The sequence below is a fragment of the Pseudochaenichthys georgianus genome, chromosome 16 (assembly GCF_902827115.2).
Source record: "Pseudochaenichthys georgianus chromosome 16, fPseGeo1.2, whole genome shotgun sequence".
Lineage (NCBI taxonomy): Eukaryota > Metazoa > Chordata > Actinopteri > Perciformes > Channichthyidae > Pseudochaenichthys > Pseudochaenichthys georgianus.
The window spans coordinates 47894818-48017973 of NC_047518.2; the positions used below are offsets into that span (position 1 = coordinate 47894818).

The 123156-nt window shown below is 42.4% G+C and overlaps 3 protein-coding genes across 3 annotated transcripts; all 3 read right to left on the minus strand.

The window, feature by feature from the left end:
* Positions 1–58347: 58347 nt before the first annotated feature.
* On the minus strand, positions 58348–97149 carry LOC117460754 (gastrula zinc finger protein XlCGF57.1-like). The gene is made up of 3 exons (XM_071206107.1): positions 97062–97149; positions 96192–96350; positions 58348–59879 (listed from the first exon to the last, which is right to left on the minus strand). Exons 1-3 carry the CDS (start codon positions 97147–97149, stop codon positions 58534–58536), a joined length of 1593 nt encoding a protein of 530 aa, XP_071062208.1. The 3' UTR covers positions 58348–58533.
* Positions 87802–89408, minus strand: LOC117461019 (gastrula zinc finger protein XlCGF57.1-like). Its single transcript, XM_034102698.2, has one exon. The coding sequence runs from the start codon at positions 89171–89173 to the stop codon at positions 87989–87991; it is 1185 nt and encodes a 394-aa protein (XP_033958589.2). The 5' UTR covers positions 89174–89408; the 3' UTR covers positions 87802–87988.
* Positions 97150–110109: 12960 nt separating the features above from the next.
* LOC117460755 (gastrula zinc finger protein XlCGF57.1-like) lies at positions 110110–112571 on the minus strand (the record flags this gene model as incomplete). Its single annotated transcript, XM_071206030.1, has 1 exon — positions 110110–112571. A coding segment is annotated over one exon (1452 nt), but the record flags the coding sequence as incomplete, so codon positions are not given.
* Between the last annotated feature and the right edge of the window lie 10585 nt (positions 112572–123156).

Here is a 123156-nt window from a genome sequence, read left to right on the forward strand (position 1 = left end):
AGGTTCAGAGGCAAATTTTGCAAATATGGCAGTAGCCATCGATCATCTTAAGATAAGATAAGATATACTTTATTGATCCCAAGTTGGGAAATGTTTTTGTTACAGCAGCATTTACTACTTTGTTCTACTCCACTACAATTCAGAGGTTAACCTGGTATTTTTACTCTACTACATTTATTTTTGTTACTTTGCAGATTCTGATTAATGATGTGAAATATAAACAACCCTTAAATCAGACTTTAGTTACACCTGAGTAAAATTCAGCCTTATCAGTTTGTCTGTTTTGCACATCCTCCTGTTAATATCTTTGGACGTCCTGCACTAAATTGTTTTATTGTAGAGATCACTACAGTATCTTCTTGATATTTTCCATTCTATATTTCTATCATTGACCCCTATTTTGTATGTAGGCTACTCTTAATATTTAAATGTTTTCATCAAATATAACTTATTCTACAACTAAATTCAATAACGTGCTTTAACCACTAGGAGGTGCGGTTTAGACCAGTGGTCTAGTTAATACAACATAATAATATCGTACATAATATGACTATAAACTTTATTGGGAAATTAAAACAGAACGTTAAAGGAAAATACAGTTTCAGTCTCTCGATGTGAAGCTTATGCATTGTACCATGAACTTGTATAGACCTGTAACAGTCAACTGCATGAGGAGTTGGAAAGGTAGTTCAGAAATCAGTAATATCTTTAAAAACTACAAAAAAGTCCCTTTATATCAGCTGTGCACCTTTATGGTGTAAACACAGACTATCTACTAATTGGATCAAATATAAAAGTCAGCCGAATTAGTGTTGATACTGCAAGGAGACGTATTGTGTGAAAAGAAATGGAAGATGTTGTTTAATTGTTGATATATGTATGGTCCACATCACATATTCAGTTTTGGCGGCATCTCTTCCAGTTTGTCAAAAGGTCTTCTGATCAGGGCTCTATAAATACATATCTACGGCAGATATGTAATATGTAATGCAGCCGAACCGTGTATTGCAATGCCGTTATGTGATGACCTTCAAAGAGAAAAGCAAGAGCACTCGGAATAAAGTTTTATTATTATTTTTTGAATGTTTTCCGATTTCATATCACATAAACACCATATCCCGACGTGCATTGCGGCGTGATTTTAGCCTATCAAAACCTCTGAAAACAGAAAGGTGTCTCTCAGAATCGAAAGAGAAAAACCTATGGGAAAAACACAAAAGCATTGAACAGAATTTAAACCAATTAATGTCGTATAATTAACTAGGATAAACTGATGTTTTTTAGTGGATGTGTACTGCAGATATCACTGTTAAATCATTTGATCATTGGTTTTATTATGAAAACGGCCAGACCGGAAATACTGTTTTCAACCCGTAACTTTACATGGAAGCTTGCCGCATATACACGTTGTCCTGACGAAACCTCAAATCATCTTCGTAATATCTATCAAACTATAGATCCTACATATCGACTGGACGTGGATTCTAAAAGTACAATATATACTTCTCGCTAGAAATCTAATCATAAAGCGTTTTAATGGCCAAACTATCCTACAATTTAGGATTTTACAGAGAGGGTTATTTGTGAATAAACAACCCTCTGTAACGTTTGCATTGAACGGGAGCACTCGAGGCCGACAATTTTAAAACGTAATTATAGGTCGTATTAAGCGCTTGAACAAACGACATATTTGGTCGTAATAAGGTTCTTAAACAATCGACCCATTTGGTCGTATGAGTTGGAGGACTTGTTGGAAAAACAACATATATGTCCAAGAAATATTTTGAAAATATGTAAAAACAAAAACGACAAAAAAACACGTTTGGTTCCTTGATCAAATATTTCCTCAACAGAATCATAAAGCTGGACTGAGTTTGATTAAGGGGAGGTTATTGTTTAACTTAAGTAAATAAGTTCTAAACTAAGTTTCTCTATAACAGGGGTGGGGAACCTTTTTCCTCTCAAGGGCCATTTAAAAAATGTCAACATCCTCCGAGGGCCGTACAAATTATTGACCTCTGCTTAAAAAAACTAAAATCACAGCCCATTTATTTCTTCTTTCTTTCATGCTGTGCAAAGAAAAAGCAACCTCTTAATCCAGATATCTTACCATGACTCACGTATGCATGCAAGTGCACGGTTGTGGTGTGACCACCCAAACAGAAATATATGGACACAAGATGTGTGCAAATGTATTTAGTTTCCTGTCCATGTGGACATGATTTAAGTGGGGGGGGGGGGGCCTAACCTCCTCCCGGGAAGATTTTTTTTTTTAAATGTTGAAGTTAAAGCATCAATCTGGTGCACTTTGAGAGCAACATTAAGAGATCTATGGAAACATCTCTCAACACCCAGATGAAACAGAACTGTAAGCAGATTTACTTTTTCTTTATGGATATTTTACAAATCACTCCCCTTTCAAACTGTATTCTTGTTTATTAATAACAACTTTGTTTTACTGTCATATAGTATTTTATACCTGTTTACTTTATTCTCTTATTTTTGTATAACTATAATGATCATATAAAGATGTGCCTTTACCTCACTGGTTGTAGAAAAAGCTTCTTATATTCGTTAGCATAGCTAGCTAACCAGATGCTAATAACAACAAAGGTATTGACTGTATGATCAGTATGACAGATCGCCACTGGGCTTTTAACTAAAAACACAGCCACGGAAAAACTGCGGCATGTGTACGGCTCCTTATCTGAAGTGCCGAGCCACGTTCTGGTGCTCTCCGTCAGCGCTAAACCCCTGTCAGACGAGACGTATACCACGTGATGACACGTTAGGCTTGTGTTGTGTTCATGGACCCTGACCCTGGCCAGGAAAAACAGGCACTCGCTTGTTTATTTATTTTTGCGGTCTAGATTTCTTTTCTTTTTTGCGTGTGTTTATAAATTACCTCGAGGGCCGTACCAAATTGTCTCGCGGGCCGTATACGGCCCGGGGGCCGGAGGTTCCCCACCCCTGCTCTATAACATGTGATGACTATGATCTGAAAATATCTAAAAGGGAAATGTGTCTCGTAAGCAAAGCAATCAGTGTTGGGTCCCTTTAACCAATAGTATAGTACCAACAGTGAATCACATTGTGTATTCATACAAGTAAGTAATGACGTAGTGTGGGTCCAACAATAATCACTTGCACTTTCATTATGTTGCTACATTCCCACAGGTATGTTGATGTGTTTGTGGAGCTTAAACAGCTTTTCATTGGTTCATAAAGGTCTCAGAGCTGTAGTTGGAAGAGCAGATCTCCTGACAGCTGACAGATGAATACAGATGAAGAAGCCAGGATATTACTGCAGGCAGGAACTTGTTTCTGTACAACAAATCAGATGTAGATCTACAATCACTGAAGTGTCCTCTGTTGTCTCTGTAGCATGGAGTCCCGCTGCCGATTATGACCGAGAAATGATATCATGAAAGTTACGGTGCTTATTAAGCTTTTTAAAACGTATGTGGTAAGTTGCAAAAGTGTTTTGTTCTGAACGTTCATCAGTATTATAATCAAAAAGAGAAATATGAACGTTAGCTTTTACTGAAATGATCAAATAAAGTCAACATTTCACAGTATTTACTGAGCTGTGTGGGGTTTGTTCAACATCGGCCCCTCTGTTGTTTCCCCGACTCAGACTGCAAGGAATCTGGGTGTTATCCTAGATAACAACCTGTCGTTTACTGCAAACATCGCTGCTACAACCCGCTGCTGCAGATACACGCTTTTCAACATCAGGAAGATACGCCCACAGCTGACCCAGAAATCGACGCAGGTTCTGGTCCAGGCTCTCGTCACCTCACGCCTAGACTACTGCAACTCCCTCCTGGCTGGTCTACCTGCATGTGCCATCCGACCTCTGCAGCTCATCCAGAATGCAGCGGCTCGTCTGGTCTTCAACCTTCCAAAATTTTCCCACACCACGCCGCTCCTCCGCTCCCTCCACTGGCTTCCGGTAACTGCTAGAATCCACTTCAAGACACTGGTACTTGCGTACCATGCTGCGAATGGATCTGGCCCTTCCTACATCCAGGACATGGTTAAACCGTACACCCCAGCACGTGCACTACGCTCTGCATCAACCAAACGACTCGCTGCACCCTCGCTGCGAGGGGGACCCAAGTTCCCATCAGCAAAAACACGTGGGTTTGCTATCCTGGCTCCAAAATGGTGGAATGAGCTCCCCATTGAAATCAGGACCGCAGAAAGCTTACACACCTTCCGGCGCAGACTGAAAATTCATCTCTTTCGACTCCACTTCGAGCGATAGAATGACTAACAAATAACTGCTAACAGAGCACTTATATACTAATAAAGGACTGGCTTATCTATAGCCAGTTGAGCAGCACTTGAAACGATTGGCTCTTTGAAACCTGATGTTCTTATATGATTCTGTTTTCCTCAAGGTTGTGTCTTCCTGGTCGAATGTACTTATTGTAAGTCGCTTTGGATAAAAGCGTCAGCTAAATGCAATGTAATGTAATGTAATGTTTGAATGGTGATATACACAGTGATAGATGTTAAGGACTTACTTTTATAATAAATACATTTGTATTGATTTTAAGATATTTTCATCAATCATATGTATTGGGATCATTTGTATTAATGTGGACCGGAGGGAGAGGGTGACGAGCAGAAGTTTCACTTTCCTTTTTTATTTAAATTCCAACTTTGGTCATGAAGAATATGTTTCTCTGTTGTCCACGTTCATAAAGCAAAGCAGCAGCATCAGAGCACGGAGCAGAGTCTCTAGATGAGTTCACAGTAGTCCCTGATTCTTATTGAACATCCATGTTGTAGTCCGCTGTATAGAAAAATGTAGTTTCCATGGTTTCCCAACAGCAGTAGACGCACATTCAGGACGTCCGCTGGCGCATCATAAACACGTCAGATAGTGAAAGTGCAGTCGATTCTCTAAAGTACCGCAGTCTCTTCTCCTAAGTCCTTTTGAATTCTCCTATCCACTATCTATTAACCCTGTGACCTTTCACTCAGAGGTCAAGGAATAGACGATAGGGTTAGAATTTAGGAGCTGATTTTTGGATTATCCGACTGCAACCCTGGACTTTGTTTGTTTGGCTTCTCTACGTACTAAACAGTATGTACAATATATGAAAACGTCAAACATCCTATACCCTTTTACTTCGGGAGATAAGAACCAATCTTGTTTTTAAGGCAGTGCTGACAGCTCAGAGAATTAAACATAGAAAGTATTCTGTCTTCGCCTAAAGGACTTTTCCTTTCTTCCCTGGAGGCACAGAGGCATGAGTTTGCATGAATATTAACTGACTAATATATTTCTAATGCTTTTAATCTAATCATCGTTTAGATATTTTTCTCCATACTCTTACTTTGTCAGATCTCCTAAGTTTTTTAAACCTGTTTTTCCTATTATAGAATCTACTCAGAACTGCTCTTAAGAAGATTGAACCATCTCGCACAGCTAGAGCGTTAAGATTGTGGAATGTTTTAGTGTGCGCGTGTAACCGAGTTATAAGGGGTGGTGTAACATCCTGGTTAAATTGGAGAATTACGCCATCTGGTGTTACAAACGCGTGCCTGCATTACTGTAGCTTTGTTACCGCAATGGATTGTGGGAGATTCTCATACCGCGTGAGGATCTTTGAGAGCAAGGTGCTATTGTATTATGTCGGTGGACAAAATGTATGTTATTATTTTATTAGGACAATAACGTTCTGTTGTGTTTGTTTAGTTTAATGTTAGTCGTTTAATGCTCACAGCAACATGTTTTTGTGTGATTGGCTATTTGTGTTATATGATTTATTAATGTGATCATAAATAGCTAATTTGAGCTAATAGGCTAACGTGAGCGTGGTGCTATCTCTCCAACAGAACGCAGCTCACGAGTCCATTTTATGTTTTCCATTGAAATGCAGGTATGTGAGTTTTGTACACCAGTTTGTTTATGTTTAATGTTTCACATTGTTTATACTACCACTATACGATCATTGTTGTGTTGGTGATTATTGGACACTTCTTTTGAGATTTTGACACCGCTTGAGGATCTGTTGAGAAACGCAGCTCACGTGTCCATTGTATATGTCCATTGAAATTCAGGTATGGAAATAAACTGAAGTAATCACCAGCTCTGAGTGGTGTGTTGCCGAGGGGACACTACACCGGGGTTACACGCGCGTACAAAGTGCGCCCAGCCAATTTGTTTCTATGTGTCTGCCAGCACAAGAAAGGCTCTTGAGGCCTAGGACCCGGTTCTAGCCAATTTGCTGCCCTAGGCGAGATTTGTCTATTTTTTGAGACAAATTGAAAAGTGTAAAAGATGTGACGATAGAAAAGAAAACTAAACAGATATTACTCTCCTCCTCACATTAATGCATACAACTTACAAAATATCATATTTCAACGTGTAGATGTAAAACGATCCCGATATTAATCCATAAACTCCTGCAGTAGATTTACAGACAGCTGTAGCTCTGCAGGAGGAGACCCGCTCAAACTGACGTCGAAGTTTCAATTGTGAACGACAGGCGCGGACAGTTCTCATTGGCAGGTTTCTTCAATTACATTTATATTAACCAATCAGGAGTGTTGTGGACTCATTCCAAACATGCCTGACTTTTCTGCCGTATTATGGCTGAATTATATTTCAAGTGCCGTAGCTCTGGCTGTCGGCCTGAATCTGAAAACAATACATTATACTGTAAAACTAAGGTTTATTATTGTAAATTGACCAATGGAAAAAAAAAACACAGCAACATAACACATACATAAAACAAGGATAACTGTGACATATTGTCGAGTAAATAACAGTGTGTGTTTTAAAGAGCACCTTGCAGGTTTTTTTTTTCTTACAATTAAAAAAGTGAATGTAGGATTTGATATGTTTTACGAGACATAAGGGCAGGAATTCAGAGGGAAAGGAGCAATTTTGAGCTCTTAAAAACGGCTTTTTTTTAAGGTCATATGTCAAACGCGTCATATTACATCACAAAGGGTAAACATCTCCGCTCTCTGACCGCGGGTATAGTTAGTAGTTGCGTTGAGTTGAGTGGTTGTGTTTTAGTGAGCTGGTATTTTTTGGTAGTTTTACATTGTATTTGTATTTATTGTATTGTAGTTTATCATGAAACCGTATTACATCTCTCTCTCCCCCTTCCCTGCCCTCTCCCCCCCTCGTCCCCGCTCTCTCTCTCCCCTCCGGTACAGCACCGTAACGTAGTGTGGATTTGCATTAGGTAACGCGAGATACGACTGATACTTGCACATTAGTTTCTGTTATGGATCAGTATCAACAGTCCTGCCAGTAACGTTACTATATTATCAATGTTACTTTTGTTATAGCCTAATATATGATAGCTAACTTCACAATGTTGTGATGTGACGTTAGCTAACATTCTGTAGCTAATGCCGGTCACTCACCAAGATAGCTGCCCAGTTCTCCACTGGTTCTCCTCACACCAAAGCTCAATTTCTCTCCGATGGCCGTTATTTCTTCTAATCCTTGGCTGCTCCTGGTCTCTTGGACGCCTAGCAGGCTCATAATTATAAGGTTATGGTCCGTCATATGCATTCGAATATTCATGTTCAACTTCTTCTGTGTCTTCTGTGTCGAAACTAGCATTCGGATCCATGTTTATTAATACGTTACACCGGCCGCTCTCCCCCTTGTTTACCCTTTGTTACGTCACACGCGGGAGGTCACGTGCCGAGGCTTTTTTATGCGGAAGTGAACATTTCTTACAAAAACGACGCCAGATGTCACTGTAGTGTATATTTCTGTATATTTTTTTGAAAATATAGTGTATTCATCATTTTCCTACACATTTATTCACAGGTGTCTTAAACCTGGAAGCTGCTCTTTAAACCTTGGTCCTCCCTGCAGAGATTTCTCCACTTTCTATGATTTTATTTTTTTAATGATATTGTCAACTGTAGATGTTTACAATATAATAAATTAGGAATTTAATGAAAATATATTTATTTACTTTTGTTTCAACATTGGATATTTTGTGTTTGTGGTGGATTCAATCGAATATTGAGAACATTATTTATGTAAAATTTTTTACTTACATTTTACGTTTTTTTATTTGCCGCTTTTTTTACAGTTTTATGTTTACCTTAAAATTACCCATATATATCTTATTGTCTTCTATTAGCCCTAGCCTTTTATATTACGAGTTACATATTTAATTACAGATAATACTTTTTATTTTACGTACATCTGCAAGTATTTTCTGAAAGTGCAAAAATACTGTAAATATTATATAGTAAATTTACTGTAAAAAAAATGAAATAAATGTAATTTGTTGTTATCGTCAAAATACTTAAAATAATGTGTTGGGTTGTTAATTCATAGTTAATATCTGTCATTTTACAGGATTTTGCAAGTTATTTAAAAAAATATGATAATTACTATAAAAATGTACAGTTATTTCCTGTAAAATTACAATCTTTTTTTACAGTGCAGTGTATTAATACGTGATCACTACAAGGGTATGGAAATATGGCAGACAAGGTGGGAGAAAGACCAGAAAGGGAGGAGATACCACAAGTTACAAAAATCAGTCATAATAAAGGAGGAGATCACCATCACGAGACTCAGACTGGATCATACAGGATTAAACGGCTTAATGTTTTTAATGGGAAAATGCAAAGTTGAAGAATGCAGGGGGTGTGGAGTGAAAGAAAATGTGAAACACATCATATTACACTGTAACATCTACAAAACAGAGAGGGAACAACTAAGAGACAGGGTCAGAGAGGCAGGAAGGGAGTGGAGCCTGATGGGGACACTGGGAACAGAAGGTGAGGGGGTAAGAGCTACCAGGAAGGGAGTTGAGCCTGATGGAGGCACTGGGAACAGAAGGTGAGGGGGTAAGAGCTACCAGGAAGGGAGAGGAGCCTGATGGAGACACTGGGAACAGAAGGTGAGGGGGTAAGAGAGGCAGGAAGGGAGTGGAGCCTGATGGAGACACTGGGAACAGAAGGTGAGGGGGTAAGAGAGGCAGGAAGGGAGTGGAGCCTGATGGGACACTGGGAACAGAAGGTGAGGGGTAAGAGCTACCAGGAAGGGAGTGGAGCTGATGGGACACTGGGAACAGAGGTGAGGGGGTAAGGGAGGCAGGAAGGGAGTGGAGCCTGATGGGGACACTGGGAACAGAAGGTGAGGGGGTAAGAGAGGCAGGAAGGGAGTGGAGCCTGATGGGGACACTGGGAACAGAAGGTGAGGGGTAAGAGCTACCAGGAAGGGAGTGGAGCCTGATGGGGACACTGGGAACAGACGGTGAGGGGGTAAGAGAGACAGGAAGGGAGTGGAGCCTGATGGGGACACTGGGAACAGAAGGTGAGGGGGTAAGAGAGACAGGAAGGGAGTGGAGCCCGATGGGGACACTGGGAACAGAAGGTGAGGGGTAAGAGCTACCAGGAAGGGAGTGGAGCCCGATGGGGACACTGGGAACAGACGGTGAGGGGGTAAGAGAGACAGGAAGGGAGTGGAGCCTGATGGGGACACTGGGAACAGAAGGTGAGGGGGTAAGAGAGACAGGAAGGCCATTCTTAAGTATTTGAGTGGAACAAGATTGATTGGAAGAATGTAAAACAACGTAAACAACACAATGGTATAATTCCACAAGTGGTGATAGGATGATATGGTGATACACACTATTGTACAGTAGGTGGCGGTATTCACCTTAAAGCTGTTTGCAATCCGCCAAAAAACCGAGAGAAAAAGAAAAAGAAGAAGAAGAAGAAGAAGAAGAAGAAGAAGAAGAACCTGGATCCACGTGGCGTCTCGTCGCTACGGTTCTCTCTCTGTGTTCCTGAGAAAGTGTGTGTGAGCTCCAGCTCTACTGATCCATCGTCTGTGTGTCTGGATAAACCTCCGAATGGACTGTGTGCTCTTTCTTCTGGAGCGTTTACCTCGGACTACAGGAGCTAGCTTAGCATGCTAGCTGGAAACACGTTAGCAACACTAGTCAGATTGAGAGTTTGACGGAGAGAGAAACGGTGTGTTTAACGTAGTCTGCAGGAAAAGGTGATCTAGGAAACATGAGTAAAGTCCAAATGCTGCTGTCGTTGAAGAAGCAGCGACTCACTGCTGCTAATGAAGAGATATTTGCTCTGTTTGAACAAACAATAGCAGAGCTCGAGGAGGAGCTGTCTCTTTCCAAAGAGGAGAACAAGAGACTCCAGAAACTACTGGACGCTGTTTTACAGCCTCAGCTTCGGATCCACAGAGCAGGTCTGTTCCCTTTACCCTTAATTAACACTTTACACTCTTCGGTAGCACTTTATTATCACATTAATAACACTTTAGACCCTTTATCAGCACTTGCTGCAGGTAGTAGATACTGAAGTAAAAGTACAAACACCACACTGTGAAAATACTCCATTACAAGTTAAATGAATGAATGAACACGTTATTACAGACTCAGGGTCCAGATAAAAGACTAGGCATTATATATAATAAATTACATACACAGCATAAACATAATTCATAGTTTAAGAATAATTTAAATTAGTGTCCTACAAAGAGACAACTATACCGGCTGCGATTGGTAGCGTGTAGCACTAAACCGTATGTTCGATAAGGCCAAGAGGATTTCATTATAAGAGTCATTAAGCCGGCAAATACATTTATACATGAGATTTCTTAAAACAGCTTGTAGAGTATTGACTCCTGCAGCCACAAACATTTCACTTGCACTAGACCATCGAGGTGTCTTCAGCAATATTGTCATGGCATCATTATAAGCTACTTGAAGTTTCCGTAAACTTGCTTTTCTGTAGTTTGAACACAGATGTATAGAGCGGTGTGCAATATGCTCTGAACAGAGACATCTTCACTCCATCTGTACATGCACTAAATGTACGCAGGAGAATGTTTGCTTGTGCATACATCATGCGGCATTGCCTATAAATATCTTCATCATCTATCATTTGTTCTGTAATAAAGTGTCCACGATATTTTAACTTATTACAGATGCTAAGATTAACCTCTTAAGCCCCAAGCCTGTTTTTCAGTTTTCAGGCAAGGCAAATGCCTTCCCAGATGGAAAAAAGTAGAAAACATTACATTCAGTTATAACTGCCAAAACAAACATTATTTACACTATTATGGCCCCTGTTAAAAATGTTTGTAATGTTAACTACTGTAAATTGGTCGAACGAATGCCTCCTCATCCGGAAGCTGACCGAGCAGACCCGAGCAGCAGTCGAGAGGAGCCGAGCGCATCCGCGAAGCACACGTCAGAGTTCCCGTTAGCCGGCAAATCTAAATATCTTCGGTCAAAATAATTTCCCTTTAGAGCAATACCGCTTCAGTTGCGCCACTTATGTGACAGACAAGAAGAGTATGTGACAGACAAGAATAGTCAACTCTAATGTCTAACACTTAAAGAGCCTGTGACAGCATCCCAACAACTGTTGTGCAATGAAATATTGGGCTACTAGTAATCTCGAACCGTCAGTTTAAAAAAGAAGGTGCGATAGCGTTCCGTTAAATATCAATAATTTCGAACATCGCGGGAAATTCCTTCGACTCATTTTGAAGTTTTGGGGGAAGCCGAAAGTGACGTCAATGCGGGAACGCTTCGAGAGCCAAACGGGGACAAAGTGTGTTGTCATGCGTAGAAATGGTGAATTACTGAGATTAGGCACGTTAATAACGTTTTAATGAAGTTGACTACAGTATATTCATATTTGTCAGTGCTTTCATGTCAATTCGGCGACATAAATATAAATGATCATGGTGAAGATGATGATTACATTAGGATTAAAAATCGGGAGTGAGAGCTGCTGAATTTCCTCCCGTCAGATGTGATATAAAAACAAATCGAATATTTTTGTGGTTGTAAACTCAAGTGGATGAAACTACATTTCTTAGTGCTTTCATGTCAATTCGGCGAACATATGATACATTAAATGATCGTTTGTTTGAGCCGGTCTGCATTTCCTGATGAGAAAAGAAACCGATGCTTTTTGTAGTTGTAGTACACCAACAACATGGATTAAACGTGTGGTGTTTCTACCACAATGTTGGGGAAATTAATGGATAAAATGCACGGATTATTATTATTATTCCCACTCCGATCGGGACACTAGGTCCACCGTTTCCCCGCAGCGAGGCTCCCCCCGTTGACAGTTTACGTGGGCTGGGTGCAGTGGCGGACTGGCCATCGGGACGAATCCCGATGGGCCGGTACCGAAGTGGGCCGGTCGGATAAGTAACTAGCACATCCCCCATAGGCGGCGCGTGAGGCTCAGGTTTGAGAAGGCTAAATAACTTCTTTTACCTGACGCTGCCCGCCTCCGGCGTCTATAGAAAATAGATCAACTCAGTGTGCGGATTTTAAATCTCTCAAGTCATATTACAGGATAAAGGAAATACAGTTTAAACTGCCGTATGCAGAGAAGACGCCGACGTGTCGCACTTATCATTCATATTACATCATCAATCAGATCATCGATCATATAATATCATAATATATCATATATTTCCTTATGAGTCAGCTTCTCCAGCCTCATCTGGCCGTGCAACACTCACAGTGTCACAGACTGTATGCAGAAGTATTATTTAACACATTATGTTGACGAAACACTCGAGACAAATGTAATTAAAGTCAGATCCACTCGTGTCTTAGACGTGAACGCGCTCTCAGCTGGAGAGAGAAACCCTGGCTTGATTTACCGAGTTGATAACCAGCGTCGTAGGACCGCTTAGCGAGATCTCGTTTGTTAGTTTGTTGTTGTTAGTTTGTTACTCAAACATATCCAGGGTCTGTTGAACTGGCTTCGTAGTACAGGGCACAGGTGGCTAGCAGCGCTAATGTCAAAGACACAGACATTATACATTATATTTGTATTTTACCAGGATGCAGTGACACAAATATTTACATATTTACATTTACTATCTAGAGCACCCGCCGCCCCTGACATCCCCCACTCCCCCCGTTGACAATTTACTAGCGGTACCGAAGTGGGCCGGTCGAGAGTCCCGGGATGATTTGTAGTCCCATTCCACTACTGGCTACATGACCATATGATCGCCCATATTGACGCACCTCATTCCTAAACTTCTAACAGATACAACATAAACCGATCCTTCAGCCTCATATGAGCTCTCAGACACGTTCAACATTAACCTGTCATCGCTGTCTGAGCTTGCTGCTGTGTGCGTCGTCGTGCGTTTACATCTGACTGTATATATATAAAGGTTTACATGCAGATGCTGGGATCCTGGACGGTGCAGCTGGAGCGCTGTGCCCGCAATGACGTCACCCATCATTTGGCGGGACTTGAAGAATCCGCGAGAAGATCCAGAAAATTGTCAACATTGAAGGGCAGATTAATGGTTATCAAAGTACAAATATCCAAAATCAGTTCAGTAACGGTTTTCAAGGGGACAATATGTACTCAAATTGATGGGTTTGGATGATGGGGGAAAACCGTGTCACAGGCTCTTTAATGTGGAGAAAGAGATGTCCTGTATGGGTTGATTGTGCGTTGATCTGTTGGTAATGCCTCGGGGTTCCGGTGGCATGTAAACAAATGCATAATGCTGCGCTATACTTTGTGGCCTCATCCAGTTGCATAGCGATACTTATTGTGTAGTTGTCTTTTAATAAGCAGGTAGTCCTATCATTAGCTAGAACTAGCTGGATCTGATCGATATGGACATAAACGCGAGTGAAGTCTAATATGACGGGAGAGAGAGATCAGCTGCTGCTGACGAGTCGAGACTCGACACGCAGCTCTGCATAACCACATGCCGCGGTGAGCGGAACAAAACACACACTTCAGGTTAGAATATCACACGTAGCTATTTTAATTACCTCTCAAACTACCTAAACGAGTTATAGATATGTTTAGTTTTACTGTCGGGTCACTCATTACTGGATCCGCGAGCTGCATGATACTGGCATAATAGATTGCCCGATCGGGCAACCAGCAGGTGAGGCTTCATTGCCCGAGCTAAATACTAGATGGCCCCGGGCCATCGGGCAGTCCTTAATGTCGAGCCCAATCCAGTGAGCCAGGGAGTTGGTTATTTTCTCAGACGTGGACTTACTTATCCTGGCCCTGAAACCAGTCATCTGGTTGAGTGTGGGTTGGGTCAGGGTGTGGTTCCTTGCACTCGGAGTCGGGTCCACGCATCCACGCTAGCTGCTACATGCTTTGCATTTAGGTGATACTTTAGGCTTGATGTGCTGCGGTGATATCCAATTTATTTTTTGCATAATTTGCACACAACCGTGCTCTTGTCGACGCATCCATCCGTCCGTTTTTTAAAACAAAATGTCCCATCCACGGGGCCAACCAAAGCGGTCTCATCAGCTTGTTCGTTCATGTTTGACTATTAATCACCGTGGTTTGTTGTTTGAAGTCCCATGCTGAAATCATGAACGTTAGTTGGTGCTCCAGTATAATCGGTACGCCTGAAACTCATCCAGTGAGAAACGTTCCGCTGTGCAAAAATAAGTGCGATTAAAATGCGTTAATTTGTTTAACGCGTTAATTTTTGTGTAATTAATTAATCTTAATTAACGCGTTAAAGTCCCGGCCCTAATTATTAGACACATGTACTTTATTATAATAATTAAAATGTATTACGGAAGAGCAAACCTACCAAAGTAAATATATTTATAAAAATACATACATTGAATAATATGCCATTTAATGTACTGATTTAAATATGACCCATGCATGTGGGCACTAGTTGGTTAAATGTGACACTTGATACTTTAATTTTAATGTGCTTCTTTATTCACCTTTTCTTTTTAAATGTGTAAAAGCAAATACAAACAAATACTTTGGATTAATTCAAATTGCGGGAGAATAATTCATATAGAAATCAATGAATAAATATCAGGGATGCTCCTATCTATCGGCCACCGATCGATATCGGCCGATACTCACTCTCTACCGATCGATCGGGCGCTCTAAAAATGCTGATCGCGAGAGCCGATCGCATGACGTAAAATATATGACACTTTTCTCTGTGCGCGGCAAAACAAGCTCACCAAAATGGCTTCACCAGTCCGGCAGTATTTTAAAGGCCCTGACACACCAGGCCGAAATTGGCCGTTTTCGTTACTCGGACGACGAAGCGTGCCCTGTCGCCCAAACACAATTTGGTGTGTCCCGCACCGTTGGCCGTGACACGCCTTATTTGGCCTTTCATGGCCGACGCACGGCTGATTCATGTTGAATCGGCCGTGTGTCGACCACAGGCAGTCGGACAAAGAAATCACTCTGATTGGCTGTTCAGCTAGCAAATCAGTGCATGAGAAGCGAAACAGTTGCTTGAGAATGTCTTCCACAAGTAACACTCCAATGGCTGATAGCTACAGTACCGCACGAAACATGTTTTCGATTGGACGAGAGTGAAAATGGAAGGCACACGCTATTTGTTGTTTGTTTATATCACGTAGTTTGTTCTTCTTCTCTGTCTTCCGGTTGTTGCCTCTTTTGAATGACGAATACACACTACCACTGCCTGCTGGTAAGGAGAGTTATTTCCACTCACGCATGCTCAGTTCGTAAGTGCTCGGCTGAAGTCTTTGCGGTGTGTTCCAGTGCGACACATGGCCAAGACGCAGGAGAACACGGCGACGCAACAGTCGGCGTCAGCGAGTTCTCTGGTGGCTGCTTGGTGTGTCAGGGCCTTAAGCCCCTGTCACACTGTCCCGAAGTTGACACCCGATGGATACACGAATATGGAATTGTGAATTTCGCACGAAGATGGCCCCGAACCACACACGAAGGCAACATTTACATTACATTTAAGACATACAACTGCAAAGAAAGTCACAAAAACAATTATTTTACAGTACTATGATACTGTACTGATATTTTCAGACTCTGTTCTTTACTTTCTCCGTCTTTATATGTAGAAGATATTACGTTTTCTCCGTCATGTTGTTGTTTCCATAACAACAACAACTTCCTGTCAACTCGCCTTCAAAAGAATATATTGTATCCTTTTCAGTTTCACAGAACACAAATTGGGTTATTTACATAATATTTTTACATGATTTTGTTGTGCAATAAAACAACCAGATGGACACACGATAAAGGAAATGTTCAAATTCGGCTCTGATCGTAGCAACATCGGGCCATTCGTGAGGGCATCTTAAGCCATCGTATGATCGCCGGTGGAGTTTCTCAGGCTCCGGCAGCAACTTCGTGAGTGGTGGCAAAATCTTTGGCATGCCAAAAAATAGCCGAAGGACCTTGCGAAGGTTCATTTTCGTGTTGAATTTGTTTGTCAATTTTGCCCTTCGTAAGGCCATCGTTAGGGTGCCATCGGGCATTAGCCCCGATCAGAGTGAGGGCGAATGCACTGATAACACGAAGATGACACGACTTGACAAGATGCCCTCACGAGTGCCTTACGAAGTTGCCGCTCACGAAGTTGCTGCCGGAGCCTGAGAAACTCCACCGGCGGTCATACGATGGTTTAAGATGCCCTCACGAATGGCCCAATGTTGCTACGATCACAGCCGAATTTGAACATTTCCTTTATCTAGTGTCCATCGGGTGTCAATTTTGGGACAGTGTGACAGGGGCTTTAAGGTGTCCGAAAAGGACAATAAAAGAGCGGTATGCAACTTGTGTGAAGCAGAAATCCTGCAGCTCCACCCGCTGTGACGGACCGGTGAGCGGAGCGAAACACTCACTAAGAGTTATACCTAACACACTTAGCTATTTGATCTACCTCTGGAACAAGCTAAATCAGTTATAAATGTGTTTATTCTTCACTGTCGGGTAACTCATTACTGGATCAGTGAGCTGCATGATATACTGACAGGCTGTCAGGAGAGAGGGAGGAAAAGAGAGCGCTTCCGCTCATTTCTCTCGTGTTCTTATCCACAGTTAATGTAAGCTTGAATAATGTACTTCATTTGAATGTAATAATTATGTTGGTTGTTTGTGGAATCTCCAGTGAATGAGACCCATTAACTGAGTTTTAAACATCACTTTAAATGGAAGATCCCCATAGGCCCCGCCCACTCGATCGGATCGGCGATCGGTATCGGCCGATGCTGATTCCGGCGATTGGCGATCGGCCCCAAAATTGGTGATCAGGGCATCCCTAATAAATATGTTCAATAATCAATTAAATCTAATAGGGGAACAAGTACAAAGGTCATTAAGTAATTAAAACATTAATATAAATTAATGTAAAATCTCATCAATCAATTATTGCCAACATTTATTTATAATATATTCTGTATATATTAGGGGTGTAACGGTATCCGTATTCGTCCCGTACCATCACGGTCGGACGTCACGGTTCGGCACATGCAGTCACACGGCGAATACGCCTTTTTTTTACGAGTGGGAAAAAAGTAATTCAGGGCAGTATCCACTACACTATATATAATCCGGGGGCGGTATTGCGCCTAAAAGCTGTTTGCCAGCTGCCCTTAAACAACAAATGAAGAACAAGAAGAAACACAACAACAAAACGAACAAAATACAAGAAGAAGAAAAGTTAGTATGGCGATTTCAGATAACACACAGGAGCTAGAACCCACCTGCTTCTTTTTTAAATCAGCTGTGTGGGAACATTTCGGGTTCCCTGTGGACTACAATAACGATGAGGTGTGCGAGTGGTGGATCGGACGAGGACGGTGTGTCGGCGTTGTTCTACAGCGGTGCGGTATGCTAATGGTAACACACGCCAAACATGCTAAATCATATCAGAAGGCATCACCCAGATTTTCCAATCACCGGAGCCCGGCAAAAGACAACAGCTGTTCAACAGCTGATCCCCGCTGTTTTTAAGAAGCCAATAGACATGAGAGCCGAGAGACCAAAAATATATAACGGAAGCTTTTGGCATATGTTTTTCAACGACTTTGCACTCTTGAAACACTTTCTTATTATTTATGATGTAATATTTTCAAGACATCCTTTTTAGTTTTACAGCTTGATGAAACCTTTTTGTTTGACATCAGCCATTATAGATAATATGGCCATCTGAGTGTACTGTGTATGGTTTGTTTTTAACTGTTTAATACAGTTAATTATTCAAAATGTCAGAGTTCTTTATTTTTAAACTGAAACTTGCACTACTGTTCAAACATAAATAACAAGAAACCTGGAATTATGCATTTGGGACTTTCTTTTGCTTTTTTGTTGTTGTACCGAACCGCACCGAACCGTGACCTCCAAACCGAGGTACAAACCGAACCGTGACTTCTGTGAACCGTTACACCCCGAGTATATACACAACCTTCTGGATCCGCACCAGTCTGGTTTCAAGGCAGGTCACTCCACAGAAACTGCTCTCATTGCTGTCACTGAGGAACTGCACACTGCTAAAGCAGCCTCCCTCTCCTCTGTCCTCATCCTGTTGGACCTGTCTGCTGCATTCGACACGGTGAATCATCAGATCCTCCTTCGCACTCTCCAAGAACTTGGAGTTTCAGGCTCTGCACTTTCCCTCCTCACCTCATACCTCAAAGACCGCACCTACAGGGTTACTTGGAGAGGGTCTGAGTCCGACCCTTGTCAATTAACTACAGGGGTCCCTCAGGGCTCTGTTCTTGGTCCTCTCCTCTTCTCCCTGTACACAAACTCGCTCGGATCTGTCATTAGCCCACATGGTTTTTCATACCACTGCTACGCTGACGACACCCAATTAATTCTGTCCTTTCCCCGCTCAGAGACCCAGATCGTCGCACGCATCTCTGCTTGTTTAGCTGACATCTCTCAGTGGATGTCCGCTCATCATCTCAAGCTCAACCTTGACAAAACTGAAGTGCTTTTCCTTCCGGGAAAAGATTGTCCCTCTCTTGACCTAACTATCAACATCGGCCCCTCTGTTGTTTCCCCGACTCAGACTGCAAGGAATCTGGGTGTTATCCTAGATAACAACCTGTCGTTTACTGCAAACATCGCTGCTACAACCCGCTGCTGCAGATACACGCTTTTCAACATCAGGAAGATACGCCCACAGCTGACCCAGAGATCGACGCAGGTTCTGGTCCAGGCTCTCGTCACCTCACGCCTAGACTACTGCAACTCCCTCCTGGCTGGTCTACCTGCATGTGCCATCCGACCTCTGCAGCTCATCCAGAATGCAGCGGCTCGTCTGGTCTTCAACCTTCCAAAATTTTACCACACCACGCCGCTCCTCCGCTCCCTCCACTGGCTTCCGGTAACTGCTAGAATCCACTTCAAGACACTGGTACTTGCGTACCATGCTGCGAATGGATCTGGCCCTTCCTACATCCAGGACATGGTTAAACCGTACACCCCAGCACGTGCACTACGCTCTGCATCAACCAAACGACTCGCTGCACCCTCGCTGCGAGGGGGACCCAAGTTCCCATCAGCAAAAACACGTGGGTTTGCTATCCTGGCTCCAAAATGGTGGAATGAGCTCCCCATTGAAATCAGGACCGCAGAAAGCTTACACACCTTCCGGCGCAGACTTAAAACTCATCTCTTTCGACTCCACTGCGAGCGATAGAATGACTAACAAAGAACTGCTAACAGAGCACTTATATACTAATAAAGGACTGGCTTATCTATAGCCAGTTGAGCAGCACTTGAAACGATTGGCTCTTTGAAACCTGATGTTCTTATATGATTCTGTTTTCCTCAAGGTTGTGTCTTCCTGGTCGAATGTACTTATTGTAAGTCGCTTTGGATAAAAGCGTCAGCTAAATGCAATGTAATGTAATGTAATGTATATATATATACCAGGGCAGTTGTGTGGATAGAGCGCTCCTCTGTTTTCATTTAAAACAGCTCCTTATATCCGTTAGCGCAGCTAGCTAGCACCAGGTGCTAACAACAACAACAACAATGCAAGTAAGGTCTCGCTCGGGCCACACACACACACACACACACACACACACCCTCCCGGTCCTCCCAACAGCCAGTCGGGGCCTGCCGGTGAGCGTGGACCTGTAGTCTGCCACAAGCGGGCGGCAGGAGCGGGGCTGTCAGCATCAGCTTGTAGATGGTATTTTAAACTCGATGCGCTCTGAAACTACGGGGCGGCCGAGGAAAAAAGATACACATGCGTTAAAATAATTAGTGGCGTTAATTTTTTTTGCGTTAACTTGACAGCCCTAATATATATATATATATAGATACAGAATATATATATTTTGAGAGAGATATACACTAGTATTAGACGCAGTCAAAAGTTTTGACACATCTTCACTTTCAAAGTTTTTTATTTATTTAAATTGGTTCTACTTTCTAGATTTATACTGAAGACATCAAAACTATAAAAGAACACATTAAAGGTGGGGTAGGTGATTTTGGAGAAACCAGCTCGAGTGTGCTAGAATTTGAAAATACACAACCGGAAAAATCGGCCACTTCCTTACAGAGCCCCTCCTCCAACACACACGAACGCACACATGACCAATGAGGGCACGAGATAAGTTTTTGCACAGATGGAAGGCTGACAGGCAGGTAGGCCATCCGGTTACTTTAGCCGGGCCGGCTAAAATGATTGGTCATGCTTTTTACAGTACTACGGCTTCAACAGATGACATGTTTTTATGGATTTTTTGTCAAGGCACTTAAGATATTCATTGCTATCGGGATGTTAAGAGCATTCCATGGAATATAACAAAAAGTGTATCTCGAGCCGGTTTATCAAACTTACCTACCCCACCTTTAACTGGAATTCTCTAGTTAACAAAAATGTGTTAACACATCCAGAATATGATTTATATTTTGCTGGCTACTGCAGAATGCTGCGGTAGCCATGCTGGTTAAGGGTGCCTTGAATTCTCAATCAATCAATCAATCAATGTTTATTTATATAGCCCAATATCACAAATGTTACATTTGTCTCAGTGGACACAGTTTGTATAGAATATCAATATGACAATACGACACCCTCTGTCCTTAGACCCTCACATCGTACAAGGAAGACTTCCAGAGAAATGCCCACAGTTTAAAGGGAAAAATGGGAGAAACCTCAGGGAGAGCAACAGAGGAGAGATCCGTCTCCCAGGACGGACAGACGTGCAATAGATGCCATGTGTAAATTGAAAAGATATTACATTTGCAACATAGGTAGTCCAAATGTTTGGAATGCATGTGTGTATAATAGGAAGATGAATCCACGAGGATATCCATCCAGGACTTATGATCCAGGACCACAGCAATAGGCACAGCCACGACTCAAGATCCAGGACACAGGACAGCAGCAACAGGATCATCCATGACTCCGGATCCCAGCGTATATAGACACCAAAAAGAGAGACATTTGGGGAAGCTGGGTTAATCGGAACATGAGAGTACACAGGTACAGACAGAGAAAAGGAAGAAGTAAGATGTCCCCCGACAAACTAAGCCTATATCAGCAAAACTAGGGGCTGAATCAAATCAGCCCTAACTATAAGCTTTATCAAAAAGCAAGGTCTTAAGCGCACTCTTAAAAACGGATAGGTTGTCTGCCGCCCGAACACAAACTGGAAGCTGATTCCACAAATGTGGAGCTTGATAAGAAAAGGCTCTGGCTCCCATTGTACTTTTAGAGACTCTAGGAACAACCAACAACCCTGCATTCTTGGAACGCAATGCCCTAGTAGGACAGTAGGGTATAATGAGTTATTTAAGGTAAGATGGCGCCTGCCCATTAAGGGCTTTGTAGGCGAGCATTTCAAATGATATCCTGTGTTCTATAGGGAGCCTGTGTAAGGCAGCCAGAACAGGAGTAATGTGGTCCCTTTTCCTAACTCTGGTTAGTACACGAGCTGCAGCATTTTGAATCAGCTGAAGCCACTTGACTGACTTCTTGGTACACCCTGATAATAAGGAGTTACAATAATCCAGCCTTGAAGTAACAAATGTATGTACTAGTTTCTCTGCATCATTTTGAGGCAAGATATGCCTGATTTTTGCAATGTTAGGTAGATGGAAGTTGTTACGTAGATGGAAGTAGGCGGTCCTTGAAATTGATTTTATGTGGGCGTTAAAGGATAAATCCTAATCAAATATAACACCAAGATTCCTTACAGTCTCACTGGAGGCCAAATTAATGCCATCCATAGTTAGTATATCTTTAGATAATTTGTTTCGTAGATTCTTCGGGCCAAGTACAATAACTTCAGTTTTGGTCGTGCATGTTTAACATCAAAACGTTTAAGGTCATCCACGTTTTTAAGTCCTTAAGGCAGTCTTGAATTGTATTTAGATGATTAATTTCATCAGGCTTGATTGATAAATATAGTTGAGTATCATCCGCATAACAATGAAAGTTTACAGAATGATTCCTTATAATATTGCCTAACGGAAGCATATATAATGTGAACAAAATAGGTCCGGGCACTGAGCCCTGTGGCACTCCATGGCTAACTTTGGTTTGCGTGGAAGATTCATCGCTGACACGTACAAACTGAGAGCGTTCAGATAGATAGGACCTAAACCAGCCTAAAGCAGTTCTCTGTATGCCAACTAAGTGCTCTAGTCTTAGCAATAGGATATCATGGTCGATAGTATCAAATGCAGCACTGAGATCGAGCAAGACAAGAATAGAGACCAGTCCCTTGTCTGCGGCTATTAGAATGTAATTTGTGACTTTAACCAGAGCTGTCTCTGTGCTATGATGTGTTCTAAAGCGAGACTGAAAGTCTTCAAATAAATCATTGTTTTTTAAGTAATCACACAACTGTTTTGCGACTGCTTTCTCAATAATATTTGAGAGGAACGGAATATTAGAAATAGGTCTATAGTTGGCTAAAACCTCTGGATCGAGGTAGTGCTTTTTAAGAAGCGGTTTTATCACTGCTACTTTGAATGATTGTGGAACATAGCCTGATAATAAAGACATATTCATAATATTTAATAAAGAAGTGCTAATTAATGGAAAAACTTCCTTCAACAGCTTAGTTGGAATCGGGTCTAAGATACACGTTCATGGTTTAGAAGAGAGAATCATTGCATTTAATTGTTCAAGGTTTATGGCTGAAAAACATTCTAGTTTACTATCTAGTGTAAGATTGGCTGCAAAGTTTTCCAGGTCGGATGCGTAAGACTAAAAACTAGACTTTCAAAGGAGGTATAATTTAATTTTGGTTTGGTATTGATAAGTAAACTTGAGTCAAAGATTGCTGCAACTCCACCTCCTCGGCCCGTGTCATATTCTTCATGTCTCAACCAAGTTTCAGTGAGACAGCATATATCAATATTATAATCTGATATTAAATCATTTACTAATATTGCTTTAGATGCTAGAGATCTTATGTTTAAGAGTCCACATTTAGTCTTCCTGTTTTGTTGCACTGTAGTAGTTGTTACATTTGCTTTTATTAGGTTATTATGTACCCAATATGAATTCTAAATACATATAAATAAATCACCAGTAAGCCCCCCCCCCCATCTCACCTCATATGCTTCACAGTGGGAACCACTCATGCAGAAACCATCCGCTCACCTTCTCTGCGTCTCACAAAGACACGGAGGATGGAACCAAAAATCTCTCATTTGGACCCATCAGGCCAAAGTACAGATGTCCACTGTCTAATGTACAATCCTTGTGTTTCTTGGCCCAAACAATTCTCTTCTTCTTGTTGTTCATCCTCAGTAATGGATCTTTGCAGCAATTGGACGTTGAAGGCCTGATTCAAGCAGTCTCCTCTGTACAGTGGATGTTGAGATTGTCTGCCACTTGAGCTCTGTGATCATTTATGTGGGCTCTAATTTGAGGTGCTTTAATTTGTGGTTTCTGAGGCTGGTAACGGCCCGTCCACACAGCGACGTGCGTTGAAGCTTCCAACGCTTCTGCCCATTCACTTTGAATGGGGTGACGTCACTTTTAGCCGAACTGCATCGTGGGAAGCGACGCGCAGCGTTGCTGGCGTGGCTCGCTGCAAAAGTTGAGCAATGTTCAACTTTTGACGCCTCGGCAGAAGCGTCAGCCAATCGAATCATATGCCAGTACAACCTCTAGCCAATCAAACCACTGCTTGTGTGTCAGGGGCGCGAGATTCATGTGATTGGTTGTTGGTCGAGTTTCAGACACGCCCGCCGGCAAGCGTCAACGCACGCCGCTGTGTGGACGGGCCGTAACTCTGATGTGTTTATCCTCTGAGCAGAGGTAACTCCTGCTCTTCCTTTCCCGGGGGGTCCTCATGAGAGCCAGTCTCATCATAGCGTTCCATAGTTTTTGCGACTGCACTTGAGGATACATTCAAAGTTCTTGACATATTTATATACAGTCTCTATGGTCATTACCCTCTCTCGTCTGGACGGTAAGAAAGGAGCCCTCAACCAGTGCAGCAGCAGCTGACTATTGCTATCTGTAAACTATGATGCTGAAACATAATTTCAGCCAATCAGCGTCGTCAAATCTGATGATCACCGGGCGCCAATGTCAGCGCCCGGTCCAGTCTGTGAGTAGTTTGGACACTAGTGACTCGTATCCGGTGGGGTGACGCAGTACGGCAGTAGTTGATGAGGATGGCTTCATGTGCAGGTGGAGTCCCCGCCCAATTCCGTTCAAGAGCTAATCTCTAATCCTTTCGAAAGGAGAAGTTTGGGAGATAAACTGTTGCTTAAAGACCTTGGACCAGACCAACCCGATTTTTATATATCGTAGCAAGCTCGTGAAAAAGACAAAACGTATCAACAAGGCTTCTCACGTAGCTGGTACACCAGAAAGGCATGGCTAGCTGGATGCAAACAGGTAAATGCTGTCTTGTTTCCTATGCTTGCTGCCGGGGACAGATACGATCTGTTCAGAAACTAGACAAAAGTTAAACAAGTACAAACCACAGACTGTCTGTGTCATGGAGAATACATTCGCTGGTTTATTTATGTCTGTATAGGCTGTTGTTGTGAGTGTGGACGGTCGGAGCATATACTGCGTTAGCTTAGCCAAGCTCCATTTAGAAAACACGCATTTTAAAAGGGTTTTCCGCCTGCTGTCTGTCTGCAGACTTGTCAAAGCGTTAATTCATGGTTTTTACTAACCAGTATCAGTATATTGTTAATTCGGCATAATTTTGAAACGTGTATTACAATAAAATCACGGTAAAATATGTTCATCTGGTTGTAGTTGTAGTCCCCTTGCCAGCGATTCTCTCTCTAGTTTAGCATACTCAGCCCGAGTCAGCCTGGTTGTTCTTGGCCCTAGAACCACGATTTTATGGGGCCAGAAAAACTGTGAATTAGAACCCGCTAGCCGGTACTAGGCCAAGTGGAAACGCAACCAAAACCGGGCCCCGCACGGCTCGGCACGCTTAAAGCGCGCTCCGCGCTGTACTGGAAACGCGCCATTACATCACCAGAAGTCCTAATTTAAGGGGTCATTTCTCCCAAAACAAAATGTTTTCCACCAGCCGCCACTGCATGTTTGTATAATTGAGTTAACTCGGTGTGTTGCTGCTAGCATACATAACACCTGACGTGGAAACGTTACTCGTGGATGGGGCTACAGAGCTACTAGAAAGACAGTCGAACCCGGTGCATTCCTCCGTCTGAATGTGGTGCACTTTTGCTAAATGTTTAGACAAATTGCTCGTGTTACCGCCCTGACATGCTAAACTCTTATTGCACTTTTGATAACGAGCATTGTCCACCTCAAGACGGGTAAAGTGTATCCACACCTCGGAGCGCGTTGTCTCCGCCATCTCCACAGTGTGTTGCTGCATGTAGCAGCTGCGTGTGTGTAAACTGTCCCGCCCCCTCGCACACAGACCGGGGAGAGAGATCTCGTCTGATCGAAAATACATCATAGACGCATTTGTTTGTCCTTTTGCATATTAGAAACGAGTTGGCGACACTAAGACTGCGATGTAATGTTTTTGTAGCAATAATACATGACATATATTTTTTAAATGTCTCCAGTACCGATAAAAAGACAAATAACGTTGGAGCTTAACGGCGCGTAAACACACGTGATGACGTCACCAACGAATCGACGACTGAATTAGTTGGCAACTAATTTGGTAACCGATTTTAATTGATTAAGTCGATTAGTTGTTGCACCCCTAGGGACGACCTCATTAAGCTGACTGAGAGAAGCCAAGAGTGAGCAAAGCTGTCATCAAGGCAAAAGGGGTTACTTTGAAGAATCTAAAATTAAAATCATATTCTTGATTTTTTTAAAACACTTTTTCGTCAACTAGATAATTCCATATGTGTTCTTTCATAGTTGTGATGTCTTCAGTGTTAATCTACATAGTAGAAACAAATTAAAATAAACAAAAAACATTGAAAGAGAAGGCGTCCAAACTTTTGACTGGTACTGTATATAAAAAACACACATATTTGAACATTTAGCAGGTTCCCTCATCTATAATCATGTATACAAGCGCAACTTTGAACATGTACAGCAGTAAAATGCAACATACAAAATAATCAAGAAACAACATAAATTAAACACTGACGGGGAACATTTTACTGCACCATCATTACTGTTACATGAGAAGGTGCCGTCAAATGTTCTGTTAATACTTGCATACTTTTAATTAAATAAGGTTTGAATGCAGGATTTTAATTTGTTTTAAATGTTAACAGTTTGTTCTGACTGTGTGTTTCCTGTTTTCTGCAGACGTCCAGCAGCTGGTGGTGGTTAAAGAAGAGCTTCTCCCTGACCAGCAGGAGTGGAGCACCAGTCTGGCCCAGGAGGACCCAGAGCCCCCCCCACACATTAAGCAGGAACAGGAGAGAGAGCAGCTTCAGGAGCTGGAGGAGGCTGATATCACCAAGTCCAATTTCACTCCTGTCCCTGTGAAGAGTGAAGATGATGAAGAGAAACCTCAGTCCTCTCAGCCTCATCAAAGACAAACTGAACACATGGAAACAGAAGCTGATGGAGATGACTGTCGAGGACCAGAACCAGCCAGGAACTCAGACCCAGAGAGCAGTTTACAACCAAATACTGAGGACCACACTGAAGACTCTTCTGAACCTGACACTGAAGACTCTTCTGAACCTGACTCTGAAGACTCTTCTGAACCTGACTCTGAAGACTCTTCTGAACCTGACACTGAAGACAGTGCTGATTGGAAAGAGACCAGAGAACATGCCTCAGGCTCAAACTCACTGAAAAATAGACATGAATCTGTCAGTGATCCACGAAGTAGTGCTGAAAAGAAACCATTCAGCTGCTCAGTCTGTAAGAAAGCTTTTCCACAGAGTGGAAATTTACAGGCACACATGAGAGTCCACACAGGAGATAAACCATTCACCTGTACAGTGTGTAAGAAAGCTTTTTCACATAGTGGAAGTTTAAAGATGCACATGAGAATCCACACAGGAGAGAAACCATTCAGCTGTACAGTCTGTAAGAAAGTTTTTTCACAGTGTGTAAATTTAAAGGACCACATGATAATCCACACAGGAGAGAAACCACACAGCTGCTCAGTCTGTAAGAAAGCTTTTCCACAGAGTGGAAATTTAAAGAGACACATGAGAATCCACACAGGAGATAAACCATTCAGCTGCTCAGTCTGTAAGAAAGCTTTTCCACAGAGTGGAGATTTAAAGAGACACATGAGAGTCCACACAGGAGAGAAACCATTCAGCTGCTCAGTCTGTAAGAAAGCTTTTCCACAGAGTGGAGATTTAAAGAGACACATTAGAGTCCACACAGGAGAGAAACCATTCAGCTGCTCAGTCTGTAAGAAAGCTTTTCTACAGAGTGGAGATTTACAGGCACACATGAGAGTCCACACAGGAGATAAACCATTCACCTGTACAGTCTGTAAGAAAGCTTTTTCACATAGTGGAAGTTTAAAGATGCACATGAGAATCCACACAGGAGAGAAACCATTCAGCTGTACAGTCTGTAAGAAAGCTTTTTCACAGTGTGTAAATTTAAAGGACCACATGCTAATCCACACAGGAGAGAAACCACACAGCTGCTCAGTCTGTAAGAAAGGTTTTTCACAGAGTGGATATTTAAAGATACACATGAGAATCCACACAGGAGAGAAACCATTCACCTGTACAGTCTGTAAGAAAGCTTTTTCACAGAGTGGAAGTTTAAAGGAACACTTGAGAATCCACACAGGAGAGGAAAAATAGATCTGCAAAGTTTGTGACAAAATATTTAAATGGCGTAATCGTTTAAAAAGACCAAGTGTGTTGGTAACGGAATACATTTGACTATTTTGTATCCTAATGCCCTAATGCAGTTACATGTAATATGTTACTCCATAAGCCTGTTTTCACCCACCTGCAACCGATTCGCTAATAATCACAAATGTTTATTTCTTCGACCCCTTGAGACAATTTCTTGTTTAATAATCGTTACATCTCCTCAGGACCAGTGTTGGGACTAACGCGTTACTCTAACGCAACTACTTTTTGCGGTAACTAATAGCGTTACTAGTTACCTATTCCCATTCAGTAACGCCGTTATAGTCACTGTGATTAAATGGGTGCGTTACTGCGTTACATTATGTGATGGAACTGAACCGAATCTCTCTGCGGATGTAATTTACAGGCGATGTCCTCTCACAATACCATGGAAAAGTGAAAGTAACCAGAGAGGAGTGATGATTGGTTAACGCGGGGTAACATTTCAGGGTAAGCCAATAAGAGACAGAGTTGGGCGGGTCTTGCCTTATGGGGAATATACACACACGAACACTTGCTAATGTTAACACAAATACACGGCAACGCTCACCACCAGCACACACACACACACACACACACAATGGCAGATGCAAGTATCAGCGAGAGCAGCAGCGCATTTGCAACTTGAAAATATAACCACTATTTTCAATTTGTGGGGATAAAGGACGCAAAAAATCATACGGTAAAATGTAAACTGTGTGCAGGACAGAAAGCATTGTCCACATCGAAAAACAGCAATGCCAATCTCCTGAAGCACCTAACTAATGTAATGAGTCAACTAAACAGATTGATTGCCAGGTATGTAGTTGAGGACATGCTGCCCATCGCAACGGTCGAGTCTGTTGCATGACTTCAGAGAACTAGTCAGCAAAAAACAACACAAAGACTTGTATTTTTATTGTTATTATTTTTAAAGTAACGTGTTACTAGTTACTTTTATAATTTAGTAACTAATAAAGTAACTAGTTACTTTTTTGAGAGCAGTAACTATAACTATTTCTAGTTACTTTTTAAAAGTAACTTGCCCAACACTGCTCAGGACCAAGTTCCCGTGTCCTGCCTTTCACCTGCTGATCACCCACTGCTCATTTAAGGTGGACTCACCTTTACAAGGGACCAGCTAGTCTTAGTGTCTTAATGCAAACGTTTTGTAAAGTGATGCTAGACCAACAACGTGCTGTTGGGCTGTGTGCTCTCTGCAGGGCAGTGTCTGTACTCAAAGATTGTTGATGAAATTATGGCTTAATTCTGTTTTTGTTGTCTAAACAACGCCAACAGAGCGATACGTCTTCTTTCCAGCAGATGGCATAAATGTTACATCATGCAGTTCAACTGTCATCCACATATTAGAGATTCAAAACAGCAATGCGTGAGATGAGGCTAGTAATTGACTATTTCAACAGAATGTGAAGAGGTTACAGTCTTGAGGCCATGTCCAATATCTTTCTGTTTTGTTTGATTAAATCTACTGAACTGAGCATTCAATGACTCAATTATTCTTAATTACTGTCATTACATCATGGGTTTGCATTGCAATATTAGAACGCATTAAACGCAACTTTATTTCTTCCAAGTTGCGGGTGTTCATTGTTTAGAAGTCCGCTGTGTTTCATCCAAGCTTCCTCTGCGTGCTCCGAAAATGCTGAAAGTATCTGTTGTATGCTTTACCTGCTCCAGCTACTAGGCTACAACTAGGCTACATTTGTTTTTGTCTTTAGGCTAATTAGCTTTAAGGACAGAGGGTGTCGTATTGTCATACTGATATTCTGTACACACTGTGAAGACCACTGAGACAAATGTAACATTTGTGATATTGGGCTATATAAATAAACATTGATTGATTGAGTTAACTAGGCTATGTTTGTTTTTGTCTTTCTGCTAATTAGCTGTAAACTCGAGTCACTGGCAGCTTATGCCCCTTTCACACCAGCGCCTTTTCAGCTCCGGCTCGGAGCTAGAGCCTGAAAAGCGCCGGGTTTTCCTGTTCACACCGCAGCGGCGCCGGCTCTTAGCTCCGGAATCTGCTTCATTTCCAGCTCCAAAGAATTGTCGGTCCAGAGGCAAGAGCTTTGGAGCTAAGAGGCGACGTCGCTTACGTCTCTCTTACGTCGAGGCGTGCAGGAAACTAAACCCACCTCCCCTGAACATGGGTCGGCTGTCATGCCTGCCTACCAGCAGTAGTGCCTATAAACACACTTTATAAAGTCAGGCCAACACTAACCAGGCTTCATGTGATTCTGTTTATTTGTACCTTACTTTGACCATCCGTTCACTGTTATCGATCATTGTGGAGAGACGCAGACGTGTTGTTTTGTAGCTATCGGATGCAAGTAGTCAGTTTAGCTTCGGTTGCTATGCTAACATCACCCGTTTTATACCAGAGAAACTTTCATAACAGCGTTGTGATACCAAACAGCGTCAATTCAGACTGACACACATTCACTTAGGCTAAGGGAACTGGGGATATGCATCAGCTGCTTGTGTGAGTCGGACAGTGAATACTTTAGAGCTGCAGTGTGAGCTAACCGGGAGCTAACGGAGAATAAACTCCTGTGGAAAAGCAGCACTGCAGCGGTCGGTAAATGCTGCAGAAACACATTAATAAACAATGAACCACGGCACTCTGGAGCAAAGCATAAGGTTGGAGAAGTCGTTATTCAATTTATTCTGGCTTCGTGTGATTAAAAGCAACACGATCATCGACCCGACGCTGTTGTTGTTTTGTGAGCGCCGTAATCGCTGCCGTTGGGGAGCAAATCAGCGATGTAAACGGTGACGTCATGACGCAGCAGGGGCAGCTCTGGGGCGCCAGTGGGCCGTGTGAACAGAGCGGGAGCTGAAAAGGGAAACCGGAGCTGAACCAGAAAAGCTCCCGCTCGGAGCTAGAAACTGAAAAGCGCTGGTGTGAAAGCCGCAACAGTCATTTGTTCATCACCACTCAGCTTCAAACAAGCCAAGAAAACATGGGACAGTAAAGTGGGAGGTGCTGCTACCTGTCTGTCTGAAGGGACAGTAAAGTGGGAGGTGCTAGTACCTGTCTGTCTGAAGTGACTTTAAGGTGGGAGGTGCTGCTACATGTCTGTCTGAAGGGACTGTAAAGTGGGAGGTGCTGCTACCTGTCTGTCTGAAGTGACTTTAATGTGGGAGGTGCTGCTACCTGTCTGTCTGAAGGGACAGTAAAGTGGGAGGTGCTGCTACCTGTCTGTCTGAAAGGACAGTAAAGTGGGAGGTGCTGCTACCTGTCTGTCTGAAGTGACTGTAAGGTGCTGCAACCTGTCTGTCTGAAGTGACAGTAAAGTGGGAGGTGCTTCTACCTGTCTGTCTGAAGGGACAGTAAAGTGGGAGGAGCTGCTACCTGTCTGTCTGAAGGGACTGTAAAGTGGGAGGTGCTGCTACCTGTCTGTCTGAAGAGACAGTAAGGTGGGAGGTGCTGCTACCTGTCTGTCTGAAGGGACTGCAAGGTGGAAGGTGCTGCTACCTATCTGTCTGAAGGGACAGTAGAGTGGGAGGTGCTGCTGCACTTGCCTGGTGGGGACATTTGTCTTTGTTATCATGTTTCATTTCCAGTTTGTTTTTCAGCTGTTATTGAAAGATCTTTGTGCTCATTATTGTCTCTGTTGTCTATGTTTTTTCCCCCTCTCTCGCCAAGTGAGGTTCTTACCCTCATTTCTTCTGCCCGCCCTACCACCTGTCCTCTGGACCCTATCCCTTCAAACCTCCTTCAGACTATCGCTCCTGATATTCTACCGTTTCTCACCCATTTCATCAACACTTCTCTAACTTCTGGTCACTTTCCAAACAGTCTCAAGGAGGCAAGAGTAAACCCTCTCCTAAAGAAACCCACTCTCGACCCGTCTGACGTTATAAACTACAGGCCTGTCTCTCTCCTCCCGTTCCTGTCTAAAACACTTGAACGCGCTGTCTTTAAACAACTCTCCTGCTCTCTCCATCAGAACAACCTTCTGGATCCGCACCAGTCTGGTTTCAAGGCAGGTCACTCCACAGAAACAATTAATTCTGTCCTTTCCCCGCTCAGAGACCCAGGTCGTCGCACGCATCTCTGCTTGTCTAGCTGACATCTCTCAGTGGATGTCTGATCATCACCTCAAGCTCAACCTTGACAAAACTGAAGTGCTTTTCCTTCCGGGAAAAGATTGTCCCTCTCTTGACCTGACTATCAACATCGGCACCTCTGTTGTTTCCCCGACCCAGACTGCAAGGAATTTGGGTGTGACCCTGGATAACAACCTGTCCTTCACTGCAAACATCGCTGCTACAACCCGCTGCTGCAGATACACGCTTTTCAACATCAGGAAGATACGCCCCCAGCTGACCCAGAAATCGACGCAGGTTCTGGTCCAGGCTCTCGTCACCTCACGCCTAGACTACTGCAACTCCCTCCTGGCTGGTCTACCTGCATGTGCCATCCGACCTCTGCAGCTCATCCAGAATGCAGCGGCTCGTCTGGTCTTCAACCTTCCAAAATTTCCCCACACCACTCCGCTCCTCCGCTCCCTCCACTGGCTTCCGGTAACTGCTAGAATTCACTTCAAGACACTGGTACTTGCGTACCATGCTGCGAACGGATCTGGCCCTTCCTACATCCAGGACATGGTTAAACCGTACACCCCAGCACGTGCACTTCGCTCTGCATCAGCCAAACGACTCGCTGCACCCTCGCTGCGAGGGGGACCCAAGTTCCCATCAGCAAAAACACGTGGGTTTGCTATCCTGGCTCCAAAATGGTGGAATGAGCTCCCCATTGAAATCAGGACCGCAGAAAGCTTACACACCTTCCGGCGCAGACTGAAAACTCATCTCTTTCGACTCCACTTCGAGCGATAGAATGACTAACAAAGAACTGCTAACAGAGCACTTATATACTAATAAAGGACTGGCATATCTATAGCCAGTTGAGTAGCACTTGAAACGATTGGCTCTGACCTGATGTTCTTATATGATTCTGTTTTCTTCAAGGTTGTGTCTTCCTGGTCGAATGTACTTATTGTAAGTCGCTTTGGATAAAAGCGTCAGCTAAATGCAATGTAATAAAGTAATAATGTAATGTTAATTTACAAACTCTTCGACAACAACCGTAGTTATATTTAAAAACATGTTAAAAAGCCTCACGAAATACTTTAATGCAAATTAAAATGTAAATGTGAATGAATGTGTGTATAACAAAATACATCGGTGATAAACGAAACCGGAAACAGGCGTAGGCAAGATCCTCAGCTCGATGATTGGATGGTTTATCCGCAATGCATGCTGGGATTTGGTGTTTATATGATGTGAAATCTGAAAACGTTTTTTAAAAATAAAATAATACTTTATTCCGAGTGTGCTTGCTCTCTTTGGAGGTCATCACATAACGGCATTGTAATACACGGTTCGGCTGCATTAAATATGACATATCTTCCGTAATTCTCTATTTATAGAGCCCTGCTGTGAAGACTTCTAGACAAACAGGAGAACTGCCGCCAAAACTGAAAAAGTGACGTGGATCATAAATATATCAGCAATTAAACAACATCTTACTTTTCTTTTCACACAATACGTCTCCTTGCAGTATCAACACTAATTCGGCTGACTTTTATATTTGATCCAATTGGTAGATAAGCTGTATTTACATCATAACGGTGCAGAGCTGATAGAAAGGGACACCTGGTGGTTGAAGAACATTATTGAATTTTATAATTTTATTATTAGATATTTAACTCTAGCAAACCGCTAGCCTTTCAATGTAATTTCCCATAGGGGTTAGCATGAAGCTAACGCATCGTTTATGATATGGTTGTTAATACACGTGTGAAATGTATGATAATATGTTAAATGATTGCTATGCATGAAATGCATGTCCATTTTCTTGTGTGTCCAGTTGTACAGTGCTTTCTGAGTAAAACTTTCAAACGGAACTTCTGATGCCGAGTGTTCTTCCTGTTGTCTGTCTGCCCCGCTGCGGGAGCGGGGGCAGAATAGTGTTGTTTTAAAAGTGTAAAACCGTTTTATTGAATAAGAATTGCATTTGATGTTACTTAATAATAATTTCCCCGTCTATCACCCCCAGCTGTGTCCTATCAATCTACCATATATAGGCATCGCCATGCACGTGATACTGACGCCCATATAACAAATAATAAGTGAGCCGTAAATTAATGCATTTTAAACCATAATGTGACTCACAAAAATAGCCGATAATTTACAGTATAATCTAATTTATATTATTATTAAGCCTAACATTCAGACAATAATAAGAAAAGAAAAAATGGCTCTAACATACCAGCCCCTAATTGCTTATTACATAGCAATTACCAATAATACATCAACAGAGTCATTTTAACAAAACATAACGTCCATCCGTAGCATATTTGTATACTTAAGTCCATAGTATATTGTATACTTTCAAGTCCTTAGTATATTGTATACTTTCAAGTCCATGTAAGACCAGTACTGGAGTGTGTAGGTCTAGTACTAATTGTCTGTAATGATCTGCTTTCAAAAGGCAGCCTTTGGTGGGGAGGGGGTAGGAGACCAAGAGTCTAGTCCTTTGGTCTAACAGTCAGAGGTGCATGTGACTGAAAGGCTAAGGCTTAGTAGGCTCAGTCTGTTGCCTCCAGGAGCAGACATAGCTTAGTTATGGGTCTTTCGATCGTACTTGTCTTGGTTTTAACCAGGACACTCCTAACAAGTCCTTTTGAACCAGGAAAGGTCTTAACTACGCGTCCCAGGAGCCAAGTGTTCCTCGGTGCGTTCTCATCAACGATGACGACCAGGTCTCCGGGGATGAAGTTTCTTTTGATAGTATTCCATTTGTGCCGTTCTTGCATCAAAGGAAGATATTCCCTGCTCCAGCGCTTCCAAAACAGGTCAGCAAGGTATTGCACCTGTTTCCATCTTCTCTGTGAGTACAGATCCTCTCTCTGAAAGAGTCCTGGGGGCAAGATTGGACTTGTTCTTAACTGAAATAGGTGATTAGGTGTGAGGGGTTCAAGGTCGTTTGGGTCGTTTGTCACTGTTGTGATTGGCCTATCGTTCATTATTGCCTCAACCTCACACAAGGCTGTGTGCAGAGCATCATCATCCAATGTTTGTTCCTTCAGGACAGAATGGAGGATCTTTTTAACCAGTCGTATTAGCCTTTCCCACACTCTGCCATGGTGAGCTCCAGAGGGGGGATTGAATGTCCAATCAATTCCTCCTTTGAGTAGTGTTTGCTTGATTTTGTTGTTATCCAGTTGTTTTACAGACTCCTCCAGTTCCTTTTGTGTGCCGATGAAGTTGGTGCCTCGATCTGTTCTGATGCTCTTTATTGTGCCTCGACGACAGATGAATCGACGAAGAGCGTTCATGCATGCAGCTGTATCCAAATGACTGGCACGGCTTACCAGGCAGGTAAAGATTACTCCCCATCTTTTGACATGAGCTCGGCCACGTTTCACCTCGATGGGTCCAAAATAGTCTATGCCTACATGAGTGAAAGGTGGAAGATCAGGTGTTATTCGATCAAGTGGGAGATCGGCCATTTTCTGCTCTCCAGCTCTAGCCTGGAGGCGTCTGCAAAACACACAGTTCTTTATGATCCTCCTTGCTGAAGAGTTAGCAGCGGATAGCCAGTAACGTTGATGGAGTTTGGAGAGCATGTGACCTCTTCCTGAGTGACCAACTTGATTATGGATGTGGCTTAATATCAACTTGGAGATATTAGAATGTTTCTGTAGAATCATTGGATGTTTGACCTCAGTTGGCATAGCCATCTTTCTAGTTCTTCCTCCAACTCTCAGAAGCCCGGCATCAATGATAGGGTCCAGCTTGTATAGGGAGCTTCCTCTATTGCACTGTCTTCCTTTTTCCAGCAAGGCAATTTCCTCTTTGAAATGCTGTCTCTGCTCATGGCAAATAATGGCTTTTTCAACATGTTCTGTGTCCTCTACTGAAAGTCTTAGTGCATTAGCTGTAGGCATATTGAGCAGAAGCATCTGATCCTTCAGTCTCTTTCCTTTATCCTGCCTTGCTCCGACATCAGTGGAGCCATCTTTCCTCTTGTCTCTCATTTGCAGGAGGATTGTCTTTAATTTCATTATCCATGCAGCTCTTTTTAGGTCATTCCATGAAGAGTAATAGTCCAAGAGCTTGCTTGTTGGAGTTTTTTCCATCTTACATGTGACAATGCTGGTGACAATAGCTTTGCCTTTATAGGATGATGCACAATCAAAGACCACACGGATCGTTTTTTTACGTTTATGATAGACACCATGATGGGGTATATACCACACTTTGCCGATTTCCACATGTAGACCGTCCGGTGGTACTTTCTCTGCATATCCTTTTTTGATAATGTCACTCATAAAGCCTTTATACTCAGCTGCATAGGTCTGATCCTTCTGGAATTTCCTTTTTAGTGACATTGCTCGTTGCTCTGCCATTTGGCGGTTGTTTGGCATGATAATGATTGGATTATCTAGAGGAAGAGGTACATTGTAGTGGCCATCTTTAAGAGAAACTGAGCTTGATACAATCTGCATGAACTTTCGGTCATCAGCTGACATTTGTCTTTCCTCTTCATACTCTTTCTCTGGAAAGTCGTTAATATATTGTCTTTCAATTCGCTTCTCAAGGTGAACAATTGAGATCCTGTTCACTAATGCCACGGGGGTTTCATCATCCAGATCTGTGGAAGCATTAAGTGGAACATTAACGACACATCCTAACAGTGTTTTCACTGCATATGGGACATTTCCAAGGCTATTTATAACTCTCCATGGTTCCATAGCCTTTGGAGTATTCACTCCAATAAGAAGTCCCACGTCAGCATATATTTCTTTTATTTGGATGTCATGCAGATAAGGCCATTTCTTGAGGTCCGCCTGGGTAAGAATGTTTCTTTTGGTAACAGGGATTTTGTTCTGAGTGTAAACCTTGGGCAAGTTTATATATGTGCCATCTTCCATATGTCCCACTTCTAGACCTGTTACCACAAGTCTAGATTTTTGCACTTTTCCACATACTTTTTGGCATCTCATCTTCCATAAGCATGCACCTGGCCATGTCAAAAAGTGTGCGCCAATTCCTCTCAGCAGTGCCATTTTGATATGGGGAATACGGTGCTGACTTTTCATGTCTAATCTTATTACTGCATAGTAATGCTTGGTAATGTTTACCTGTGAACTCTGTGCCGTTGTCTGACCTGATACTTTTTACTTTCCCGTATGGGGCAGTATCGGCCAGAAATCTCTCTGTTGCTTGCACTGTGTCACTTTTGTTTTTAAGGAAATACACAAACACTGCACTGGAGTAATCATCTGTGAATGATAAAGCATACTTAAAGCCTTCTCTGGATTGCGGATCTATTGGTCCGGCTATATCTGTGTGCACCAACTCTAGAGCTGCTCTGGCTCTTACATCAGGCTCCCTGTTGCTGGTTTGGGTAAACTTCCCTTTAGTGCATACATCACAATGTGGAGGTTTGTTTACCTTACCCTTAACTGACATGCCATCAACAACATTCTGTAACTTCTGAATATCATCATAATTACAGTGTCCCAGGATCTCATGCCATGTCTGTAAATCATAACACCTGTTGCATTGGTCATCACATTCATCATTTACTGTGTTCAAGAAATAAAGTCTGTTCAATTCATAAATGTGAACATTTGTACCGTCATTGTGTTGCAGGACATCTTTGCCCTGCCTGAAGGCTGCCTTACACTGGCTCCCTATATAACACAGGATATAATTTAAAATTCTTCTTCTCGCCTACAAAGCCCTTAATGGGCAGGCGCCATCTTACCTTAAAGAACTCATTATACCCTACTGTCCTACTAGGGCATTGCGTTCCAAGAGTCTCTAAAAGTACAATGGGAGCCAGAGCCTTTTCTTATCAAGCTCCACATTTGTGGAATCAGCTTCCAGTTTGTGTTCGGCCGGCAGACACCCTATCCGTTTTTAAGAGTGCTCTTAAGACATTCCTTTTTGATAAAGCGTATAGTTAGGGCTGATTAGATTCAGCCCCTAGTTTTGCTGATATAGGCTTAGTTTGTCGGGGGACATCTTACTTCTTCCTTCTCTCTGTCTATACCTGTGTACTCTCATGTTCCCATTAACCCAGCTTCCCCAAATGTCTTTCTTTTTGGTGTCTATATACGCCAGGATCCGGAGACATGGATGATCCTGCGGTCCTGTGACCTGCATCGTGAGCCCTGGATCTTGAGTCGTGGCTGTGGTCCTGGATCATCGGTCTTGGATGGATATCCTCATGGATTCATCTTCCTATTATACACACATGCATTTCCAAACTTTTGGACTACCTATGGTGCAAATGTATTATCTTTTCAATTTACACACGACATCTATTGCACGTCTGTCCGACCTGGGAGAGGGATCCCTCCTCTGTTGCCCTCCCTGAGGTTTCTCCCATTTTTACCTTTAAAACTGTGGGTTTTCTCCGGAAGGTTTTCCTTGTACGATGTGAGGGTCTAAGGACAGAGGGTGTCTTATTGTCATACTGATATTTTGTACAAACTGTGAAGTCCACTGAGACAAATGTAACATTTGTGATATTGGGCTATATAAATAAACATTGATTGATTGAGGACACGGGAACTTGGTCCTGAGGAGATGTAACGATTGTTAAACAAGAAATAGTCGAGTCAAGGGGTCGAAGAAATTAACATTTGTGATTATTAGCGAATCGGTTGCAGGTGGGTGAAAACAGGCTTAGGGAGTAACGTATTACATGTAACGGCATTAGGAGACAAAATAGACAAATGTATTCCCTTACCAACACACTTGGTCTTTTTAAACAATTACATCATTTAAATATTTTGTCACAAACTTTGCAGATCTATTTTTCCTCTCCTGTGTGGATTCTCATGTGTGACTTTAAACTTACACTATGTGAAAAAGCTTTCTTACAGACTGTACAGGTGAATGGTTTCTCTCCTGTGTGGATTCTCATGTGTGCCTTTAAATTTCCACTCTGTGAAAAAGCTTTCTTACAGACTGTACAGGTGAATGGTTTATCTCCTGTGTGGATTCTCATGTGTTCCTTTAAACGTCCACTATGTGAAAAAGCTTTCTTACAGACTGTACAGGTGAATGGTTTCTCTCCTGTGTGGATACTCATGTGTATCTTTAAATGTCCATTATGTGAAAAATATTTCTTACAGACTGAGCAGGTGAATTGTTTCTCTCCTGTGTGGATTCTCATGTGTTCCTTTAAACTTACACTATGTGAAAAAGCTTTCTTACAGACTGTACAGGTGAATGGTTTCTCTCCTGTGTGGATTCTCATGTGTGCCTTTAAATTTCCACTCTGTGAAAAAGCTTTCTTACAGACTGTACAGCTGAATGGTTTATCTCCTGTGTGGATTCTCATGTGTTCCTTTAAACTTCCACTATGTGAAAAAGCTTTCTTACAGACTGTACAGGTGAATGGTTTATCTCCTGTGTGGATACTCATGTGTTCCTTTAAACTTCCATTATGTGAAAAAGCTTTCTTACAGACTGAGCAGCTGAATGGTTTCTTTTCAGCACTACGTTGTGGATCACTGACAGATTCATGTCTATTTTTCATTGAGTTTGAGCCTGAGGCAGGTTCTCTGGTCTCTTTCCAATAATCACTGTCTTCAGCGTCAGGTTCAGAAGAGTCTCTAGTGTCAGGTTCAGAAGAGTCTCCAGTGTCAGGTTCAGAAGAGTCTCCAGAGTGGTCCTCAGTCTTTGGTTGTAAACTGCTCTCTGGATCCGAGTTCCTGGCTGGTCCTCGACAGTCATCTCCATCAGCTTCTGTTTCCATGTGTTCAGTTTGTCTTTGATGAGGCTGAGAGGACTGAGGTTTCTCTTTATCATCTTCACTCTTCACAGGGACAGGAGTGAAAGTGGACTTGGTGATATCAGCCTCCTCCAGCTCCTGAAGCTGCTCTCCCTCCTGTTCCTGCTTAATGTGTGGGGGGGGCTCTGGGTCCTCCTGGTCCAGACTGGTGCTGCACTCCTGCTGGTCAGGGAGAAGCTCTTCTTTAACCACCACCAGCTGCTGGACTTCTGCGGGAAACAGTCAGAACAAACTGTTAAGTGTTAGCATTTAAAAAATCTCATCACCATTACAATGGGAGACATTTTGCAGCCCTAATGAATGCCTTTGTTTTTATATTTTCACATTATCTTTCTTAGTCCCACCTATTGTGTATTTCTGTTGGGTCAAGTCACCTCATGTAGCCCAGCCCCTTTCCACTTTCAGTTCAAAATGTAAAAGGTTTATTCTGCTGGCGTAGCACTAGCCGCAATGTAAACAATGAATTGTATTTGGGATCGTTCACAGATACACTACGCCTACAGTATAGAATGAAAATACTGTTACAAATTAAAATCCTGCATTCAAACCTAATTTAAGTAAAAGTATGCAAGTATTAACAGAACATTTGACGGCTCCCGCTGACCTGCTAAATGTTCAAATATGTGTGTTTTTTTATATACAGTACCAGTCAAAAGTTTGGACACCTTCTCATTCAATGTTTTTTGTTTATTTTAATTTGTTTCTACTTTGTAGATTAACACTGAAGAAATCAAAACTATGAAAGAACACATGGAATTATCTTGTTAACCAAAAACTGTTAAAAAAAAATCAAGAAAACTATTTTTATTTTAGGTTCTTCAAAGTAGCCAAAGTCCCTTTTGCCTTGATGACAGCTTTGCTCACTCTTGGCTTCTCTCAGTCAGCTTCATGAGGTCGTCACCTGGAATGGTTTTTAATTAACACGTGTGCCTTGTCAAGAGACAATGTGTGGAATGACTTGCCTTCTGAATGTGTTTGAGACCATCAGTTGTGTTGTGCAGAGTAGAGTTAGTGCACAGTGGAAAGCCCTATTTGACTGCTGTTGTAATCCATATTATAGCAAGAACCACTCAACTCAGTAAAGAGAAGCGACCGTCCATCATCACTTTAAGAAATGAAGGCCAGGCGATCCGGAAAATGTCAAGAACTTTGAATGTATCCTCAAGTGCAGTCGCAAAAACCATGGAACGCTATGATGAGACTGGCTCTCACGAGGACCCCCCGGGAAAGGAAGAGCAAGAGTTACCTCTGCTCAGAGGATAAACAATGGGAGCAAAAACAAAAGTGTTGCATTTATATTTTTGTTCAGTGTCAGTGCATTGTCACAATGTCTTAAGTTTGAAGTGGTGTGTGTGTATGTGTAATGGCGGTCGCTATTTAGATGTAGTAGACTCGCGTAGAAGACCACCTCGTGGTGGCTGTGTGTGTAATGGTGGTCGCTAGTGATGCAAGTTAATTGTTTATAGCTAAGAAGTGTTTTAGGTGTGTTTTGTATGGTCTATGGGTCCTATGGTCAGTCATAATTTAATTATTATAAATGCGTGTTGCTTGATGCTAATGCTCGCATATATTAGACCAATGCTAATACTTTGCCTGAAAAGGTAATTAACAGTGTTTGAATACAGCACCAATATCTGTTTTGAAGCAGTACATTCTTATTTGGAGTCATGATGTTAATGACACTTGGTTATACACAAATGTGTTTATTTTGAATACTTCAAGCATACAAGTATATTTTGAAGACATGAACATGTGTTTATATTTAGAGCAGTAAAGGGCCAGGACAATTGTGTTTTGTGCCAATTGTTAATAAATTCTGGCAAGACCCGCCAAACGAGCAGTAAAAGGAATTCTCTGCTCATAATTTCTCCTGTTTTACAGGAAATACTATCTGTTATCGCGCCCTGCATAGCGGGGCCTGTTACACTGCCACTGCGGTGCTGCACAACATCTGGGTGAAAAAGAGAATCCCCCTTCAAGGAGAATTGGCACTGGAGGCGGATGAGAACCCTGTGGCTCCTGCTGGCATCCGTGAAGATATCGGTGGACGACTTACCCGCAATCATATAATAAACAACCTATAGACCTATATATTTGTAATATGAACGCTGTTTTTTTGCAATTGCATTTCAATAAGCTCCCTTTGTGACCACATATTTTCATTAGGCCATTTTATTCAAAGAACACAAGAACATTAAATAACAACATTTTGGAGAACTATTAACATGAAATTGAGATAAAAAACAAGTACAACATGATTACAGAACGGTGAACACATTGTCTTCTTCGGGGATTAGGAGCAGATTTTTAGTCTCAATTTCTCCATCTCAATTTGTTCGTGTTCCGCTCTCAATTTGACGGTCTCCACCTCCACATGAATGATTTCTTTCTCCGTCAGTTCCTGCTGTAGCTCTGACAAATCCCTCTTTCTCTTTCGGGGTGTGGCCATTTGGGATTCCCCTTGAGTCATCGCTGGCGCTGTGGGTGAGGGACTTCCCTCTTCTCTGCGGTCCTCTGAGTCTGTAAAATGGCAAGTTACTGTCAGTCATTGTCAGTTGCTATCAACTGCCGCGATTGCTAATTGTTATCTTGCTAACCGTGATGTCTCACGGGGTAATATGTATATAGATAATGTAGGGTGATGTTACTCTATTAATGACTTACCAATGGTGACAGCTGACACGTTTGCATCAACCTCTTCAAATGTTGAGGTTGACGGCTCTGAGCTGTCGATCCCATTCAACCCGGTGAAAGTGGGGGAATCCTCTCCAAAAATAGAAATAATGATTTCGCTGTATGGAGAGGTTTTTGGAGCAGGGCCTCCGCCGGTCGGAGGGTTTTTGAGAACCGATGCATCCTTTTTGGCTCTGGATAGTAGGTCCTTCCACTTTTTCCTACACTCTTCCACCGTCCGTATCCCTCCATCACCCAAGTCATTTATCACACCAGTGATTGACTTCCAGGCTGCGAGTTTGTGTTTGTTTGTCATGGTATTATTACATTTGGCAGTTAGCAAGTTTTTATGCTCTGCATATATTTCAATTAATGTTCTAATCTCTCTATCAGTAAAATAGGTGTTTCTCTTCTTTCCGTTATCCATATTCGTTATTTAATTCTTAGCTTGCTCTGAATGGAGAAGTTTGAGTGTTCAATTATATAGACGTGTGTTGTTACTAGGGGTGTAACGGTACACGTACCGAAATTATTCGGTACGGGCCCTTCGGTTCGGTACACGTGTGTACCGAACGAATATAACATTAAACGTAAAAAAATGAGAACGTGAACAACTTCTTGGAAGTAATCTCAGGTGCTGCGTCGCAGCATTCAGAGTAATTTGCTCACATTGGGTTCAACGCGTCAGAGCGAGCAAGTCATTTCATTGGACGAGAGGCATACTATGAGAGCTGGTCGGAGGGATGCGTTCAAATGTAGTCAGTAATTTGAGGAACTGTCGAAATGGCGAACGCAGATAAAGTTGAGCCCGAAAATCCTCCAGGATCATTGAAGTCTCCGGTTTGGGAACATTTTGGTTTCGCAGTTACGTACAAGGATGACGGACAAAGACAGGTGGACCCAACCAAAGCTGTTTGTCGGCATTGTTCAACTAAAATTGGTGTACCCGGCTGGCAATACATCAAACTTGCACACTCATTTGAAAAGGCATCACCCGAACGTGAATATCACCGGTACCAAAAGACTGAAGTGCAAACCCAACTCCCGCTAGTATTTAAGCCACCACCACTGGCAAAAAGTTCAGACCGAGCCAAAGCTATTACAAACGGCAAATATCCTTATGTTGCCAAGTTAGCAAAGCGCTACCTGGCTGTATCTGCTACTACCTCTGTCCCTAGCGAGAGGGTGTTCTCCACAGCAGGAGACATTGTTAGTGCCAGCAGATCTGCCCTTTCGGTAAGCAATGTGGACAAGTACATTTTTCTTTAAAAAAAACATGAAAATACAATGAAAAGCAAGTCATAATGTCAAACTGGCTGCTTAGGTACTAGTACAGTACAGTTCAAAAACAGATTATTTCAGTTCATCGAAAAGATGCACCTTAATGTTTATTTTATTATATTTTGTATTTATTTGAGTGAATATTCATAGTTTAATAATAATTAAAAACCCAAAACTAATAGTTTATGTTTTGTGAGTACTAGTACAGTAAAGTTCAAATACAGATTATTTCAGTTCATCGAAATGCTGCACCTTAATGTTTATTTTATTATATTTTGTATTTATTTGAGTGAATACATTATTCACAGTTTAATAATAATTAAAAAATGATGTTATGTTTTGTGATAATTGTTTCTGCTGTACCGAAAACGTATCGAACCGAACCGTGACCTAAAAACCGAGGTACGTACCGAACCGAAATGTTTGTGAACTGTTACACCCCTAGTTGTTAGTGTTTCGCGTGTATTCACATGGACACGCATCTTAAGACCAGGCGCAGCTACGCCCGAGACTAGTCAGGCTTGGTTAGAGTTAAGACCTACTTTTTTACGCCCAGCTGGTGCACTCCACTCCTAGTGCCCACATACATGGGTCATATTTAAACCAGTACATTAAATGGCATATTATTCAATGTATGTATTTTTATAAATATATTTATTTTGGTAGGTTTGCTCTTCCATAATACATTTTAATTATAATAATAAAGTACATGTGTATAATAATACTTACATACTTTTACTTAAATAAGCTATGAATGCAGTACTTTAACTTGTAATGGAGTATTTTCACAGTGTGGTGTTTGTACTTTTACTTCAGGATCTGCTACCTGCAGCAAGTGCTGATAAAGGGTCTAAAGTGTTATTAATGTGATAATAAAGTGCTACTGAAGAGTGTAAAGTGTTAATTAAGGGTAAAGGGAACAGACCTGCTCTGTGGATCCGAAGCTGAGGCTGTAAAACAGCGTCCAGTAGCTTCTGGAGTCTCTTGTTCTCCTCTTTGGAAAGAAACAGCTCCTCCTCGAGCTCTGCTATTGTTTGTTCAAACAGAGCAAATATCTCTTCATTAGCAGCAGTCAGTCGCTGCTTCTTCAACGACAGCAGCATTTGGACTTTACTCATGTTTCCTAGATCACCTTTTCCTGCAGACTCCGTTAAACACACCGTTTCTCTCTGCATCAAACTCTCAATCTGACTAGTGTTGCTAACGTGTTTCCAGCTAGCATGCTAAGCTAGCTCATGTAGTCCGAGGTAAACGCTCCAGAAAAAAGAGCACACAGTCCATTCGGAGGTTTATCCAGACACACAGATGATGGATCAGTAGAGCTGGAGCTCACACACACTATCTCAGGAACACAGAGAGAGAACCGTAGCGAGGAGACGCTGCATGGATCCAGGTTCTTCTTCTTCTTCTTCTCTCGGTTTTTGGCGGATTGCAAACAGCTTTAAGGTGCATACCGCCACCTACTGTACAAGAGTGTGTATCACCATATCATCCTATCAGCACTTGTGGAATTATACCATTGTGTTGTTCACGTTGTTTTAAATGTTTCCAATCAATCCTGTTCCACTCAAATACTTAAGAATGGCCTTCCTGCCTCTCTTACCCCCTCACCTTCTGTTCCCAGTGTCCCCATCAGGCTCCACCCCCTTCCTGCCTCTCTTACCCCCTCACCTTCTGTTCCCAGTGTCCCCATCAGGCTCCACTCCCTTCCTGGTAGCTCTTACCCCCTCACCTTCTGTTCCCAGTGTCCCCATCAGGCTCCACTCCCTTCCTGGTAGCTCTTACCCCCTCACCTTCTGTTCCCAGTGTCTCCATCAGGCTCCACTCCCTTCTTGATAGCTCTAAACCCCTCACCTTCTGTTCCCAGTGTCTCCATCAGGCTCCACCCCCTTCCTGCCTCTCTTACCCCCTCACCTTCTGTTCCCAGTGTCCCCATCAGGCTCCACCCCCTTCCTGGTAGCTCTTACCCCCTTACCTTCTGTTCCCAGTGTCTTTTTTTAAACTGCCAGAATTCCCAAACCCTACATCCCTGAGACATAATTTATCATGATAAACGTAGGAAAACATCTCGTAGCTTGAAAAAAGACAAATAATTAAGCAATAATAATTAAACAAAATGCCTCTTGAGGGCATGAAGTGACAAACACTGTCAACATGTCTCCATTAAAGCCCATTGTAATGTCAGGCTGATATTTCCTCACGGCAGCAGCCGCACACCTTTAGTTACACTGCCAAAAAGGCCACATTATTAATTAATCATCAGACTACATTAATATTTTAATAGTAAAACAATAAAAGCAATGAATGATAACACTTTACTTTATTCAACATAAAACCAAATGAACCTTAATAAGATATGGATATTAAGAAGGCCTTCAAAAATGATACTGATGTATTGATGAAAGGCCGGCATTTTTTACGTTTGCTTACCGAATAATGTAGAATCTCGCAAATATGCAAAAAACAACATAGTATAGTATTTGGAATATATGCAAAAAGGACATACTGTAGCATAGCATGTCCAAACTTCGCACAAAAACAGCATAATATAGTACGTTGAATGCAGGCAAAAAAACACAGAATACTTTAGTCTGTCAGAAATATGAAAAACAACATATATGTCCAAGTAATATGTTGAAAATATGTAAAAACAAAAACCACAAAAAAACACGTTTGGTTCTTTGATCAAATATTTCCTCAACAGAATCATAAAGCTGGACTGAGTTTGATTAAGGTTATCGTTTAACTTAAGTAAATAAGTTAAACTAAGTTTCTCTATAACATGTGATGACTATGATCTGAAAATATCTAAAAGGGAAATGTGTCTCGTAAGCAAAGCAATCAGTGTTGGGTCCCTTTAACCAATAGTATAGTAACAACAGTGAATCACATTGTGTATTCATACAAGTAAGTAATGACGTAGTGTGGGTCCAACAATAATCACTTGCACTTTCATTATGTTGCTACATTCCCACAGGTATGTTGATGTGTTTGTGGAGCTTAAACAGCTTTTCATTGGTTCATAAAGGTCTCGTAGAGCTGTAGTTGGAAGAGCAGATCTCCTGACAGCTGACAGATGAATACAGATGGAGAAGCCAGGATATTACTGCAGGCAGGAACTTGTTTCTGTACAACAAATCAGATTTAGATCTGCAATCACTGAAGTGTCCTCTGTGCCCTCTGGTGGCTGACAGAGGAAGTGCAGAATGCATTTCCTTTTATTTCCCTCTCATTTGTTTATCTGCCAAATCCAGAACTGGAAACACATTAAACATCATAATGTCGGTATTCAGCGTGAGGAAAACATAGTGTACAACATTTTTATTCAACACAACCTTTTATCTTATTCCTGTAGGAATATTTGTTGTTGATCAACTTTTCATTATCAACTATTTTTTACCAGCATAAATGCCTGTGTTACCTTTTTACTATCAACGGTATCTCGGCACCGAAACCGTAGTTTCGAATACACACCGGTGGTTTCTGACTTGGCTCGTTGTCAGCCGGTAACCAACTGCCCAGACATTTCGAGGGGAAAAAGGATGGAAACGAGGCGTTCGGGTGCCGTGGGAAGAACCTCCGTGTATTCACGTTCTTCAAGCTATATTGACACTGTATTACATACATACAGACTAGATACTATTCATTTTCTGACCACTTTCTCTATACTTTCGTCTCTCTCCATAACTCCGCACTTCGCCTTGGCCATCACATTTCACACACACAGAGACTCCAAAACCCACAACCCCTTGCGGCTGCTACTCTTAAAGTGACAGGCCAAGCCTGTAACACTACCCCCACTCCTGATGATGATAACACAACCTTTAACATCACTTCAGAATATAAACATTATAAAAGGAAAGCATGAAACATTAATGGCAACACATTCCCCACAATAATCCCCTTTTCCCACAGTCCTTGAAGAGTCTTCCTGAAACAGCTTGAATCATGAGGCAATGTCCATACAAATGTCCACGAAGCATACTGCATAGATCCTTCTTTTATTTTTTACGTTTCAAAGGTGTATAAACACACATACTGATGTACATAACATACTGTGATGTAGTTAATTAACCTGGTTAAGTTAAACACTGTGTGACTTTACTCTATATGATGTGGCTCTTAGGCATTACAATTGTCAAACAACAAGAAGCAATCTTACCATCTGTTTGGTTTCTCTAACCAGTTACATCCTGCATCAAGTGTCAAAGCAGTAAACACATTACTCATTACCACAGGCAACTAAATGAAATAGAACCACAAACTGTGGATGTATAACAATATAATTAAATAACTTTAGCTTAAGAGCATAGAATTACTCTGGAACTCTTTTTTTTCTTTTTCTTTTACTGAGTTAGGAACTAACCTGCTGACACCCTGACTCAGGTTAAACTTTAACAAACCCTTGTGACTGACCCAGTCATCTAACATTTCAGGAGCTCTGCAGAGTCGTTGGGGTCTCTGTAGAGGGGTGAAAATCCGTAGGGGACCACTGGCCAGGGCCCTGGAAGGGCGCTGAGTCAGAGGAAGTCTGTCATGAAGCCCGCTGCTGCTCGGCGTAACTGGCAGTGAAGAACCTGGGTCCTAGAGGGTCTCCGCACCTTTCCAAACTACCCAGTCCCATCGGAAAAGGTTATTGAACCACCCGCCAGGAGAAACATTGTGGGGACGAACAAAAAACTCTCAACTAAAATCCCTGCCACAGTACTTCACAGAGACGTCCGGCGCAGTGCAGTGCAGGGTAGGGTACCAGTAGATATTAGTGAATCTGACTCACTTGTGCTTTTCAAACCCAATCTAGAAGCTACACCCCTGGCACAGCTGAGTGTTGGAGAAGGACTAATGGCGATCCAACAGACAGAGAGACCTTTCGTAAAGGTGCCTGTGTCAAACCATTCCAGAAGTGCTGTGACTCTGCCCAGCGGTACTGTTCTAGGCAACATCGAAACCATTGACAGAGTGATAGAGACAGACAACCAAAGCAGCAAGGACAACCAAGCCCAGGCAAATATAGCCAGTTCTTCCACATCACCACACTCTAACAGTGACAAAGCCACTTCTGCACTGTGGCACCCACCTGTGGATGTCAGCCACCTGAGTGATGAGCAACAGATGAAGGTGGAACAGATGTTACACGAGGAATCGGCAGCCTTTGCTAAAGATGAAGGGGACATAGGTTGCATTCCCAACCTGCAAATGTCCATCAACTTAAAGGACAACATCCCAGTTCAGCGCACATACAGTGCAGTACTCAAGCCCCTTTATAAAGAGGTTAAAGAGTACATCCAAGACCTGCTTGTAAAAGGGTGGATAGTTAAGTCCAAATCTCCGTACTCAGCACCTGTTGTCTGCGTTGATGGGTCCCTAAGGTTATGCATCGATTATAGAATGTTAAACCGGAAAACAGTACCAGACCGTCACCCATTGCCTCGTATTCAGGAACTCATCGACACCCTAAAAGGCCAAAGCTGGTTCGGCATTTTAGACCAAGGCAAGGCCTACCACCAAGGCTACATTGCTGAAGGATCCAGACACATGACGGCGTTCATCACCCCTTGGGGGCTGTATGAGTGGGTGAGGATACCTTTTGGACTCTCCAACGCCCCTGCTGCTTTTCAGCGCAGCATGGAGGAAATGTTGGACTCTCTGCGTGACAACTGCTGTATCCCTTACCTCGATGACATCCTCTGCTACTCCGACTCCTTCAGTAGCCATGTTGAGGGAGTACGTCAAGTCCTGAGAGCCTTGCAGTCCCATGGTGTCAAGCTTCGACCAAGAAAATGTGAGCTGTTCCAGAAAGAGGTCAGGTATGTTGGGAGGCTGGTCTCTGCAGACGGTGTCAGGATTGACCCAAAATACATTGATGCCATTATGTCTCTGAAAGAGAAGAGGCCAAGCACAGTTGGAGAAGTGTGGAAGTTACTGGGTTTCCTAAGCTACTCTAGAGCCTATATTCAAAACTTCTCAAGCATTGCAAAACCAGTTTTTGATCTGTTAAAAATTAAAGGAAACTCTACCGTAACACAGGGGAAACATACAGTGGGAAAAGGAGCTCAGATGCCCTCAAGGACACCTGTCCTGTGGACTGATGATCACCAAAGGATTCTTGAACAGCTGATTGACACGCTTTCACACCCACCTGTGTTGGCCTATCCGGATTTCGAACTGCCATTTGTGCTCCACACTGACGCCTCTCAGCAGGGACTCGGCGCTGTGTTGTATCAACGACAGGATGGAAAATTGAGAGTCATCGCCTATGGTTCAAGAACTCTGTCTCCCGCTGAGAAGAATTACAACATGCACTCAGGGAAACTGGAGTTTCTTGCTCTTAAGTGGGCGATATGTGTGAAATGTAGGGATTACCTGTTCTATGCACCCCATTTCACAGTATACACAGACAATAATCCCCTCACATACATGATGAGTACTGCCAAGCTGAATGCTGTGGGCCACCGATGGGTAGGTGAGCTAGCAGACTTTAGGTTTGATGTCAAATACAGGCCAGGAAGAGTGAACATAGACGCAGACACGCTCTCTCGTCTCCCTCTTGACATTGACACCTACGTTAGAGAGTGTACTGAGGAACTCACAAGAGAAACCATCCAAACCACATGGGATGGTTGTGAGTCCAAATGTTTGGAAATGCATGTGTGTATAATAGGAAGATGAATCCACAAGGATATCCATCAGGACCGATGATCCAGGACCACAGCCACGACTCGCGATCCAGGGCTCGCGATCCAGGACACAGGACCGCAGGATCATCCCTGTCTCCGGATCCCAGCGTATATAGACACCAAAAAGAAAGACATTTGGGGAAGCTGGGTTAATCGGAACATGAGAGTACACAGGTATAGACAGAGAGAAGGAAGAAGTAAGATGTCGCCCGACAAACTAAGCCTATATCAGCAAAACTAGGGGCTGAATCTAATCAGCCCTAACTATAAGCTTTATCAAAAAGGAAGGTCTTAAGCGCACTCTTCAAAATGGATAGGGTGTCTGCCGCCCGAACACAAACTGGAAGCTGATTCCACAAATGTGGAGCTTGATAAGAAAAGGCTCTGGCTCCCATTGTACTTTTAGAGACTCTTGGAACCACCAACAACCCTGCATTCTTGGAACGCAATGCCCTAGTAGGCCAGTAGGGTATAGTGAGTTATTTAAGGTAAGATGGTGCCTGCCCATTAAGGGCTTTTTAGGTGAGAAGAAGAATTTTAAATTCTATCCTGTGTTCTATAGGGAGCCAGTGTAAGGCAGCCAGAACAGGAGTAATGTGGTCCCTTCTCCTAACTCTGGTTAGTACACGAGCCGCAGCATTTTGAATCAGCTGAAGCGACTTGACTGACTTCTTGGTACACCCTGATAATAAAGAGTTACAATAATCCAGCCTGGAAGTAACAAATGCATGGACTAGTTTCTCTGCATCGTTTTGAGGCAAGATATGCCTGATTTTTGCAATGTTACGTAGATGGAAGTAGGCGGTCCTTGAAATTGATTTTATGTGGGCGTTAAAGGATAAATCCTGATCAAATATAACACCAAGATTCCTTACAGTCTCACTGGAGGCCAAATTAATGCCATCCATAGTTAGTATATCTTTAGATAATTTGTTTCGTAGATTATTCGGGCCAAGAACAATAACTTCAGTTTTGGTCGTGTTTAACTAAGGTAGGCTACTAGCTAATTGATAAGTTAGCTCAAGGTTTAGCTAAGGCAATTCATCATGGGCATACAGGCTAATGTACTTTACTTAAGGGTAGACACTAAAGGTGAATACAGTAAAATGTGTATCTAATAACGTCATCACAATTACCATATTGATATGCAAATTAGGCGTTAGCTAGTACACTATAAAGTACCGTCTAATTTCTTATCTTATCTTAATTAAAATGGGCTAATTTGCATGCAGTTACCAAGGCATTGTAGGTTAAAAGGATACAACTAAAAACAAACAAAAAAACATATCACATCACAACTTCCCCAGATAGTTACTTACGTCAAGCCAGTATTTCCCCCTGAAATGCTTAAATGCAGATTAGCTTTAAATCGATAGATAAATTCAGACATGGTAATAAAACGAACACCATTTATATGTATTTTTTGGAAGTTTTCTTTCCATTAGATCAGGGGTGGGGAACCTTTTTCCTCTAGAGGGCCATTTCAATTTTTTCAACATCCTCCGAGGGCCGTACAAATGATTGACCTCTGCTTAAAAACTAAAATCACAGCCCATTCATTTGGCTTTTCTTTCATGCTGTGCAAAGAAAAAGCAACCTCTGAATCCAGATATCTCACCATGACTCACGAGACTCTTTTCTTTTCTGACTTTATGGGTATTTGACTTTATATTAAATACATAACAATAAGAGTGCAGACCATCTAATACACTTCACTATGAATCCAGAACAATACAACTGCAGGAGTTTGGATACAGCGAGATGTTTGCATGCATTTGGAGCCGATTTGGGCAGAATCCAGCAGAGTGGATCGTGCTGTTCATCCTATGTAATCTATATGTAAAGACAACAGTCTAAATATTTAAGATAAAGCTGTGAAACAATCTCAATAATTGGCAGCAAAATGTAAGGTTTTTTTAATGCATAAAAGTATATATGTTGAGATTGGAAGTTCTAATATCTTAAGAGAAGAGCTTGAAAATAAAAAAACTAAAAAAAAACTCTTTTGGCTCTTCCTGTCTGGATCTTTCTTGGCTTTGCTATCTTCTAGCTCTATTCAGGTTTTTGGAGTTTTTTTCTGGCTCTATCCCTGATCATTTTCAGAGCCTGAAGGCTCTCTGCGGACTATCTTCTGGTTCTCCTCTGGATCCATCCACTATCTCTTGTCTCTGTCCAGTGAATTACACTTGTGTTACTGGAGCAGGTAAAGCATACAACAGATACTTTCAGCATCATCGGAGCACGCAGTGGAAGCTTGGATGAAACACAGCAGACTTCTAAACAATGAACACCCGCAACTTGGGAGAAATAAAGTTGGGTTTTATGCGTTCTAATATTGCAATGCAAACCCATGATGTAATGACAGTAATTCAGAATAATTGAGTCATTGAATGCTCATTTCAGTAGATTTAATCAAACAAAACACAAACATATTGGACATGATCAATACAGATTTATGCTTAATTCCCTCCAAAAGTCATCTGAATGATAGTTTGTCATTTTGAGGCACTTGCTTGCTTATCTTTCTTACAGTGCAGACGCTTTTCTGCTTGCTCCTGCCTCTGCTTACTTTTTATGCTGATTTTCCTATTCTTATTCTCTGAAAACTTCGAGCAGCGGCTCCTGGACATTAACCTATCACTGGGACAGTTCATCTTCGTAAATAGACGGAGGTTTTCAGCCATATTTCAACATTTTTACGGCGACCCCAGTCTTACAGTAGCGTGGCCTAGCAACAGCTAAAGCCTGGTAGGCTACTGCATGCTATTTAGCTTAAGCTAGTTGGTATAAAAATGCCTCCGTTCTCTACAGATGACTTCCACAAACTTCTACAGAAGATGGCCGTGCTGGAAATGAAAATGCAACGGCTGGAAGTTAACGTGAAAGTGAATGGACTATGTTGTGGGAATGACACCACTTTACCAGTGTTGCAAAATAATGGAAAAGGGTATGCTAACTCACAGCTAGTTAGCAGCTACAAGGATTCCAAGGAACAGGAGGGCTGTGTACCGGGTCATAAATCTACAAGTGGTGGTCCTCCCTGGAACTCTCTGGGTGCAAAGCCTAAGAGTAAATCATTTTCATGGGATTTGGGAGGAAGGATAACGGGCAGAGCCCAACACTCTGAAATATGTGATGCGACCGGCTGGCCTGCATTGTTATCACCCAGGAGGAGCGCCCCTTCAACCCCTATTAATACTAGGAAACAGCAGTGGACAGCTGCTAAAGGGAGAATTACAAAAAATCCTCCTAAACCACCAAGTGTGCCAATCCAGAACAGATACGCTCCGCTGACCGAGAGCCGGAGATCTCTTTCTGATGACCTGGATAACCCGTCCTCTTCACACAGCAGGGTAAGGACCAATAGCTACTCCAAAAGTAAAAGGCTAGAGGGAAAGCTAACGACTGGGCCTGAAACTCTGATTGTGGGTGACTCTGCTGTAAGAGATGTAAAAGGTCTGTGTAGTAAGAACAACACCAACGTACTCTGTTTTCCCAAGGATACAGTCTCTGACTTGGCTGAGAAGATCCTGCATATTGGGGCTGAACATCCGACTGTGAAGAATGTGGTTCTGCACATTGGAACAAATGATGTTGTGAAACAAGAGTCAGAAGTGCTGAAAGAAGACTTTAAATGTCTGTTGGAAACTGCCAGCTCTCTAAATGCAGAGGTGTTCATCAGTGGGCCTCGACCGCCAGTCAGAAGAGGAGTGGAGAGATTCAGCAGATTGTTTGCACTGAACACCTGGCTTTCAACTGCCTGTACTGACCATTCTGTGCATTTTATTGACAATTTTAACTTTTTCTAGGACCACAGACATCTTTTCAAGGCAAATGGAGTTTGCCTGAACAAGTCAGGGGTGAAATTGTTTATCTCTAACATATTCAACTGCCTGCGTCATCAATCTGTTCCCTCTGCCAAGGACAAGCGGCAAGAGGAATCAAAACAGGAGATAGACACAACACATCGCGCAGAAAACCCTGAAGAAGTATCACTGCACCCGCCTGAGGAATGTTCTGATTATGGGAGACCTATGAAACACACGGAGGAGTCCACACCGCCCGTCACCCCCCCCCCCCCCTGTCAACGCCTTTGAGGATACTCCGTTCACCCTTTCGCCCTCGCCCACCCTCCTGGAGATCGTGGAACACAAGAAGGAGATACAGAGGGCTGGCACCGATTCCTTCCTGGATTTCAAAGACCAGACTAAGGCGATACGCAGGGCTGGCAGCATGTCCTTTACCCCCGCTCCTCAACGACGCCCACCAAAATCACCAAGCAGAGACGCGCACCATCTCCCCCGGCTTCATCACCATGCCTACCACAATCATCCAAACCAAAACAATCTGCAAACTGATATCTGCTGGGTCCAGGCTCAAGGGCGTATGGCACTCTCAACTCTTTCCAGGACATGCCCGGGCCCTGCCTGCCAGTAGCTTTGCCGATATCTGTGTTGATAGGTAATAGATTAAGAGCGGTGAATGATCTTAGATACAGGAAGCACTCAAACGTTTGTGTGAGTTTATCTAATTTAGCAGTGATTCCATGTCAGCCACAGCTTGTTACAAAAAACATGACTGATAGTGTGTTTAACGAACTTAAACTAGCTTTATTAAATGTCAGGTCTTTGGCAGGAAAAACATTTGTAATCAATGATTTTATCACTGAGCACAATCTTGATTTTATGTTTTTAACAGAAACTTGGATTGAACAAAATAACAGTGCAGCTGTTCTTATCGAATCAACCCCTCCCAACTTTAGTTTTATGAGTCAGGAAAGAATGCATAAGAAAGGGGGTGGAGTTGCTATTCTGTTCAATGATTCCCTTCAATGCAGGAAGACATCGTATGGACACTTTGCTTCTTTTGAATATGTGGCCCTTCAGCTGAAATGCTCCTCTCGAGCTCTGTTCCTAAATATCTATAGGCCACCCAAATACTGTGCAAGCTTTTTTGATGATTTTACTGAACTGCTGTCTATAGTGTGTATTGACTTTGACCGTCTAGTCATTGTTGGTGATTTTAACATCCATGTTGACAACCCCAGGACAGAGGGGCTAAAGAACTGTTTTGTGTTCTTGATAGCTATGGACTGACTCAGCATGTGACGGAGCCCACGCACAATAAGGGGCACACTCTGGACTTAATTATCTCAAAGGGTCTGAATATCTCTAAGGTTGTGGTGACTGATGTTGCACTGTCTGACCATTCCTGTGTTTTCTTTGAGAGCTCTATTTCTGTTCACACAAGTGTTCAAAAAGAGGTAACCACAAAGCGATGTTTAACTGAAAATACTAGGGAAATGTTTACTCAGAATTTTTCTTCCACACTTGCCCCTGCTAACACCTCAGTAATGAGCTAGTAGATCATTTTAATTCAAAAATTAAAAATGTTATAGATGCCATTGCTCCAATTAAGGTAAAGGAAGTGACTGGGAAGAAAATATCTCCATGGAGAAAGGCCATGACCGTTAAAACAGAAAAAAGAGAATGTCGAAAAGCTGAACGCAGGTGGCGAAAAACAAATCTCCAGGTTCACTTTGAAATTTATAAAGAGAGACTTGGCCTTTATAATTTGGAATTGAAAAACGCACGACAATCATTCTTCTCTGACATCATTACCAAAAACAAAAACAACGCACGTGCCTTGTTTGCTACCGTCGACAGACTAACTAACCCCCCAGTGTCAGTAGCATCTGAATTTCTATGCACCAGGGCGTGCAATGATTTTGCCTCCTTTTCCACTGACAAAATTCAGAAAATCAGACAAGCAGTCAGTGCCTCTGCATCAGGAACAGCAAATGTGTTGTCTCTGTGTCCACTTAACATCAATTCAGACATCATGACACAATTCCATCAGATTAATGATAAAAACCTGGAGGACATTATACAACTTCTGAAATCCTCCTCCTGCTGCCTTGATATTATTCCAACAGGATTTTTCAAAGATGTTTTGCCTTGCATGGCCTCAGAACTAATTCATATAGTAAACAAATCTCTTCACTCAGGTATTTTTCCACAGGCCCTGAAAACGGCAGTCATTAAACCGCTCTTAAAAAAGAATAATCTAGATGCTTCAGTAATGAACAATTACAGGCCCATATCAAACCTGCCATTTCTAGGTAAGATCATTGAAAAAGTTGTTTTTCAACAGTTGAGTAATTTCTTGCATTTAAATGGTTGTTTCGATGTGTTCCAGTCAGGCTTTCGTCCAAACCACAGCACTGAGACTGCTCTTGTAAAGGTCTTTAACGACATCCACTTAAACACAGACAGTGGCAGAACTTCAGTGTTAGTATTATTAGATCTCAGTGCTGCGTTTGACTGTTGACCACAGCATATTACTGGACCGACTGGAAAACTGGGTGGGACTTTCGGAAACAGTTCTAAATTGGTTTAAATCCTACTTAAAGGACAGAAACAACTTTGTTTCTAAAGGTAAATACACATCTGAGTTGACAAATATGACATGTGGGGTTCCTCAAGGCTCCATCTTGGGGCCTCTTCTCTTTAACATCTACATGCTACCACTGGCTCAGATAATGAAGAACAACAAATAAGTTACCATAGCTATGCAGATGACACACACATTTACGTAACAATTTCACCAGGAGACTATGCTCCAATTCAAACACTGAGTAAGTGCATTGAACAAATCAATGACTGGATGTGTCAGAACTTTCTCCAATTAAACAAAGATAAAACTGAGGTAATGGTTTTTGGAGCCAAGGCAGAACGTTTAAAAGTTAGCGCTGAGCTTCAGTCTGCAATGTTCAAACCAACAGATAAAGCCAGAAATCTAGGTGTAGTCATGGACTCTGACCTGAGTTTCAACAGTCACATTAAAACAGTTACTAAATCAGGCTACTATCACCTAAAGAACATATCTAGGATTAAAAGACTAATGTCACAGCAGGATTTGGAAAAACGTGTCCATGCCTTTATCTTCAGTAGACTCGACTACTGCAATGGTGTCTTCACAGGTCTCACTAAAAAATCTATTAGAAAGCTGCAGCTGATTCAGAACGCCGCTGCTCGAGTCCTCACTAACACTAAGAAAGTGGATCACATCACTCCTGTTCTGAAGTCTTTACACTGGCTTCCTGTGTGTCAAAGAATAGATTTCAAAATACTGCTGCTGGTTTATAAAGCACTGAATGGTTTAGGCCCAAAATACATTACTGACCTCCTGCTAAACTATGAACCATCCAGATCTCTCAGGTCTTCAGGGACTGGTCAGCTTTCTGTCCCCAGAGTCAGAACTAAACATGGTAAAGCAGCGTTCAGTTATTATGCTCCAAATATCTGGAACAAACTCCCAGAAACCTGCAGGTCCGCTGCAACTCTGACTACTTTCAGATCCAGGCTGAAGACTTTTCTTTTTGTCGCTGCTTTTAATTGAACTATTCATATCTTAAACTGCACTGTAGCTTTTATCCATGTATTTTTTCTTGTAATGTTTAATTGAACTATTTATATCTTAAACTGCACTGTAACTTTTATTCATGTATTTTTTTCTTAATGTTTATTTGATTAGCTTTTCTTTTTTAATGCTTAATGTCTTTCATTTCTTTTCTTTTGTAAAGTACTTTGAATTGCCTTGCGTTGAAAAGTGCTCTATAAATAAACTTGCCTTGCAATGCCTTGTACGATGTGAGGGTCTAAGGACAGAGGGTGTCGTATTGTCATACTGATATTTTGTACAAACTGTGAAGTCCACTGAGACAAATGTAACATTTGTGATATTGGGCTATATAAATAAACATTGATTGATTGAGGACACGGGAACTTGGTCCTGAGGAGATGTAACGATTATTAAACAAGAAATAGTCGAGTCAAGGGGTCGAAGAAATTAACATTTGTGATTATTAGCGAATCGGTTGCAGGTGGGTGAAAACAGGCTTAGGGAGTAACGTATTACATGTAACGGCATTAGGAGACAAAATAGACAAATGTATTCCCTTACCAACACACTTGGTCTTTTTAAACAATTACGCCATTTAAATCTTTTGTCACAAACTTTGCAGATCTATTGTTCCTCTCCTGTGTGGATTCTCATGTGTGACTTTAAACTTACACTATGTGAAAAAGCTTTCTTACAGACTGTACAGGTGAATGGTTTCTCTCCTGTGTGGATTCTCATGTGTGACTTTAAACTTCCACTCTGTGAAAAAGCTTTCTTACAGACTGTACAGGTGAATGGTTTATCTCCTGTGTGGATTCTCATGTGTTCCTTTAAACTTCCACTATGTGAAAAAGCTTTCTTACAGACTGTACAGGTGAATGGTTTATCTCCTGTGTGGATTCTCATGTGTATCTTTAAATGTCCACTCTGTGAAAAATATTTCTTACAGACTGAGCAGGTGAATTGTTTCTCTCCTGTGTGGATTCTCGTGTGTTTCTTTAAATCTCCACTCTGTGAAAAAGCTTTCTTACAGACTGAGCAGCTGTGTAGCATCTCTCCTGTGTGGATTCTTATGTGTTTCTTTACATTTCCACTACATGAAAAAGCTTTCTTACAGACTGAGCAGGTGAATGGTTTCTCTCCAGTGTGGACTCTCATGTGTGTCTTTAAATCTCCACTCTGTGAAAAAGCTTTCTTACAGACTGAGCAGCTGAATGGTTTATCTCCTGTGTGGATTCTCATGTGTCTCTTTCCATTTTCACTCTGTGAAAAAGCTTTCTTACAGACTGAGCAGCTGAATGGTTTCTCTCCAGTGTGGACTCTCATGTGTGTCTTGAAATCTCCACTCTGTGAAAAAGCTTTCTTACAGACTGAGCAGCTGAATGGTTTATCTCCTGTGTGGACTCTCATGTGTCTCTTTCCATGTTCACTCTGTGAACAAGCTTTCTTACAGACTGAGCAGCTGAATGGCTTCTTTTTAGCACTACGTTGTGGATCACTGAGAGATTCATGTCTATTTTTCATTGAGTTTGAGCCTGAGGTAGGTTCTCTGGTCTCTTTCCAATAATCACTGTCTTCAGTGTCAGGTTCAGAAGAGTCTCTAGTGTCAGGTTCAGAAGAGTCTCCAGAGTGGTCCTCAGTCTCAGGTTGTAAACTGCTCTCTGGATCTGAGTTCCTGGCTGGTTCTGGTCCTCGACAGTCATCTCCATCAGCTTCTGTTTCCATGTGTTCAGTTTGTCTTTGATGAGGCTGAGAGGACTGAGGTTTCTCTTCATCATCTTCACTCTTCACAGGGTCAGGAGTGAAAGTGGACTTGGTGATATCAGCCTCCTCCAGCTCCTGAAGTTGCTCTCCCTCCTGTTCCTGCTTAATGTGTGGGGGGGGCTCTGGGTCCTCCTGGTCCAGACTGGTGCTCCACTCCTGCTGGTCAGGGAGAAGCTCTTCTTTAACCACCACCAGCTGCTGGACTTCTGCAGGAAACACAGTCAGAACAAACTGTTAAGTGTTAGCATTTAAAAAATCTCATCACCATTACAATGGGAGACATTTTGCAGCCCTAATTAATGCCTTTGTTTTTATATTTTCACATTATCTTTCTTAGTCCCACCTATTGTGTATTTTTGTTGGCTCAAGTCACCTCATGTAGCCCAGCCCCTTTCCACTTCCAGTTAAAAATGTAAAAGGTTTATTCTTCTGGCGTAGCACTAGCTGCAATGTAAACAAGGAATTGTATTTGGGATCGTTCACAGATACACTACGACTACAGTATAGAATGAAAATACTGTTAAATTAAAATCCTGCATTCAAACCTAATTTAAGTAAAAGTATGCAAGTATTAACAGAACATTTGACCTGCTAAATGTTCAAATATGTGTGTTTTTTATATACAGTACCCGTCAAAAGTTTGGACACCTTCTCATTCAATGTTTATTTTAATTTTTTTCTACTTTGTAGATTAACACTGAAGACATGAAAACTATGAAAGAACACATATGGAATTATCTACTTAACAAAAAAATCAAGAAAATTATTTTTATTTAGATTCTTCAAAGTAGCCCCTTTTGCCTTGATGACAGCTTTGCACCCTCTTGGCTTCTCTCAGTCAGCTTCATGAGGTCGTCACCTGGAATGGTTTTCTATTAACACGTGTGCCTTGTTAAGAGTCAATGTGTGGAATTACTATTTGACTGCTGTTGTAATCCATATTATAGCAAGAACCACTCAACTCAGTAAAGAGAAGCGACCGTCCATCATCACTTTAAGAAATGAAGGCCAGTCAATCCGGAAAATGTCAAGAACTTTGAATGTATCCTCAAGTGCAGTCGCAAAAACCATGGAACGCTATGATGAGACTGGCTCTCATGAGGACCCCCCCGGGAAAGGAAGAGCAAGAGTTACCTCTGCTCAGAGGATAAACACATCAGAGTTACCAGCCTCAGAAACCGCAAATTAAAGCACCTCAGATCAGAGCCCACATAAATGATCACAGAGCTCAAGTAGCAGACAATCTCAACATCCACTGTTCAGAGGAGACTGCGTGAATCAGGCCTTCAAGGTCCAATTGCTGCAAATATCCACTACTGAGGATGAACAACAAGAAGAAGAGAATTGTTTGGGCCAAGAAACACAAGGATTGGACATTAGACAGTGGAAATCTGTACTTTGGTCTGATGGGTCCAAATGAGAGATTTTTGGTTCCAACCTCTGTGTCTCAGTGAGATGCAGAGAAGGTGAGCGGATGGTTTCTGAATGAGTGGTACCCACCGTGAAGCATGGAGGAGGGGGTGAGATGGTGGGGGGGGGCTTTACTGGTGTCACTGTTGGTGATTTATTCAGAGTTCAAGGCACCCTTAACCAGCATGGCTACCACAGCATTCTGCAGTAGCCAGCAAAATATAAATCATATTCTGGATTTGTTAACACTTTTTTTGTTAACTAGATAATTCCAGTTAAAGGTGGGGTAGGTAAGTTTGAGAAACCGGCTCGAGATACACTTTGTTATATTCCATGGAATGCTCTTAACATCCCGATAGCAATGAATATTTTAAAGTGCTTTGACAAAAATCCCATAAACAAATTTCATCAGTGGAAGCCGTAGTACTGTAAAAAGCACGACCAATCATCTGAGCCGGCTAAAGTAACCTACCTGCCTGTCAGCCTTCCACCTGGGCACAAACTTAGCTCGTGCCCTCATTGGTCATGTGCGCGTTCGTGTGTGTTAGAGGAGGGGCTCTGTAAGGAAGTGGCAGATTTTTCCGGTTGTGTATTTTCAAATTCTAGCGCACTCGAGCTGGTTTCTCCAAAATTACCTAGCCCACCTTTAATGTGTTCTTTTATAGTTTTGATGTCTTCAGTATAAATCTAGAAAGTAGAACCAATTTAAATAAAAAAAAAAACTTGCTTGAGCTTCCACAAACAACAACCAACATAATTATTACATTCAAATGAAGTACATTATTCAAGTTTACAGGAACTGTGGATAATAACATGGAGAGTCTCTCTCTCTCTCAGCTCACTGATCCAGTATTGAGTGACCCGACAGTGAAGAATAAACATATTTATAACTAGTTTAGCTTGTTCCAGAGGTAGATAAAATAGCTAAGTGTGTTAGGTCTAACTCTTAGTGTGTGTGTTTCGCTCCGCTCACCGGACCGTCACAGCGGGTGGAGCTGCAGGATTTCAAGTGCTACTCAACTGGCTTTAGGTAAGCCAGTCCTTAGCCGCGTTCACACCGCAGGACTTTCCCTGGTACTTTAGTTCTTTAGTTCCGTTAGTACCAATAATGTCGCGTTCACACCGCCGGAACTACTCAGTGCCGGGAACTCTTTTGGTACTGTTTAGTCCCTGCTAGAGAGGTGGTACGAACCTGGTGACAAAAGAGTGCCAATTTCTATTCTATTTCTATTGGCTGGGCGAATTGCAAACCACGCCCCGTTAGACTCTGAATTTGTTTTGTTAGGCAGCCATTTTTTCCCTCGCTACAAAACCACATCCACACCTGAGCGAGTATGTTGTTTGTACTTGAAAGCAGTTATGACCACACGTACAGCACCGGAGCGGTGGAATGATGAGGAAGTGTCGGCGCTTCTGTCAATTTACTCAGATGCAGGGATGCAGCAGCTTCTACAACAAGCAGTTCCCAACTCTAAATGTTTTGAGCGATGTTCGCAAAAGCTACTTGAAATGACCATCGACTCGGGCACGCTGCTGTGGGAGCTCGCTGAAACGGCGGATTCAGTCGGCTGTGAAGTGAGCAACGACGACAACGACGAAGGTAAAATAAACTATTTGTACTGGGGTTTTTAATATGCACATTACTGGTCTCAGATGTACTTTTATTTGCTCAGTAGATCGAGGTAGACATGAGCAGGCTGAACCGGCTAACACTGTTAGCCGGCCCTGAGCTGGCTAATAACATAACATCTAACTAGCTATTCTCGGCCGCCATGAAAACGTGTTGTCTTGTGAATAAGTGGGCAGTGTTTTCTGTAATGTGCTTCACTAACTCATGGCACTACATGTGTTTGTTTCAGGCGAGGCGGGACAACTCGCTGGATTGGAAACGAGTGGACTTTCCTTTCCCGATCGCAACAGCAGCCATTGCTCGTCTCCCTTTCCATCAACCAAACGCAAAAGTACGTTCACACACACTGTAGCTTCACAATCACGTTTACTTCCTTCATGGTACAATTATGAATTATGAAACACCGTGGAAAACGTGTTTGCCTAGGCAGGCGTTTACACTTTTCGCGCCCATTTTACGCTCACAAAATTGTAAACATCCGGGCTAGGTCACATGACTTCCGGTAAGAAAACGTAACGTGTGTCTCTCTCTTGTGTGTGTGTGTGTGTGTGTGTGTGTGTGTGTGTGTGTGTGTGTGTGTGTGTGTGTGTGTGTGTGTGTGTGTGTGTGTGTGTGTGTGTGTGTGTGTGTGTGTGTGTGTGTGTGTGTGTGTGTGTGTGTGTGTGTGTGTGTGTGTGTGTGTGTGTGTGTGTGTGTGTGTGTGTGTGTGTGTCTAACCCTATCAGTCGGAATAGCCCTAACAGCCTGACTGTGTCCCTTCTGCCTGTAAAACTACATGGTGATTTAAATAATGTTTCCTCGTAGGAAAGCGCGCACAGGACACACATGATGAGAACTTCTTTGCCACCATCGAGACTATGGAGGACAGGCGTGCCATGGCCAGCAAGGCGATGCACGAGGACCAGATGATGCTTTTACACAAGGTCCAGGAAACAGAGGACAGGGTGATTGCGATGATGGAGCGCCAGGATGAACGGGACGCAGTCTTGGCACAGCACATGGGGCAGCAAAAGGCTTTTCAGCAGGGGTTTCTGGGAGTGCTTTCAGAGCTAGTGAAGTCAAACAGGCCTTCCTCCCTGTATTATTGTTTTAAATATTGACACACAGCGGTGTTTCCTGGACATGGAAACATTCAGGGCTTAGCCCACAGTTCAACTCTTACAGTGCTATTTTTATATATTTGTTATAAGTGTATTTTTTTGGGTACATTTTATTTAAGTTGATTTTCTATTGTTATTATATATATATTGCCACTGTTTTTTTAATACTGACACCTAACTTGCACTAAGGTGTGTCTGTTACATTGTTTTGAACTTCATCTTGGTGAAGTTGATGCTGAATTCACTATTTAGTAGATAATCATGTGACACTTTAACTTTGCACTACGGTCTGTCTGCTGAGCCTACCTATTGTATTTGCCAGTGTTATGTTTTGATACTGACACTTATTGATCTGCTGCTGATAAATAAAAGATAACCTCCATGGCGATTTAACAGATAATGTATCTTGCTTATTTCTCCTCTGACACTATCTTTACAGTGACCTGTGTAGCATCCTATAAATCACATTTAAGTGATTATTCTGATACCATCATGTTTCATCGGTTATAAACTGGCGAAGCTTTAGTTGTGTCCCACCCACAATGTGGCTTTGAAATAGATAATTTCATTGTATTTCAAAACGGCATCCATCAACACAAGCACTATTTATTTATTGAAAGATAAATGGTTAAGTTTGTAATTACCAGTGTTGTGAGTTCAATATTTTAATTAATTATAGTAAGGGAACATCTTAGGAGTTAGTGTACCGAGTTCCTCTCAGGAGGATATATAATAAAGGTGTGTTAACTGCTGAGCCTATTTAATGTGCATATGACACCTGGCAGTTTTTTATTATATTGCCACACTGTTTTGATACTGACATATTGTCTTTGCACAAAGGTGTCTGCACTATTGTAATTGTGCCTGTCTTGAATGTGGTAAATAAAAGAGAGAACCAAATGCACTGTACAAAGCCTTCCATTGTCCTGGAAAGGTTTCATCAGCCATCTTTGCAGGGGGTAGGCTGAGTCACCAAGGATATAGTAACCCACATCATGTCCCCCAATATTCCTTGTTACATGAGGAAGTAGACCACCCCTATCCACAAAACTACCCAGTGAGGACATGCTGAACACTCTGCTATCATGCATGCTACCTGGTAAGCCAACAAAAACACTCCAAAGAGGCCCCTCGCATCCACAACACCCTGCAGGACGAGCGAGTGCCAGCCTTTGTGGTTGAAATACTCGTTATGGTACGCCTTCTACTCCGAACCAGCATTGCACTTACAGCATCCGACGAGTGGGTCAAATCCCTAGTTGGCTGCAATAACCCAGTTACAAAGCTGTATAACATGAGCACAAAGACAACAAGCTCATTGAACTCCATCATGTCTGAGGTCTGAAAGTAAACAAACGCCTCATACAGCGGGTGGGCTTTATACCCCCTCCCCCGTGTAGTTCTTCTTCTCTCGTTTTGTTGTTGTACTCGCCGTGAAGTGGTTTTGCGGCCTGCCAGTAAACCCAGAGAAGAAGAAGACGAAGTGACGTCAGCGTAATCGTGCCTCAGGGAAAGTACTGCGGTGTGAATGCGATTGGCACTAGCCCCCTGGCGGATTTAGTGCCGACTAAAGTACCGCAAGTCCTGCGGTGTGAAAGCGGCTCTTTATTAGTATATACACTGAACACAAATATAAAACGCAAAACTTTTGTTTTTGCTCCCATTTGATGAAATCAATAATCTAAAACATTTTTTATATACACAAAATAACCATTTCTCTCAAATATTGTTCACAAATCTAAAAAAAATCTGTGATAGTGAGCACTTCTCCTTTGCCGAGATATTCCATCCCACCTCACAGGTGTGGCATATCAAGATGCTGATTAGACGGCATGATTATTGCACAGGTGTGCCTTAGGCTGGCCACAATAAAAGGCCACTCTGAAACGTGCTTTATTGGGGGGGGTCTGAGGGGTCCTAAAACCAGGCAGTATCTGGTGTGAGGGGTAGGGTTAGGGTTAGGGTAATGTTGTGAATCGAGTGGCTCATGGTTGTGGTGGGGTTATGGTATGGGCAGGCGTATGTAATGGATGACGAACACAGGCCACTCGATTCACAACATTACCCTAACCCTACCCTTACCCCTACCCCTCACACCAGATACTGCCTGGTTTTCGGACCCCCCCCCCAATAAAGCAAAAATGCAATTTTCAGAGTGGCCTATTATTGTGGCCATTCTAAGGCACACCTGTGCAATAATCATGCTGTCTAATCAGCATCTTGATATACCACACCTGTGAGGTGGGATGGCTTATCTCGGCAAAGGAGAAGTGCTCACTATCACACATTTTTCCAGATTTCTGAACAATATTTGAGAGAAATGGTTATTTTGTGTATATAGAAAATGTTTTAGATCTTTGAGTTCATCTCATAAAAAATGGGAGCAAAAACAAAAGTGTTGTTATATTTTTGTTCAGTGTAAGTGCATTGTCACAATGTCTTAAGTTTGAAGTGGTGTGTGTGTATGTGTAATGGCGGTCGCTATTTAGATGTAGTAGACTCGCGTAGAAGACCACCTCGTGGTGGCTGTGTGTGTAATGGCGGTCACTAGTGATGCAAGTTAATTGTTTATAGCTAAGAAGTGTTTTAGGTGTGTTTTGTATGGTCTATGGGTCCTATGGTCAGTCATAATTTAATTATTATAAATGCGTGTTGCTTGATGCTAATGCTAGCATATATTAGACCAATGCTAATACTTTGCCTGAAAAGGTAATTAACAGTGTTTGAATACAGCACCAATATCTGTTTTGAAGCAGTACATTCTTATTTGGAGTCATGATGTTAATGACACTTGGTTATACACAAATGTGTTTATTTTGAATACTTCAAGCATACAAGTATATTTTGAAGACATGAACATGTGTTTATATTGAGAGCAGTAAAGGGCCAGGACAATTGTGTTTTGTGCCAATTGTTAATACATTCTGGCAAGACCCGCCAAATGAGCAGTAAAAGGAATTCTCTGCTCATAATTTCTCCTGTTTTACAGGAAATACTATCTGTCATCGCGCCCTGCATAGCGGGGCCTGTTACACTGCCACTGCGGTGCTGCACAACATCTGGGTGAAAAAGAGAATCCCCCTTCAAGGAGAATTGGCACTGGAGGCGGATGAGAACCCTGTGGCTCCTGCTGGCATCCGTGAAGATATCGGTGGACGACTTACCCGCAATCATATAATAAACAACCTTTTGACCTATATATATATTTGTAATATGAACGCTGTTTTTTTGCAATTGCATTTCAATAAGCTCCCTTTGTGACCACATATTTTCATTAGGCCTATTTTATTCAAAGAACACAAGAACATTAAATAACAACATTTTGGAGAACTATTAACATGAAATTGAGATAAAAAACAAGTACAACATGATTACAGAACGGTGAACACATTGTCTTCTTCGGGGATTAGGAGCTGATTTTTAGGAATTATTATTTGGAGTCTCAATTTCTCCATCTCAATTTGTTCGTGTTCCGCTCTCAATTTGACGGTCTACACCTCCACACGAACGATTTCTTTCTCCGTCAGTTCCTGCTGTAGCTCTGACAAATCCCTCTTTCTCTTTCGGGGTGTGGCCATTTGGGATTCCCCTTGAGTCATCACTGACGCTGTGGGTGTAGGAATTCCCTCTTCTCGGCGGTCCTCTGAGTCTGTAAAATGGCAAGTTACTGTCAGTCATTGTCAGTTGCTATCAACTGCCGCGATTGCTAATTGTTATCTTGCTAACCGTGATGTCTCACGGGGTAATATGTATATAGATAATGTCAGGTGATGTTACTCTATTAATGACTTACCAATGGTGACAGCTGACACATCTGCATCAACCTCTTCAAATGTTGAGGTTGGCGGCTCTGAGCTGTCGATCCCATTCAACCCGGTGAAAGTGGGGGAATCCTCTCCAAAAATAGAAATAATGATTTCGCTGTATGGAGAGGTTTTTGGAGCAGGGCCTCCGTCGGTCGGAGGGTTTTTGAGAACCGATGCATCCTTTTTGGCTCTGGATAGTAGGTCCTTCCACTTTTTCCTACACTCTTCCACCGTCCGTATCCCTCCATCACCCAAGTCATTTATCACACCAGTGATTGACTTCCAGGCTGCGAGTTTGTGTTTGTTTGTCATGGTATTATCAAATTCGGCAGTTAGCGAGTTTTTATGCTCTATACATTTCAATTAAAGTTCTAATCTCTCTATCAGTAAAATTGTTTTTTCTCTTCTTTCCGTTATCCATATTCGTTATTCAATTCTTAGCTTGCTCTGAATGGAGAAGTTTGAGTGTTCAATTATATAGACGTGTGTTGTTACTAGGGGTGTAACGGTACACATATCGAAATTATTCGGTACGGGCCCTTCGGTTCGGTACACGTGTGTACAAGGGATGCGTTCAAATGTAGTCAGTAATTTAAGGAACTGTCGAAATGGCGAACGCAGATAAATTTGAGCCCGAAAATCCTCCAGGATCATTGAAGTCTCCGGTTTGGGAACATTTTGGTTTCGCAGTTACGTACAAGGATGACGGACAAAGACAGGTGGACCCAACCAAAGCGGTTTGTCGGCATTGTTCAACTAAAATTGGTTATGCGGCTGGCAATACATCAAACTTGCACACTCATTTGAAAAGGCATCACCCGAACGTGAATATCACCGGTAACAAAAGACTGAAGTGCAAATCCAACTCCCGCTAGCATGTAAGCCTCCACCACTCGCAAAAACTTCAGACCGAGCCAAAGCTATTACAAACGCCAAATATCCTTATGTTGCCATGGTAGCAAAGCGCTACCTGGCTGTATCTGCTACTACCTCTGTCCCTAGCGAGAGGGTGTTCTCCACAGCAGGAGACATTGTTAGTGCCAGCAGATCTGCCCTTTCGGTAAGCAATGTGGACAAGTACATTTTTCTATAAAAAAAACATCAAAATACAATGAAAAGCAAGTCATAATGTCAAACTGGCTGCTTAGGTACTAGTACAGTACAGTTCAAATACAGATTATTTCAGTTCATCGAAAAGATGCACCTTAATGTTTATTTTATTATATTTTGTATTTATTTGAGTGAATATTCATAGTCTAATAATAATTAAAACCCCAAAACTAATAGCTTATGTTTTGTGAGTACTAGTACAGTAAAGTTCAAATAAAGATTATTTCAGTTCATCGAAATGCTGCACCTTAATGTTTATTTTATTATATTTTGTATTTATTTGAGTGAATACATTATTCACAGTTTAATAATAATTAAAACAATTATGTTATGTTTTGTGATCATTTTTTCTGCTGTACCGAAAACGTATCGAACCGAACCATGACCTAAAAACCGAGGTACATACCGAACCGAAATGTTTGTGAACTGTTACACCCCTAGTTGTTAGAGTTTCGCATGTATTCACATGGACACGCATCTTAAGACCAGGCGCAGCTACGCCCGAGACTAGTCAGGCTTGGTTAGAGTTAAGACCTACTTTTTTTACGCCCAGCTGGTGCACTCCACTCCTAGTGCCCACATGGATGGGTCATATTTAAATCAGTACATTACATGGCATATTATTCAATGTATGTATTTTTATAAATATATTTATTTTGGTAGGTTTGCTCTTCCGTAATACATTTCAATTATTATAATAAAGTACATGTGTCTAATAATACTTACATACTTTTACTTAAATAACATATGAATGCAGTACTTTAACTGGTAATGGAGTGTTTTCACAGTGTGGTGTTTGTACTTTTACTTCAGGATCTGCTACCTGCAGCAAGTGCTGGTAAAGGGTCTAAAGTGTTATTAATGTAATAATAAAGTGCTACTGGAGAGTGTAAAGTGTTAATTAAGGGTAAAGGGAACAGACCTGCTCTGTGGATCCGAAGCTGAGGCTGTAAAACAGCGTCCAGTAGTTTCTGGAGTCTCTTGTTCTCCTCTTTGGAAAGAAACAGCTCCTCCTCGAGCTCTGCTACTGTTTGTTCAAACAGAGCAAATGTCTCTTCATCAGCAGCAGTGAGTCGCTGCTTCTTCAACGACAGCAGCATTTGGACTTTACTCATGTTTCCTAGATCACCTTTTCCTGCAGACTCCGTTAAACACACCGTTTCTCTCTGCATCAAACTCTCAATCTGACTAGTGTTGCTAACGTGTTTCCAGCTAGCATGCTAAACTAGCTCATGTAGTCCGAGGTAAACGCTCCAGAAAAAAGAGCACACAGTCCATTCGGAGGTTTATCCAGACACACAGATGATGGATCAGTAGAGCTGGAGCTCACACACACTTTCTCAGGAACAGAGAGAGAGAACCGTAGCGACGAGACGCCACGTGGATCCAGGTTCTTCTTTGTCGTCTGCTTCTTGGTCGTCTGCTTCTTCTTCTTCTCTCGGTTTTTGGCGGATTGCAAACAGCTTTAAGGTGCATACCGCCACCTACTGTACAAGAGAGTGTATCACCATATCATCCTATCACCACTTGTGGAATTATACCATTGTGTTGTTTACGTTGTTTTAAATGCTTCCAATCAATCCTGTTCCACTCAAATACTTAAGAATGGCCTTCCTGGTAGCTCTTACCCCCTCACCTTCTGTTCCCAGTGTCCCCATCAGGCTCCTCTCCCTTCCTGCCTCTCTTACCCCCTCACCTTCTGTTCCCAGTGTCCCCATCAGGCTCCACTCCCTTCCTGGTAGCTTTGACCCCCTTTAAAATGTTACACATCTTTCTGACATTATTCGTGTAGAACAACTTTTAAATCTGATTCTTACTTTTAGAGATATTAAACATTGTTCAGACCTTGGTACAGAGGCCTTCTTCAGATGTTAACATTAACTAGAGTGCGTGATGTCACAGCTAGAGGGTAAGAAATCTTGAAATTTGCCTTCATATTCTTTTTTAAACTGCCATAATTCCCAAACCCTACATTCCTGAGACATAATGTATCATGACAAACGTAGGAAAACTTCTCGTAGCTTGAAAAAAGACAAATAATTAAGCAATAATAATTAAACAAAATGCCTCTTGAGGGCATGAAGTGACAAACACTGTCAACATGCCTCCATTAAAGCCCATTGTAATGTCAGGCTGATATTTCCTCACGGCAGCAGCCGCACACCTTTAGTTAAACTGCCAAAAAGGCCACATTATTAATTAATCATCAGACTACATTAATATTTTAATAATAAAACAATAAAAGCAATGAAAGATAACACTTTACTTTATTCAACATAAAACCAAATGAACCTTAATAAGATATGGATATTAAGAAGGCCTTCAAAAATGATACTGATGTATTGATGAAAGGCCGGCATTTTTTACGTTTGCTTACCGAATAATGTAGAATCTCGCAAATATGCAAAAAACAACATAGTATAGTATTTGGAATATATGCAAAAAGGACATACTGTAGCATAGCATGTCCAAACTTCGCACAAAAACAGCATAATATAGTACGTTGAATGCAGGCAAAAAAACACAGAATACTTTAGTCTGTCAGAAATATGAAAAACAACATATATGTCCAAGTAATATGTTGAAAATATGTAAAAACAAAAACCACAAAAAAACGTTTGGTTCTTTGATCAAATATTTCCTCAACAGAATCATAAAGCTGGACTGAGTTTGATTAAGGGGAGGTTATCGTTTAACTTAAGTAAATAAGTTAAACTAAGTTTCTCTATAACATGTGATGACTATGATCTGAAAATATCTAAAAGGGAAATGTGTCTCGTAAGCAAAGCAATCAGTGTTGGGTCCCTTTAACCAATAGTATAGTACCAACAGTGAATCACATTGTGTATTCATACAAGTAAGTAATGACGTAGTGTGGGTCCAACAATAATCACTTGCACTTTCATTATGTTGCTACATTCCCACAGGTATGTTGATGTGTTTGTGGAGCTTAAACAGCTTTTCATTGGTTCATAAAGGTCTCGTAGAGCTGTAGTTGGAAGAGCAGATCTCCTGACAGCTGACAGATGAATACAGATGAAGAAGCCAGGATATTACTGCAGGCAGGAACTTGTTTCTGTACAACAAATCAGATTTAGATCTGCAATCACTGAAGTGTCCTCTGTGGTCTCTGTAGCATGGAGTCCCGCTGCCCTCTGGTGGCTGACAGAGGAAGTGCAGAATGCATTTCCTTTTATTTCCCTCTCATTTGTTTATCTGCCAAATCCAGAACTGGAAACACATTAAACATCATAATGTCGGTATTCAGCGTGAGGAAAACATAGTGTACAACATTTTATTCAACACAACCTTTTATCTTATTCCTGTAGGAATATTTGTTGTTGATCAACTTTTCATTATCAACTATTTTTTACCAGCATAAATGCCTGTGTTACCTTTTTACTATCAACGGTATCTCGGCACCGAAACCGTAGTTTCGAATACACACCGGTGGTTTCTGACTTGGCTCGTTGTCAGCCGGTAACCAACTGCCCAGACATTTCGAGGGGAAAAAGGATGGAAACGAGGCGTTCGGGTGCCGTGGGAAGAACCTCCGTGTATTCACGTTCTTCAAGCTATATTGACACTGTATTACATACATACAGACTAGATACTATTCATTTTCTGACCACTTTCTCTATACTTTCGTCTCTCTCTCCATAACTCCGCACTTCGCCTTGGCCATCACATTTCACACACACAGAGACTCCAAAACCCACAACCCCTTGCGGCTGCTACTCTTAAAGTGACAGGCCAAGCCTGTAACACTACCCCCACTCCTGATGATGATGATAACACAACCTTTAACATCACTTCAGCATATAAACATTATAAAAGGAAAGCATGAAACATTAATGGCAACACATTCCCCACAATAATCCCCTTTTCCCACAGTCCTTGAAGAGTCTTCCTGAAACAGCTTGAATCATGAGGCAATGTCCATACAAATGTCCCCGAAGCATACTGCATAGATCCTTCTTTTATGTGTTACGTTTCAAAGGTGTATAAACACACATACTGATGTACATAACATACTGTGATGTAGTTAATTAACCTGGTTAAGTTAAACACTGTGTGACTTTACTCTATATGATGTGGCTCTTAGGCATTACAATTGTCAAACAACAACAAGCAATCTTACCATCTGTTTGGTTTCTCTAACCAGTTACATCCTGCATCAAGTGTCAAAGCAGTAAACACATTACTCATTACCACAGGCAACTAAATGAAATAGAACCACAAACTGTGGATGTATAACAATATAATTAAATAACTTTAGCTTAAGAGCATAGAATTACTCTGGAACTCTTTTTTTTCTTTTTCTTTTACTGAGTTAGGAACTAACCTGCTGACACCCTGACTCAGGTTAAACTTTAACAAACCCTAGTGACTGACCCAGTCATCTAACATTTCAGGAGCTCTGCAGAGTCGTTGGGGTCTCTGTAGAGGGGTGAAAATCCGTAGGGGATGTTAGGAGATATAAATGATAACTAGGCCGCATTTCCAAATCTCCCCGCGTCCCTACACAAGCTGTTATCTTACATGAAGGAAATCCAGAGCATACACTTAACCGTTAAACAATAATCCACTTTAATGGTAATATACAATGCAATACAATCAAATACATTACCATACACAACCATATCGTATCATATGTGTAATGTCAGGAGTTGGCCTACTCCTGGCTCCTGCCCACAGGCCGCCACGACCTTCCAGTCCGAGCGACGCGAGGAGAGAGAGAGAGAACAGCAAGCCGGATAGGCTTTCATACCAAATGATACAGGAGGGGGTGGAGTTTAAGGACAACTGGTCGTCTTTCTCAGTCATCTCAAACAAACACCTCTGACCCTCACTGTCTCCTATTTCTGCAGCCTCTGCAGCCTCCACACATCCCCCCATCACATTCCAGAGACCACAGTGGGGTCTTGTTCCAGCTCCCCCACAGCAATAAAACCCTTAACAGCCCTTCACAGTTTGCATGAATACATACAAATATTTCCTTACAATTCCCTCTTTTGCACTCTTAAACAAGAGTGCAACTTACACAAGGCACTTTCAAAAAATGCATCCTTGTCTGCTGAGTCTCCATACTTGTCCTCTCTGGATACAACTCGAATGGTTTCATCAGACCCCTCTGAGGGCAGGATGGGCTGGTTACACGCAGCACATTTAGGCGCCAGGACCCTGTGGCAGTCTTTCAGACAGTAGATTTTAAAGTCCTCTTCACAGAAAACCCTTCCTGCGTCATAGTAGAACGCCTTCCCTACTACAGGCGCTGCAGGTGAAGCAGCTGTCATGGTAGAGGCTGCCCATAGCTTGGCAGGCCTGGCTGGCTCCATACACCGTCTTGTTGCACTTAACACACACTCCTGTTTCAGCGGAGAGTGGAGTCCCCTGTGCCATCCTGGCTTGCCGTGTCTTTGTCCCCTCTGATCCGCTGACGGCGGCTTCTGGGCTGCCTGCTAGAGAGATGTCTTCCTTCTCCTCCGGCTTGCTGATGGCAGCTTCCGAGTCGCTGCTGAATAGATGTCCTCCCGATCTTCCTTCTCCGGTCCGATGATGATGCCTCCTGGGACACATACGACTGCTGGATGGATGTCCTCGAGGTCCTTCTCCTCCAGTCCGCTGATGACCGCATCCGAGTCGACCTCCATGATGAGAGCCCGATCCGTCCTGATGTCGTCTAGGGTCCTCGCAGGTGTACCAGTTGTCCCCCTTTCCTTGTAGGCGGACGTCATTGGATGTCCTCTGGGTCACTCGGTCGGGGCCGGAGAGCCTGGGGTTGACAGTCAGCCTCCTGCGTCTCGGGTCCCCCTTTTGGCATCCACAACCTGTGTGGAGAAATCTGATACAAATCCCTCAAGCCTACGCTCCGGGCTCTGGGGCCCTCGGCTGTTTGACCCACCAGTGCGTGGCCACTTGGAGCCTGTTGGTGGGGTGTCTTAAAACAACAGACGTCTGAGCACAGGTTTTCTAAATTAATTGTGCAGCTTCAGAATCTTAATACTTGGACTGTGCCCACTAAATAAGAACCACAACATCTTTAGGTAAACTAAATAACATATTTCAATAGCTCTGAATTTCTGACAAGCATCTGTATTTATTTTAAATGAAATCCCTGAGATCCCATTAAAAATCAAAAAATATGATTTGAACTGCTAATGTTTCTGGTAAAGAAACACACTAATCTTATGGATTCAAAAACAACCAAAATCACAATACTAACAAAGTGAATGGCTTCCTGGTGATACTGCTTCTACCCGTCAGTTCTTAGATATTATCCTACTAAAAAATGAATACAAAATTCCAACAAACTGTCATCAAATGTATTTCTATTACAAATGTAGATGAAATGTATATCCCCATAATGACCTAAACAATAAAGTCTATGGCTCTTACTTCTTTACCAGGCTAGTTACATGATGTTGTCTGTTGAAACATTACTCACCGGTCAGCCTCTCCAGTATTTCATTCTGGACTTACATCTCTCTGGTAGCCCCTTGGCCACTGATTCTTTATCTGTGTTACCTGCTATAACTCAATCAATACTAGAGACATGTCAACATTCATCAAACAGCCTCTTATCCCCAAATATGGAGCAGGTCAATTCTAAAACTGTCAATCAATGGTCAGATTGAACAATGGAGTTGGCCAGCCGGTTCCTTTCAGTCCCTAAATGAAAAATGTACATTGTAAAGTTTACACTCCCCCTTTTTTACACATTATCTCATGTGTAAACAAAAACCTGTATGGGAAGAAAACCTTCAGGTCATAATGGATTATAAGACAATACCAAACATTTTTCCCAAATGTACATCCATCATTTCCCCAGTAAACACTTGAGAGTGTTTCTCTCCATCATTCAGTCCTAAAAGAAACAGAATTCCAAATGTCATAGTTTGAGTTTCACATTCTTCAAACCGCCACCTCCTGTGGGAGTGAAACATCATGAAGCAGATTAGATACGGTTTCCCCTTTTGGGCAATGTTAGGAAACCTCTCATTTCACACATTATTATCACACAAAAATAATGTGTTAGTCCAAAACATGCTTGATTAGTCATCGTTTTAAATCATGCAGTTGCACTGATCAGGTGCAGACATACACTCACTCACACTCACACTGTCAGGTTGTAAAGTCAGGTTTGGTCAGGTTCACCGCAGAGTCAGTCATTGACAGTGCCTTCCCAAGTTACCCTGTCGGTCAGTTGGTCTCAGTCTTTTTTGCCATGTGTCGTGCTCTGCAGAGACTTTGATGTTCCAGCACAGGCCAACATCCTCCGTCTATAAAAATCTGTATATATGGAGCGCCATCATTTATTAATTCACAATTACAACTATAATGTTCAAGATATCTCCAACCCCTCCTTGCTGTTTCCCACATTCCCTGAAAAGTGTCTAGCCAAAAAAATGTCACTTCCTTATTGTACTATTACTATTACTGCAATTCATTTACACCTAATTAGTATTAAAATGACTAATAGATCTATTTCAGAAACATGTGTACATCACTATCTTGTGTCAAAACATTACTAGGATCTGTAAAGATCTGCTATGTATTCCATAACTCATTCTATCAATTTATCTTCAATTCTGGTGCACTTAAAGAACAATGTTACCCTCTTTAACAGTGCGTGGAACTCTGGGTGTCTGAACATGAAACCAGTACCTCAAATTGAAATACTATATTTTGTTTAGAAACAGCTTTCCCTTCAACATGACCTATATAAATAAATATTTATCTGATCTTATAGAGCTGTTACTAAAACTCTCCCTTTGAACTGATCAATACTGTAACAAATTAAAACACTACCAAATTCACACACGAATAAAAAGTCCAGTGCATACTTCCTTCATGCCCCCCCCCTTTTTTTATCAATGTGTATTAGACTGATTTTCCACTTCCCTTTAATAGTTCTCCTCTTTTCCGCTATTTTTTATTTACCAATTGACTAATTTATGGTCAATACATCTTCTTATCTTCACTTATTTATATTTATCTTTTGTTCACGATAACAATGGTATAACAACCACACGTCTTCAATTCTGGTCCACCTAAAAATCAATGTTAAACTCTTTAGCAGTGTGTGGAACCCTGGATGTCCGAACATGCAACAATTACTTCCTCCTTTATCAAGGATTTAAAAACAGAAGTCATTTCATATTTCCTATGGTAATAACTATGCTACAATGGTGAAATCAATTATTTAGATTGGAATACGATATCTGGCTTGGCACCAGCTCTCCCTTTAACATTATCCATACAGATAAAGATTTGTCTTATAGAGTGGTTCCTAAAACTATCCCACTACTTTATTCACACGTGAATAAAAAATGTCAAAGAATATTTTGTTAACATGATGAAAAGATTGAAGAATATGGTTGTACTCTGTCATGTGGCCCCCTTTAACCCTCAGTGTGTTCTCATTTTACTCTAATAGTTTACTGCTATTTTTAATTTAATAAATCTTTCTGTCTTTACGTATTTATGCTTTAAATGTGCGTTTTGTGAATAAGTGTGTTTATGTGTAAACTCACTCATTCCCGTTTTCCTTTTCCCCTCCTCTGGTTTGCTCAAGCCGTGACCCCGGCCTCCTCACTTCTAATCGACCATGCCAACTCCTCCGATTCTGTGTTCTCTTCAGTCCATCAGCTGTAACTTCATCCGCTGTCAGCCATTGGCCCAGTTACATCTGCATGCCCCCTCATGCCAATGTTCTTGCACTGCTTTGCATTTCATCTCCTCCTTTACAGTCTCCCTGCTGTTTTATGTAGGGCGGATTCTGCTCTCATGTCCCACACTTTGCTCTTGTGCTCAGCTTGGAACTTCATGGTCCCGTCTGAGGGACTGATGAGCGTAGATTTCTGCCCGTCAGCATGCTGTTTGGTTCTGGATGCCACAGGTGGAGATAGTTCTGGCTGCAGTCTTGTTGTTGTTGTTTCAGCTCTGGTTCTCTGTCTGTTCGATGGAGAAGGAGGAGTCTCCTGTTGGGTTAGGTGTTTTGTCTGCTTGGAGGGTCGGGATCGTAGCCTTTTCTAACTCAGAGGGGGAGTCCAGGTCTCGGGACGCATTACCTATAAAAAATCTACCACACTGAGGTTAAATAAATCCAACCCTTTCCACTCTGACTCTTTCTAATCATACTATCTGTCTTAATTGTTAAATTCCATCTAAACAACATAATTGATGTCTACTAATGATATTACAAAAACTCACTCTAAAAATTGTTTCATCCATTGCTACATATTTACCCAACAACTCTTTCAGGAAACCATTTTCTCCTATACATTGAAAAACGTACATGTTTCCAGCATCACATATTCCACACACTACGAAAGAACATCCACACATTTTCTCCAATATTTTAAGCTAGTTTCTATAGCAAGATTATCATGTGTGACATAATAATCAGATGTCTTGTTTGCTAACCAAGAATATTAAACTTTAAAATCTCTTTTGGCCAGTTGAAGTCCTGCTTACTTCATCTTTAAAATCTTCTTTAATTTGAAACCAAAAAAGGTCTTCCTTCTCCACCATGATCCTATCTCTATATCAAAGTCCAGACAAACTGATGATTTATCTCTATAAACCATGAGGAATGACTCATAAAACACTATTCTCCCTTACTTCAGTTCTAAATCAAATGAGCCAGACAGGAAACCCCCTCTAACCACTTGAAATTGTTTATCTAAGTTGTGTTACAACAGGTTAGATCTGTAATGAATTAAAATCAATATTTAAGGACGTAATATAAGTTAAATATATTGTTAAGCTAATTACTGTTTTATTGTGAAGGCCTCTCTGGCGAACAGCGGCCTTTGGCTTTTATTTTGAAAGGCCGTTCCGGAACAGCGAGTCCAACTTCTAGAAACACGGCAAGTTGACAATCGGTCTAATGCATTAACTATAGTCGTGAAAGAGACAAGGAGGGGGAAGGCGTGTGGAAGCAAGCAATGAACTGAAAATGCCACCAATCCTGTTTCAACGTGATGGCGCACATCGAAAACCTAAGCGGGCATAAGCACCCCTGTCATAACTGACAAGCGTTGTAGTGGAAAATGTTATTATTATCATTCTTATTATTATTATCCTTATTATATCTTTCATATGTTTAAACCAAATGCTTCTTATTTCCTCTTGTTGTGCTTTTACCATTATTATTCTATTATATTCTCTTATGAGTTTCCCAGTCTCTGCAAGGCCACAGCTGTTTCAGCAGACTGGGAGACTCATACACAGTCACACAAAGTTCCGTTATGCTATCTACTCAAGGCCACTGGGTGTCTCATCAACAATCTGACTGTGTGAACCCAGATTGTTCTCTTTCCCACTCCTTTTCTATATAACCTTTGCTTTTCCATTGTTCTGCGCACTCTCGCGCAGACTATCTTATACTCTGTGCGACATTATTATATTATTATATCGTGTATTTGAAGCTTCAAATAAATAACCAAAAGACAGCTTTGCTTGATTCACCATTTATTTGTATTGTTCATTTGACTTGTACTCTCCAGCGCTGTGTTGGGTCCTAGATTTCCATAACAGCGTTCAAAAACCTTTCCGCTTATCCCTTAGGCTACTACTTTTCGTTTTATTCATAACCTAAAAATCCAATTGTGATGAATAGCTTGCTTTTGTACCATTACATTTACCAACATAAAACAAGGTCTGTACTAATCAACAATGACAACCTACAGACAGCTCATTTATTTAAATATACGCAATATATTGACTTCGCTTTTATTTATCTGACTTAATTAACGTGCTTCCCCCCTTTCAGCCACTAGATGGCAGCAGCAGAGCACAAATGAGCTTCACTCTTCTGAGCGAATGTCTGATTACCACAGACAATGCTCACACAGGTTATTCAGGTAAAAATCACACAGATTTATTCCCCGTACAGTTTGTCTAGCTTGATAACGTGCCTCATATGTCGTCACGCAGGACTCTCTGCCTACCTTGCGATCAACGTTATGTTTACGTCAGCCTTTCAAATTAATGTTTACAGACAAGGGAAACGAGAGCCGGTCTCGTCACAATGTAGGTGACGTTAGCGCTCTCTCCCAAGGATTTAACAGATAACAGTCCACTGACACTTTCGCTTATTCGGCCTCAGACTGTTATTTACCCCCAGTTTTAAACGGCGGCTCGATCTGAAATATCGAACATCCAGGTTTCGTCGTGTAGGAATCACACCCACAGCCCACGAACTGCACCGCTTCCACGCCACTTCAGGAATAAACTACCTGAGATCCACGCTAACTGCTTTATTTCTCGTGACGCAGGACTCTCTGTACCTTGCGATCAACGTTCACATGTTTTATATAACTTTCCTAACATGGCAAAAATATGCATTGTATACTCCATTCAAACTTCAAAAACACTCCGAAACGCCTACAGACAATCCTACAGTTTCGTTACCTTATTTGTAGTGGCGCAGGGCCCTGCTATTGTCCGAGGCGTCTAAAAGTGTTTGTTCCCGACCTAGTCTGGTCGCCTGAATCCTTCCACAGCTCATGTTTATTCGGCGTCGAGATCACCATTTGTTAGGAGATATAAATGATAACTAGGCCGCATTTCCAAATCTCCCCGCGTCCCTACACAAGCTGTTATCTTACATGAAGGAAATCCAGAGCATACACTTAACCGTTAAACAATAATCCACTTTAATGGTAATATACAATGCAATACAATCAAATACATTACCATACACAACCATATCGTATCATATGTGTAATGTCAGGAGTTGGCCTACTCCTGGCTCCTGCCCACAGGCCGCCACGACCTTCCAGTCCGAGCGACGCGAGGAGAGAGAGAGAGAACAGCAAGCCGGATAGGCTTTCATACCAAATGATACAGGAGGGGGTGGAGTTTAAGGACAACTGGTCGTCTTTCTCAGTCATCTCAAACAAACACCTCTGACCCTCACTGTCTCCTATTTCTGCAGCCTCTGCAGCCTCCACACATCCCCCCATCACATTCCAGAGACCACAGTGGGGTCTTGTTCCAGCTCCCCCACAGCAATAAAACCCTTAACAGCCCTTCACAGTTTGCATGAATACATACAAATATTTCCTTACAGGGACCACTGGCCGGGGCCCTGGAAGGGCGCTGAGTCAGAGGAAGTCTGTCATGAAGCCAGCTGCTGCTCGGCGTAACTGGCAGTGAAGAACCTGGGTCCTGGAGGGTCTCCACAGCTAGATCCTCTGCGTCTGATGGGGGGTCCCACAGATGGAGAGGCCCGATGACTGTGTCAGATGAGTTGAGGTCTGGCTGAGGGGGCGGCACCTCGACAGGCGCCAGGCCTCTGTGTCTAATGGGGTCCTGGAATAATAAGGCTTGAGCTTGTCATGGTGGACAACTTTGACTTTGGCTCTGGGGCTCTTTTTGAGTCTATAGATCAGGTCATCCAACATGCCTACAATGAAGTAAGGACCCTCGTAGGATGGCAGAAACTTTCGTACCTTGTTTTTAACCCTTTTGGTGCCTTTAATCAGGTGCCAGACTGCATCTCCCACTTTGTGTTGGGTTTGACAAATGTTTTTGTCATACTGTTTTTTAGCTCGCTCAACAGATTTCCCAAGAGCTTCTCGTGCCAGCTGGTGAGACAGCTCCAGACGTTTTCTCAGTTTCATGACATATTGAAGGGGGGTCTTAGTGTTGATATTGTCATTGTCAGGTGGCAAACCAGCGACCCGGTCGACCGGCTCAGTGACTTATTTTCCAAAAAGCATCATATTTGGTGTCAATCCGGTGGAGCTGTGTCGAGTTGCTCTATAAGCCATGAGTGCATAAAGCATCATGAGATCCCAGTCCCAGTGACCTCTGTCTGCAGTGGTAGCCAGGATTTTCTGCAGTTAACTGATTGATGTGAGGAAATTCAGCAGCTTGGATAAACTGATCCGAGTTGTTGCCTGGGTGCTGAGAGCTGCTAAGGAGTGGAAGAGGAGGACGATGAACCCAACTCCACACGGGTCAAAGTGGGAGGTAATGCCTTCAAAAGAAGAGAGAGAGTTGAGAACTAAGAAAACTGTGCTCTCTGTTGGAGAATGTGAAGATGCACTCAGACATATTTTCCTTTCAGCCCAGGGAGGAGTAACATTTAAAACCATTACTCTCAGCAGGTTGGTTGTGTATAAGGAGGAAGAGTCGGGACTCTTAGTATGTGGAGGAAGGATCCAATACTTTAATGAGGACAAAGTTGTAGGACCAATCCTACCTTATGAGGCATGGATATCCACACTTCTTGCTCAAAAGGCCCACAGAGCAAACCACCAGGAGATAGCAGGAACACTCCTACAGATGAGAAAGAAAGCCTGGGTTGTCAAAGGCAGAAGATTGGCTAAAAAGGTGGTTGACAGCTGCGTGATATGCAGAAAGGCCAGAGGAAGGAAGTGCAAGCAAGTCATGAGTGACCTGCCATCAGAGCGGACAAATCCCACAAGACCCTTTGAATACACAACTGTGGACCTGTTTGGACCATATGAGGTGAGGAAGAAAGTAAGGCTGAAAGTATGGGGCATTGTCTTCTGCTGTATGGCATCCAGAGCAATACATGTAGATGTTGTTGGAGACCAGTCAGCTGAAGGCTTCCTACTGGCCTACAAAAGATGCACTGCATTGAGGGGACATCCAAAGAAAATGTGGTCAGATCCCGGAAGCAACTTTGTAGGAGCCAGACCTTTCCTGAAGGAGCTCTACATGTTTCTGGACTGCTTAGGAAAATCTGAGCTGGAGGATGAAGCAGCCAGGAGGAGGAAGCAACCAGGGAGGAGGCAGCAGCTGTGGATGAGGAAGCAACTAGGGAGGAGGAAGCAACCAGGCAGGAGGCAGCAACCAGGGAGGAGGAAGCAGCTGTGGAGGAGGAGGAAGCAGCCAGGGAGGAGGCAGCAGCCAAGGAGGAGGAAGCAACTAGGGAGGAGGAAGCAACCAGGGAGGAGGAAGCAACCAGGGAGGAGGAAGCAACTAGGGAGGAGGAAGCAACCAGGGAGGAGGCAGCAGCTGTGGAGGAGGCAGCAGCTGTGGAGGAGGAAGCAACTAGGGAGGAGGAAGAAACTAGGGAGGAGCCCGCAGGCTGGGAGGAGGAAACAACCAGGGAGGAGGAAGCAACCAGGGAGGAGGAAGCAGCCAGAGAGGAGGAAGCTACTAGGGAGGAGGAAGCAACTAGGGAGGAGGAAGCAACCAGGGAGGAGGAAGCAACCAGGGAGAAGGAAGCTACTAGGGAGGAGGAAGCAACTAGGGAGGAGGAAGCAACCAGGGAGGAGGAAGCAGCCAGGGAGGAGGAAGCTACTACTACGGAGGAAGTAACCAGGGAGGAGGAAGCAGCCAGGGAGGAGGCAGCAGCCAGGGAGGAGGAAGCAACTAGGGAGGAGGAAGCAGCCAGGGAGGAGGAAGCTACTAGGGAGGAGGCCGCAGGCTGGGAGGAGGAGAGTGTTGCAGAGGGACAAGGCAAGGAGGAGATGGAGATCCCTGGGTCATCAAGGAGGAGGATTGGGACTGTGGGCTCCTCAAAGCAATTGGAAATGCAGTGTATTTTCACTGGTTCCTGGGAACAAATACAAATATCTTTGCCATTTAAAAATGTTTTCCTTTTCAAACTGAATACTTATGTCATAAAGAAAAACATACACACAACTGAACCAACCTGGAATACACCTGTTCAGGTGGAGATGGAATGACTCCAGCGATGTAGACCCTCTAGCGGTACCTTGTTAGCAGGATGCCACTCTTTGTGGTGGTTCCTGTCCCGGTGTACAGCTGCACACCTGGCACATCCTGGATGCACTTCACGTGGCGTCTCTGCACACTCCAAATGTGCTCCATGCGCACCTGCTCCAGCAGCGGCACCCCCATAAGGTCTCTCCCATTATTCCCCCCCAGTTTCTCCAGCAGCTGCTCAATGAGGGTGATAGTGGCCACTTCCCCGCGCGTCCTCCTGCGGCAGTACAGGCTCAGCTCCTTTTTACTGATCTTTCCGTTCACCATCTGATCAGTAAGACCTGGCACACCCTCCTGCACGAGTAGCGCCCTCTTTGCCTGCCGCAACAGAGTGAGGTCCCTTGCGTCCCACTCAAAGATGCATGCAGACAGGCAGCCCATGAAGGTGGGGTAAAGGGGATGCGCGTCAGTGGTGCAGCCAACAGCCAACCTCCTCATGAAATGCCAGATCTGGCCAATCACTGAACCTGCTGTGCAGCATGCTTGTCCCGTCACTCACACAGCAGCCACAGTCAACATACAGCAGCACTGGGGGTGGAACAGCTGCCTGGCGATACCGCTCCATCAGACCAGAGGCCATCGTGTCCAGTGCAGGCCCCTGTTTTAAAACACTTCTTTTGGCCAGGACTTAAGTCTGATGTAGTTCGTTATTGTCGAACATGTCATGTGTGCCAAGTTGTTGGTAAACCGAATCAAGTGATTCACCCTGCTCCTCTCATTCCTATTCCAGTAATGGGAGAGCCATTTGAAAGGGTGATTGTGGATTGTGTGGGACCCTTGCCTAAAACTAAAATTGGAAACCAGTTTCTCTTAATTGTCATGTGTGCTTCCACTAGGTTCCCAGAAGCCATCCCACTACGGAAAATCACTGCCCCGGTCATCACCAAGGCACTTCTGAAGTTTTTCTCCATGTTTGGTCTACCGAAGGTAGTTCAAACAGACCAAGGTACCAACTTCATGTCTAAAGTGTTTGCCCGGGTACTTGACACCTTAGGTATCAAGCATGTGACATCCAGCCCATATCATCCTGAAAGTCAGGGGGCATTAGAGAGGTTTCACCAGACTATGAAATGCATGTTAAGAAAACATTGCCATGAGTCTCATAAAGATTGGGATGACGGTGTTCCTTTAGTGTTATTTGCTGCCCGTGAAGCTGTTCAGGAGTCTCTAGGTTTTAGTCCTGCTGAGCTAGTGTTGGACATGAGGTCAGAGGTCCTTTAAGAGTTCTTAAAGAGCATTTGATCATGCCACGAAAACAGTTTGCAGTATCCCGGAGTATGTCGCCAAACTTAAGGATCGTCTACATCGTGCTTGCTCCTTGGCTAGGGAAGCTCTGACCTCTACCCAGGGGAACATGAAGAAACGCTACGACCAGAAGGCGGAAGCGCACTTGTTTCAGCCAGGTGACAAGATGTTGGTTCTATTGCCTGTACCTGGTTCTGCTATGTCTACTAAATGTGCTGGTCCTTATGTTGTAGATAAGAAGCTCGGTGAAACAAACTACGTCATTCAAACACCTGACCGCAGACGTCCTACCAGAGTGTCATATCAACATGCTAAAGAAGTACTGCACCAGGGATGACCAAAGTGAGTCTTCTAAAGCTCACCAGGTGGAGACAACCGTCTCTCCTATGGCTTCAGTTTCAAAGGTGAGCTCAAATGAGGATGAGTTGGTGATGCGCAGTGCAACACCACAGGGGGCAAGACTAAGCAATACTGAGGTATTGGCTGATTTGCCCAATTACTTGTCTCATCTTCCTGATATCCAAGGAAGTGAGATACAGAAACTGATATTTGACTTTGCATGTCTTTTTAATGACACTCCCTCACAAACTTCTGTCCTAGCTCATGATGTGGTTTTGACCAACCCCTCGCTCATCAAACAGTTTGCGTACAGAGTTAACCCAGTTAAGAGAGAGGCTATGAAAAGGGAAGTTGAGTATCTACTTAAAAACGGATTTGCAAGGCCTAGTTCCAGTCCCTGGAGTTCCCCTTGTGTGCTAGACACAAAGTCAGATGGAAGTCCCAGAGTTTGCACTGACTTTTGCAAGGTTATTGATGACTGCATCGATAACATTGGTCCTGCACAATTTGTCAGTAAGCTGGACATGTTAAAGGGATACTGGCAAGTTACTTTAACATAGCGTGCTTCTGACATCTCAGCCTTTGTGACACCTGACAGTTTCCTTCAGTGTGCTGTGATGCCTTTCGGTATGTGTAACGCGCCTGCCACCTTTCAGAGGCTTGTACATCTTGTATTAGGACATGTTCCAAACTGTAAGGCATATCTGGACGACATTGTTGTCTATTCTAATGACTGGTCTAGCCACATGTCTACCTTAAGAGAAGTTTTTAAATGCTTGTCGGCCGCATCCCTAACGCTTAACCTTGCCAAATGTGAGTTTGGAAAAGGTACCGTTCTCTACCTTGGTCAGCAGGTTGGTCGGGGCAGGTGTGCCCTGCTGATACAAAGACCAGGGCAATTGCCTCCCTCCCAGTGCCATCCACCAGGAGGGAACTTCGCCGCTTCCTAGGAATGGCAGGGTACTATCGCCGTTTCTGCAGAAACTTCTCCTCGGTGGCGGCCCCACTCACTACGTTGACCAGTCCCTCAAAGCCTTTCGTTTGGTCCGGTGAGTGTCAACAGTCATTTGAGAGCCTAAAAGGTATTCTGTGTTGTACTCCTGTTCTTTCTGCACCAGACTTTTCGAAGCCATTCAAGCTTGAGGTCGATGCCAGTGGAGTTGAGACAGGGGCTGTTCTTCTACAAGAAGATGCACAGGCCATCGATCACCCCGTGAACTACTTCTCCCGAAAGTTCAACAAACATCAGTTGAAGTACTCTACTATTGAAAAGAAGCTTTAGCTCTATTGTTTGCCTTGCAGCACTTTGAGGTGTATCTTGGCTCCAGTGTAAAACCTATTAAGGTATACACTGATCACAATCCGCTGGTTTTTCTTTCAAGGATGTACAACCACAATCAACGCCTTATGCGTTGGTCGTTGATTGTCCAGAACTACAACCTTGACATAAGCCATAAAAAGGGGTCCGATAATGTTCTTGCCGATGCACTATCTCGTGCTATGTAAATGGAAATGTCCATTGTAAGGGCCAAACATACTGTTTGGATTTATATGTGTGGGGGTGTTACGTGCCAGGCAGGCTGTACATGTGTGGTTTTCCTTCCCTCCTGTGTTTCTCTCTTCTCCCTGTCTTCTGCACAGCTAATCAGCAGCTGATCGGTATCTGCCTGTGCACCTGAGTCTGATGGCTGATTGGATCCTCTCACCCTCAGCTGGCCTATCAGCAGCCAGGGCCGACCATAAAGGAGGCACCCAGGAAGTCTTCTCTCTCTCACTCTGGGCCTGTTGCTGATGAAGGAGCCTGCAGTGTTTAGCAACTAATTCTCTTTGTATTGTGTGACCTTTTTGAAAGTGTGTGTGTTGAGAGGTGGAGGAGTTAGGTAAGTCTGGGGTACCCTGTACATTTCTCCCCACATAGCTAACTAATGTTTAGACACACTAGGTTAGCGGATTGTTGCCACCCCTGTATATTGTTTTGTCAAAGTCTTTGTAGTTAGTTAGTGAGGGTTTTTGTTTGAGTTTGGTTTCAAAGGATAGATGTAGAGATAGGCCTGGTTTTGTTATACTTGTTTATTTTGTTTGGCACAATCCTTTGACTCCTCCTCCTCCTCCTCCTCCTCCTCCGAGTGTTTCAGTTATATGTACATTAGTTAGGTGCTTCAGGAGATTGGCATTGCTGTTTTTCGATGTGGACAATGCTTTCTGTCCTGCACACAGTTTACCGTATGATTTTTTGCGTCCTTTATCCCCACAAATTGAAAATAGTGGTTATATTTCCAAGTTGCAAATGCGCTGCTGCTCTCGCTGATACTTGCATCTGCAATTGTGTGTGTGTGTGTGTGTGTGTTAGCATTAGCAAGTGTTCGTGTGTGTGTATTTTCCCCATAAGGCGAGACCCGCCCAACTCTGTCTCTGATTGGCTTACCCTGAAATGTTACCTCGCGTTAACCAATCATCACTCCTCTCTGGTTACTTTCACTTTTCCATGGTGCTGTGAGAGGACATTGCTGTATTCGCCTGTAAGTTACATCCGCAGGGAGATTCGGTTCAGTTCCATCACACAATGTAACACAGTAACGCACCCATTTAAATCACAGTAACTATAACGGCGTTACTTAATGGGAATAGGTAACTAGTAACGCTATTAGTTACCGCAAAAAGTAGTTGCGTTACAGTAAAGCGTGAAAGTAACGCGTTAGCCCCAACACTGGTCCTGAGGAGATGTAACCATTATTAAAACAAGAAATAGTCGAGTCAAGGGGTCGAAGAAATAAACATTTGTGATTATTAGCGAATCGGTTGCAGGTGGGTGAAAACAGGCTTAGGGAGTAACGTATTACATGTAACGGCATTAGGTCATCAGGATACAAAATAGACAAATGTATTCCCTTACCAACACACTTGGTCTTTTTAAAACGATTGCGCCATTTAAATCCTTTGTCACAAACTTTGCAGATCTATTTTTCCTCTCCTGTGTGGATTCTCATGTGTCTCTTTAAATGTCCACTCCGTGAAAAAGCTTTCTTACAGACTGTACAGGTGAATGGTTTCTCTCCTGTGTGGACTCTCATGTGTCTCTTTAAATGTCCATTATGTGACAAAGCTTTCTTACAGACTGTACAGGTGAATGGTTTCTCTTCTGTGTGGATTCTCATGTGTTTCTTTAAAATTCCACCATGTGAAAAAGCTTTCTTACAGACTGAGCAGCTGTGTGGTTTATCTCCTGTGTGGATTATCATGTGGTCCTTTAAACTTCCACTATGTGAAAAAGCTTTCTTACAGACTGTACAGGTGAATGGTTTCTCTCCTGTGTGGATTCTCATGTGTTTCTTTAAACTTCCACTATTTGAAAAAGCTTTCTTACAGACTGTACAGGTGAATGGTTTCTCTCCTGTGTGGATTCTCATGTGTTTCTTTAAACTTCCACTATGTGAAAAAGCTTTCTTACAAACTGTACAGGTGAATGGTTTCTCTCCTGTGTGGATTCTCATGTGTTTCTTTAAACTTCCACTACGTGAAAAAGCTTTCTTACAGACTGTACAGCTGAATGGTTTCTCTCCTGTGTGGACTCTCATGTGTCTCTTTAAATGTCCATTATATGAAAAAGCTTTCTTACAGACTGTACAGGTGAATGGTTTCTCTTCTGTGTGGATTCTCACGTGGTTCTTTAAACTTCCACTATGTGAAAAAGCTTTCTTACAGACTGTACAGGTGAATGGTTTCTCTCCCGTGTGGATTCTCATGTGTATCTTTAAACTTTCACTTTGTGAAAAAGCTTTCTTACAGACTGTACAGGTGAATGGTTTATCTCCTGTGTGGACTCTCATGTGTCTCTTTAAATTTCCACTCAGTGGAAAAGCTTTCTTACAGACTGAGCAGCTGAATGGTTTCTTTTCATCACTACATTGTGGATCACTGACAGATTCATGTCTATTTTTCAGTGAGTTTGAGCCTGATGCAGGTTCTCTGGTCTCTTTCCAATCAGCACTGTCTTCAGTGTCAGGTTCAGAAGCGTCTCCAGTGTCAGGTTCAGAAGAGTCTTCAGTGTGGTCCTCAGTCTCGGGTTGTAAACTGCTCTCTGGATCTGAGTTCCTGGCTGGTTCTCGTCCTCGACAGACATCTCCATCAGCTTCTGTTTCCATGTGTTCAGTTTGTCTTTGATGAGGCTGAGAGGATTGAGGTTTCTCTTCATCATCTTCACTCTTCACAGGGTCAGGAGTGAAAGTGGACTTGGTGATATCAGCCACCTCCAGCTCCTGAAGCTGCTCCCCCTCCTGTTCCTGCTTAATGTGTGTGGGGGGCTCTGGGTCCTCCTGGTCCAGACTGGTGCTGCACTCCTGCTGGTCAGGGAGAAGCTCTTCTTTAACCACCACCAGCTGCTGGACGTCTGCAGGAAACAGGAAACACAGTCAGAAGAAACTGTTAACTGTTAGCATTTAAAAACCTCATCACCATTACAATGGGAGACATTTTGCAGCCCTAATTAATGCCTGTTTTTATATTATCTTTCTTAGTCCCACCTATTGTCTATTTCTCATGTAGCCCAGCCCCTTTCCACTTCCAGTTCAAAATGTAAAAGGGTTTTTTCTTCTGGCGTAGCACTAGCCGCAATGTAAACAATGAATTGTATTTGGGATCGTTCACAGATACACTACGCCAACAGTATCGAATGAACATACTCTGTTACAAATTTAAATCATTTATTCAAACTGTATTTAATTAAAAGTATGCAAGTATTAACAGAACATTTGACGGCACCTTCCTATGCAACAGTAATGATGGTGCAGTAAAATGTTCCCTGTCAGTGTTTAATTAGGGCCCGAGCACGGAGCACAAGGACCCAACGGCGTCCTAGCATGAAGTGCGAGGAACCTATTGTTATTGGTGGAATTATTATTATTATTAGGGCCCGAGCACGGAGCGCTTGGACCCAACGGCGTCCTAGCACAAAGTGCGAGGAACCTATTGTTCTCCGTGGTATTATTATTATTAGGGCCCGAGCACGGAGCGCTAGGACCCGACAGCGTCCTAGCACGAAGTGCGAGAAAACGTATTGTTATTGGTAGAATTATTCTTATTAGTCGCCATCATTCCTTCTTTTGAGGGCTTTAGGACGCTTAAAAAGTTGTATAATTTGGCACGGACGCCCGAACCAGTAAAAATTACAACATTCTTGACTCAATGGGATAAAATATTTCAACTTGCTCGCTAGCGCCACCCATCAAAATCCCAATTCGGAATACATTTACAAAGTCGCACCGTAACTCATTTGCACACATATCCGGGTGGACCTGCTCTACAAATAATCCTCTTGGAACCCTAAGCTCCACCTACTTTTTTTTTATTTAAATTTGCATAATGTTCAAAACAGTTAAATATTCACTTAAATTTCAATTTTCCGTTTTTCAACACCAAACTTCGTATCCAGCATCGGTGGAGGGTCTTGGGACACACATCAGAGCCCACGAACTTTTCGAGAATGTAAAAAAAAAAACGTACATTTTCAAAAGAACTGCTCCCCCTATTGTGTGGTAGTCACATATAGTTTCTCACATTCACGAATTTTGGCACAGACATTCCTCATGGAATTGCGGACATATTTGTAAATATATTCCATTAGCCCCGCCCCTCAGAAAGTCGGCCATTTTGAAAAATATGCGTTTTTCAGCCATTTCAAGCACGTTCTTGCGAACTCCTCCTAGGGGAATGATCGGAAAAATTCCAATGCAAAACTGGTTTAGACCCGATCCAATAAGATACTTAATTGCGGAGCACATTTTTGAAAAATTACTCGTGGAGGTCGTAAGCTAACGGCGAATACACCATTTTTGACGATTTACATGTCGCAAATTGCTCCAAACTGCTCGCATATTGTTTTTCCGATATTCACGAAACGCTGTATACACATTACTATTATGATTGCACACATATTTCAAAGTGCCTTCCATTAGCCCCGCCCCTCAGGAAGTCGGCCATTTGAAAAATGTGCGTTTTTCATGCATTTTAAGCACATTCTTGCGAACTCCTCCTAGGGGAATGATCAGAAAAATTCAATTCCAGGACAAATTCAACCCCTATCCAATATAATGCTAAATTGCGAAGAAAATAGTTGCTAGCTCAAACGGGGAGCTCGTAAGCTAACGAAGAATGTACCATTTTTGATGATTTACATGTCACAAATTCATCCAAACTACTACATTTCCATTTTTGGAAACCTTTAAAAAGTGGCACCGTAACTCCGAATGACCTGACATTTTGCCCACTTATTTGGATGGACCTACTCTACATATTATGTCCTTGAACCCCAAAGCTCCACCTACTTCATTTTTTTTAAATTAGCATAATGTTAAAAACAGTGAAATATTACCTTACATTTCCATGTTTTCTTTTTCAACGCCAAACTTAGTATACAGCATTAGTGGAGGGTCAGACACATTACCGTAGAAAATGAGCATGTTCAGTCGATAAATATGCCCGTCATTAATCTAAATGCGGGGCTTAGAAATAAATGCTCATAACTCCTAAACCACCCACCCACACACACACACACACTCTGCTGGCGGCAAAATCTATTACAACAGACACATATACACTCCACAACAGACGCCTACTGACTGTACAACACACACATACAGCTCCTAAAGCATTTAATGTATATCAGGCTACAGCCCTTGTATACTTTATTATGTGAAGCACTATATGGTTTCATGAAAAATATCTACTGTTTACTTGTAGATATCTACAAAAGCATACAAATAAAGTGTGTAATGTAGGCCTGTTACATATATTATTGATGTTCTCACTGTAAACATCGCGTCACAATGAAAGCGGTTGTATTAAAAAAAAATGGCCTAACATCCACGCGACATGTGATTAAAAAAAACGGTAAAGTGCAGAAAGTCTGATGCACATTTGATCATCTTGAATAACTTATAATCACAACGGGAACAGTTTGCAGAGCTGTGCTTCGTTGACAAAAGTTCAGCCATGCGTCACGCCTCTTTTAAACCTCACTGTTGGCTGAAATCGACTCCCGAGAACTCATCAGTGTACCCTCGGTTATAGCTCCTCCAGAGAGACTCCTCTCTCCTTTCTCCTCTAAATCAGTGTATCCTCGGTTATAGCTCCTCCAGAGAGAGACTCCTCTCTCCTCTGCATCAGTGTACCCTCGGTTATAGCTCCTCCAGAGAGACTCCTCTCTCTCCTTTCTCCTCTAAATCAGTGTATCCTCGGTTATAGCTCCTCCAGAGAGAGACTCCTCTCTCCTCTGCATCAGTGTACCCTCGGTTATAGCTCCTCCAGAGAGACTTCTCTCTCCTTTCTACTCTAAATCAGTGTATCCTCGGTTACGGCTCCTCCAGACAGCCTCCTCGATAATCGATCCTCGACGACCCTTTAGAGAAATTTGTTTTCCTTCGAGACGGCGTGCCGACATCCGTTTCCGGGTCGCTGCCGGAGGACCTCGGAGTCTGGGACGCGAAAATTATAGAAATGAGAAACGGCTCATTTCCCAGGACGCGCGCGCCGGGACAACCGGCTGCCCTCCCCGACAGGCGCACGGACGCGAGGGCCCGCTCATCACTGCGCGCACAAGTGCGACGGCAGTTTTAATTTTTTTTTTTTTTCTGCTAGCGTTTCCTGTTTTTGAGGCCTTTAGGACGCTAACAAAGTTGTATAATTGTGCACGGACGCCAAGACTGGTGAAAACTACCTTATTCTGGAGTCAATGGGTTCAATTTGTCCAACTTGCTCGCTAGCGCCACCTATCAAAATCCCAATTTGGAATACATTTACAAAGTCGCACCGTAACTCCGAATGACCTGAAATGTTTCACACATATCCGGGAGGACCTGTTCTACAAATAATCCTCTTAAATCCTCTTTTTTTTTTTAAATAGCATAATTTACATAATCAGTTAAATATTCCCTTACATTTCGTATACAGCATTGGTGGAGGGTCAGACACATTATCCTAGGAGATGAGCATGAGCAAACGATAAATATTTCCACCATGAATTAAAACGTACTCGCAAAAAGGCGGGGCTTAGAAATAAATGCTCATAACTCATCAACAATGTATCCATTCACCACAGATTTTGGTGTAAAGGTTCAGTCTGTCTTGGGAAATAGGCACACCAAATAATTTTCATTTCGGACTATAGGGGGCGCCAAAAACACCACCAATTTATAAATCAAGAGCGGATGGACGAATTACTTTTTTATTTTTTTTACACATACTCTCGGGGTGACTACGAACTCAGATTTAAAGTGTCGCAACAAATTCAGAATGTGGGCGTCGCCTATACATTTTTTTTAAATTGCGATAGCATAAAATGAGCTTTGGACGCAAAACGGTATACACATTACTATTATGATTGCACACACATTTTAAATTGCTTTCCTTTAGCCCCGCCCCCCAGGAAGTCGGCCATTTTGAAAAATGTGCGTTTTTCAGCCATTTTAAGCACATTTCTGCAGACTCCTAGGGGAATGATTGGAAAAATTCCAATCCAGGACAAGTTCAGCCCATTTCCAATGTGATGCTAAATTGCGAAGGAATAATTGATCGCTCAAACCATGAGCTTGTAAGCGAACGGAGAATGTTCAATTTTTTACCATTTACATGTCACACATTACTACAAATGACTCCAAACTACTCGCGTATAGTTTTTCCAATATTCACGAAGCACTGTATACATATTGCCATTATAATTGCACACATATTTCAAATTCCCTTCCATTAGCCCCACCCATCAGAAAGTCGGCCATTTTGAAAAATGTGCGTTTTTCATGCATTTTAAGCATATTTCTCCTAGGGGAATGATTGGAAAAATTCCAATCCAGGACACCTTCAGCCCCTATCCAATATGATGATAAACTGAGAAGAACATTTTTCATAGCTCAATCGTGGAGGTCATAAGCTAACAGCGAATACACCATTTTTGACGATTTACATGTCGTAAATTACTCCACCCTACTCAGAAATATAGTTATTCCGATATTCACGAAACACTGTATACTAGGGGTGTAACGGAACACGTACCCGTACCGAAATTATTCGGTACGGGCCCTTCGGTTCGGTACACGTGTGTACCGAAGTTTACCGAATGAATATAACGTTAAACGTAAAAAAATTGAGAACGTGAACAACTTCTTGGAAGTAATCTCAGGTGCTGCGTCGCAGCATTCAGGGTAATTTGCTCCCATTGTGTTCATCGCGTCATAGAGCGAGAAAGTCATTTCATTGGACGAGCTGGTCACAGGGATGCGTTCAAATGTAGTCAGTAATTTGAGGAACTATCAAAATGGCGAACGCAGATAAAGTTGAGCTAGAAAATCCTCCAGCATCATTGAAGTCTCCGGTTTGGGAACATTTTGGTTTCGCAGTTACGTACAAGGATGACGGACAAAGACAGGTAGACCGAACCCAAGTTGTTTGTCGGCATTGTTAAACTAAAATTGGTTACGCGGCTGGCAATATATCAAACTTGCACACTCATTTGAAAAGGCATCCCCCGAACGTGAATATCACCGGTACCAAAAGACTGAAGTGCAAACCCAACTCCCACTAGCATTTAAGCCTCCACCACTCGCAAAAACTTCAGACCGAGCCAAAGCTATTACAAACGGTAAATATCCTTATGTTGCCATGTTAGCAAAGCGCTATCTGGCTGTATCTGCTACTACCTCTGTTCCTAGCGAGAGGGTGTTCTCCACAGCAGGAGACATTGCTAGTGCCAGCAGATCTGCCCTTTCAGCAAGCAATGTGGACATGTTCATCTTTCTTTAAAAAAACATGAAAATACAATGACAAGCAAGTCCTAATGTCAAACTGGCTGCTTAGGTACTAGTACAGTACAGTTCAAACCCAGATTATTTCAGTTCATCGAAATGCTGCACCTTAACATTTATGTTATTATATTTTATATTTATTTGAGTGAATATTCATAGTTTAATAATAATTAAAAACCCAAAACTAAGTTTATGTTTTGTGAGTACTAGTACAGTAAAGTTCAAATACAGATTATTTCAGTTCATCGAAATGCTGCACCTTAATGTTTATTTTATTATATTTTGTATTTATTTGAGTGAATATATTATTCACAGTTTAATAATAATTTGAAAAAAAATGTGTTGTGTTTTGTGATAATTTTTTCTCCTGTACCGAAAACGTACCGAACCGTGACCTAAAAACCGAGGTACGTACCGAACCGAAATGTTTGTGAACCGTTACACCCCTACTGTATACACATGGCTCTTATGATTGCGGAAACATTTCAAATTGGCTTTTATTAGCCCCGCCCCCGACAAAGTCGGACATTTTGAAAAATGTGGGTTTTTCATGCATTTTAAGGACATTTCTTCAAACTCCTCAAGAGGGAAATGATCGGAAAGATTCCAATCCAGGACAACTTCAGCGCATATCCAATGTCATGCTACATTGTGAAGGAATAGTCCTTCGCGCAAAACGGGGAGCTCGTAGGCTAACGGTGAATGTACCATTTTGACCAATTATATGTCAGATAAGCTACTGAGGCCTGCCTGTCTGGCACATCATCTGCAACACACACACACACACACACACGAAAAATATTCCTCTAAGGTACATTTAGAACAGATCAAAAATGTGCAATTAATCACGATTAACTATTTTAATCGACTGACACCCCTAATTACATTACATGACACTTTTATCCAAAGTGACTTACATACATTCAGTACTGTGGACAATCCCCACAGGAGCAATTTGGGGTGAAGTGTTTTGCCCAGGGACACAACGACATGCTGACTGCAGTGGGATTCGAACTGGCTACCCCCTGATTCCAAGTCCAGCACACTATCCACTGAGCCACAGCCACTCAATGGCATATTATTCAATGTAATCTTTATAAATATATTTATTTTGGTAGGTTTGCTCTTCCGTAATACATATTAATTATTATAATAAAAGTACATGTGTCTAATAATACTTACATAATTGTACTTAAATAAGATATGAATGCAGTACTTTAACTGGAAATGGAGTATTTTCACAGTGTGGTGTTTGTACTTTTACTTCAGGATCTGCTACCTGCAGCAAGTGCTGATAAAGTGTTATTAATGTGATAATAAAGTGCTACTGAAGAGTGTAAAGTGTTAATTAAGGGTAAAGGGAACAGACCTGCTCTGTGGATCCGAAGCTGAGGCTGTAAAACAGCGTCCAGAAGCTTCTGGAGTCTCTTGTTCTCCTCTTTGGAAAGAAACAGCTCCTCCTCGAGCTCTGCTATTGTTTGTTCAAACAGAGCAAATATCTCTTCATTAGCAGCAGTGGTCGCTGCTTCTTCAACGACAGCAGCATTTGGACTTTACTCATGTTTCCTAGATCACCTTTTCCTGCAGACTCCGTTAAACACACCGTTTCTCTCTGCATCAAACTCTCAATCTGACTAGTGTTGCTAACGTGTTTCCAGCTAGCATGCTAAGCTAGCTCCTGTAGTCCGAGGTAAACGCTCCAGAAAAAGAGCACACAGTCCATTCGGAGGTTTATCCAGACACACAGACGATGGATCAGTAGAGCTGGAGCTCACACACACTTTCTCAGGAACACAGAGAGAGAACCGTAGCGACGAGACGCCACATGGATCCAGGTTCTTGTTCTACTTCTTCTTCTTCTTCTCTCGGTTTTTGGAGGATTGCAAACAGCTTTAAGGTGCATACCGCCACCTACTGTACAAGAGTGTGTATCACCATATCATCCTATCACCACTCAAATACTTAAGAATGGCCTTCCTGCCTCTCTTACCCCCTCACCTTCTGTTCCCAGTGTCTCCATCAGGCTCCACTCCCTTCCTGCCTCTCTTACCCCCTCACCTTCTGTTCCCAGTGTCCCCATCAGGCTCCACTCCCTTCCTGGTAGCTCTTACCCCCTCACCTTCTGTTCCCAGTGTCCCCATCAGGCTCCACTCCCTTCCTGCTCTCTTACCCCCTCACCTTCTGTTCCCAGTGTCTCCATCAGGCTCCACTCCCTTCCTGGTAGCTCTGATCCCCTCACCTTCTGTTCCCAGTGTCCCCATCAGGCTCCACTCCCTTCCTGCCTCTATGACCCTGTCTCTTAGTTGTTCCCTCTCTGTTTTGTACATGTTACGGTGTAATATGATGTGTTCCACATTTTCTTTCACTCCACACCCCCTGCATTCTTCAACTTTGCATTTTCCCATTAAAAACATTAAGCCGTTTAATCCTGTATGATCCAGTCTGAGTCTAGTGATGGTGATCTCCTCCTTTATTATGATGTTTTTGTAACTTGTGGTATCTCCTCTCTTTCTGGTCTTCCTCCCACCTTGTCTGCCATATTTCCATACCCTTGTAGTGATCACTTATTAATACACTGGGTTACATAATTCAATCATGAAACTACAGGTTGGGGGTATTGTTCCGCCCGACACTAATGCCTATACCTCCGGGATATATACTGTGTCTTCCTTCCTTTATCTTTCTCTTGTCTACTCGGACTGCATGCAAGCAACTAGGGATGCCAGTGATTATTCAATTACTCGAATATTCGTTACAGTCTCCATAATCGAATATTATTTTTAAAAATCGATTTTATTTATATATTTTTTTATTATTATTTATGTATTTATTTATTTGTTATGGCTTAGTTTCAGCCAAAATATAAACTAATGCTAATAATAGTAATAGTATTAATAATTGTAAATGGCCATTGGTCACACCACCAGTTTGTTTTACTGTAAACTTGGAGGAAGCCTGCGTGCATCATTTCATTTCATTTCAAACCTTTATTTAACCAGATTGGTCCCATTGAGATCATAGATCTCTTTTTCAAGGGAGACCTGCAGCATATAGGTTCCACATGAAACATAAAACAATAAAGGACATTACACATTATATTTACATAGTTATAGACATTTACAAGTGCCCATTGTATCAGCAAGCATTTCATTTACCCTAGCTTTAAAAACATGCAGAGGAATGAGATTGCTCAGTTTCAATTCTTGCTGAAGATTGTTCCAAGCAAGTGGAGCTGCGCACATAAAAGCTGTCTTACCGAAGACAGTCCTTGCTCTTGGCACATCTAACAAGACTACATCATGTGACCTCAGACAATAGCTGCTTGCAACTCTCTGTGTTATCAGAGAGCAGATATAATACGGGAGTTTACCCAACAAAGCTTTATAGATAAACGTGTACCAGTGACTGAGCCTCCGTACAGAGAGTGATGGTAAACCTGCCTTGGTATACAGTGTACAGTGATGTGTAAGCGCTTTACAATTTGTGACAAATCTCAGAGCACTGTGATACGCAGCATCCAATTTGCTCAGGTAATTGGCAGGTGCATTCATATACAACAAATCCCCATAGTCCAGCACAGGTAAAAAGGTCACAGTGACTAGCCTTTTCCTGGCCTCAAGCGAGAAACAGGACTTGTTTCTGAAAAAGAAACCCAGCCTAACCCTCAGCTTTTTAAGCAGGTTATTGACATGGAGTTTAAAAGAGAGACAATCATCAAGCCAGATACCCAGGTATTTGTAACAGGCAACAACTTCAAGTTTTGTTCCTTGCGTAGTTACAATATCTAAAACAGGCTCTGGTGTCTTTTTTGCTTTTGAAAAGAGTATTACCTTGGTTTTATCCACATTTAAAAGAAGCTTTAATTCAGAGAGCTGAGTCTGAATAGTGTTAAAAACAGCCTGTAATTTAACACCAGCCTCCTGAATGGAGGGACCTGCACAGTACATCACAGTATCATCCGCATAAAAATGTAAAGTAGCTTCATCCACATTATCACCTACGCTGTTAATATATATGGAGAATAAAAGTGGTCCTAAAACAGAACCTTGTGGTACACCATTAGAAATGTTTAACCACTCAGAAGACAGTCCATCAAAATGAACACATTGGGACCTTTCAGAGAGGTAGTTCACAAACCACCCCACTGCAAGGCTGGATAGGCCAATACTGAGTAGCCTCTGCTTTAAGATGCGATGATCAACGGTGTCAAACGCTTTGGAAAGGTCAATAAACAGAGATGCACAACTCTGCTTATTATCTAAAATAGTAGTAATGTCATTTACCACTTTCATCGTGGCAGTGATGGTGCTGTGTTTCTTTCTGAATCCTGACTGATGTTTAGACAGGATATCATTTATATATAAAAACTCCTTTACTTGTTCACTCACAAGTCGTTCGAGCACCTTAGCCAGAACTGACAATTTAGAGATTGGCCTATAGTTATTTAAAATAGTTGCCTCCCCTCCTTTCAGTAAAGGCAAGACATAAGCAGACTTCCATACTTTTGGAATTGTGTTCGTGCTGAGGGAGAGGTTAAAAAGAGAAGTAAGAGGTGGAGCAATAAAATCTGCAGCTATCTTTAAAAAGAAAGGTTCTAAGTTGTCCGGGGCAACAGCCGGTTTCCTAGGATCTAACTTGGATAATGCTTCATGAACAACATCAACAGTAAAAGGAGTACAACTGAAAGGGTTTTCCAGACCACATTATTCAGAGTCAAGGATTGGAGCGTTCACAGGAGCCACACAGCCAAACAGAGAGCCACAAGACACAAAATGCTCATTAAAACAATTTAGCATAGTAGCCCTGTCTGATATAATGCCAGATGCTGTGGTAAGGCACGGAGGTAGCTCATTTGGGATATCACCAGTGGAAATCGATTTTATGGCTTTCCAAAATTTCCTAGGGTTATTCAGGTTTTCTGTGGTAACCGACAAATAGTACTTTGATTTAGCACTTTTTATTTGAGATGTGAAGCTATTTCTTAGCTGCCTAAAACGTAGCCATTCTACCTCTGAGCCTGATTTCCTAGCCTTAGCCCAAGCATTATTTCTCTCATGAAGGAGACTGGACAGCTCAGCAGAAAACCAGGGATTGTTTCGTCCCTTCACTCTAAATTTACGTAGAGGTGCATGTCTATCTATAATTTTCATAAAACCAAGATAAAAATAAGACCATGCAGTTTCTACATCAGCACACAAATTGATTCTACCCCAATCAAAATCAAACAGATCATGCACAAAACCCTGCTCCACAAAGTGTTTTTTGTCTCTCTTTGTGATGACACGTGGTTTAACCTTTTGGACCTTAGTGTCCCTAATTGTGGCCACAACACAGTGGTCACTCACATCATTAGCAAATACTCCCACAGATGAGTATTTATGTGGAACATTTGTTAAAATTAGATCAATTAAGGAGGATTTGTTTGGGGACTTAATATTTGGGCGAGTAGGACTGTCTATAATCTGGGTAAAATTCAATGAGGTACACAGGTTTTTAAAATCCTCTGACACAGAAGTTAACCAGTCCCAATTAAAATCACCAAGCAGCACTATTTCCTTGTAGGAAAGTTGCGATAACAGTTTTGCCAAAGACGATAAAGAGTCCTTGACAGCCGTAGGAGCCCTGTAGCAGCCCACCACCATGAGCTGTTGACCCTTTGTTACCTCAATATTCACGGCTAAAAATTCTAGCTGTTTACTAACAGATTTGGAAACCATATTAGTTACACAAAACTTATTTTTCACATAAATGGCAACGCCACCACCTTTTTTAGGCCGGTCAGTACGATATACACTGTAACCATTTATGTAAATGTCAGAGGCCAAAATGGATTTATCTAGCCACGTTTCTGATAAGACAATGACATCAGCATCAGTCGAACTCGCCCAAATACGGACAAAATCTAATTTAGGTAACAGACTACGCACATTTAAATGAATTAAACCTAGCCCAGATCTAGATATAAAATCAGCAGGAGTAGCTATTTGACTAATACTGCTAGGTGGACCTGGATTTGGCTGTACATTTCCTGATAGTAACAACAATAAAAATACCAGGCACCTTTTCCTCTTAATCAACACACATACATTGTCAGTTGATCTAGAGTCACCAGCAAACTTCGCGAAAGTGAGATTAGAGTTTAAAAAACAATTCTGAAGGACCATCGTGGCAGGCATGTGAGAAAGACAAACATTTTCCGAAATGAATGTCCGCGACAGTGCAACCAGCAATTGTTTGTGCAACACCTCCGAAACTGTACAGGGGATGTCCACTGCGGGCGGCAGAACATACCCGAATCCAGTAGATTGTTCAGGACGACTAGCGATCTTCTCCTTGTCCAGCACAGCCAAGAAAAGGCACAGCAGAAACACGACACCCGCCATTCTCCCAGTCCAGCACAACAGTATCCACGCTGTTCCCGGAGCAAGGTGGAACCAGGCCTCAGCTATAGCAGCACAGCAGAGTAGAGAAGGTAATCCCACCGCGTTACACCGGCTGTTTAATCCACTTTACATCTCCGCCGGGAGCACAGGCGCGGAGAGGAGCAGCGATACGCGGTGTGAGGAGCGGCAAGAGGAGCGGCAAGAGGAGCGGCAAGAGGAGCGGCGATACGCGGTGTGAGGAGCGGCGAGAAGGGCGGCGAGAGGAGAGCCGGGACCACACTTCCGACTCTTTATCTCTGCAAGAGTTGCTTCCTCTCGTGCTAAATCCACTCGGCGGGCAAAAGTAGGATCCCAGAAGTGATTCGCCCAGTGTGGAGTGGCTCCTGAAACCCTTCCCGGCGTGCCTTTAGTGGAACTCGGGTCGCTGTAGTGGATGAGGTTGAACGTGGCTCACATCCGGAACTCAGCAAAGGTGGATCACGTCTCAGCGCTGACGGCGTGTAACCTGTTCCTCAGGTGAGCAGCAGCGAGCAGCTGTGAACGAGCAGCGAGCAGCTGTGAACGAGCAGCGAGCAGCTGTGAACGAGCAGCGAGCAGCGAGCAGCTGTGAACGAGCAGCGAGCAGCGAGCAGACTGCTGCTGCAGCACGCTACACACCGCCCCCGCCCCCCTCTCCCTCACACGTGCGACTAAAGATGAACAAAGCGGCAGGTAAAAAGAGTTCCTCCTCGTGGAACTACTTCGAACTTACAAGTCCAAAGGAAGTTAAATGCAAGCTTTGCGAAAAGACGTTGATCTTTCACAGCTCAACCTCAACAATGCGTTTTGAGTGCATCCATTTGAAGATGCGCGATGCGCGCACAATTTATTTATTGCAATGCTGCTATTATGAATAATACAGGCTACAGCCTGTATTAATAATAGCATTACAATAAAGAAATTGCTATAATAATATTTATTGCAATGCTGCTATTATTAATACAAGCTGTAGCCTGTATTTAATAATGGCAGCATTGCAATAAATACATTGTGCGTGCATAGCGCATCTCCAAATAAAGTCAATGGTAGGCACTTTAGAAAATAACAAAAAATAAACCAACATCATGTTGGTTTATTAATCGAAATAAACGTTCGATTAATTGATTATTATTCTCCAGGGCTGCCGAATAATCGATTTTGATCATGGTCAGTTTCTGGCAACCCTACAAGCAACATGTCCATTTCTGCTCAAATAAAGTAATATATGTAATAATGTCCCTATATTCTTTGTTTTAAACCTTAAGGAAGACATCGATGCTGGCAGGGAGTGCCTCATTAAAGGACTCTGCATTTACCTCAACGAGGATCCTGAGGATCTGGTGAAGGAGTACATGGTGAGTGTGTGCTAAAGTAGTAGGCCACATTTGAAAAAAAAGTTAGTTTGAACATGTTTTTAAGAAAAAAATAGCCTCAGTTAAAAGAACCTCATTCGACCAGATCAGAGCCGTATAATAGAAGAGTTACGACATCTCCGTTCACTCCAATGGACCACTTTTTTACAGCAATGGCGGATCGTGGAGCCTCTCAATCGTTCCCCGGAAGTTAGCGCCAAGGCTAGCAGAGCTGTGGAGTTGCAGCATAATAGACCGTTCGTGACGGACTTTTAAAGGTAAGAAGAAGTTTAAAGACTTATATTGCGGATATTATCAGTACATCTGATTCAAATTAACATGTGTATTAAAGGATGTCAGTGGATTATCCCTAAATTAGTAGATTTAGGGAACGTTTACAGATAACAGATTAAGCTAGGATACCGAAGCAAGTTAGCAACACACGTTGAACAGCCTTTTAATTGTACATTCCGTTCTCTTAATGTCATCTCGTCCAACATGTTGAATTAGAGAAGAGGGGCTTCTAAACGGGATTGTATGCGGGGGTGGAGGGAGTTAAATATTAGATAAATATAACTTTGGTGCGTGTAAGAGTGAGTGTGTTTAGCAGAGCCATATTGTGTCTTTGTGATTCTGTTGATTATTACCTGTCTGTATAATGTTGCAGCTCAGCTGATTTTGGATTGATGGCAAAGGGAGAGGGACTTAAGTGAGTGTGAAAACACAAGGTAAGTTTAATACTACTGTTTTATATAAGTAAGCATACTAAACATGTATTATATCACTGTATCATATAAGTAATCTTGTTAGTAACCTACTGTATGGCAGGTGGAGGGGCAGTGATGCTACAGGTGGAGGAGCAAAACTACAAGACTGCAAACTCACAAGACAGAGAAATCAAAGTGTGTTCATCAGAGAAGAGGTTGATTTCACTTCAATTTTTTCATATTTTCTAAAGATGTGGAAATGGCACCAAAAAAACTTGAGAGCTGTAACCAAGACAACTGTAACAACATGAGTAGAGAGCCACCAAGGTTTTTCAAGTCCCTCTCTTACTCCATTTTGCCAACCCAAACTTTCAGGTACATGACGGGACACCTTGCTTGTTTTTGTTGTTTGCGCTCCCCAGAGAAGAAACTGCAGAGGGAAAAATCTAAGTGAGGGTCGGATGTCGAGCAGAAGGGTGGGCAAATAAATACACAGATGTTCTGACTATGTTAAACATTGTTTTCCTTCCATACCATATATACTGTACTGCTTACTAACCTGGTTCATCCAACCCGGTCTCACGCCAAGACGTGAAAATGTCACGATGTTATCCCTTAAAACGTGACAGCTACACAGTATTGTTAACCCACGTTAACCAGTGGAGAAATAACCGGAAATGCCAAGCAAATGCTACCCCGACGTAATGATGATTTTTTAATAGTCACACTCGATTATGCAGATGTTCTTGTTTCCCCAGCTGGTTGACACCTCTTTGAGCAGAAACAAAGGCTACATTAATGTATTAAATCGATGTTAATCCATGCATGTGGATCATAGGTGTGGATGTGGAATTAACGGACGTGACGTTGTGCGATTGCGTTGCCAGGCAACAGCTTCGGTTCATGTTAATTTACAAACTCTTCGACTACAACCGTAGTTATATTTAAAAACATGTTAGAAGGCCCCCCGAAATACTTTAATGCAAATTAAAATGTAAATGTAAAGGAATGTGTGGGTTAGGGTTAGCATAGCCAATTTAAATTAACCTTAGCGATGCATACAGTTCCTACCTACATAATAAAATATCTCTATAAGTTACAGGGATGACCTTATTTTATCAACCTCAAACAGAAGCCGTTTGTCAGTATTATCCCACTTAACGCTTAACACTTGTCTATTTCGTTTGAACCTTTATAGTCTATGATTTTAACTTGTTAACTCGTTAGCACCGATGTAGCTACCACTCGCTTACGCACTAACCTAAGCCTTAACATTCATTGCGTAGCTTATTAAAATCATTAACACATAAATAAAGGACTCGAATTTCACTTACCGCAAAACCGCATTCATGCACCGTCTGTTTAGACCACAGAGCGAGTCACAATAGTCCGATATATAAGCATGAAGAACAAACAACCACGGCCGGCTTCAAGTTGTGTTCCCTGGATGAACTGAGCAGGCAGAGTCCCTGTAGCTTCACGGAGCAGCTAGCAGAGAAACAAGAAGCTAGCAATAGCAGTCACTTGACAGAGCAGTCACTCATTGTGACCACACCCTAATGTATGCAAAACCTTTAAGACCTAATATAAATAAAAGGGTTGTGTTAGAAAACAATTCACTCACAGATCTATAATAATGAAGGTGGAATCTAACCATAATAAAATGCATGGAGCAAGGGGTAGAAACATGTTTTTTTCTGCTGTAAAGTTGGGCATTTTAACATGGGGGTCTATGGAAATTGCTCCTTTCTGCAGCCATCGCCTATCGGCCAATATATGAACTGCAGTGTGTTGCACTTCTGTTGGAGATGAACGTTCAAACTGGAGCCGCAAACCACCAGGAGACAGGAGTTTAAACTTCTTTGTTTTATTTTATCAGGGTATGTTGGTGGGATGGTAGCTGTTGCCAATGGTTCTAGTAGAAAGGTGAAACAAACTGATTACAGCATTTGCACATTAAAATAATACTTCAATCAAATTCGAACTAAATTATATTCATTACAACATTGAACAACAAATGTGTTCAATACCATTGAGGTTACTCAAGTGCAAACATCAAAATTACAAAGAGGATTCTACTTACATTGGTAAATCAAAAGACACATGGCGAACAACTACCAAACACTCAGTCCTGAGAGGCTTCTCAATTCTTAAATGTCCCCTCCTCGACTCCCCTCCTCGAGACTTAGTCCCGCCCACAGGAAATGCGAGCGGAGGACCGAGGAGGGGAACCGAGGAGAGAGGAGGGGAAGCAGCAGACGTTTAAAGAAATGAGAACTCCTCTCCTCTGAGCGGTCATATTAAAGCGACGTCCGTTCATTATTACGTGGCAACAGCTGCATCAGCTGTCGAGTGTTTTGTCATATTTTATAATCTCTGTTAGATCAGCTGAACATTGTTCCCCCACATATTTACTTTGAATTCATTGAGAGTGCGGTATAATGAGACAATAACAGGCTACAGATGCGGACACACACACACACAAATACATTTATATAAATATATGCAATTTAAAGTATGAGAGCACTCTCATAATAACGTAAGTTACACAATCAGAGACTGGATATATCCCCCCCCCCCTCTCTCTGGTCGCTGAAATGGGGAATTGAAATTACGGGCCAAAAGTTGTATTTGCAAGTATTAAAAGTAAGCAGAGGACACCAAACCAACTGAGACCTGTCTGTCCACCGCATCTGCGCACTGTACAACACACACCTACACACTTTACAACATGCACCTACACACTGTACCACACACACACACCTACACACTGTACCACACACACCTACAGCTCCTAAAGCATAATCAGGCTACAGCCTAAATGGTCTTAGAAATATATCGACTCTTTGTTTGTAGATATCTACTAAACTAAAGCAAATAAAGAGAGTAGGCCTGTTATACTGAGTGATATATATTCTACACACTGCTCTGCTTTCTGCACGGACCTCACAGCTGTTCTCAATGTAAACATCGCGTTGCGATGAAAGCAGTTACTAAAATAATATCCAGGGGATGCATGCAGAGCTGTCATTGGCTTAGATAAGTCCGGCCATGCGTCACGCCTCCACCGTTCCCGGAAATGCATCCGCGGAGGAGCCGTGGAGGAACCATCAGTGTATCCTCGGTTATAGCTCCTCCAGAGAGCCTCCTCGACGCTCGATCCTCGGTCCTCGGTGTGCATTTAGAGAAATGAGACGTCCTTCAAAATGGTGCGCTGAAATTCATTTCCGGGTCACTACCGGAGGACCGAGGAGTCGAGGACTCGAGGAGGGGAAATTTGAGTATTGAGAAGCCTCTCTGGTGTGGGTGTTTGAGGACAAAGAGGAGGAAGTCCTCATCCAGGCCTCTATTTATAGCCTGTGAGGAAGTTCTACCTGCTTCCCTACACAGTGCCTCTTGTGGACAGGAGGGTTACACACATGCAATTTCTAACAGCCGCCCCCGTATTTGTGCAGCAAATACGTTTAATCGGTGTCTTCCGTGAATTCAGGGAGCGGGATTAATCTTGAAACAGGTCTTACATATTCCCGACCTTGAATAATGACCTTAGCACTGCGGACGTTTCCATCTTTTCCAGGGTAGGTTTCACTTATCCTTCCAATAGGCCATGATGCTCGAGGATATTGGGGGTCAACCACCAACACAACCTTCCCAGAATCCAGGTTCTCCTTGTTTGTCTTCCATTTTTGACTGGTTTGAAGATTCGGAAGGTAATGGCGAATGAAGGCTGTCCAGAAATGATCAGCTATGATCTGACTGTGACGCCACTTCCTCCTGCCCAGGAGCTCACTGTCACAGTAGATTGCCTGAGGAAGAGAGGAGTCGGGCCGCCCATCAACAGCATATTTGGTGTAACTGGGTCTGGATCAGCAAGGTCAGAAGAGACATATCCAAGGGGTTTTGAATTCAGAATACCTTCCACTTCGATCAGGACGGTGGGAAGGACCGTTTCTGTGGTTGGTTGGTTGCCCTATGCAAATGAAAAGACAGCCACAAGGTCGAAACAGGACAAGATGGCTCTCGCTCTTCTTCATTCCAAGATAGAAAGAGTAGAAATAGATGGTGAAATGCGCTATGCCACTCCCCTGCTGAGAATTCCCAATATGCCTGCCTTTCAAGCCCCCAAGGAAGGCGTTCTGCCTCGTCTCTGTGCCACAGAAAGACGCTTGTCCAAAGACTCACAACTTTCTGAGAAATACCAGGAGGAACTGAATAAACTCACAGAGCTTGGCTATGTTCAAAGGATCCCCAACGAGCAGGCTGAGCATCCACAGGAAACCTGGTATTTTCCACATCGCATAGTTGAACACAACAACAAACACAGGATTGTATTAGATTGCTCTTTCGAATACATGGGACAAACCCTGAACAAATGTATTCTGCCTGGCCCAACACTTGGTCCCTCACTCATTGGAGTACTCCTCAGATTCCGCCAACATGCCATTGCCATCTGCGGAGACATAAAGGCTATGTTCCATCAGGTACGCCTTTTGAATGAGGACAAACCCCTGTTGCGCTTCATTTGGAGAGGGATGCAGCTCGAACAGGAACCCAGTGTGTACGAATGGCAAGTTCTTCCATTTGGAACAACCTGCAGCCCATGTTGTGCCACCTTTGCAGTTCAAAAACATGTCAAAGATCATTGTTATGGAAACGAGGAGGTCCTTGAATCCGTCCAAAATTGTTTCTATGTCGATAACTGCCTCCAAAGCTTTCACTCCCCCCAAGAAGCAAAGTCCCTCATCGACAAAATGAGACCTCTGTTCTTAGAGGGTGGTTTCGACATAAGACAGTGGGCTAGCAATGATCCATCCGTTATACAACATCTCCCTACAGAGTCCAAATCCAAGACTAACGAGTTGTGGCTCTCAGAGGGTGGAGACCCTAAAGAGCCTACATTGGGCCTTCAATGGAACTGCCTCAAAGACACGCTGGGCTATACAAACAGAACAATCACTTACCACCAACCAACAATGAGAAATATCTACGAGGTCTTGGCATCTCAATATGACCCCTTAGGCTATCTGATCCCTTTCACTACCCGTGCAGAGATACTGGTGCAGGATCTATGGGAGCAGGATAGAGGATGGGATAATGTCATTAAGACAGAAAGCCTATTGAGGAAATGGCAATCATGGGAGTTGGAACTGCAGAATCTCCCTGACATCAACTTCCCTCGCTGCTATCTCCCCATCTTCACCAACACAACCACCGACCACCATGTGTATGTTTTCTGCGACGCCTCTGAGCGTGTGTATGGAGCTGTTGCGTACCTTAAGACGCAGGATAAACATGATCAAACTCATGTCAGTTTCATAATGGCCAGATCTCGTGTTGCCCCTAAGCGCCAGCTATCTATCCCACGCCTTGAACTATATGCAGCCCTATCTGGTGCCCAACTGGCCAACCTCCTTAGTACCGAACTCACTATTCCTCTACAGTCTGTGACCCTCTGGACAGATTCAACCACCGTCCTATCAAGGATAACATCCGACCCTTGCCGTTACAAGGTGTTTGTTGGCACAAGAATAGCTGAGATTCAGACCCTGACCGACAAAGAGCTGGAGGTATGTGGACTCTCACACAACATACTGAAATCTCTCTCTCAACATACTGAAATCTCTCTCACAACATACTGAAATCTCTCTCTCTCTCAACATACTGAAATCTCTCTCTCTCAACATACTGAAATCTCTCTCTCTCAACATACTGAAATCTCTCTCTCACAACATACTGAAATCCCTCTCACAACATACTGAAATCTCTCTCTCACAACATACTGAAATCTCTCTCTCTCAACATACTGAAATCTCTCTCTCACAACATACTGAAATCTCTCTCACAACACACTGAAATCTCTCTCTCTCACAACATTCTGAAACCCCTCTCTCTCAACATACTGAAATCTCTCTCTCACAACACACTGAAATCTCTCTCACACAACATACTGAAATCTCGTGAGTGGGTTTCACATGCGTGTGTGTGAACGGTATTTCTGAATATTGTCTCGTACGGCCCCTCATAACTCTCACTGGTTCAGAACCTTTTTCCTTAAGTGAGACTCTTTTCTTTTCTGACTTCATGGGTATTTGACTTTATATTAAATACATAACAATAAGAGTGCAGACCATCTAATACACGTCACTATGAATCCAGAACAATACAACTGCAGGAGTTTGGATACAGCGAGATGTTTGCATGCATTTGGAGCCGATTTGGGCAGAATCCAGCAGAGTGGATCGTGCTGTTCATCCTATGTCATCTATATGTAAAGACAACAGTCTAAATATGTAAGATAAAGCTGTGAAACAATCTCAATAATTGGCAGGAACAATGTAAGGTTTTTTTAATGCATAAAAGGATACATGTTGAGATAGGATGTTCTAATATCTTAAGAGAAGAGCTTGTATATTAAAAAATACAAACTCTTTTGGCTCCTTCCTGTCTGGGTCTTTCTTGGCTTTGCTATCTTCTAGCTCTATTCAGGTTTTTGGAGTTTTTTTCTAGCTCTATCCCTGATCATTTTCAGAGCCTGAAGGCTCTATGCGGACTATCTTCTGGTTCTCCTCTGGATCCATCCACTATCTCTTGTCTCTGTCCAGTGAATTACACTTGTGTTACTGGAGCAGGTAAAGCATACAACAGATACTTTCAGCATTATCGGAGCACGCAGTGGAAGCTTGGATGAAACACAGCGGACTTCTAAACAATGAACACCCGCAACTTGGAAGAAATAAAGTTGGGTGTTATGCGTTCTAATATTGCAATGCAAACCCATGATGTAATGACAGTAATTCAGAATAATTGCGTCATTGAATGCTCATTTCAGTTGATTTAATCAAACAAAACACAAACATATTGGACATGGCCTCAAGACTGTAACCTCTTCACATTCTGTTGAAATAGTCAGTTACTAGCCTTATCTCACACATTGCTGTTTTGAATCTCTAATATGTGGATGACCGTTGAACTGCATGATGTAACATGTATGTATGCCATCTGCTGGAAAGAAGACGTATCGCTCTGTTGGTGTTGTTTAGACAACACCAACAGAGTGAAGATCTCATTTCACCAACAATCTTTGAGTACAGACACCGTCCTGCAGAGAGCACACAACCCAACAGCACGTTGTTGGTCTAACATCACTTTACAAAACGTTTGCATTAAGACACTAAGACTAGCTGGTCCCTTGTAAAGGTGAGTCCATCTTAAATGAGCAGTGGGTGATCAGCAGGTGAAAGGCAGGACACGGGAACTTGGTCCTGAGGAGATGTAATGTGTGTCCTATTATACACACATGCATTTCCAAACATTTGGACTACCTATGTTGCAAATGTATTATCTTTTCAATTTACACACGGCATCTATTGCACGTCTGTCCGTCCTGGGAGAGGGATCCCTCCTCTGTTGCTCTCCCTGAGGTTTCTCCCATTTTTCCCTTTAAACTGGGTTTTCTTCGGAAGTCTTTCCTTGTACGATGTGAGGGTCTAAGGACAGAGGGTGTCGTATTGTCATACTGATATTCTGTACACACTGTGAAGACCACTGAGACAAATGTAACATTTGTGATATTGGGCTATATAAATAAACATTGATTGATTGATTGATGTAACGATTATTAAACAAGAAATAGTCTCAAGGGGTGGAAGAAATGAACATTTTTGATTATTAGCGAATCGGTTGCAGGTGGGTGAAAACAGGCTTAGGGAGTAACGTATTACATGTTACGGCATTAGGGCATCAGGATACAAAATAGACAAATGTATTCCCTTACCAACACACTTGGTCTTTTTAAACGATTACGCCATTTAAATATTTTGTCACAAACTTTGCAGATCTATTTTTCCTCTCCTGTGTGGATTCTCATGTGTGACTTTAAACTTCCACTCTCTGAAAAAGCTTTCTTACAGATTGAGCAGCTGTGTGGTTTCTCTCCTGTGTGGATTCTCATGTGTTTCTTTAAACATCCACTCTGTGAAAAAGCTTTGTTACAGACTGAGCAGGTGAATGGTTTCTCTCCTGTGTGGATTCTCATGTGTTTCTTTAAACATCCACTCTGTGAAAAAGCTTTGTTACAGACTGAGCAGGTGAATGGTTTCTCTCCTGTGTGGACTCTCATATGTAGCTTTAAATTTCCACTCCGTGAAAAATCTTTCTTACAGACTGTACAGGTGAATGGTTTCTCTCCTGTGTGGATTCTCATGTGTTTCTTCAAACATCCACTAACTGCAAAAGCTTTGTTACAGACTGAGCAGGTGAATGGTTTCTCTCCTGTGTGGACTCTCATATGTAGCTTTAAATTTCCACTCTGTGAAAAAGCTTTCTTACAGACTGTACAGGTGAATGGTTTCTCTCCTGTGTGGATTCTCATGTGTTTCTTGAAATGTCCACTATCTGAAAAAGCTTTCTTACAGACTGAGCAGGTGAATGGTTTCTCTCCTGTGTGGATTCTCATGTGTGTCTTTAAACATCCACTATCTGCAAAAGCTTTGTTACAGACTGAGCAGGTGAATGGTTTCTCTCCTGTGTGGATTAGGATATGTTTCTTTAAACATCCACTATCTGCTAAAGCTTTGTTACAGACTGAGCAGGTGAATGGTTTCTCTCCTGTGTGGATTCTCATGTGTATCTTTAAACTTCCACTCTGTGAAAAAGCTTTCTTACAGACTGAGCAGGTGAATGGTTTCTCTCCTGTGTGGACTCTCATGTGTAGCTTTAAATGTCCACTCCGTGAAAAAGCTTTCTTACAGACTGAGCAGCTGAATGGTTTCTTTTCAGCACTATGTTGTGGATCACTGACAGATTCATGTCTATTTTTCAGTGAGTTTGAGCCTGATGCAGGTTCTCTGGTCTCTTTCCAATCAGCACTGTCTTCAGTGTCAGGTTCAGAAGAGTCTCCAGTGTCAGGTTCAGAAGAGTCTCCAGTGTCAGGTTCAGAAGAGTCTTCAGTGTGGTCCTCAGTCTTTGGTTGTAAACTGCTCTCTGGATCTGAGTTCCTGGCTGGTTCTGGTCCTAGACAGTCATCTCCATCAGCTTCTGTTTCCATGTGTTCAGTTTGTCTTTGATGAGGCTGAGAGGACTGAGGTTTCTCTTCATCATCTTCACTCTTCACAGGGTCCGGAGTGAAAGTGGACTTGGTGATATCAGCCTCCCCCAGCTCCTGAAGCTGCTCTCCCTCCTGTTCCTGCTTAATGTGTGGGGGAGGCTCTGGGTCCTCCTGGTCCAGACTGGTGCTCCACTCCTGCTGGTCAGGGAGAAGCTCTTCTTTAACCACCACCAGCTGCTGGACTTCTGCAGGAAACAGGAAACACAGTCAGAAGAAACTGTTAAGTGTTAGCATTTAAAAATCTCATCACCATTACAATGGGGGACATTTTGCAGCCCTAATTAATGCCTTTGTTTTTATATTTTCACATTATCTTTCTTAGTCCCACCTATTGTGTATTCTTGTTGGCTCAAGTCACCTCATGTAGCCCAGCCCCTTTCCACTTCCAGTTAAAAATGTAAAAGGGTTTTTTCTTCTGGCGTAGCACTAGCCGCAATGTAAACAAGGAATTGTATTTGGGATTGTTCACAGATACACTACGCCTACAGTATAGAATGAAAATACTGTTACAAATTAAAATCCTGCATTCAAACCTTATTTAAGTAAAAGTATGCAAGTATTAACAGAACATTTGACCTGCTAAATGTTCAAATATGTGTGTTTTTTATATACAGTACCTGCCAAAAGTTTGGACACCTTCTCATTCAATGTGTTTTGCTTATTTTAATGTGTTTCTACTTTGTAGATTAACACTGAAGACATCAAAACTATGAAAGAACACATATGGAATTATCTAGTTAATAAAAAAAATCAAGAAAATTATTTTTATTTTAGATTCTTCAAAGTAGCCCCTTTTGCCTTGATGACAGCTTTGCTCACTCTTGGCTTCTCTCAGTCAGCTTCATGAGGTCGTCACCTGGAATGGTTTTCTATTAACACGTGTGCCTTGTCAAGAGTCAATGTGTGGAATGACTTGCCTTCTGAATGTGTTTGAGACCATCAGTTGTGTTGTGCAGAGGTAGAGTTAGTGCACAGTGGAAAGCCCTATTTGACTGCTGTTGTAATCCATATTATAGCAAGAACCACTCAACTCAGTAAAGAGAAGCGACCGTCCATCATCACTTTAAGAAATGAAGGCCAGTCGATCCGGAAAATGTCAAGAACTTTGAATGTATCCTCAAGTGCAATTGCAAAAACCATGGAACGCTATGATGAGACTGGCTCTCATGAGGACCCCCCCGTGGAAGAGCAAGAGTTAGCATGGAGGCGGGGGTGAGATGGTGGTGGGGGGGGGGCTTTACTGGTGTCACTGTTGGTGATTTATTCAGAGTTCAAGGCACCCTTAACCAGCATGGCTACCACAGCATTCTGCAGTAGCCAGCAAAATATAAATCATATTCTGGATTTGTTAACACTTTTTTGTTCACTAGATAATTCCAGTTAAAGGTGGGGTAGGTAAGCCTACCTGCCTGTCAGCCTTCCATCAGTGCACAAACTTATCTCATGCCCTCATTGGCCATGTGCGCGTTCGTGTGTGTTGGAGGAGGGGCTCTGTAAGGAAGTGGCAGCTTCCACAAACAACAACCAACATAATTATTACATTCAAATGAAGTACATTATTCGAGTTTACATTAACTGTGGATAATAATTCTCTCTCTCTCTCAGTCTCTGTGTGAGGAACAGTCGGAGGAGCGTGGTGTGAGTGAGTTACTAACTTTTTCACACGTTTTCTACTAACATATTTCTTGTTTATTGTTGTAAGTTGTGTGTATTGTGTATATGGTTTAAACGTTTGATTGTTGGTGTTTTCTCTTGGTTTGGGTGTGTGTGGTGTGTGTTTGTGTGTGTCTGTGACGCAGTTGCGGCATGGACTATGCCCGGCTGAGTCGTAAACATTAGAGATGTCCCGATCCGATCACGTGATCGGGGATCGGAGCCGATCACGTGATTTTCAAAAAATCGGGGATCGGGATTTATTTTTATATAAAATATTTATTTTTTATTTAATGTTACAAAACAAAAATGACCATGTTCACGTCTTAAAGTCATCCTGAGGACTTAGTTTTGGTTTAAAATTACACAACATCATGTATGTGTTGCTTTCTTTGGGCTTGTTTTCATAGACCTGGTTGCTTATTTCTCTGAAATCTGGCAACAGAGTGGGCGCAGTGTCTAATAGTAGCAGTAAGCTAACGAGAGGCTACGTTCAGCTGGTGACTCGGGAGTCGGGACAGAGAAAATGTCAGGAGTTTGGAAGTATTATAAAATTGAAAGCGAAGGCAGTGTAACAGCCAGATGCAATGTTTGCAAGGCAGAGGTTCCGCGTGGTGGAAAGAACAGAGCTACGTTCAACACGACCAATCTAATACGCTACCTGAGAAACAAACACCAACAACAACACGGCGAGTACACAGCGGCCACTCAGGTAACGGCACTGAAACAACCGACACTTTTAAAAGGAAAGAGAAACTGCCCCAGAACGGTGAAAAGGCCAACACAATAACAGCCAAGATAGCTGAATTCATCGCGTTGGATGACCAGCCGTTATCTGTTACCTTTTTTTCCCCCTTAATGCATTGCATAAAGATCGGATCGGGAAAAATCGGTATCGGCAGATTGTCAAAATCAAATGATCGGAATCGGATCGGGAGCAAAAAAAGGTGATCGGGACATCCCTAGTAAACATGGTTTTAAAATGTCTCCGATGACACCGTGCTCGGTGGAGGAGTGCAGCCTGGCTGTGGGGGCCTTAGTGGGGCACGGCAGCATCAGATCTGCGGCTCGGATGAACGGCGGGGTGGTGATATTTGTGGACACGGAAGGGAAAGCGAACAAGGTGGTGGAGACCGGGATCGTTGTGAATGAAACTTTAATTTCCGTGTCTCCACTAACCACCCCTGCTACAAGGGTAATGATCTCGAATATCCCGCCGTTCATACGGGATGACTTCCTGGTGAGAGAGCTGTATAAATACGGCAAGATGGTGTCATCCATCAGGAAGCTGTCCTCGGGCTGCAGATCTCCACTGCTAAAGCACGTGGTGTCTCACAGGAGAAGTGTCCTCATGATTCTCAATAAGAGAGACGAGGAACTTAATCTGGTGTTAAGTTTAAAGTTGGATGATTTTAATTATGTAATGTTTGTAAACTCGGGGCCTGTCAAGTGCTTCGAATGCGGGGAGGAGAGGCACTTGGCCAGAGTGTGTCCGGGAAAAGATAAAAAGCAGGGGGAGGAGGAGGAAAAAAATAAAAAACAGGAGGAGGGAAAAAAATACAAAACAGGACACAAATACAAAACAGGAGGAGGAGGGGGAAAAAAAAAAACAGGAGAAGGAAAAAAATAAAAAACAGGAGGGGGAGGAAAAAAATAAAAAACCACAGCCTCCAAAGAAGGCTGAGGGTTCAGAGCTCCCTAAGCAGGACAAGGAAAACTCTGGGGGAAAAAAGAGTGATGAGAAAAATAATGGAAAAAGTGACCTTGTGGTTGATGTGGGGAGAAAGGTTGTCCCGAAAGAAGCAGTGGAGACGGTGGAACTCTCTGCATCCGCTGCAAGCGAAGAGAACATTGAAGCTCAAGCTTGTACAAAGAAAAGAAACGGAAAGAGGAAGTCTCTCAGGCCAAGAGGGTGGCAGTGAGTGAGGAGGGAGAGAGAGAGGAGGAAATGGTGGAGGAGGTGAAGGAGGCAGAAAAGGAAGAAAGTGAGGAAGAATTGATGGAGGAGAATGAGGAAGTTGAAGATGAGGAGGAAGAGGACTCTGCTGAGGACAGTCAGCCTCTCACCGTCTCTCAACTTAAAAGTCCGTTTTTTAAAGTGCAGCAAATCAAAGCTTTTCTTAAAGAAACAAAAAACAAAAGAGGAGTAAAAATAGAAGAGTTTTTTTACTGACAAGAGCTTGTTGCTACAGTCAGTGAAAGCTCAGATGCATCTCTTCACTGAGCAGGAGTCTTATCGCTTGAAGGTCCTGAAAGGGAAGTTACAGCGAGAGATTTTAAATGAAGAAGAAAAGGATATGTACAGCAGTTAGGATGCTGGTTTTAACATACTTGTTGTTCTTAAGTGGTGTGTCTCTCCTCACATCCTTTTTAATGAGTGATTTTAAAGTGCGCACTTTAAATGTCAATGGAGCTAGAGATGTGGGGAAGAGGGCTTGTATTTATGAGCTTTTACAATTAAAAAAAGTAAATGTAGCAATGCTACAAGAAACGCACAGTGACACTTTAAACGGGACGGACTGGAGGAGGGAGTGGGACGGGGAGGTGTTTTTAAGTGCTCTTAGCAGCACCAGTGCAGGAGTGGCAGTCCTGTTTGCTAGAGGCTTTATCCCCAAGTCCCACACAGTGGAAGAAAGAGTAAAGGGCAGACTGCTGGTGGTGAGAGCCAACTATGAGCTTTTTAATCTGGTTTTTATCAACGTGTACGCTCCTAACTCAGGTCCTGCCAGAGTTCAGTTTTTAAACGAGCTCAGCGCTGTTTTAAGTGAGTGTGAACCAGAAGAGTTTTTATTTTTAGGGGGAGATTTTAACTGCACACAGGAAGACGAGCTAGATAGGAACCATAGGGAACCTCATGCTGCATCCAAAAGAGCCATGACACAGTTAATAGCAACACATAGTCTATCAGACATCTGGAGAGAGCATCACACACATCACAGACAGCACACATGGGTCCACACGAGGGAGAACCTTTCATCAACGGCCCGGCTGGACAGGTTTTATTGTTTTAAGCACCATTTGAATGTTGTTAGAAAGTGTGCTATATTGCCTGTTGGGTTCTCTGACCACTCCATTGTGTTGTGTGATGTTTTTATTGCCAACATAAAAAGCAAATCTGCGTATTGGCATTTTAACACTGCTCTGCTTTTAGACACACATTTTAGAGAGGTTTTTATTTATTTTTGGAAAGGTTTTAGAGAAAGGAAGGGGGATTTTAACTCTTTGAAGCAGTGGTGGGATTGTGGGAAAGCCGACATCAAGCAGCTTTGTCTTCAGTACACTCTCAATGTTTCTCGTGACATCACCAAGTCTATGAGAGATCTGGAGATGGAAATAGTGGAACTGCAGAGCTTTGCAGAGTCCACAGGAAATCCAGGTTGTATTGAAAACCTCAAATCTAAAAAAGCCATTTTGGCAGACCTGCTGGGTTCTAGAGCTGGTCCGGTCCCGATTCCAGAGCGCTTCCATGATGGATTCACCCACAAAGTACTTCTTCAGTCTGGAGAAGAAGAACGGGCAGCGCAGGCTGATCCACACTCTGAGGTCAGCAGGAGGACAGCAGCTGACGGAGAACAGCCAGATCCGGCAGAGAGCGGTGGACTTCTACTGCGACCTCTTCACCACTGAGTACAGTGAAGATGATGGAGGGTTTAATCTGTTCTGCAGGGGCCTACCAACAGTGTCTGAGGAGACGAACAAAGAGCTGGACGGGCCCCTGACTGAGGAGGAACTGTGTGCAGCACTCAAGAGCATGCAGGGGGGAAGGCCCCTGGAATAGATGGCCTCTCCCCAGAGTTCTACAAGATATATATATATGTAATGCCTAGTCTTTTATCTGGACCCTGAGTCTGTAATAAAGTTTTCATTCATTCATTTATTCATTCCATTACATTTAGGGCTGTCAAGTTAACGCGTTAATAACACGTTAACGCAAAACAAAATTAACGCCACTAATTATTTTAATGCGATTAACGAATGTGTATTTTTTTTTCTCGGCCGCCCCGTAGCTTCAGAGTGCATCGAGTTTAAAATACCATCTACAAGCTGATGCTGACAGCCCCCCTCCTGCCGCCCGCTTGTGGCAGACCACACTTCCACGCTCACCGGCAGGCACCGACTGGCCATCGGGAGGACCGGGAGGGTGTGTGTATGTGTGGCCCGAGCGAGCGAGAGAGAGACCTTAATAGGGCTGTGGCGATACACTAATCTCACGATACACGATATTCAGCCAATGATACGATATATATTACGATATTCAGCCAACGATACGATTCGATACGATATAATTCGATACACTTATATCATTTTCTGAAAGATTTTAAAGGGACAGTGGGATTTTGGTGACATCTTGTGAGGGTTCCATTGACTTGGATTGAATTAATTCAACTGAAAGCATCAATTATACAATATATGGCTCTGACAGAGCGTCTCCAGCTTGCAAATGCTGGACAAAATGAATCAAAATATGTGGTGAGAAAATTTGTTTCATCAATGTTTTGATGGCATAAAGTACCTTAAACATACCGTCAGTTTAAATGCTGTTTTATACTGAAAAACCAGAAGTTCTTGTGCACAACCAGTTTTTAAGCTTTTATTCTGAAAATCCTTCATCTCCGGTTAGCATTAGCATGTGGCTAATATACAATTTCCTATAGAGGTGAATTTAGTAGCGATATGACACGGAGTGTTGCACACCGAAACCTACTGATTTCAACACTACAACTAAAGACGTCGAGATATTATTATTGCTGAATATTAAATGAAGGTACAGTTTATTTGAATACGTTTGTTTACAGACGTGGGTAGCATGAGACAACATTCGGAACTACCGGAAATGATACCAGCCGTGAGGTATTTTTGGAGTATTGATTACAGCGTTTAAAATGTATTAAATGAAAAGTCATGAAAGAGATAAGGAGGAGAAAAGGCGTGTTTAGTTATATATTTAATGTGCAATGTCTGAATCCTCTGTAATGCGCAACAACGAACATTGGAGACGTGTTTGTTTGTTTATTTTATTTAAAGGACAGTGCACATTAATTCACATTGCTGTAAATGAGCCAGTATTAGCCAGCAGGCTAATTTTCAACTGTTGTCCTTGGCAAGATGTTAACTGACCACAACAAGACTAGAAAATAAAAACATAATTAAATAGAGTACAGCAGACAACATCAGTACACCAATAAATAAATAGCAGTACAACAATAAATAAATAGCAGTACAACAATAAATAGGAACAGTAGTACAACAATAGAGAGGAACAAACAAACATGCAAACAGATGAAATATCATCATACCTTGATTCAGTTAAAAGTGTTCACATTTTTGATTGTTTAAAAGCCAGTTCTTATGATTGTGGTTAAATGTATGATAAGAGGTGTTATTCCTGATCTGTATTGGTATTGTGTTCCAGAGTGTAGGTGCCCTCACAGAGAAACAGTGTTTGCCAAAGGAACTGGACCTAAGAGGGACTACACAGTCCCCTCTTAGGGCAGACCTTGTGGTTCTGCTGTTTGAATTGTTCTGTTGTATAAAAGTGCAGAGTGGTGGGGGGGGGTGCCTTGCCGTTTAGAATTTTAAAAATGAGACATGCATCAGTGTGTTTTAATATATTTTCCCAGCTGAGCAGGTTATGTTTGTCCAGGATTTTGCAATGGTGGTATAGCTTTGGTTTTTTGTCAAAAACTTTGAGAGCTTGCTTGTAAAGTGACAGGATAGGCCTCAATGTTGTGCTATTCGCCTGGGTCCAGCTGGTCATACAGTATGTTAGGTGGGGAAGGATCATGGCAGTCATATAGAGTTTTGCAACAGGTGTTGTCAAACAGTTCCTTATATATCTAACATTTGCTAGATTGTATTTAGTTATTTGCATTACCTTTCTCACTTGTTTATTGAAGGATAGAGTAGTGTCAAGGATAATGCCTAGATATTTGAAATGTGTAACTGTTTGAATGACCTCCCCAGACACATAGACCTTGGGTTCACAGTGTGACACAGTGTTGGTCTTGCTAAAAAACATACAGACTGTCTTCTTAACATTCAGATATAGCTGTGAGTCAGTAAGCCATTGATTTACATGAACCATTGCATCATTTAGTTTGGCCGCAGCTTGGGCCTTGGTTTTTGCATGGACATAAATGACAGTGTCATCAGCGTACATTTGCACCTCACATCCAGTGCACACTGAGGGCAAGTCATTTATATAAAGGCTGAATAGTATTGGGCCCAGGATAGATCCCTGGGGTACACCCAGTTCATTCCTCAGGGGTGGTGATGTCTCGCCACTTACCCTTACACACTGAACTCTGTCTGACAGATAGGAGCTCATCCAGTCTATTGCACTGGGTGAGAAATTAAAATAGGACATTTTGTGAATGAGTACTTGATGATTGACTGTATCAAAAGCTTTCTTAAGATCTAAGAAGATTGCTCCAACAATGCCTCCTTTGTCCATTTTTTATTTAATATTTTCCACAAGGAAACAATTTGCGGTCTCAGTGGAATGATTGGCTCGGAAGCCGAATTGCATGGGGTGTAGTGTGAAAGCACTACTGTTAAGATGTCCAGTCAATTGCTCAGCTACACATTTCTCAGAGATCTTAGACATGACAGGTAAAATACTAATGGGCCTATAGTTGTTTGCATCAGTTGTGTCCCCGGATTTGTGGACTGGCACAACAATGGCTAACTTCCAGTCTTTTGGGAATGTTCCCTCCCTAAAAGAGGTGTTAATTATTTTGGTAATTGTCCCTGTGAGGGTCGTAGCATGTTTCTTTAGAAACAGAGAATCCAGTCCAAAAGTGTCTTTTGATTTGGAATTGTTTAAAGAAGAAATTATAGAATTAACTTTGGATTCAGAAGTCTCTGTCAGGGAGAAGACTGGCTGTGTATAATCAATAGGTGATGAATGTATTTGACCAATTTGGGGACTGTTTATAGTCAGCCTCACAGAATCAATAAAATGGTTATTAAAAATAGCCGCTATTTCTGCTGGCCCCTTACATAAGGTTCCATTGTTACTGATCTCCAGCTGCTTTGTTATTTGATGTCCTTTCCCTGTTAGGTTCTGCAGACAGTCCCAGATTTGTTTATGATTTCCCCAGATCCATGAATGAGATTAACAAAGAAGTTGGATTTAGCTGCCCTGATTTCCTTTGTAACTCTGTTTCGTAAGGACGCAAATATAAGCCTGTCAGTCACTACATTTGACTTAAGAGAGTGCTTTAGAGCATTATCTCTCTCCTTCATTGATTTCCTGATGTCACTATTAATCCAGGGGAGGGTGTGTTTATTTTTGGCCTTAGATTCGCTTTTCCTGAGGAATCGTTTTGATATATTTTGGATTGTTGACATAAGGGCATGTGTGTTGGTATCCACATCTGTACCTGATAACATTTGGCTCCAGTTAATGTTTTTAATTTCCCTGTCGAATTCATCAATATCACTCTTGGGTATTCTTAATTGGTAAGATTTTGTACTGGGTTTCAAATGGAAGCGGGATTTAGTGAGCTTTCTGACTATGAGAGTTAGGTTGTGGTCAGACAGACCAGTGATAATATTGTAGGTTTTTGTCACCCTATCAGGTTTGTTGCTGAAAATCAGGTCAATCTGGGTTTTTGAGGATGTGGTTATTCTAGTAGGCCCCTTAATTAATTGTGTGAGATCAAATTGATTAGATACCCGTTCTAGTGCCTTATTACTTGCTTTGTCCTCCCAGTTAACATTGAAGTCACCCATTAATATTATTTCCTTGGCAGAACTGCATTCTCTAAGCATTTTTTGTAATTTGTCAAAGAAAATAGCTTTTGCAGATGGTGGTCTGTACACTCCAATGAGAATGAAAGACATCTGTGGGGACAGGCTAACATTAAGACAGATATGCTCAAACTCATTCTCAGCAGAGCATTGAAACTCATTACATGATATGTGGTCTTTGATATAAAACAGTAACCCCCCACCCCTGCCCACAGCTCTATCTTTCCTAAAAACATTATAGCCAGGAATATGTATGGCTGAGGATGGGGAGTTTTTATTCAACCAAGTCTCTGACAAACATAAATAGTCCAAGTTAGAGTCTGTTAAGAGATGTTTTATCTGATCACTTTTGGGTACAAGACTGCGGATATTCAAGTGACCCCCCAGCAGACCACTGGGTTTTGCATGATGGTCCCACAGCACTCTGGCATTGTTCACTGTTTGAAAGAAGTTGTGTTTTCGCAATTTTTTAATTGCTGGATTTAATCCTGCGGCTTTCCGTCGAGTGGCGCCAACTCTTGTTGTGAGTGAGTTCTGGATTGGCCCACGCTTACCTGGACCGTCGCAGAGAGTGCTGACAGGAAGAATGGAGTTTGTTGGTTTGAGATCGACTGGTTGTGCTCTGCCCGGGGGCTGGATAACGATCGCCCGTGGCGTGGAGTCGTCCGTGTAATGGAGTTGTTGTTGCCGTGCGACCTCGGGGGTTAGCGAGGATGCACACCGTTTCAGCGACCACGGCTCTCCCTCTTCCTCCACACCAGTCAGATCAGGCCCGGCCTGTGATATCGGTTGAGTGGCGATTGCAGTCGATATACTCCCAGAGACATCCGAGGAGCTGGTATGGAAATAGGTGGGTAATCAGACATTATAAGTACAGCGTTTGTGACAGCAGTTTGTATCTGTAAGACAGGCGAGTTACATGCTGTAACTGAGACAGTTGGTAGTTTAGCCGCAAGATCAGTGTGGATCATTGGGCCAGGGCATTGATGAACATCACGGGCTAGCAGCAGACAGAAAGTAATGATGAGTCGTTCCCCTCTTTGATCCGTTTTGGTGAATTGTTTGTTTGGGCCCTGCATTCCCATGCCAGGGAGGACAAAGGTGGTAAACAAAACGAGGTGACCAAGTCCAAACTGCTTTTGTGATGTATGACTACTTATCGAAGCTAAGCAGTCCCGTTCATGTGAGTGTTTGGCTCCCAGAAAATGTGTTAAGAGTGCGTAAAGAGAACCGCTGTCAACACACCACGTCTGCCCGCCATTGTGCAATAGTTGTTCATGTGTTCTCATCAAGTGTATTTATGTCTCGTGGAGGGCCGATCCCCAGCAGCGCCAACCGGTCCCCGGGGAGGATTCAGCAG

Bases quoted from the DNA above. Each gene is read 5' to 3' on its own strand.
- LOC117460754 (XM_071206107.1), bottom strand. From the start codon at position 97,149: ATGTACAAAACAGAGAGGGAACAACTAAGAGACAGGGTCATAGAGGCA. The intron at 96,351-97,061 runs GTGAGGGGATCA...CTGTCGTTGAAG, and splicing joins GGGGACACTGGGAACAGAAG to AAGCAGCGACCACTGCTGCT. The intron at 59,880-96,191 runs GTCTGTTCCCTT...TGTTTCCTGCAG, and splicing joins GCTTCGGATCCACAGAGCAG to AAGTCCAGCAGCTGGTGGTG.
- LOC117461019 (XM_034102698.2), bottom strand. From the start codon at position 89,173: ATGGAAACAGAAGCTGATGGAGATGTCTGTCGAGGACGAGAACCAGCC.